Source organism: Cibotium barometz, chromosome 4 (assembly GCF_041138505.1).
Source record: "Cibotium barometz isolate CiBa-2024 chromosome 4, ASM4113850v1, whole genome shotgun sequence".
In the NCBI taxonomy this organism is placed as follows: Eukaryota; Viridiplantae; Streptophyta; class Polypodiopsida; order Cyatheales; family Cibotiaceae; genus Cibotium; species Cibotium barometz.
In genome coordinates, this window is record NC_141049.1 from 48547665 (window position 1) to 48688032 (window position 140368).

Genomic DNA, 140368 nt, shown 5'->3' on the forward strand with positions numbered 1-140368 from the left:
GGTTTAATTAGTTCATTTATAGCTATGTACAGAATTTGGTGATCATGAAGGCTGGGAAGAAGTCCCCTACCCTCACCTTCCCCTTTCTTCCTTTTTATTCTCTCCTCTATTTGCAGGAGTTTGTTTTTCAACACAGACTTTCCACTATGCCTTCCACTTCTTTTTTTTAATGCAGTTTGTAAATCTCCAATTCCACCTCTATCCAAAGCTGGAGCCAAAGCTTGTGTTTTGCCAAAGTAAAAGCTTGTTTTGTTGCCAAAGTTTTAGCAAAGGCTAAAGCTGATGCCTTGAAGGCTTCCAAATAGAAGAAATTGAAAGCCCACAAATCCTCCAAGCCTTAAACTCACTCTACATACCTAGAGATGGTTATAGAGGCGATCGTTTTTGCTATGGAGGAGAGGAGGGGTTCAAGCCAAGTTCTTCAAGGCAAAGTACAAAAAGTGGGCATGCTTACCAAGCTGTGCAGGTCAAGAAGTTCTACCAAAGTTGGGTGGTTGTGTGGCCATCACCTAGAGAAGAGGAGAACAAGAGCAACCAAGAGAAAAGAGATACAACAGAAGAGCATGGGCTGCTAGCAAAGCAGAGGTGCAAAATAGCAAGAGCAGTGCAGAGCAGCATAGAAGCCTAGCGAAGCCAATGACTATCATCAAGTGTAATAAAGAGAGGAGACTACGAGAGAAGCAAGAGTGGATGCCATCGAGACACATGGGTGTGGCCGTCCAGTGCAGTAGAGCTAGCCATTGCTAAGTGTAGCAAGAGGGGCTGCTAGTAATGTATTCCTCGAATGGCAAATGTCCTTGAGAAGAGAGCAGTAGCCACGCCTCATGACTAAGTGCGACGGGGTCTTAAAGACCCTTGTCACATGATATAAATGGATGACATTGATCAAAATAGCGACGCTTTTTTTGGACCAGTTTGGCATGCGCCTTGAGCGGAAGCTGCCACAGCGGATTGGTCTCATGTGAGACGTCCACGCCAAACCGACGTGTCCATGACTTCAATCATCCGACAAAATTATCGAAGCACGAGTCCATTTGGATTCGGCGCTATCCCTGCTGGCGCTGACTCTGTCTATGTCGGGGAGAGTAGAATATGTTGCTATCGTTCCCCTACTAACGGGTGGCTTTCGACGAGATGGGCGGGATGATGAGCACCTGGAATTAATGTGTGGCATTTTAGGAGCTGAATCCAAGCCGATGATTCCAGACGAGCCGAATTGCGTACGAGTCTAAAGTCAGAATGTGTGCCGAGCTGAGCCGAATCTGAAGTAGCACGCAATCCACACCTAAAGCAACCACAGTTAAGGTTTTGATCTTGGTTCTTATTTCTCTTGGCTCACAGATTTATGAAGATAATTACCATTCTTTTGAAGATAGGATATATTTGCACTTAGAGGAGTGAGAGAAGATGAAGTCCTTTGGTAGTGGAGGATGATGGTGAGAGTGACCTTGATACCATGATGATGGGATGGATACGGTGAGGGTTGAGGGAGCATATGGCCGAAAGAACTAGGAGATGTCCTTGGGTGCCTCTATCCTTGCATCAGATTTCCCCTATGGTTTGGCAAATGGTCTGGCCCTATCAAATTGTTCTCTCACATGATCTAATTTTCTCTCACATGCTCAATAGATCCTCCAAATTTTGGATGTGCTAATCATTAATCAATCGATAAAGGAGTTTGACCACACATGAAATCCCTCAACTCCCAAAACTAGCCCCCCTCTGATTCTAATAGGCTGACTTTGACATGTTGGAAGCTGACGTGGCATCCGCCCAGCAGGCGAAAGTTGACATGGTATCCGCCGCCCCGCAGGTCGGAAGTTGTCATGGCATCATCACTTCGAAAGCTGACGTGGCATTAGTGCTCCAGAAGCGGATGTGGAATCAGTGTTTCAAAGTTGACGTGTCATGAGCACTTCCAAAGCTGACGTGGCATCACCGCTTCAGGTGTGGCATGCACAGGTTGGAAGATGACATGGCATTAGTGTTTCAAAAGCTGACATGGCATTAGCGCTTCCGAAGCTGATGTGGCATTAGCACTCCGAAAGCTGACATGGCATCAGTGCTCCAAAAGCTAACATGGCATCAGCGCTTTCGAAGCTGACGTGGTATCTGCAGGTCGGATGTTGATGTGACATCCACACTTTGAATGCTGAGGTGCATCAATGCTTTGAAAGCTGACGTGGCATCAACGCTTCGGATGCTGACATGGCTTCAACTTTCAGAAGCTGATGAGGCTTCAGTACTTCAAGTAATCATAATTAGTGGCAGAGAGATAACAAATATGTGATTACTGAGTATAAATTTTGTTGTGGAGGTTGCTCTTTCTCAAGTGTTGGGAAGTTTGTGCAAAGATGAGTAGTTAACAGAGTATTCTACTTATATAGTGTCTCATTCAATACACTTAATGTTTGTGTATCTATGTAATTTTACGATGTAGGCATGTATGTGTTTTTATGCATGTAAGAATATCTCTTGCCCATCGTAGACGGGTCATGCCAGTAGTATATATAGAGAAGAGAAACTAATTATTATATATATATATCCTCCCAGCTTAGGTGGGAGAATATGAAATTGTACTTTCATTAACAATTTTCTTCACCACATTACTCCCCCAAGAAGATAAGACGAATGAGTTCCTCGAACTCTCTAAGGAAGGTAGGTCTATAGAGAATTATCATTAGGCTTATGCAAATCTTGTCCATTTTGCCTCACCAATGGACGAGACAACTCTTCTTCATGGTTTTATCAAAAGCTAGAACCCCCAATGGACACCTTGGTCAAGAATGCAAAGCTAACATCAATAGATGAAGCAATTAGAATGGTTGAAGACTATGCTAAAGCTTTTTTCAAAGAGTTTTCTCAATTAAGAAATCTACCACCAATGGCTTCTAAGAGATATTTAATTCCTGCTAAATCCAAAGAGGAGCAAAGGTTAGAGCCAGAATCAAAGCTCTGAAAGTATGGGGCCAAGAAGAGAAGATTCTTGTATGTCTAAAAGTATGAGGCTAAGAAGAGAAGATTCTTGTATGTCTAAAGGATCATTGTAGTAACTTATTAAGAGTGCCTGCCCTAATGCTTTTGTTTTATCGCCTATTTAACCGCGCCTATTTAACCGAGAGTGTTGCAAAACCTCATTATCAAAGATTTGCACCCTCTGTTCATAGTAATCGAGGACCTCCATCCTAGAATTGGGGAAATCAAAGAAGAAATTTTCCAACTTAGTTAATCGCTATGTAGGTCATTACAATTACTGACTTGGGAGAGGAAGATAAGAAGAGAATTCATGCTATAGTGGAGCACCAAGTATGAAATCAGTAGTTCTCCATCATTGAAGCACGTGCAAGCTACGAAGGTTAGTAGTTTAAGATTTTCGTCTATTTTGGAAGCACACATTCTTCCATTTGGCCTAGCTGCTTGTGTAACTTAGAGCTTAATCAGAGATGTGGTAAACCAATGTAACTTGAGATGGCTAGAGAACCAATTGACAATCAAGAACCAATCAAGAATAAATATCCTATCCCTAGGACTTAAGCTAGCTAGAGAACCAATCAAGAATAAATATCCTATCCCTAGGATATACAAACTTTTAGATCGTCTACATGGAACACAAATGTTTACGAAGATTAATCTAAAGTTTGGGTACTATCAAATCAAGATCAAGGAGTAAGATATTCCAAAGACGGCTTTTAATACAAGGTATTGACATTATGAGTTTACTATATGTTAACCCATTCTTAGGGTTAACAAGAGTTACTACCATTATCTTATATTAAGGAGTCAAGGTAGATACACCAAAAGGTCATACGTACAAGATATGAAGCAATGGTGTCTAAATCTACAACTTGGACCTATGTAATACTTATGGCGATTTTCGCTAAAAAAATTTGTGAGAAATTGGTTGTGATATGTTGTGTGTGTTTGTAGTGGAGTGTTTCTAAGATAAGGCTTCACTATTTGTTCTTGTTAATTTTTATATTTGCATCTTTCAAACCACCAGCGTGAATGAGCAGGTTGGTGTGTTGGTTTCTTTCTATTCCAAAAAATTCATAAAAATCAAAAACATAAGGGACCATTGAAGATGCCAAGAACTTGCATTTTCGTTCTTTAGGAATGACATCGTCAATTTGCTATCAATTGGATAAGTATTACACATGCAAAGTCACCAAATTCGATGCGAGAAGTTTCACGTGAAAATGCAAGAAAGTTATTCACGCCGTGAAACGATTTCCTACGGTTTCACATCGCTAATCGCTCACACGAAATCAGTGCCGTAATTAATGCCAAAAATCACGAGATTCCTCGTCCAAAAATAGAAAAGCTGATTCTGACACCTCTGACACCTTGCAATCTGTTGAAATTTTTGAACATGTGAAAGTTCAGGAAGGCGTTCACGATGTGAAATGATCTACAGCTTTCACGGCGTGAAACCCTTACTGTTTCACGACGTGAAACTGTTACTGTTTCACGACATGAAACGATCCAAACTATTCACGGCGTGAAACCCTCACTGTTTCACGACGTGAAGTGACTTGAAGCTGTTCACGGCGTGAAACCGTTATTGTTTCACGACATGAAACCCTTACTATTTCACGACGTGAAACTATGTTTTCAGCTTATTCACGGGTAGGCCAAAACCAATGATTAGACAGCAGACCGAGGCCATAAGGGTGAGTTAAGGAAGGCGTATTATACCAAAAAGAGGGAATCCAACCTTAAGGATACACAATTTTTTGAGCACGACATGAACCAGTTCTGGCAGTTTCACAACATGAACCACTATCTGCAGTTTCACGGCATCCAAAACATAGCAATAAAATCAAATTGGGTTGACAAATAGCTTATCAAATCATATATACATGCACTTAAGATCCGAAAAACTCATCAGAGACGATCTTACGCCTGACGATAGAGGATCTTCCTACCAAAGAAGTGTGGGATCGGGACATTTTGCAAGCACACACCTGAGTGTCTTAAGAAACCTGACCATCACTGAAACTAGTAGTGAAGAGTCCATGGAAGAAGGGTTGAGATACGTTGGGTTTGGGGAAGAGGAGAAACCACCCTCCCCAACCAGGTCCAGTGGTATCATGGATATCGCCCAGGGATTTTTTGGTCTCCAAACCAGCCATGAGGAAGAAGCGTAATCTGCGTGCATGGGTCCGTCAACGAGCGCGCTGGACTCGGTCCACGACAAGAAGTGCCATTCCAATTGTCGAATTCTAGGCTATCGAATACCGGCACCCCTCGAATAAGCTGAGACATGGAAAGTGAGGCTAGGATGGGTCAAATATTCTTCCCCACTACCGAGGAAGTAGAGTTAGAACTCAAACGGAGTGAGGTGGTGGAACGACAACTACGAGAGTTGAGCTTAAGGAAACAAGAGCTCGACACTCGTAGGATAAGAGCTGAGAGAAGAAGAAAACGGCAAGTATTAACCCACTTCAGTCATGGGGGAAGGAACCAGAAATAGCTATCGGTAGAAGTGAGGGAGAAATTCCAAACTTGGAACCCATAAACGAGGAATCCAGAATGGAGGAAGGATTTACAACCATAGAAGAAGAGGGTAACCTGGCTGGCAAGGTAGTTGAAGCAAATACCAAGGTAATCGTGTATTTTATGGTCTCTAATCCCCCCTCCGGAAACAAGGCAACAATTGATCATCAGTTAGCCTTTCCCGAAGTTTGCATCTTGAATTTAAGTGCTTCAGACGAGAAACATAGTCCCTCATCGACTCTTCTTCTTGTTGTTTAATATTATGTAATTGTGCCACAGGGCTCCACCTATCTCCACTATGGGCAAAACTGGGCACAAAAACATTCTTCAGCCTTGTGAAGTTAACTTTATCCTCAGGCTTAAGAGTTTAGAACCATTGATGAGCTTTTCCTTCCAAGGTCAGTGAGAAGATGTATCATGGTCACATCACTAGCCGGCCCACAGGTTTCAGATGTGGATTCAAAAATCTCTACATGTTGGATAGGATCGCCGTTCCCAGAGAACTTTTGGACAAGTTTTGAAATGATATGTGGTTTCATCTAGGAAGGTCAGGATTCAAGAGTAGTATCTAATTCTCTGACCATCCGCGACCCATCTCTGCTGCCATATTCAGCAGATCTGCCCTCGTGGCTACATTAAGGTCCATGTTTGGATCTATCCTAGGTCCTTGGGGAATTGCTCCCCTCCTTCCTAGGCCACATCCCCTACCTGTATTGACCCTTCTAGGTATTTCGGGTCCATGGGATGGTCCAGCCGTGGTATCTTGGAATGACCCCCCATTCATCACCTCCGTACGTCTTTGCAGAATCAGGAGTTCCATGTCTTGTAGGAACGTAGGATTATTGATCATTTGCTTAATATCCTTTTTGGTGTAGAGTCGATCCCTACTCTTGATGCATGCTGCAAGTTGGCAATCGAATATGAAGACAATATGTTAGAATTGCCACAACTAGAAGATGTTAAAACATCTTCAGCAACAACTACGACTTCGCATGTCTCGAGCCACCAAGAAATTGAAACTCGAAGCAAGCAAGAAATTGGAACTCGAAGCAAGCAAGTCAGAAACATGACGGTGGATGAGATAAGTAATGCCATACTAGAAAAATTGAAAGTCAAGGAGGGAAGAGAAACATCTGGGCATGAGCATAATCACCTTTACCCCTGCAGAGGGAATTGGTGTGGTGCTCTATGTGCATATTAAATAACACCACCACTGAGTGTCCACCGTTGAGAGCGAGGCCATTACTCTATTGTGCTCACTCTGTAAAATTATAAAATCATGACACTTCAATGTGCAGATATCCAAGGTTTCAAAATGTTACACAGTTACCAGCACTCAGAGCCCCATTGGCTTTACCGGCACCACCTGTACAGATCACTGCTCTAATGGCGGGACAACCCAACTCTTCTTACTTGCCTAGGGGAATATTCCGGGCTGCCACGAGTTCTACCGCCACAATCACCACAGGCTAAGATCAATCAGGTGTGCTGATTGAAGAGCCGTTAGAAGATGTTGATATGGTGCAGGAAATAGAACTTAGCGGGGTGCATAAATTAGTTATAAACTTTATGTAACGATGACAATAGTTCATGATTATCAACCATCTAAGAGCGTTTTCCCACAGCTCAATTAACCATGCCGTGAAAAAGGCATAATAGCTCAAAAGTCAAGCATTCACATGACCAAGGGTGGGGTGGATGGCCAAGTTTTGTGAGCATTTCGGCACTATTAGAAAAGAGGTGGCCATGTTTTTGTTTAAAGCTACCAAGAACCATGGTCCATGAAGGTGCTTGGGAAAATCCTTTTGAAGCTGCATGCATTGTGACTAGTATTGCTAGAAAAAAAGGAGATGCATCAAACTAGTGGAACGACTCCTGGGGGGGTATAAGCTGAGTAGTAGCGCCCCTACGTCTTAAAGTACCGTAGTGGCATGTAATTTCAATACCAACTCTAAGCAATTTTAAAAAAGGTGCAAAAATAGAAAGTTGAGAAATTTCCACAGCACAAGCATGCCTTCATAGCCTTGCAAACTAGAGTTAATTTTTAACACTTGAAATGCAAAAGGGCATAACATTTCATGAAGAATTAAATAATGAAGCTTCAAAACTTACTTTTAATACTCAAATTATAGTCTTGTTGAGATCTGTTTTGGGTTCAATCTATGATGCCGGTGGTGGCAGCAATAACAAGAAGATCCGACAAAACATGGGATTGAAGATGATGTGCGCTTGCTCAAGCGAGCAATTCAAGGCCGAGCGAGATCCCTTGTATGCGATGGCGGCTGAAGGAATTGCAGCAAGCGGCCTCTCCGCCAAGACTATCGAGGGCGAGACAAAGCTTGATGAAGGCAACATTGAAGAAGCGGAATCCTCACTTCGTGAAGCATTATCACTCAACTATGAGGTAATGAAGACGGCGTATCTCTTGTTGCTTCTAGATTATCTAATTTAATCGAGGCTGATCGGGTGTCGATTGAAAATGGCATGGCCGGCTGGCTGGGATTGCTTCTTTAGGTAAGATCGCTCCCCCACTCACTCACCCAACCACCGACCCACCATCACACACACACACACACACACACACACACACACACACGCACGCACACACTAGAGAATGACATGGCTGGGGGAGAGAGAGAGAGAGAGAGAGAGAGAGAGAGAGATTTTAATGCCAGCGGGAGGCCAACAAATGGCATATAGTACCCATACACCATTACAAGCCCAAAGCATCAGTTAACAACTGACAGTCTGTCGGGCTGAGAAATTGAACAATGAAAGAAGAAGAAACCTACTAATCAGCGAGGACTCCCCCCCTGTCGGAGGACTTGTCGATGAAGATTGGGAGTCACCTTAGACTTCTTGGATGACGGTTCCTCACAGAGCACCACCCACTTGCTCGCTTTGTGTGCTGTACTCACCTTTTTTAGTTCTGCTCCCCTTTTGTTTGAGTTGCATTGTGGTAAGCTCTTTGGATATGGAGAGGTTGGAACTTGGATGACTTGAGTATTATAGCCTTGATCCCTCCAGGCAAAGGTCACAATAGCATTGCCCTTGGTACGCCCCTCAGTGGTACTGCTTTCATTTATACACCATGTGATTTGTGGTGTGCCTTGGACTCTACTTGAAAAGAGGCAATCCCATCATTTGGGGTGCCCCATTGTTCGATAGGCCCCCAATTTGGAGCTGGAGAGCTAATGCTTGTCTGCCCCTATGCTTTTTTAGCAAGGTGATGAATTGCCCTTCAACTCCTTGTGAGATAACCTGGACTTGAGTTTTGACCTCTGCTAGTAAGACTTCCATGGTTGCATTAACGTTGCCCTTGACCTTCTTAACTTTGGCCAACATAGCGTGTGCTTGGGCTGTTTCAGTTTTCTTGTGGGTTTTCACCTCATTGAGATGGTGTTCAACTGCCTCTTGGGCTTGCGATTCTCTTGTTGTAGCTTGAGGATGTCATCTTGGAGGTAGGCAGCCCATTCTCTCTAGTGTGCAGTGGGGGGTTTACCCGGTGCAGATTAAGGCCCCCCACAAATGATAGCTTCTTGCCTCTATTCATGGTTGTCGCCTAACAGAAAGTATAATTGTGCTTATATATAGAATACCCCTCTTATCATTGGATGGATTTTAAAAACAGGAAAACCCTAAATGATAGGGTTTCTGGTTGCACACTTACCAATGGCGGCAACAATGTGTTGAGCTAGATTTGGGCATTGAAGAGCTAGAGTGGTTGATGTTTGTGTGGGTAGGGGCAGTGAATAGGGCATTCAGCCGGGGCTGGGTCACTGCTGCAGAGTACCGAACCAGTGGATTCACTAGCTGTGTATGGCTGGGCTTTAACCCTTGTGCCCTGGTTGATGGGCTTCCCCCCACAAGGTGATGCATAGGCGGAGGGAGAAATTCTGCCTATGGCAGTGAAGCAAAGAGCTTGGAGAGAGAGAGAGAGAGAGAGAGAGAGAGAAAGATATATTAAGTGCTACTAAAGACCCAATGGGCCTATGAGACCAAAGAGATACAATAATGTCCATGGCATATCTCATCATGGAATGGAAAATAAAATAGAAACAAAACATAGCTATCTCACTCGGGTGATACAAAACTGTCCATGGAAACTCATCATGGAATACTAGGAACATGGAACATGAGAGGAGCATCAGCCCTCAATAGATGGTATACCACTATCCAAAATATCAAGCATGGGGCTAATGAGTATGGCCGATAGGTCTCCCTCAGCTATGTCACGTGGAGAAAGAAAGAAAGATATATTAACGTCTACGAGAGGCCAAAGTCGGCCTATGAGACAAAAAATAATACAACTGTGTTCTTCCGGTCATCGGAAGAAAAGAAAGAAAAGAAAAAGTGTGCATGTGTTTGGATACAACTGTGAATCATCATGGATGGGTGGAGCCCATATACAAACAATATAAGGAGGGGGTGGGGATGTGGATGGAGTGCTAAGGCAAGATGCATCTCTATATGCTGAAGGGGTAGTGCAAGCATGCTATGGAGATCTATGTCTAACTCCATCCAGTGCCATAAGAGGGATATAAGATATCATACATCGCCGATGCTGAGGTTGTGAATGGCATGAACATGTACCCTGAGTTTGAATGAAAGCGAGCTACCCTCTCCTATGTCTCCATTTGGTGTCTCATTCGGATAGCTGCTATCTCTCGGTGACGGAGTCGGGGTGCTCTATGTCCAGTTTGTCTAGGTCTCCTCCTGGCTCTCAATTCCTCTGCTCTCTGTGCGGTCACCCCACGTGGTACATCAGCTGGCACTGGCATAGCTTTCTGGAAGAAATCTGTGAGCTGGGACTGTCTCCCACCCCTAGTGGGAGTGGGTGTCTGGAGGAGTCTCTCTCGAGAACTATGAAGCTCTAATAGTAGTCTGCCAAGCTGTCGCTGGTCCGAGGCCTCCATCAACTGATGTAGTGAAGAGTGCTCCTCAAACAATCCTGCATATCTGTCTCTGACCCCCTGGTGGGCTCTACATCTACATACAAAGTGATCCTCAGTCTCCACCTCCTCGCGGCACAATCTGCATATCCGCTCAGCTCTGGGAACCCGTGCCGCTCTCCCAGCCTCTATCTCTAGCTGATGTGATGAGACTCGTAGCTGTCCAATAGCAACACGAGAGCTGTGTGGCATGTATACATCCATGTACCGTGGTTGATGTATAAACCCATCCCCTGAGATGCTCATAAAATGGTCTCTGTAATACAGCATCTTCGGTGGTAGTGGGCTCTCTGGTGCTGTCCATGTCTCCTGTATGTAGTGCTGCCGTATGTCCTGTCTCATCACTCTGTTCCTCTCATTGAGAGAGAGGTAACCCCGTGGAGCAGACTAATCATACTGAAAAGGTGGCAACCGCTCAATGTCTATCCCATGATGTGAGAACCACTGAGCATATGTGCATACCAAGATCCAGTGTGTCCAGCCTCGGCCAGCTGTCTGGATGCCTCAAAAGCTCGGCGGGATAATCTCTCCGTGGGCATCTCCCTCATCCTGTATATAAAGGAGATCGTTTGGAACAATGCCTCCACTGCCATAGGTGGTGCAGCAAACTCAGCTCGAACAATGTCGTGCGGGACGGATGGTTTGCTGCGTATCATCCTCGAGAGCATCAAGATCTGTGGTCTCTCCAGCTGTACCCATGTGGAGGCTGCAAGCCCTGGTGCCGAAACCGCTGCTGCATACATCAAGGCTGGTGTCACTAATGTATCAAAAAGCCACCCCTTCGTGCGGGGTTCCTGAAAATGTGCCTGATGACACTGACGCTGAAGGCCAGCAAGAGCTGCATACCCCCGGGTCACTCTGTCTCGGACTGCCTGAGCCATGGAGAAGCGTCCAGCTGAGCTAGTAAATGTGATGCCAAGGTAAACATAAGAGCTCACCACCTCGACCCGCCCTCCTGCTAATGTGAGAGTAGTGTGGCTCCTGACTGCGGGTGAAGTGTGGAAGATCGTAACCTTGGTTTTCCCAAGGTTCACTGTGAGACCCTGCTGTGCGCAGAAGTCATCAAGAGCCACAAGGTGTCTTTGAAGCCCAACCTGCGTGTCGGATACCAAGACGATGTCATCAGCATAAAGCATAACATGGACAGTAATACCTGATAGCTCAACCCCAGAGCCTCCTCTCTGTGTGATGTAATCGACCACCTCATCAATATAGAGCCCAAAGAGCGTGGGGGGGAGCGAGCACCCCTGCTTCACACCAAGGGTGCTAGCAACTGGGTCAGACAAGCCTCTTGGGCATCGGACTCTCCCAAAGACCTGCTCATATAGCCTGTATATGCCCCACATCATGTCTGAAGGTATGCCTAGTGTCTGTAGTCGCCGAAAGAGGCGCTCTCTGGGCACAGTATCAAATGCCTTGCGGAAATCCACAAAGCAACAATAGAGCCGTTGCCTCCGTGCCTTGGCCTGATCAATCAGGCACCTCAATGTAAAATGTGGTCGATGGTCGAGAAGGCTCGACGGAAGCCTGCTTGGCCTGCTGCTCTCAATCCCCCAACCTCTGCATGAGTGCTCAGCTCTGCCTCCAAAACTGCCCCGTATAGTTTGGCCAATATATGGCCAATCATGATGGTCCTGTAGTTCCCGGGGTCTAGTACAGAATATAGTCTATTCGAGGGTTGGGAATCTACTCTTGATAGTCAGCTTATTGAGTGCACGATAATCGACACACAATCGAGAAGACCCATTCTTTTTCTTGACAAACAGGATCGGTGCTGCAAATGGCGACACACTGGGACGGATGAAGTTAGATTGCAATAATTCTTGGAGTTTGCGGTCCAACTCTAATTCCATTGCCTTGAAAAGGCGATATGGAAACTTGCTCAGGGGTTCGGAGCCTGGGAGGAGGTCGATCTTGTGGTCTTCCGGTCTGGACGGGGGGAGGTGGGGAGGGAGATTGTCCCCAAGAAAAATCTTCTGGAACTTTTCATGGAGAGTCAAATACTTCTTGGAAGCACTGGCCACCGTCTGGACACTCTGGATGTAAATCATCGCACAATGTGTGCCTTTCCTGATCGCTCGTTTAGCTTGCAAGTGGCTTATGAGCGGAAAAATCGGGTTCCTGGCTCACACTTAATGGTCACTGTGGCGTTGGACACATTCCGGCTAATCTGGAAAGTGTGCTTGTCCCACTTGACATCAAGAAGGAACTTGTGAAACCACTGAATGCCCAAGATTATGTTTGCCCCTACAAGAGGGGCAACCATAAAATCACATAAACTCTATGACCTGAATGACTAATTTAGTACCTAGAGCTTCAAACTTGACGCTCGTCGTCATGTCTGTGCTAAAACCCTCAACTTGCTTGTCCACTGAAGTCAGGACGAAACGGGCACGCCGAGCGGCCTATTCCGTGACCACATCCTCCGTGCTGCCGTTGTCAAACAAGACAGCGACTCTTTGGCCACCTATGTAGCCAAAGGTCTTGAGCAATTTGTTGCGCTCGTACTCCTGGTCATGGGCGCCCTTTCACTTATCTTCGAGGTCTCGGCTAATGATTGCTCCAACCGAAGCATTGGGATTCGAAGAACTAGGGACAACCACTGGGGTCTGCGTGGAAGCTGGGCTCACCACTGAAGCCATGGAGGCTGGGGTGGCGGTCTGTGGAGTGGTAGCCTTCTTAGGACACTCGCGAGAAGCATGTCCTTTTGTATAACAAAAGAAACACCTACCCTCCTTGTACTGAGCGATCTCCTCAGCACTCAACTTGCCACCGGTCTTGCCTGCCTGAGCTTTTTGGTCTGGAGTAAGCTTGGGTGCATTGGTCGAGTTCTTGGAGCCAGAGGCTCCCGTGCTCTGTCCTGGGGAAGACCCCGTCTGGTTCTGGCCTTTTCCCCCCCCGAGGTGTTGGCCTTGGGAGTAGCAGGCTGGGAAGTCCGGGGCTTTTTGCCATTGTGCTTCATTTCAGCACTCTGCGCAAGTGAGAATGCGTCTTCGAGGGATGGCTGGACTAAACATACGCACCTCCCACTGGATTTGCATGTCAAGGCCATAAAGGAATTACCTTTTCTTGTCCGTATCCGATAAACCCAACTGCAAACATAAGTTTGAAATTTTATTAGGAAATTGAAGGACTGGTTGCGCGTTTTGACACGCTCCCCTAAACTCATCTTTGAGTCGCTCAAGGTAATGGGGCGGTAGAAACCGTTGCTTAAGGTTGAGGACAAACTCGTCCCAAACATCAGCTGCCATACCTAATCTGGTGTGGGCATGAGCCCATTGGGTTCATCAAGGAATGGCCTCACCTTCCAAGTACCAACTAGCTAAGATCACCCTCTCAATATCACTTTTTCAAACTGCGGCAAAGTAAGCTTCAAATTGATGCAACCATGAATAAAGAGTTGTGGGGTCGAGTTTACCATTATGCTTACTGAAGTTCATTTTCTCGGGAAAATGACTTGAGGAAGCCGTTGGTGTCAGTCTTGCGTCCAAAGCCGCAAGGTATCGTTCATGTTCCACGCGTCGCATGGCGTCGTCTTCACATTGTCGAATCTCCATTGCACGCATCTGCAACTCAAGCATCGAACTCGGTTGCGGTCGTGACCCTTTGAAAGGGTCCCTTTGTAGAGGATCTGGAATTTGGGAAACGGAAGGAGAGGGAGGAGGAGACAGAAAAAGAGGAGTTGGAGAACGGGTGGGCTCTTCCAGAGCCAGTCTCTGTGCCTTCTGCTCTTCCAATTTGGTACCCTGTTTTGCGATTGCTCGCATCATCTTTTGGAACATCTTTGGTACACTCATGCCTGATGCCCTAGATGGACTGCTTGGTGCACTTCGGTCCCAAGGTTCTTGTTCTCTCGTCGTCGTAGCTCGCCATAGCAGGAAAATGCACTACATTTCCGGAGCACAATTTGACCATCCACTGTGTGTGTGGGAGACTTCCGGAGACCGTCCTTCGAGGGACAGGAGTCACTCCGAAAGGGGTGGTCCACCAGAGTCTGGAAACCAACCACACAAGCGAGGCTTTTTTTCTTCTTTTTCTTGCTGAATCTTTACACTTGAAGTAGGCTGTGATACCACTGTAACATGCGGAAGCTTCGGGGTAGATCGGTAACTTCAATGCTCAGAACAACGAGAATAACGCACAAAACTGAAAATAGATGTGCAGAAAATAGAGAGAAATGAAATGATATATTAACGTCTCTAAGAGGCCATAGTGGCCTATGAGACCAAAACTGAGAGAGAGAGAGGGAGAAGAGGACACAGTGTTGGGTCCCAAATACCCTCTGTATGGCCCCCACCACGAATGGTGTATTTGCTTCTATTAGAATGATGCAAATCAGAAAAATAAGAGACTGAACTTGGACCTTCTTGACTGAGGTAAACCTCTGTCCTTGACCTTCAGCCTTCACCCTTGCGTTAGCTTCTCCTTGGCTTGTCTGGGCCCCTTGAGTAGCTTCAGCACCTTGTGAAGAGTCAGATGAATGAAACACTGAGGAGGGCTGGGTATTTCACCTCCAGTCGGCCAGCATAACATAGGCGGCCAACAGCAATTTTCCCCACGACTAGGACAAGGAGCACTTTTTGCTAATAAATCCAAGTGTTTTCACACCAATCTGTCCTGTCCACCTTGCGCTTTTATGCTGGGCTGCTGGGCAGCCCTGCGCATGGACAAAGTGTCACGACCTTGTGTTTTTCTCTGGACAATATGCAGGTGTGCACGGGGACATGGTGGACAGTGTGAATGGCATCAGGTTGGAGTCAAAAAGTAAGCCCATGTGTGGACAACCCCATGTGTGAAAGGGGGCAAAGAGACATTAATTAAAAAGGTTTTATAACCTTTGGTGGCCAAAAATTAATGTTTTAAAGGTTTCAAAACCTTGGGAGGCCCCTAAGCAATTTTTAGAGGCTACTCCACTTTTGGAGGCCTATCTCTCTCTTTTCTCCCTCTCTCTAGCTTTTTGAAAAAGGGGGTGCAACTTCTCATGCATGGAGGAGAGGAGAAGTGGACTGCATGTTGGCTGCGCACAGGAGAATTCATGCAGATCTGTACGACTGTACGGACAGCTGTACGGACATGACAGAAACATGCGCTGGACAGTTCTGCTGCAGGCGGCGCTTGACAGATCTGGCTGCGCAGGTACAGGCGTGTACAGGCAGCGCAAGGGCTGGATTGCAGGTACAAGTCGGCTGCGTGGAGGAGAAGACAGTCGGGCAGGGACTGAGCAGAGCGTGGGTCTCTCCCCCTTCCTGATGAAAAGATGCGCAGGCAGTTACAGGGTTGCTGGAGGCGGATAGAGCTGGCGCAGAGACTGTCGGCATGGACTCCACGTGGATGGACTGCAAGGTGCACATGGTGCTGAACCTCCTTGCAACAGGGATGTTTTGGGACAGTTTATGGGCTGTTTTTGGTTGGCTGCAAATTCAGCTATCTACTTGGGTTTTTGGCTGCAAGTACAGGTCAATTGGTTATGTTTCTTGGTCTGGGAGTGATGCAAGCTCGCATGGCTGCGTGCTCATGGAGCAGATTGTTTTCTTCCTGCTAGAAAGGAACAATGGGACCTACAGTTATGGGCATCTCTATGTTGCCAGATGTTTCATGAGGGAACAGGTAACTAGATGTATGGAAACAGGACAGAAGTTTCAAAGGGAAACAGGCCTAAGGGTTTCATGTGGAAACAGGTCGTAGGTTTCTCGAAGAAACATGTTTTTGGATTTCTCCAGGAGATAGGTCACAAGCAGGCAAAAGGTACAGGAGTGGACACATGTTTGGTACAGCCTTGCTACTGATTGGACAGGGGATAAGGAATCCATGACAGAGATGGATATACCCTTGGAAGGTAGAGAGGGTTGTATTGTGTCTTTTCGACTAAAAGGATCGGCAACAGGGTTGTTCTTCTAGGGACATATTCAATCATTTCTGAAATCTCTTCCGTAAAGGAAGTACTTCCAATGTTTATTGCGGTCATCACCCCCAAAAGCTCTTTGTCATATATCGAATAATTCTTTTCAGCAATATTGAACTTGTAGTTGTAATAAAGCCATTGGTCTACCATCTTGTTGTAAAACAACTCCAATGGCAAGGTTACTGGCATCGGTAATTACCGCAAAAGGATCATTCCATGATGCCAATTTCAAAACTGGTGACTCAGAGGCAACTTTCTTCATTGCCTGGAATGCCTCTAAAGTCTTGCCCGTAACGGACACTTTCTGGCGACAAGTCTTCACGCACTTGAGCAAGTCAGTGAGAGGTGTTGCAAGGTCAAAAAACTTGTCCATGTTGGTGCTGTAGGCCTGACAAAGACCCACAAATGAGTGGATTTCTGAGCTGTCTGGGGAATATCCCAACTGAGAATGGCTTGGATCATTTCAAGATCGAGGCTAATACCTGATGAACTGATGATGTATCCCAGGTAATATATTTCCAGTACTCCAAACTCACTCTTCCTGGCATTAATAACAAATCATTGTCTTGCAAGAGTTGCAAAAATTGTGCCACATCTCGATTATGCTACTCTGCAGTTCCTAAGAAGATAAGGATGTCATCTAGGAAGATGAAGACACATTTGCCAATGAGATCCAGAAAAACCCGAGATATCATCTTGTTGAATGTCGTTGGTGCGTTGGTGAGTCCAACGGGCATCACCACAAATTCATAGTGGCCGCGCTCGGTCTTGAAGGCGGTCTTTAGAATGTCGGCCTCAAAGATCCGAACCTAGTGGTAGCCACTCTTAAGATCTATCTTAGAGAAAATTTTTGCATTGTTGAGTTGTTCTAGGATGTAATCTATTTTGGGCATGGGGAATCTATTCTTAATTGTTACATTATTCATTGCCCTGTAATCCACACATAAGTGTGCGTTCTTATCCTTCTTTGGGACAAATAGAATGGGAGCGGCAAATGGGGAGGAGGAAGGTGGGATAAATCCAGACCGGAGTAGCTGGGATAACTATTGTTTGAGCTTGCTCTCCAATGCGGGTTGTGTTTGAATTGCATTAGACTGAGAGAGTGGACATATAGCAATGCACACTCTGCTCCTTTTCTTATTGCTTGTTTGGCTTGAATGTAGGATATGAGTGGAATTCCAAGAATGCTCCGATCCCCACGAAGCATGATAGGCTCAGGAAAACCTTCAACAATGGTGAAAGTGTCTTGCCTTCGATTAGGAATGGGTGCATACTCTCTTAACCATTGGATCTCGAGGATCATGTTACACCCTAAAAGAGGGGAGACAATGAAGTCCCGTTGGAATGATGCCCTATGAACTAGAGACTCAAACTGTTGAGCTTTATGAGAGATGTGTGTACGTAGACCAGGAGTAAAACCGTCCACATCTAAATGGTAAGGAACCAAGGTACAGCTCAACTTGTTTGCCAATTGTGGAGAGATGGCATCCTCAGAACTGTCCATGTTGAAGAGGACAATGAACTACTGTCTCCTTGCAGTGCGATAGGCACGCATGAGAGCCTTCGTTTGTCCCTCAGCCTCACCCTCCTTATCAATCAAATACCGTTGGGCAATAGCTGAATGGCATTAGAGGCTGATGGCGGAGGTGTGGATGGGGATGCTGTGGTCGCTACAGTGGAAGTGGATGCCTTGGCAGACTTTTCAGCCTTAAACTTAGTGCAATCTTTCTTCTCGTGTCCCACAGGGTGATAGAATAAACATCGTGTGAAGTTGCGACCAATGCTGCCGCATGAAGTTTATCTTGTGGATCTGTAATTTTAGCTAAAGGAAAATGTGCTTCAAATTGATGAATAAAGTGAGTAACAACAGCATGATCACACTTACCATCATACTCACTAAAATTTGGAGAGGTTCGTATGACGGTGGTGGTAGGGGGGGTGGAGGACGACGTATTTTGACCCATCTTGGGGAGGGATGCTAGGATTTGTGCCATCGTCTGCTGATGCTAGATTTGCATAGCCTCCCAGTTGTGTCTTTGCTGAAACTCTCGGTTGGCGGCTTCTCGACGGTGCAGGTCTTTCTCATATTTGCGTGTGGCTTCCTTACATCTTTGTTCTTCTCAATTTTTTCTTCTTCTGCTTTTCTTCTTGCTTCTTCACGTCTTTCGTCGTCTTTTCTTCTTTGTTCCTCCAGATCGAAAAACATATGTGCGAGATCTAAGATGCCTTCTTTGGGCTTCTCTTTTTTTGAGGCAAGCTGCATCTTGAGAGAATTTATTTGCTCCATCATTATTCTAAGGAGCTCTTCTGTGCTTGGCGGAAGCGTACTTTCTCTTGGTGTGTCTCTTTGGAAGCTTTGTGCCTCCATAACTTCCTGCTGGCTTTCTTCTTGATGCGATTTCTCTCTCGACATGGTGGAGTTTTTTTTAGACCGTAGCTTTACCATCATCCACTGGATGCTCTCACTTCTTTAGGTAGCCGAGTTGAGTCACCAACGTGACGCTATGATACCAATGTTACATGAAACTGAGGTTGTTCATGGTAACGCACAACTGGGCCTTCTTTATACCTTTATGTAGTGAGATCTTTAGCATCCAATTATTGGGTCCCAACTTACCCACTGAAGGCCCTGGCCCCATCCCCCCCCCCCCCCCCCCCCACACACACCCCCCCCTGCAAGCAGGAGTATTTTCTTATATTATTTCTTTGGAGAATGCTGTTCAATGCTTGAGAACAAGCGATATGACTGCCGGATGCTTGACTGCTGATTTATTGCTTGTGACTTTGCTGAATACTTGAATGAATATGAGGGACTGAAGCGATTGCTTATATATGTCCTCAAGCTGCTGGTCGGTCCAGGTAAAGGCTGTCAGCCAGTTCAGCTTGGACAAAAACTGCCAAAACTAGCATTAAATGCTAGTGCTAACATTAAATGTTAGGCATAACATATAATGCTGGGAGCTCCTTTCACCTGACTTGCTGCCTGCTGTGCTGGCTGACTGCTGCACATGTTAATTATATGATGTCTGCCTACTGTGACTGCTGGCCGACTAGAGCCTAGTGGCCCTAGACGGCTGCTGTCCAGGGCCGTGGACAGCCCTTGGACAGGCTGATGACACCATGGGCTGGCCCGTAGGAAAACCTACAATGTTCTACAACTTGCTAATGACACTACATGCTATTGTTGACTGCTACATGCTTTATCTGATGAATTCTTCAAGTGGGTTAAGAGGACTGACCTCTATAGCTTGGAGACTAACCTACGTAGCTTGTGTCTGACTATCTCTGGACTGAGGGCTCACAATGTGGTCATGATGTGCAACAAATATTCCCAGAAAAAGGTACTATTATGTACAAAATGTTGCACTGATGATCATGCTAGTGTGTCACTGTGTACCCTTGTGCAGGGTGCACGTGACAGCCGGGAAGAAATTGGTGATGGTCGGGTGCGAGGAAGGAGGGGTGATGGCTTTGGCCAACACTCTCTTAGGAGTATATCTCTATGTCTGTGAAGCTCTAGTAGGAACAGTCCTAGATAGCATTGGTCCAGGAAGTGCACGATCTCGGATAATGGGCGAAAACCCTCAGACAGTGGTACCTCCCATGGACCTCATAGTACATTGGGCAGTGACAAGTATAGTACTCCTCTGTTTTGACCCCTGTGCGGTATAATGTGCAAATCCTCTCCTCCCGAGGTATGCATATGAGCTCTCCATCTTTGAATATGTGCTCTGCTCACCGTGTCTCCACCTGTAGGCGGTGGGAGGATATCCGTAATTGGTCAATCGAGATCCACATGGCATGTGACATGTGAATACCTAGGTAGCTTGGTTGCTGGATGAAGCCATCGTTTGTGAGCATGAGGAAAGGGAACGGGTGCCAGAGAGTAAACACTCTACGGATTGGCATCATATACATCTAGAATATGATGAAAACAAATAAAACAATTGTGTAAGACCTCAATCTCAGCCTTCCAAGTGTTCCTTGGGCACAACCATACTCTAGTACGTGATCACTTCACACCCTCTAGCAGTAGTGCTGTCCCGAATAACCAGTCATGAAAACCCTATCTCTGGCCACTCGAAGGTTCCACCCTTAGAGCCACAGGCTTCACAGAGGTTAGATACTGTTTGCCTTCGAATTTGTTGCGGAGAACCTTGCTGAATTTGACTGAACAACACTGTTTCAGCCCTTAAACATGCTGTACAGGTCACCTCAAGAGATGAGATGGTTGCCCTATTGTTTGCCTTGAACCCAGAGTCTTTGGAGCATCAAATATAGCCCTGAAATCTACTGTACAGCAGACGACCAGGCCTGTAGGGGAACCAAAAGTGCTTCAAGAGAGAGAGAAAGAAAGAAAGAAAGCTGTATTAACGTCTACTAGAGGTCGAACTTGACCTATGAGACAAATCAATGTACAACTGTCAAAGTCTTTTGGATGTCCAGAAAAAAAAGGACAAAATGAACATGAAATAAACTATGAAAGTACTGAGCTAGTGGGGGGGTGTGATGGATGGAGCACTACTGCTAGAGGCTCAGTATGCAACCTATATGCAGGGTATACAAGAATGCAATGCAGATCTGTCTAGCTCCAACCAGTACCATAATGGGGGTGTAATATGTGATACATAGGCGATGGCGAGGCAAAAATACCTCGGAGCATGATCTCCGGGTGTGAGTGTAAGTGAGCTAGCCGCTCCTGGATATGGTGCTGATGTTGAGCCCGTATCTCTGTGATCTCCCTCTGATGTAGTCTGGGAGTCTGGTAGCTTGGTGCTCTCGGTCTCCGTGTGGCTCGGAGGTCCGCAGCGCACTGAAGTGTAACCCCCTCCTGTGTCAGTATAGGCACTGGGATAGATCTCTGGAAGAAATCAGTGAGCTGGAGCTGTCGCCCACCTCTCCTTGTGGTATGAGTCCATAGCAGTGTCTCTCTGTGGCGCTGTGTCTCTAGCAAGAACTGGCCAAGTCTGCGCTGGTCTGCGGACTCCATGATTTGGTGTAGTGAGGGATGTCCACTAAAGATGGTGGTGTATCTCTCTCTAATGGCACTATATGCTCTGCATCTGCATACATAATGTTCCTCACTCTCAACCTCCTCTTTAGTCTGCATATCCTCTCTGCTCTGGGGATCCGTGCTGCCCTACCTGCCTCAATCTCAAGCTGGTGTGATGACACTCTGAGCTGGCCAATCACCACTCGGGCACTGTGAGGCATGTACACATCCATGTATCCAGGTCTCTCTATGAATCCATCCGCTGAGATACGCATAAACTGATTTCTGTAGTATAGCATCTTCGGCGGTAGAGGCTGACTGGGTGTAATCCAAGTCTCTTGAGTGTATCGCTGCCATAAATCCTGCCGAAGGACTCTGTTCCTCTCACTGTGAGAGAGCTGGATGTGTGGTGCATGTATATCATACTGGAAAGGTGGCAGGTGATCTATGTCAAGACCATGTTGAGTGAGCCACTTTATCATCTGTGAATACCATGATCTCCTATCTCCACTCTCTGCGAGCTGCCTGGACGCCTCAAAAGCTCTATGTGAGAGTCGATCTGATGGCATATCTCTGATCCTCTGTATGAAGTAGATCGTCTGGAAGAGGGCCTCTACTAGCATAGGAGGTGCAGCAAACTCCGTGCAGACAATGTCATGTGGGACGGAGGGTTTGCTGCGGATCATCCGTGAGAGCATGAGAATCTGAGGCCTCTCTATCTGAGACCATGTGGAGGTGGCGAGCCGAGGTGCCCATATCGCTGCAGCATACATCAAAGCAGGGGTGACTAGTGTGTCAAACAACCACCCCTTCGTGCGGGGCTCCTGGAAGTGTGCCTGGTGACACTGTCTCTCTAGCATGGCCAGAGCTGAGTCTATCCCTGGCTGCCTGTGCCATAGTAAATCTTCCTGGCAGAGTCGTAAATGTAATCCCCAGGTACACATATGAGTCTACCACCTCTCCCTGTCCTCTTGCTAGTGTGAAGATGGCCTGTCGTGGAACCGGCCCTGAGGTGTGGAAAATCATGGCCTTGGTTTTCCCAAGGTTCACTGTAAGCCCCCTCTGTGTGTAGAAGTCATCGAGTGCATGGAGATGGTGCTGTAGTCCCATCTGCGACTCAGAGACTAGAATAATATCATCTGCATATAGCATAATGTGGACTGTGGTACCTGAGATGTCTACCCCGTCCCCACCACCATGACCAATGAAGTCATGGTGGGCATCCTTGCTTCACACCTATGGTGCTAGCAATAACATCAGATAGCCCCCCGGGGCATTGTATGCGCCCGAGGACCTGCTCATATAAAGCATAGATGCCCCAAACCATCTTTGATAGGATCCCCAATGACTGTAGGCGCTGGAAGAGTCTCTCTTGTGGCCCCGTGTCAAATGCTTTGCGGAAATCCACAAAGCAACAGTATAATCTCTTCTCCCCCGCCCTAGCCTGGTCAATCAGACATCTCAGAGTGAATATATGGTCAATAGTGAAGAATCGCTTCTATTTGTAGCAGCTATGGAGGCAAGAAATGAGCTGTATATCAGCCCTGGAAGGAGTTGACTAGCCTTGTAGAGCTATTGTGCATGCCAAATTGACGTGTGTCCTCCAACCCTAGAGTGTTGCACTCCAAAAAAAAACAGCTAGAAAGGGGGCGCCTAGCTGTTTTTTGCTTCTCCCTCCCAGAATAGCAACTTGTGGAGCTATTATTGCATGATGGGCTGTCCACTTTGAGTAATGGCTAAGTTTCATTAAAAAACTGGTCCACTTGATGTGAACACTTTATAAACTGTCCGCCCAAACTTAAGTGTATGTGAACACTTTATAATTTGTTCGCCCAAATTTAAGTGTATGTGAACACTTGCACTCATAAACTTTAGTATAATAAAATATAAGGTGTAATTTGAGTTTGGGGTCACTTACCACCTGCAAAACACATAAGACCACTGCCTCAGTCCCAAACAGGTGTGCAAACGTGTCCACAAGGTTTCTAGGCGTCCTCGGAGCCCATGGACCCAATCACAAGCAGAAATACCAGGCATTGTCTAGGCAGCTAACGCAAGTCATTCATGCATGTCAAAACACACACAAATGCTTTATGCATAATATTTTCGATTCCATCTCCCAACTTATTCATCTTGTATAGAACCCATCTCGGGCAGTGGGCACCGTCCATACAAGTATAAAGAATGCTCACCAGGGTGTCCACCCGTCCATGAGAATTCATCAGCATGCTAGGAACTCTCACTAGGGTATCTACTCTTTCGTGAAGCCATTCCACATGTACTAAGCCATGCCAGGAACTCACAGGATATCAATCCTTCCATGGAGCCCTTCCACATGTAACAAATCATGCCAGGATTTTCTCAATCCTTTCATGGAGTTCTTCCACATGTAATAAACCATGCCAAGAGCTCACACCAAGATCTCAATCCTTTCATGGAGTCCTTCCACATGTACTAAACCATGCCTGGAACACACACTAGGGTCTATACCTACCCTTCCATGGTGTTCCTCCACATGTGTATAGTCAGAAATATAACAGCTATCACCCAAATACAAGTTCGGCACCTTGAGTCATCTGGTATGCAACCGACTCAAACTAGAGCATGTCCAATTAACCATTACATAAGCAAAATAATGATCAATTACATTCTACTATATACAATGAAGAGGGCTAGAGGGACAATCCCTCCCTTTTGAATCTATCTTGTTCTCAAGACGTCTGTGTCTGTACTTCAAATACATCTGAACCAGCCGCTTTCTCATAAGCTCGAAGTATCTCTGGATAGTCCTTGAAGTACTCCTTTGGCATCCATTTCGCATCCAATGGCTAATAATTTCAAGAGGAACTTTTTGACCACTATCTTTCCTCTTTTTCTCATAGAATGAAACACAATCTGTTTTGGTTGCAAAATCTCTTCTTGCTCTTCCACCTTTGGTGGATCCTCCAATACGGGCTCCTTTGGGGGTGGTCCTGTATATGGTTTCAATAAACTCAGATGGAAGGCATTATGTATCCTCCAATGATCTGGAAGGTCCAACTGATAACATACTTCGTTGATCTTCTTTGTAATCTGAAAAGGTCCATAATACCTAGGAGCAAGCTTTGGGTCCTTGTGCTCCACTTCTTAAGTCTTGATTTCGTGAATCTCAACCAAGACCCAATTCCCTTCTTCAAATGAGACCTTCCTTCTATGCTTATCTGCAGCTTTCTTTTGCTTGGCTTGAGATGTCTCAATAGCCTTTCGAACCTATGCAAAAGCTGTATCCAAGTCTCGAACAAACTCATCTCAATGGAAGATCTCTTCCTTGGTTCTAACCACGGGCAACAATAATGGTTTGTCATAGATAATCTCAAAAGGACCTTTGCCTGTAGATGAATGAACGGTGTTGTTGTAGGCATACTCAACCAAAAGGACCTTTGCCTGTAGTTGAATGAACGGTGTTGTTATATAATTCAGCCATATTAGCGGACATGCAGATTTCACATTGTGAAGTTTTCGTCCGAGTTGCGGTCAGTTGATATTGTGCTTATTCTTTCGATCTTTAGCGGTGCATTTTCCCTATCAACTACTTATTTGCTGTACTAATTCTTTCTATTTGCTACTTCCGTTAGTGCTAGGCTTCATTATGGCTGAGTCTGCTCTGCATCTCCGGATGTTTGACAGAAACTCAGTATGAAGGGCTTTGTGTGAATATATGCTCTTATGTGTGTGTGTGTGTGTGTGTGTGTGTGTGTGTGTGTGTGTGTGTGGATTTGAAGTACTAGCATGATTAGTGACTGTCCAGTTTCTTGTTAAAAGAGACTAACGACGAGGTACGACAGTCTTTTTTAAAGTTTGCAAATCATGCTGCTCTTTTCCTTTTTCCTTCTGAGAAGAAGAGGAAACCCCTATAACACTTGTAGAAGCAACCATTTTGGCCTTTCCCTTGTCTTTACCGTTTGTGTGTGTGTGTGTGGAGTGCGTGTGTGAGAGCATATCTTGATACAGAGTTCTACACCCACTATTGGGCACTGATGACGTTAGTGGGGATGTTGTAGTATCTAGTCCATACTATGCATAATGGAGTTGATAGTTATTTAGTCTCGTGGGTTGACTACCATGAGTATATGACATGCACGTTCCTAAAAGGTGATTTTGGACATCTTCCTGGATTCATCTAGGTATATATACTCAACCAAAGGCAAGTACTTCTTCCATTGATCTGTCACACATAATCGGGTTTGCATCATAAGGAAAACCTCCTTGATGACATAGGAGGTCACCAAATCTCCATTCTGCAATCTGTTCCAAATAGCCTTGAAATCCTCATCGGTAGCATAAAGATCTTTCATCAAAGTAAAATCCATATGATAACCCATAGAAACCGCATGGCTCTTGGGTCTCCGAGATAATGCATTTGCTGCCTTGTTGTCTTTTCCATGAGTAGCCAGCCCATCTAGTATGCTTTTCTGACATCTTAGGTTGAGACATAAAGTACCTAAGACTTTGATGATCTGTCTTGATAAGACAAACTCAATATCCATAAGATAATGCTTCTAAATCTTCAATGCATGATTGATAGCCATGAGTTCTTTCTCATATGTGGGTGCGGTCTTTTTGGGTTCTTGAACTGCAAAAATAGGAGCTACAAACCTCTCTGGAGAGAGGTTCAAACCTTCAACCACTCGGGGATTATTATAGTGATGAGTATCACCACTATCATAATGAATAAGCACTGGTTGGTTAGCCACTTTGCCCCAAGCCTTGAAAAGTTGTCTTCTTTTTGGTGGTGTATCATCCTGATGTTGTAGTTCCTCTGGTAATGCATTGGTTTGAGGCAGCTTGGCTTCTTGCTTTGGCTTTTCAGGACATTTTACAGCCATGTGTCCCTTCGTTCCATACTGAAAACACTTCCCTTCCTTGACATATTCCTCAAGTTGCTTGTGAGATAGTTTCCTTCGAAAGAGTGGAGGTTTGTCCCCACTCCTATCCTTCTTCTCTTGAGGCTCGGTTCTCGATTGGGATCCAACTTTAAACTTCTTCTTTTGAGGAGGATTTGCCATGCATCGTCTTGCCTTTCCTTCAAAGATTTCGGACCAGCCATATACACTGCTTGCATAAGCTTAGGTTGAAGTCCATTCACAAACTTATGCATTTCCATTAGCGGTGGAATAGGGTTGTAAGAAGTAAACTTCAATGAAACAACTGAAAAGTTGTTAAGATAAATTGCCACATTCTCACTGACTTTTTGCTTTACCTCATCCCACTCTTTCTACACATTTGCTTCAAAGGTTGTGGGTAGAAACTTCTTGTTGAACATAACCTTGAAGTCGGTCCATGTCTTCGGCTTAGTTCCTTCTTGTACCACCTTTAGCCACCAATTCAAGGCGGCATCCTTCAAGTGCATGTGAACCATGCGTAGCGTGCACTTTTCGGAGAAGTCCTCTCCTCCAAAAGCGGCATCAAATTGCTTAATAAAAGATAAGGCTTTTTGTGTATCCCGCTTACCATAGAAAGCATCGAACTTGACACTCTTCTCTCCCGATTTGAAGTCCACTTTGCCGGTTGTTGTAGGCTCCTTTGCCTTCCTCTCTCTTGATCGTCCTGAAGAGGTTGCATCCGAGAGAGCAGGCCTATGTATAGCCTCCTTGTCTCCTCCGCGGGAAACAAACCTGGTGGCTCTAGATCCTTTTGCAACAGTGACTCCTTTGGTACGAAGATAAGCTTTGGCAACTTCAACTCCTTCAGTTTCGGTGGCTCTATCCTTGATGAAGTCTTCAAACATTTAAGTCCTTTTGTCCTATTCTCTTTTGGCTCTCCAAGCAAAGAATTCTTTATCTCCGAGCAAACGCCTGAATTGCTGAAAATCATTGTACTCTTTTGATGACATGGCTGCGGTCTCATGCGTAATGGATCGAGGACCTTGGTTGCCATCTTGAAGTCCTGCATCGGCCTCATAATTGTTCCCTTCATTAAGCCCTTGGTTGCCTTCTACTGTCGACATGGCTCTGTCACCCCCAGAAAGATTCCTTGAGAAAAATCCTGCTCTAATACCACTGTAGGCCTAGTAGGGCGTGCTATGACAGATTCCACCACGTATCCAAGAGAGAGAAAAAGAGAGAGAGAGAGAGAGAGAGAGAGAGAGAGAAATGAAATGAAATGTTATATTAACGTCTTCAAAAGGCCAAAGTGACCTATGAGACCAAAGTTACAACCATGTGACATCTGATACACTGTCTGGAAAAGAAAAGAAAGAACTGAAGGTAAGTATCTAGCCCCACAATACATCAGTAGGGGGCATCCGGAAGCAGCAACTAGGGAGAGTGGGAAGCTAATGCTACTAGTCAAAATGGGGTACATGAGTACATGGATACATGAATACATGAATATGGGGGAGTACAAAAGTGACAGTGAGTACAACAGTATATGGCTGGAGTCGTAATCATCCTAGGAGCTCTAGCATGGGTCTCTGCCGGATGGCCTGGATATCTGCCATAGTGAGATGCCTGGTCAGACGAGCCCGATGCCTCGCAATGATGCTCTGAATCCTCCAGTGTAGGCATCGTCTCCGATGTGAGGATCCGCGAACCCTCGAGTGTCTAGATCTGCCCAACTGGATAGCTTTCTCAACTAGAGTCCCACGGGGTGCCCGCTGTTGGGCTGTCGGCTGTGTCCCCTCCCGGGTAGTCCCTCTAAAGAAGTCAGTAATCTGTCTCTGTGTGGACTCCCTGCCATTCGGGCGTTTGCTCCTCATAATGAACTCTCTGAGCCTGCGGATCTCCAGGAGATAAAAACCCAAGCATCGCTAATCACAATAGTCCATGACTCTAGCCAGTGGTCCAAATCCCTCTCTGAAAAGGTGATGGTAGCGCCCTCGAATCTCATAATATGCTGTGGAGTGACAGATGTAGTGCTCCTGCGTCTCTGGCTCTATCCAACAAATCTGACATATTCTGTCCCCTGGAGGTATGCCTCTAAATCTGCCTGTCTCTATCTCTAACTGATGTGAAGAGGTGCGGATCTGCCCAATGGCGCACCTCAATCCATGAGACAGATGGGTATCCATGTAGCTCGGTCTAAGTATAAAGCCATCCTCAGTGGTGCGGAGAAGATGGTCTCTATAGAAAGCCATCTTCGTCCCTAACTCCTGTGAGGGCTCTAGCCATGTCCTCCTAGTGTCCAACTGAATGAGGTCCTGTCTGATGACTTTACTAATCTCAGAATGTGTCAGGGTGAGAGAGGGTGCCTCTAGAGGGTACTGGAAGGGTGGAAGTCTGTCTAAGCTGAACCCGTGGAGCTCAAACCAGGATGCTATCTGCGCATACCAACATGAAGTGTCTCCTTCCATGGCTAGCTGATGAGAGGACTCTAAAGCAAGTCGTGCATACCGGTGTCGGGGAAGCTCCCAGGTGCTATGAATGAAGGACACTGATCTGGCAAGAGCCTCGATTACGATCGGTGGTGCTCCCATCTCGGCTCGGATAATCACATGGGGTACCGAGGCCTTAGCCCGAATCATCCTGGAGATCATGGACACTAGTGGTCTCTCCATCGATCTCCATCCATCGTATGTGCGTCCTGATCGACTGTGACGATCTAGGCTAGGCCCCCAAATCTGTACTCCATATAGCATAGCCGATGTGACCAGCGTGTCAAAAAGCCACATCTTAGTGCGTGGCTCCTGAAATTGTACCTGTGAGCACATCCTCTCTAGACCTCCTAGTGCTGCATATGCTCTAGTCAATCTGGCCTCTGCTGCTCCCCTCATGGAAAATGTGGGCCCAGTGAACACCACTCCAAGATATGTGTATGAGTCAACATACTCTACTGTCTCCTGCCCATATGTGAAAATAGGCGTTGATCTCCAGACCCACTGAGCTGTAGTGTTAAACACCATAACCTTGGTCTTACCAAGGTTAACTGAGAGCCCACTGTCTTGTGCATAAGCATGTAAAGTATCCAAGTGCCTCTGCATACCCTCTGGTGATCTGCTATAAGCACAATATCATCAGCATATAAGAGCAGAGGTATCCAAGTGCCAGCCAACTGGGCTCCTCTGTCCCCTTGTGTCCCAATATAATCAGAGATCTCATCAATGTATAGTCCAAATAGAGTCGGAGAGAGCGGGCAGCCCTGTTTCACCCCTATAGTGGAGTGTACTGGCTGGGAGAGACCTTCTGAAGTTCGCACCTACCCAACTACTGTCTCATAAAGTGCCATAATACCCCAAATGAGCTCATATGGAACTCCCAAGTCTTGCAGCCTGCACATCAGTCTAGCTCTGGACACTGTGTCAAAGGCCTTGCGGAAATCCACAAAGCCGCAGTAGATCCTCCTCCCATGTGCTCTGCCCTCCTCAATGATAGCCCTGAGGGTAAAGATATGATCCAAAGTAGAGAATCTCCTCCTGAAACCGGCCTGTCCCTGAGCTCGGACCCCTTGTCTCTCTGCCCATCTGCTCAACTCATGCTCAAGAGTAGAGGCATATAGCTTGACCATCAAGTGACCAATCATATGGTGCGGTAGTTAGTCGGCAGGCTCGGATCTCCAGACTTGAGTACCGGCACAATCGTGGAAGTACTCCAAGTCCTAGGAAACCCCTCACACATGGCTCTATTAAACATGAGAGCTAGCAAGTCTGCAATCATATCTCTAGCATGTATGAAATGCTCGGCTACAATGCCCTCATGATCCTATGCCCTCCCTGTATGCAATCTGTTGATGGTCCTCCTCACCATCTCTGCTGTGAAGAAGGTAGAAGTGGGTGGACAAGGCTTTGGAGGGTTCGGTAGTGGTGGCTGCTCTGGTACTGTGTAGAGGGAGGCTGCATACTCGCCCCATGTATCTGGAGAGGTAATGGCCGGAGGCGGGGGGTGCACTCTAAGCAATCTTTAGGCCTCCCCATAATCCTGACTCAAAAACAACTGATAGATGTCTCTCTCGAGCCGAGCTAAGAATGCTCTCTTCTTCCGCTGAATGAGGGATCGGAAGATGATGCGTGACTGTCTATATGTAGTAACACCTGTGGCCACTCTCGCTGTAGCCGGGCTTTGAGCTCCCTACAGTCATCATCATACCAACTATTCTGGGGCATGCTCCCAGGACGTGGTCATACTGTGGGCTGCGTGTGTGGCAAGGCTGTCGCTGCAGCTGTATGTGAAGCGTCAGGATCTGTGTGAGCTCTGCTAATGGCCTCTGTGGATCCTCTGCACTCAACAAGCTGTAGATCTCTGCGGTGTATACTCCATCAGTCTCTCTACAAAAGGTATATCTCGGGTGATAGGAGGACTGCCCAACCTGGCGGGTACTGTAGTGGACATCCACCGTGGAGGAGAGAAGTGCATGATCCACCGTAACTCCGATGGGCCTGGGGCCAATCGCAAAATCCTGGATACTCGGGGTGAAGGTTGGCGAGGCTAAAACATAATCCACTGTGCTGGCCCCATGTCTGTGTGGAAAGCAAGTAAAGCCACTGGCAAGTGGATACCTCTCTAGGCCATTTAAAATGGCCAGCCCATGTGCAGTCCCCATCTCCAAGAGGTATCTCCCATACTCAGTACACTCCACCTCATCCTGCGATCTCCGGGTCAAACACATCTCCTCCACATCTATCTCTCTCAACATCTCCTCCGAAGTGTCAAAGAAGGAGGTCTGGTACTGAGCCGTTCGAGCATTAAAGTCCCCAAGTATGATAACATCTCCCTCCCTGGAGAACTCCCAAATGTCCTCATCTAGAATCATATATGGAGATTGCCCCTTGGGCGTTGCATAGTGAGATGTGCTGGGTGGAAAGTAACATATAGCAATGTATAGGGGTCTACCCTCTTCTGCCCTCACTCTGACCCACATGTACCTCGCGCTCTCATCACGGCGCATAACATGGATGAGTGGCTGAAGCTCCTCTCTAAAAAGAACTGCAACTCCTCCGGATCCGCGACCACCATGCTTCGAACGGGCCTCCTGTCTACAAGTCATCTCCCATTTGTATCCCGCCACTCTCGGTAATGTGCTGCCTGGGGCCTGATGTGTCTCAGAGTAGAAGATGATGTCCCTATCTCTGAAGCTGTCCTCAAAGGCCCCCACATCCAGTCTCAATGCTCCGTTGCAGTTCCATACTGCAAGTCTCAGACTGGTCCCATAGGTCTTGCACCGTCAGGTGGTGCGTCTCTCTAGTATCACCACTCTGCCTCCTTTGTAAAATGCTAGCTTCCCTTTTTCTCTGGCTGCCCTAATCTCCGGCATGTATTCCCTCATATGTGCTAGCTGTGCCAAGGTGAGGTCATCTCCTAAAAAGATGCCCGTTTTCTTAAGGGCGGAGCGCTTGGCCAAGAAATCCTTCTTGGCCTCCAAGGTGGGGAAAGCGTAAAATGACAGCTCTCTCCTTCGAGCTCTCTCCTCCATTCTTGTCTTTCTTGCCCACTCTCCAAGCTCCCGTGTGTGTAGGCCTCGAAATGCCTGTGTGTATAAATCTTTGGCTTCCTCCTCTACATTGTCACCGTCTTTAAGCCCCGTGATCCGCACATGAAGTTCCCTTGTCTTTCTTCTTTGTTCCTCCTCAATGGTTAGGTTGATAATCTTCGAGGTAGATGTGCTTTCGGCCTCCTTGTTCTTACCTTTCTTGACCACTTCTATCCATTTCTCCGCTTTATCTACTTGCTTTTGCGTCTTCGTGTCTCCATCCTCTGCCAACTGTATGGATGAGCTCAATGCCAAACGGGAGTATCTCTACTGAGGGAGCTCCCATAGCCGCTGTAAAAAGGTAACTGCCTGGAATAGGGCCTCGGCTACACTCCCTCTGGAGAGTCTGAGATTAGAACTATATCATCAGCATATAACAAGATGGGTATCAACACCCCTGCCAGGCATGCCCCTGGGCCTCCCAATCTGTCTACATAATCAGAGACTGCATCAATGTACAATCCAAAGAGGGTGGGCGATAGCGGGCATCCCTGCTTCACCCCTATCGTGCTGGTCACCCTATCAAATTGTCCGCGTGGAGCTCGGACTCTGCCTGTCTCACAGACTCATACAAAGCATATATCCCCCATTGCATATCCTCGGGTACCTCAATGTCATGCAATCTGTGCATAAGCCTGGCACATGGTACGGTATCGAAGGCTTTGCGGAAGTCCACAAAGCAGCAATATATCCTTCTCTTCTGTGCCCTGCCCTCTTCAATAAGTGCCCGAAGTGTCAGTATGTGATCCAAGGTAGTAAATCCTCTCCTGAAGCCAAGTGTCCATGTGCTCGATGACCATGCCTCTCTGCCCATCGGCTCAGCTCCGACTCCAATATAGAGCCATATAATTTGGCCAAGTAATGACCAATCATGATCGTCCTGTAGTTGCCTGGTACCATGGGGTCCCCACTCTTAAAGAGTGGTACAATGATATGCTCTGTCCAGCTTGTCGGGAAACCCTCACAAATGGCACGATTAAACACATGTACGATGAGCGGAGCCAAAGTGTCTCGTGCATATGAGAAGTGCTCTCCAACTAGCCCATCATGATCCTGTGCCTTTCCATTCTGTAACCTGTCTATCGCATCTAGCACCATCCGCATAGTAAAAAAGGTGCTGCTAGCCGGTCTAGCTCCCAATGGGGGGGGGGGTGGGGGGCTGTCCTGGTGCATCATATAGCTCTCTAGCATAAGTATGCCATGCCTCAGGTGCAGTAATCGGAGTACCAGGCTGTCTCTCCTGAAACATCTTCCATGCCCTCTTGCTGTCCTTCCCCAGGAAGAGTTGGTAGATCTCCTCCTCTAGCTTAGCTAGATAGGCTCATTTCTTCCTCCGCACAAGGCGCCGAAAGATCATCCTGGCCTGTCTATGCGTGTGAGACCCAATGTCAATCTCACGATGTAGCTGTGCTCGTGTCTCACGACACTCATCATCATACCAACTGTTTTGTGGGGCAGTGCTGCGGGGGTGGGTGGAAGGGATCATAGTGCAGGGAAAAGCATATGAGGCGGATGCATGTAGAATACCTGCCAATCCTCTCGTGATCTCGTCCAGAGAGCTATGCGGGTCTAAAGCGAACAAGCCATCAAATACTGCATCCCGATAAACCCCAACTGTCTCACGTGTAAACTGATATCTCGGGTACCTAGGTAGATGAGTGGCTGGCCCATCTCTCGGGGATCTACCTACTAGTGTGAAACTCAGGTATGCATGATCGGCTGCTATGCCAATGGGCCGACTGGAAATCGTGAAACCCCGCACATCAGGTATCAATGAAGGAGATCCCATCAAGTAGTCCACTGTGCTCGCTCCCCCTTTAGAGTTCCAGTGTGTGAGAGCATTTGATCCTTGCCATCTCAATAAGCATTGTATATGACCAACCCATGTGCACTCCCGAGTGTGAGAAAATGCCTGCCATAATCTGTAATCTCCCCCTCATCCTGTGCTGATCTCTGCAACCCTACATCCTCTGCCGCGATCTCCCGGAACATAGCCTCTTGAGTATCGTACAACTCTGTCTGCTCTGTGCCTGTACGTGCATTAAAGTCTCCCAATAGTAGTATGTCTCCCATGCTGGCAAACCTCATGATATCATCATATAGTGGTATATAGGGCGACTCTCCTGATGGTGCAAACCTGGAGTGGGCTGGGGGAAAGTAGCATACCGCCACATATAGCTCGCGGAGCCCCTCTGTGCATATTCGGACCCACGTGTAGAGAGAGAGAGAGAGAGAGAGAGAGAGAGAGAGAGAGAGAGAGAGAGAGAGAGAGAGAGAGAGAGAGAGAGAGAGAGATTTTATTAACGTCTTTCAAAAGACTGAACTCGGCCTATGAGACAAATCGGAGTACATGTATGGGGTATCCTCTGTCATCCCAACAAAATGAAAAAGTACTGAATAAAAAAGCTGAATTTGGGTGTGTAGGGGATGGAGCTCTATTACTAGGAGAATGCAAAGCTATATGCATGGGGTATACAATCATGATATGCAACCTAGCTAGCTCCATCCTGTACCATACTGGGGGTATAAAATGGTATACATCAGTGAAGGTGGTGTCCACAGCTCCCTGAAGAACATGCCTGGGTGTGCTCTGAAGCGAGCCAGTCGCTCCTCACCCTCTCTGTGAAACTGAGCTCTGATCTCTGTCATCTCTCTCTGGTATAGGCGTGGTGTCCGAAAGCCAGGTGTCCTCTGTCTCCTGCGGGCTCTAAGTGTCTCTGCTCTCTGGAGAGTAATTCCCTGCCGTGTAGGGGCTGGGAGGGGTATGGATCTCTGAAAAAATGTAGTAATCTGTGTCTGTCGCCCCCCCTCTGGAGCTGTCTGAGCCTGTAATAATGTCTCTCTGTGGCGCTGTATGTCTAGAATGTATCTCCCCAGTATGCGCTGGTCTGTTGCCTCAAAGATCTGGCGTAGGGAATGTGGCTCTCTGAATAAAATGGGATATCTCTCTCTGATGGCTGTATATGCTCTGCATCTGCATACATAATGCTCCTCACTCTCCACCTCCTCTCTGCACAATCTGCATACCCTCTCCTCTCGGGGGATCCGTGATGCTCTGCCAGTCTCAATCTCCAATCGGTGTGATGAAACTCTGAGCTGACCAATAGCCACTTGGGAGCCGTGTGGTAAAAAGCCCTCCATGTATCTAGGCCTCTCTATAAATCCATCATCAGTGATACTCATGAAGTGATCTCTGTAGTATAGCATCTTCGGTGGAAGAGGCTGTGTAGGCGATATCCATGTCTCTCGTGTATAGAGCTGCCATAGATCCTGTCTCAATACTCTGTTCCTCTCACTATGAGAGAGACGGATATGTGGTGCATCCCTGTCATACTGGAATGGTGGTAGATGATCCATGTCTAGGCCATGCTGTGAGAACCAATGTGTGACCTGTGCATACCATGATCCTCTGTCTCCTGCCTCAGCCAACTGTCTAGATGCCTGAAAAGCTCTGTATGATAATCTGTCCTGTGGCATCTCTCTGAATCTGTCTATCAGGCATATAGTCTGAAATATGGCCTCTACCATCATAGGAGGCGCAGCAAACTCTGCTCGGATAATGTCATGAGGTACTGACGGTTTGCTGCGTATCATGCGTGCCATCATGAGGGCCTGTGGTCTCTCTATCTGTGTCCACCAATGGGTAGCAAGGCCTGGCGCCCATACTGCTGCTCCATACATCAATGCCGGTGTGACTAATGTGTCAAATAGCCACCCCTTCGTCCGGGGCTCCTGAAAATGCGCCTGGTGGCACTGTCTCTCTAGCATAGCCAATGCTGCATATCCCCGTGTCAATCTAGCTCTGGCTGCTGAACCCATGGTAAAGCGTGTGGCTGCTGCAGAGAAGGTAACCCCTAGGTACACGTATGATGTCACCACCTCCACCTGGCATCCTGCGAGAGTGAATGTCAGCTGACTCCTGCCCTGTCTCGATGTATGAAAGACCATAACCTTGGTTTTCCCAAGGTTCACAGTAAGACCCCTCTGTGTGCAGAAATCATGGAGTGCATGTAGATGCTGCTGTAGACCACCGGGGGACTCAGACACTAATACAATATCATCAGCATAGAGCATAATATGTACTGAGGTACCTGCTAAATCAACTCCATCTCCGCCTCCCCGTGTAATGAAGTCAGCCACCTCATCAATGTATAACCCAAATAGCGTGGGGGAAAGTGGGCATCCTTGCTTCACACCAATGGTGCTAGCAATAGTCTCGGACATACCTCCTGGACATCTGACTCGCCCAAAAACCTGCTCATATAATGCATAGATGCCCCATGTCATATCTGCTGGTATGCCAAGAGACTGCAGGCGCTGAAAGAGCCTCTCTCGTGGTACTGTGTCAAATGCCTTGCGGAAATCCACAAAGCAGCAATAGAGCTTTCTCTTCCTCACTCTGGCCTGATCAATCATACATCTCAAAGTGAATACATGGTCAGTGGTAGAGAAAGCTCTCCTGAAGCCTGCCTGCCCTGATGAGCGTAAACCTGCTCGCTCAGCATATAAGCTAAGCTCTTGCTCCAGCACTGCACCATAGAGTTTGGCCAGCACGTGGCCAACCATAACCGTCCTGTAGTTGCTCGGATCGAGCATATCCCCTGTTTTGTGAATCGGCACAATGGTGTGCATCGTCCACTCCGCAGGCAAACCCGAGAGAGAGAGAGAGAGAGAGAGAGAAAGAAGAAAGAAAGAAAGATATATTAACGTCCTGTCGAGGCCAAAGCTGACCTATAGGACAGATCAGAATACATCTTTGGTTACAATCCACTTCGGGGTATCGGTTAAAGAAAAGTGCATGTGGGATCAAAAAGAAACTAACTTCAAAGCTCTCATGACTCATGAGAGTTACATGTTACAATGGTAAAATCACCATGTGCTTAATGTGATTAGATATGTATAGAGAGAGAGAGAGAGAGAGAGAGAGAGAGAGAGAGAGAGAGAGAGAGAGAGAGAGAGAGAGATTTTATTAACGTCTTCCAAAAGACCGAACTCGGCCTATGAGACAAATCGGAGTACCTGTATGGGGTATCCTCTGTCATCCCAACAAAATGAAAAAGTACTGAATAAAAAAGCTGAGTCTGGGTGTGCAGGGGATGGAGCTCTACTACTAGGAGAATGCAAAGCTATATGCATGGAGTATACAATCATGATATGCAACCTAGCTAGCTCCATCCTGTACCATACTGGGGATATAAAATGGTATACATCAGTGAAGGGGGTGTCCACAGCTCCCTGAAGAACATGCCTGGGTGTGCTTTGAAGCGAGCCAGTTGCTCCGCACCCTCTCTGTGAAACTGAGCTCTGATCTCTGTCATCTCTCTCTGGTATAGGCGTGGTGTCCGAAAGCCAGGTGTCCTCTGTCTCCTGCGGGTTCTAAGTGTCTCTGCTCTCTGGAGAGTAATTCCCTGCCGTGTAGGGGCTGGGAGGGGTGTGGATCTCTGAAAAAATGTAGTAATCTGTGTCTGTCGCCCCCCCTCTGGAGCTGTCTGAGCCTGTAATAATGTCTCTCTGTGGCGCTGTATGTCTAGAATGTATCTCCCCAGTATGCGCTGGTCTGCTGCCTCAAAGATCTGGCGTAGGGAATGTGGCTCTCTGCATAAAATGGGATATCTCTCTCTGATGGCTGTATATGCTCTGCATCTGCATACATAATGCTCCTCACTCTCCACCTCCTCTCTGCACAATCTGCATACCCTCTCCTCTCGGGGGATCCGTGCTGCTCTGCCAGTCTCAATCTCCAATCGGTGTGATGAAACTCTGAGCTGACCAATAGCCACTCGGGAGCCGTTTGGTAAAAAGCCCTCCGTGTATCTAGGCCTCTCTATGAATCCATCATCAGTGATACTCATGAAGTGATCTCTGTAGTATAGCATCTTCGGTAGAAGAGGCTGTGCAGGCGATATCCATGTCTCTCGTGTATAGAGCTGCCATAGATCGTGTCTCAATACTCTGTTCCTCTCACTATGAGAGAGACGGATATGTGGTGCATCCCATTCATACTGGAATGGTGGTAGATGATCCATGTCTAGGCCATGCTGTGAGAACCAATGTGTGACCTGTGCATACCATGATCCTCTGTCTCCTGCCTCAGCCAACTGTCTAGATGCCTGAAAAACTCTGTATGATAATCTGTCCTGTGGCATCTCTCTGAATCTGTCTAGCAGGCATATAGTCTGAAATATGGCCTCTACCATCATAGGAGGCGCAGCAAACTCTGCTCGGATAATGTCATGAGGTACTGACGGTTTGCTGCGTATCATGCGTGCCATCATGAGGGCCTGTGGTCTCTCTATCTGTGTCCACCAATGGGTAGCAAGGCTTGGCGCCCATACTGCTGCTCCATACATCAATGCCGGTGTGACTAATGTGTCAAATAGCCACCCCTTCATCCGGGGCTCCTGAAAATGCGCCTGGTGGCACTGTCTCTCTAGCATAGCCAATGCTGCATATCCCCGTGTCAATCTAGCTCTGGCTGCTGAACCCATGGTAAAGCGTGTGGCTGCTGCAGAGAAGGTAACCCCTAGGTACACGTATGATGTCACCACCTCCACCTGGCATCCTGCGAGAGTGAATGTCAGCTGACTCCTGCCCTGTCTCGATGTATGAAAGACCATAACCTTGGTTTTCCCAATGTTCACAGTAAGACCCCTCTGTGTGCAGAAATCATGGAGTGCATGTAGATGCTGCTGTAGACCACCGGGGGACTCAGACACTAATACAATATCATCAGCATAGAGCATAATATGTACTGAGGTACCTGCTAAATCAACTCCATCTCCGCCTCCCCGTGTAATGAAGTCAGCCACCTCATCAATGTATAACCCAAATAGCGTGGGGGAAAGTGGGCATCCTTGCTTCACACCAATGGTGCTAGCAATAGTCTCGGACATACCTCCTGGACATCTGACTCGCCCAAAAACCTGCTCATATAATGCATAGATGCCCCATGTCATATCTGCTGGTATGCCAAGAGACTGCAGGCGCTGAAAGAGCCTCTCTCGTGGTACTGTGTCAAATGCCTTGCGGAAATCCACAAAGCAGCAATAGAGCTTTCTCTTCCTCACTCTGGCCTGATCAATCATACATCTCAAAGTGAATACATGGTCAGTGGTAGAGAAAGCTCTCCTGAAGCCTGCCTGCCCTGATGAGCGTAAACCTGCTCGCTCAGCATATAAGCTAAGCTCTTGCTCCAGCACTGCACCATAGAGTTTGGCCAGCACGTGGCCTACCATAACCGTCCTGTAGTTGCTCGGATCGAGCATATCCCCTGTTTTGTGAATCGGCACAATGGTGTGCATCGTCCACTCCGCAGGCAAACCCTCTGCTAGTGCCCTGTTAAACAGGTGTGCAAGAAAAGGAGCTAAAGAATCTACTGCATATATGAGATGCTCACCCTGTAGGCCCATATGGTCGGCAGCCCGTCCATGCTGTAGGCCAAAGTCGGCCTATGAGACAAAAAATAATACAACTGTGTTCTTCCGGTCATCGGAAGAAAAGAAAGAAAAGAAAAAGTGTGCATGTGTCTGGATACAACTGTGAATCATCATGGATGGGTGGAGCCCATATACAAACAATATAAGGGGGGTGGGGATGTGGATGGAGTGCTAAGGCAAGATGCATCTCTATATGCTGAAGGGGTAGTACAAGCATGCTATGCAAATCTATGTCTAACTCCATCCAGTGCCATAAGAGGGATATAAGATATCATACATCGCCGATGCTGAGGCTGTGAATGGCATGAACATGTACCCTGATTCTGAATGAAAGCGAGCTAGCCTCTCCTGTGTCTCCATCTGGTGTCTCATTCGGATAGCTGCTATCTCTCGGTGACGGAGTCAGGGTGCTCTATGTCCAGTCTGTCTAGGTCTCCTCCTGGCTCTCAATTCCTTTGCTCTCTGTGCGGTCACCCCACGTGGTACATCAGCTGGCACTGGCATAGCTCTCTGGAAGAAATCTGTGAGCTGGGACTGTCTCCCACCCCTAGTGGGAGCGGGTGTCTGGAGGAGTCTCTCTCGAGAACTATGAAGCTCTAGTAGTAGTCTGCCAAGCTGTCGCTGGTCCGAGGCCTCCATCAACTGATGTAGTGAAGAGTGCTCCTCAAACAATCCTCCATATCTATCTCTTACCCCCTGGTGGGCTGTACATCTACATACAAAGTGATCCTCAATCTCCACCTCCTCGCGGCACAATCTGCATATCCGCTCAGCTCTGGGAACCCGTGCCGCTCTCCCAGCCTCTATCTCTAGCTGATGTGATGAGACTCGTAGCTGTCCAATAGCAATGCGAGAGCTGTGTGGCATGTATACATCCATGTACCAAGGTCGATGTATAAACCCATCCCCTGAGATGCTCATAAAGTGGTCTCTGTAATACAGCATCTTCGGTGGTAGTGGGCTCTCTGGTGCTGTCCATGTCTCCTATATGTAGTGCTGCCATATGTCCTGTCTCATCACTTTGTTCCTCTCATTGAGAGAGAGGTAACCCTCTGGAGCAGACTGATCATACTGAAAAGGTGGCAACCGCTCAATGTCTATCCCATGATGTGAGAACCAATGTAGCATCTGTGCATACCAAGATCCAGTGTGTCCAGCCTCGGCCAGCTGTCTGGATGCCTCAAAAGCTCGGCGGGATAATCTCTCCGTGGGCATCTCCCTCGTCCTGTATATAAAGGAGATCGTCTGGAACAATGCCTCCATTGCCATAGGTGGTGCAGCAAACTCAGCTCGAACAATGTCGTGCGGGACGGATGGTTTGTTGCGTATCATCCTTGAGAGCATCAAGATCTGTGGTCTCTCCAACTGTACCCATGTGGAGGCTGCAAGCCCTGGTGCCCAAACCGCTGCTGCATACATCAAGGCTGGTGTCACTAATGTATCAAAGAGCCACCCCTTCGTGCGGAGTTCCTGAAAATGTGCCTGATGACACTGACGCTCAAGGCCAGCAAGAGCTGCATACCCCCGGGTCACTCTGTCTCTCGGACTGCCTGAGCCATGGAGAAGCGTCCAGCTGAGCTAGTAAATGTGATGCCAAGGTAAACATAAGAGCTCACCACCTCGACCCGCCCTCCTGTTAATTTGAGAGTAGTGTGGCTCCTGACTGCGGGTGAAGTGTGGAAGATCATAACCTTGGTTTTCCCAAGGTTCACTATGAGCCCCTGCTTAGCTGGTCCTCCCTGAAAGAGTGCACAGAGCGGAAGCAGAGTGGCACTAGAATGTGCTGAAGGACCATTAATGATTGTAGACATAAGAGCATAATTAACAAACATGTTGCCCTCATGAATTTGTTTCCCTGTAACTCTGGAAGAACGCTGAAGAGAACCAGGCGGAGGAGCAGAAGGAAGCTCACGTAACCCAGAGTCACGAACTGTCTGATAATACCAACCAGGTACAGATCTGCTCGAACTCGCCGGAGGAGGAGCAGGGTCATCATCATCTGACTGAGAATCCTCAGCTGGAGGTGTAACACTAACAGCGAGAGCAGGAGGAGGAGTAGGAGGAGGAGAAGGAGGTGCAGGAAGAAGAAGCTCACCCCCCCCCTCTGAAGATGTAGGAGTCTCGTCGAACACCACATCACGGCTCACAACAACTTTATCGGCTTGAGGATCATAAAGACGATATGCCTTGGACACAGTGCTATATCCGAGAAAAGTCATGCGCTGAGACTTCGAGTCCAACTTGGAGCGGTGCTCCTTAGGCACATGAACATACGCGGAACATCCAAATATCCGAAAATGAACAACGGAGGGCTTCTCACCATGGAAAGCCTCATATGGAGTTTTGTTGGGAAGAGCAGCAGTAGGAGACCTATTCTGAATGTAAACAGCAGTGGAAGCCGCCTCGGCCCAGAAATGTCGAGGTAATGAAGAATGCTCAAGCATAGCACGGGCCATCTCCATAATGGTCCTATTCTTCCTCTCGGCAACTCCATTCTGAGATGGAGTATAAGCTGTCTCCGAATGCCATGTGTCTTGCAATATTGCTGAAACTCCTGGGATGTAAACTCACCCCCTCCATCAGTCCTGAGAGCCTTGACCGAGTGACCGGTCTCTTTTTCCACCTCGGCTTTCCAATCACAGAAGTGATAAAAAGTCTCATCCTTGGTCTTCAGAAAGAAAACCCAAGTATATCTGGTAAAATCATCCACCATCACGAGCATGTACAACGCCTTACTCACAGACGCGGTACTCATAGGACCACATAAGTCTGCATGAATGAGAGCAAGTGATGTCGAAGATCTGTGTGTCGCCTCCTTCGGAAAGGCGGCTCGGTGCTGCTTCCCCTGTAAACAAGAGGAACAAGCAGAAGACGGAGCCTTGATGGTTGGTAATCCATCAACCAACCCATCCTTCGAAGCTCGCTGCAGAAGCTGATAGCTCAAATGGCCAAACCGAGCATGCCAAAGAGCAGAAGAAGCACCAGAAGAAAGCAGAGCGGTCAGTTTGTAGAGGCCACTATCTTGGACTCCCTGAGCCAAGATGCTACTAGTCGCTTTATCACGAATGGTAATCTCATAACGAGAAAAGATCACCTCCGCACCCTGAGCTGTAAGAGCACTCACTGACAAAAGGTTAAAAGCCAAATCTGGAATATACAGAACGTCAGAGAAGTACCTCTTGTCCTCGTCAGAACGGAAGATGGGGATAGTGCCATGACCATGCACTGGCACAGAAGAAGAATCACCCAGAGTGATCTCGCCTGATCTGGCAGTGAAGTCCTCGAACCAATCTCGATGGGGTGTCATATGAGCAGTAGCACCGCTATCAACAATCCAAGACCGTGACTGAGAAGTCACAAGAGCAAGTATACGCCGAGTACCTGCTAAGAGAAGAATTCCATCATCCTTCTTGGGTTGAGACACCGCCGTTGAGGAAGAGTTCTTAGCTGCTTCATCACGCTTCTTCTTGTGACATTGGGGTGACTTGTGACCCTTCTTGCCACAATAATGACATTCAATGTCCTTATTCTTTGAAGATTTATTGTCTTTATCCTTATCGGAATCCTTGGAGTTCTTGTCAGAACCCCCTTTACCTTTCTTTTGTTGAGACTTCCCTTTATCTCGTGCTGCCAAAGCTCCATCAGCACCACCGGAGGTGCCAGTCCGCTCCTCAAAGCGAGACTCTATCTGCATAATGGAGGGGAGAACTTCCTCCCAAGTAACTGGAACAGGACGAGGAGAAGAAACCAGAGATTGAAAGTATGCATCAAACCTCTCTGGAAGTTTGGAGAGCAGCCGAATAGCCATATCCTCTGTGGAGATGTCCTTGCCACAAACAGCAAGCTCGTCCCGGAGATCTTTCATCTTTGAGATGAAAGCAGATAAAGATGGAAACGCAGAAACTGATAAGTTCATAAGTTGCTTTTCCAATGCCAAAATCCGACCCGGAGACTTAATCTCATAGAGATCTGCAAAAGCCTTCCAAACTTCATGTGCAGCATCTGCTGTACGCACATGAGAGAGAACAGCATCCTGACAGTTCAACATCAGGAAGGAGAAAACACGTCGATCATTCGACTGCCAAATATCAATCTGTGCCTGAGTCACACCACCGGAAGCAAGGGTGGGAGGGGTGGCATTGGCTGGTGTAACAAGCCAATCCCAGAGATCCACGCCACGCAAGGCCGATTTCACCTTCACCTTCCATAGGGTGTAGTTGGAACCATCCAACTTGGCAGACTCAGCAAACATATGAAGAGAAGTGGGAGCAACCATCACAAGAGCTTGGGCTCAATCTCAAGAAATGCACAAACTCTGAAGAAAAGGTGTCCTCCACAGGTACCAAGAGTGCCACCAAAGCCTGCAACACCACAAGCCCCCTCTGCAAAGGGAAAGGACCACTGGAGAGGAAAACGCAGCAGTGAACAAGTGCTGTCCTGTAGAAAACAGGCCGATTGCAGTCCAATCTCCAAGTGGGCAATGAAACGCTGATCTACAAGAGCCAGACGGCTGAATCGGTGAAGCCAATCTGAAGAAAAAACGACCAGCAGAGTGCTGTCCAGAAAACGCAGCAGCAAAAGCTATGAATCTGGAAGAAAACGCAGAGGAGAAGGTGCTGAAAACAGGGCTGAATCTGGGGCAGTAGAAAGGTTGCTAAACCTGGAGCGATGATACCATGAAAGAGTGCACAGAGCGGAAGCAGAGTGGCACTAGAATGTGCTGAACAGAGAGTGCAAGAGAGAGAGATATGGAGCAAACTATGCTGAATATACTGAACCAAAACAGTCCCAAGCAAGAGACAGTGATAGTCTCATAAGTGAGGGAGCAAATATGTACAAGACTCAATGAAATAAGAGAGGCCAGCACCCACTATTTATAGTGGGGAAGTGCTGGCCGACTGGAGCTCATAAACAGGCCGACTGGAGCTGTTGGACATGGCCTACTGGAAAAATGCCAGAATGGCTGGGAAAAATCCGAGAAAAATACTAAAAAAGGGGTGGCCAGCCCACAAGCAAGGGCCATACAAAAGGGGACCAAATGGGCACCATAAAGAGCAGAAACTGGGGATGAAAGTGCTAACACTCCCTCACGAGCAAGTAGCCATATGGTTCTCAAACTGGGTTTGTGCATAACTTGCACAAATAGTTGACTTGTGAGAAAGTTTTTCCCCAAATCGGCCGTTGAAATCTCCCAAGATCTGGTAGATGCTGGGCTACTGGACTGGTAGGCCTGTGGCTTAACCACACTAATAGCCTTGTGAATTCTTGATTAGGACCATTTTCCTTAGTTTAGAGGACCCTTGTAGACATTCCACGAGGGAAATCCAAGAGATTGCCCCTTCCATGCTCTTTGTGGAATGGTTCATTGGCAAAGATTCTTAGAGCACATCACTTGGCAGGACACTCAGCTAAGGAGATAATTGGGACCTTGGCTAGATTTTTAGAGGTTAAGGTGTGGGCTTAGTCATACCGTGTACATACTCTTCTTCCATGTGGTTTGATATGGCCGGCACCCTCTTCTCTATTTAGAATAGGATTGAGCTTAGCAGAGGCCAGACAGGAATGCACTTATGAGTATCCAAGGTGGGAGACTCCTTAGGCTGGGCCATGTATTGGTCCAACCTTATATGAAGCACTTTTTCTAGCATATTTCTAGCTCATACGCACCACTTTTTCTAGCATATTTCTAGCTCATACACACCACTTTTCATCGTGTGGATGGATTCTACTTTTTTTTTGCTTCATATTGCCTTATCCTAAGGTTCTTTTAAGGTTCTGTTTACTATTGTTTTCTGGATAGGAAAAGCGGGTCTATAAGATTTGTTTAATTTTTTGGACAGAGTTTATGATTGCCTTATTGCATCGTTTTGCAGGAGGCTCGAGCCCTTCTTGGACGATTGGAATACCAAAGAGGTAATGTGGAGGCAGCCTTGCAAGTGTTTGATGGGATAGATATTAAGACCGTGAGATTTCGGATGAAATCCTCTATCGCGACCAAGGGTTCTCATCGACGAGGCAGATCAAAAAATGAATCCTGCCAACCATTATCTCTGCATGCAGCTAGCCTGCTACTCGAGGCTATTTACTTAAAGGCCAAGTCATTGCAAAAGCTTGGACGATTGATAGGTACTTGTGTTCCAACTTTGAAGCCTTCTGCAATTTGATTTGTGCTTTCTCTTGTCTTCTAACAATGCCACATAAATACTTTTTTAAGTGTTTCAGTCTATAATGAACTCATTTACTAATAGATTATAGATCTATAGTTGGCTGTCACGTGCACCCGCTGCACTAGGGTACCATGTGGCAGTGCTCGTACAGAGTGCTAGTTCCAATAACCTTCTATATGATCATTGGGCCTTTTTTGTGAGCCCAAGTCCAAAGACCAGGCCAGTTGCCATCAGGATAGATCATAGTGATGGAATCAGGGTATCCCAAGAGGAGCCATAGAGGGTGAAAGATATACATGATAGGTGTGTAGGAGTAGAGTGCAAGTAGAGAGATGATATGGAAGCTCAAGCCAAGACCATGGTGCATAGAGAAAGAAAGAAAGAAAGTTATATTAACGTCTACAAAAGGGCAAAATGACCTATGAGACCAAAAGATTACGTCATGTCCATGGAATACATCATCATGGGTACTCAAAATAAAAGAAAGGAACAAGAGCTGAAATGCCAAAACTGATCCCAATACAAAGGGCGTCAAGCTCTCACATCACCCTAAAATATCTTGCATAGGCGTTGCATAATGGTACCCAATGTAGTAAAGCTGAGCCGGTGGGAGAAAGTCCTGTGGTGCTGGGCAATGATGGCTCTAATCCTCCTATGGTGACGCGAGCATGGGTGGGGCCACAAGATCGGGGCGTTGGGCTCTGCATAGCTCGATAGCTCTGGAAGGTCCCCAACCTAAAAAGGGGAATCCTTAAGATAGTCTACTAAGTCTTTGAAAGAATTTCCTAGTCATCGACATCTTGACTGTGTAGAGATATAAGGATACGATTACTAGGTAAGACCTATCTCTATCTCGTAGGGGGAGCGTGGTCTCCTAAATGCTTCAAATCGAATCAACCATAGAGTGATCGACCTATCTTGGGCAACCTCTATCCTTGATTCCTAGAAGCAACGCCTTTTTCCTCATCTATGCGAGGCACGGTTGCTAACCTAGTCCTCTAGAATAGAATTGTTAGGGACTTACTTACCTAGTGTAGTGAGATTGATTAGTTTTGTTGGAAAGCTATCCGACTAATCGGGTCCACCTGTCCATAGGATGGTGCCGTTAGGGCGATCCACCCTTCGACTTTCCACCCAACTCACGTGTCATTTTTGTTTTCTAATTAGTCCTACCACACAGTGTGACATATATAGACAAGTTCATTAATTAGGGATTTTACAATGTTCATTAAAACAATCACCTAACTTAAAACAATGATACAACAATACTAGAAAACAAGAGACTTAATTAAAAATAATTACAAAGGTTCAAATCCAACTATAGCCAGATCCAGGCTCTCTTATTCCATGTTTTATTTTGCCAGTTATCTCTTCATTGGTAAATAGTGAGGACTCAAGTTGGCTTGTCACCCTCTTGGGCTCCATCGCTTGACTCTCCTGCTCCTTAAAGGGATGTCTATGTGCTAGGGTGGGCTTATTCACCGCACTAGCTTGGGTCCGCAGAACTAGGCAGCATTCATAATTCTCGCCAAACCAGCGAGTTCCAACTTCCCAATGGTAGGAGGGATATGTTGGGCCGACTCTGGGCCTTGCTAACGTCTCTGCCTAGCTACACAAGCACACGAACGGGGTTGGCATCCAGGCGGGGAGAAGATGTACGTGTACTTTAATTTTAGCAAAATAGCCAACACAATAGCTCAACCCAATTTCATAAAACACGAGAAACCACATTATGTTTTCTTGAATCAAAAGAACGAGAATGCAACAATTCTACAAGAAACTACATTTTTACGTTTAGATGAATATGGAAGCCTATATTGTCAAAACAAGGAAAAGTAGCATCCTTTATCTTTCTTAATTAATACTAAGATTAAGGATTAATCTAAAAACCTCCTTTTAGATGATTATCAAGCTAATCTAGCTATTGTCTCCATGAGGGACTCCCAAGGGAAGAGCTGGGGCCGTGTTTGGAGCATTCCGTCTTGTGTCATTGTCGTGCACACTTTTCGAGGCAGCATTTTGGCATCTTCAAGAAGGAGCCATACTATCCACTCTCTTGTAGCTCGCGTAACCACGAACTCAATGGTCCAGACGGATCACAATTTGGAGTCCGTTTGCTCACTTTATGAGCAAAAGATTCATTCGTGGAAACCACCTCTTAGAGCTAGAGTGTGCTTGCTTAAGTCTCTTTAAATGGGGGGAAGGGGGGGAAAAAAGTAGAGTGTCCTTAAGTGGAGAACAAGGGTTGCTGGAAATAAAACTGGAGGGCTGGGGGAGGGAGAAGAAGAAGAAAGAAGAAAGTTGTATTTACGTCTTCAAAAGGCCAGAATGAGCTATGAGACCAAAAGGTTACATCATATCCATGAGGTACATAATCTTGGAGAGAGAGAGAGAGAGAGAGAGAGAGAGAGAGAGAGAGAGAGAGAGAGAAATGAAATGATATATTAATGTCCTCAAAAGGCCAAAATGACCTATGAGACCAAAAAGGTTACAACAATTGGTGGATCTGATACAATGTCTGTGTAAGAAAAGCTAAAACAACTAAACAACTAAGTGAAACTGAAACAACAACTATGAGGAAAAGTAAGGTATTAGGAGCTCCTAATGGATAACATCTGGGAAGGATAACATCCTTTGAGTATCTAGTCTCACAATGTCCTTCCTGATGATTGTGTTTAGCGGGACTGAGAGAAAAGGAGGGGGTTTTTATGCTGTACTAAAACGGGGGGAGTGCCCCCATCTACATGCCATGTATTCTGAATCAAGTGCTCACCTACTCATACCAGCACTGCGTGTCTCTGTCTACTGCCAGCTGTCTCGAGGACTCTAGGGCAACAAGCCGGGGGTTTCTATCTGGTGGAAGCTTCCATAATCTGTGCTAGTATGTCACTGTCTGGAATAGAGCCTTTGTCACGATCGGTGCAACCCGCATCTTTGCTCGCACAATCTCATGTGGCACCGATGTCTTACTCCTAATAATGTGCGAGATGATGATCATCACTAGGGGGCCTCTCCAACGGCTTCGTATGCCTCTTCCAAATATACTTCTTCCGTAAACTGGGACCCAGATGGGAGCTCCTTACAATAGTGCAGGTGTGACTAGTGTCAAATAGTCCGAGCTTTATCCTCGGCTTACGAAACTGTATCTGTGAGCACTTCCTCTTGAGTGAGCCTAGGCTACATAGCCATGCATCAATGTGGTTTTGGCCGCCTTCCGCATAGAGAACTGCGGTCCAGCAAAAGTGATCCCAAGATATACATAAGAGGTCACATGCTCCATGGGCTTCCTGATGAGGCGGTTGAGCTCATGGTTGCGGATGACTCTTTGGGAGGCAAGATTGCGTTTCCTGTGGTTTCTGTGGCATGCGAAGGATCAGGGACTCTTGTACACAGGAGGGGGATTGTTGGATGGAGTCCGACTCCACGGTTGGAGTGACTCAGTTTGGGGAGGAGATCCGGACACGAGGGGATCTACTTCAGGCCCAGGAGCAGTTTTACGGAGCAGTTGGCAGAGTACCGGGCTGTTTGTGATGCTGTTTGTGAGGTGGTGAAGATGCAGAGTTTGCATAGTAGGTTTGGGCTTCCACTGGAGGAACCCATGGTCATCCAGAGGCACTTCGCTCGTGAACAGATCGTTGCTGATGACATCTTGCTAGAGTTCCGTTCGACGGAGGACAGTACGGTGGACCTCTTCACGAAGTCGCTCTCTCAGGATTTGCTCAGGCGGCACCCCAGCTCCCAGTGGTTGGTTTCACAGCCAGGAGTTGAGAGGGGGTGTTAGAAGTCATCTCCTGTCTAGATTTATACACCAGGGCCTTTGTTGTGGGTGTGCCCGCCCTTATCAGGTGTTTTATCATTTTTCCTCACTCCCCGCATTTTTCCCCTATTTTTTCCCATTTTTCTGTGGCTTGGGAGGCAGCCTTGAGGTGGCAGGAGGGCCCAGTAGCTGGCCGACTGAAGGCACTGGTCCACGACTCCCTTACTGAGATGGCCGACTGCTGTCACACTGGCCGACTGGCTGTTTTCGCTGGTCGTGGAGATTCAGCAACAGTCGGCTGCCTATAGCAGGCCGACTGCACATGTGGGGGCATATAAATAGGCCCCCACCCCCATACCACTCATTGTATCATATTCGGGATCTTCTTGTGTATATCAGAGCAGAGTTACACGCCTACATCTATCTCTCTCTTGTGCTGTTTTTCTGCATGCGTTTTTGCTCTTGTGTTCCCAAATCTGGTCATCATCTCCGCTGCGTATTCTGACATGGTATCAGAGCCCTAGGCTCTAGATAGGTCTTGGGATTTGTGTGAGCAAGAGGGGGACTGTTTTGTGTCTGATTGGTGGACTGTTTTTGGACTGTTCGGGAAGAGGAGAAGCAAGAGGAAGGCGGGCTGATTTGTTGGACAGCCACTTGCAAGTTTTAGTTCTTCTTTGTTCCCACCCGCCCACCCTTTTCAGAGTACATCCCCGCAATGGCAGATCTGTATGAGATGGCTGAGAGACATGTGAAGATCCCGACACTCCCCACGTTCCCGGTGGACCGTCAGTTGGACGGGAGCAACTACGGCATATGGAAGGTTATGATGGAATCTGTACTGGAGTCCTACGACCTGGCTGATTTCGTCATTGTTGGGGTTCCACGGCCGGAAGTTGAGGAAGGGGAGTTACCGTTGTCACATGCACTCTGCACTCAGTGCATGGTGACAAGTTGGCTCATCATCAAAAGTGCAGCAGTTGTACAATTTTAGAACCCAATAGGATGATATTTGTCGTACGCCGTGACCCCATTGTACATCCTCAGTCCAGGATAAGTCAGGCACGAGCTACGTAGGTCATTCCTCAGCCTTAGTGGGTCAGTCAGTCAGTCAAGTCCCTTAACCCACTTGGAGAGAATCATTCATGCATGTAGAGTCAGTAGAAGCCTTAGGGTTTGCATCAGAAAGCACTCTGCATCTTGCATTATATGCATACATATGCCTGTGCATCATTTAGAACATCCCCAAAGCCTTAGGGAATTTACTGGGATTTATCTGGTATTTTTCCCATATTTATTAGCATTTATTTATCATTATTTGCATTATTGGGCATTTATAAATATTAACTTTATTAAATGACCAACCTCCAGTTAGTATAAATAGGCTTGCCTAGAGCCTCTTTTGCTCATTCAGTCTTCATTGTGCTAAGAGCTCTCCTCTTTCTTGCTTTCAGCCCAAGACTAATCCAGTCCTAGTGCCCATAAGCTTTCTTCTCCAGCCCTTGAGAAACCCTAGCTTCATTCAGCCCTAGTGCCCATAAGCTTTCTTCTCCAGCCCTTGAGAAACCCTAGCTTCATTCAGCCCTAGGTGCCTGCATTCAGCCCTGAATTCAGCATCAGTTCAGCCCACAGATTAGCATAGTTCTACGCCAGCAATCAGCAGTACAGCAGGCTGCGTTTCTGATCCAGCAGTACAGTAGGCTAAGTTTCTGTTCCAGCCATACAGCAGCAGCTCCTGCAGTCCCTGATTCTCATGCGTTTCAGTCCTCAGCCCTCTCTACAGTTTAGCGTTTCTGTCCACAGCAGATTCCAGCCCTGAAGGTTCAGTCTACAGCAGTTTCCAGCCCTGAAACAGTTGTTTGTATCAGTGTCCAGCCTTCCAAGCATCATCCACACATTCAGCAGTCATCTGGTGAAGGTAACACAGCATTCATATGTGTTTTCAGCATTCTAACAGTGTGTAGAACAGTCCACCTTCTTCTTCTCTGAGCCTCAGGTGTGCAGCCCTTCCTCATGCCCTTGGCCCTTGGGAGGAGTGCATAGGCTCGAGATCAAGTCATTGAGGTGTTTCTACAGCAGTGTACAGATCAACCGCTCTCCGATCCTCCGAGATCTTGCGTTTGGCTTATCTACAGTCCAAAGTCATTCTCTCTAAAGTAATAAAGCAAATACTATCTCGTTATCGGGATAGGGGGCCCTTCAGTGGGTAATTCGGGACCCAATCTGGTGTACAGTTCTCATATCTCTCTCTCTCATCTCTTTAAAGTTTGAAGTATTAAAGTGGATTGCTAAACTCACGAAACTCAGGATACAGAAGACGGTGTGAGCATATTGTGTGACAGGATCAACCAATACAAAGACTTCCGCTGCATATCACATTGGTATCAGATTCAGATTGTCCACACACACCGTATCCTAGCGTGGGGGCATCCTTGGATGGTTAGATTGCGTTCCGGCACGACCACCGACTTCAGCATCATGTCTACAGGAGAGAGTACTCATCAACCAGAACACGTCTCCCCCGAAGGAGACCTTGTTCTTCCGCCTACAGCAGACACCATAGCTCTTCTTAGAGCTCAGAACCAGCTACTCATGGAGCGTCTCCAACTCTTGGAAGCAGCAGTAGCACATCCTTCTACACCTCCAGCAGCACCCGACTACATCTCCCTCTTCTTTCAGATGGAACAACAAAGGAGAGAGGACGAGGCCCGAAGGAGAAGAGAAAAAGAAGAAAGACGGGACTATGAGAAAGCCCAACGCAGGATCGACGAAGACCGGCGTCAGGCTGAACTCGCTGCTCGGGAACACCAATGTGAGCTTGATCGAGAACGTATGTTACTCGAACACCAACGAGAAAAGGAGGCCATACACTTGAGGTATCAGCAGCTCTCCTCAGTCTCCCCAGTCATAGGTGTCACCAGCCAGCAGCCCGCAGCAGCATCAACCAACATCATTCGCAGTCAACCAAATTTCAGTAAGTATGATGGTAAGTGTGATCATTCTTCAGTTAATCAATTTATTCATCAGTTTAATGCTCATTTTCCATTAGCTAAGATCACAGACCCACAAGACAAAGTCCACTTAGCGGCTCCCCATCTCACTGGTGAGGCAGTCACTTGGTGGCAGCATTGGTCTAGTATTCATACATATTACAGACCAGGCCTCAGGTGTCACAGCCTTCGACTGGGACATCTTTGCCCATGACCTGAAGACCAGATTTCTCCCGCCCCAGTACATGACCGGTCTGAAAGACGAGTTCTATGGACTCAGACAGAACGGATCCCCAGTGCTTCAGTTTTCCGGTAAGGTTATTACTTTAGCACAGGAGTTAGGGTTATCTGAGTAGGCCAAGATGGAGCAATTCATTCGTGGATTGGACTCCAACATTCGGTTCACAGTTCGTAACTTTGAACCAAGTACATATGACCGGGCTCTGACACTCGCTCAGAATGAAGAAATGAAGCTCAACGGGGGCAAGCCCAAGCAGACATCTCAGTCCAGTACCAAACCCCAGCAGCAGCAATCAGCTGCATAGCAAGGGAAAGGTAACGCATCTTCTAAAGATGCTAAGAAGGACAGCAGTAATAGCTCCAGTTCAGGGAGAACCTAAGAAAACCCCTGATGAAAAGGCTAAAGTAGGCATTACTTGAGGTTATCTTCCTCCAGAGGAGCAAAGGAAGTACCAGTCAGAAAATAGATGTTTTTTCTGTCATATTATAGGGCATGGTAAGAAGGATTGCCACAAATGGCAAGCGGCACAAGCCGCCAAAGCTCCTTCTGCCACAGTTGCCACAGCCTCCCCAGCTCCTCCAGCCCCGCCTACTACCTCAAATGCAGTTCAACTTTTACCTTCCATGCATCCTATGCCATCCGTGGTATTTGATGCTAAGCAGGAGGGTGAGAGCGATGCTGCTCAGAAGAGCCTCATCTGAGCTTATGGCTCTGCCCAGGGCTGACAGTTCATAATCCTTTTTGACATGGGCAGTTCTGAGGACGCCATCTCTCCCCAGTTGGCTACCAACATGAGCTGTACCTTAGTGCCCTATCATTTGGAGGTAGACGGGTTTACACCTGGTCTCCGCACCCACATCTCTCAGAAGGCACAACAGTTTTCTTTTCAAGTTCAAAAGGCCTCATTCGAGCGAGATTTCATTGTCTCTCCTCTTTTGGGATGTGACATGATCTTAGGAATCCAGTGGTTTCGTCAGTATGAACCTATTCCCAATTGGGGGCAGGACACCTTTATTATCTCTAAAGGTTTTCCTGAGCCTGTCATGATTCGGGGGGATAGGAGCATTCTTCGCGTTCCTATGATTTCTCATCTCCAGGCCCGACGAGCTATATGCAGGGGAGCAGAAGGAGCATTAATTTATGCTCAGATAGCTTCTATCTCATCAATAACCGCTGTCTCATCATCTTCAGTCTCTCAGTTAGCAGAACTCCTTTCTCATTCAGACATTTTTAAGGATGATCTCCTACCCAGTATCCCACAGTTAGCAGAACCTCCTAGCAAGTTTCCCTCTTGTCTTTCCAAGACTTTCAAGGGCAAGCTAGAACAGCAGTCAGTTCTCAAACATTTGAAACATGTTCCTTATGGACACATTTTCACAGTCACCACAGACCACCAAGCACTTAAGTGGCTCCCGACGATGCCAAGTGCCCAGTGGAGTGCTCAGCACACTAGACAGGGTCAGCTCTTCCACCAGGTTGGAGGAATGATCAAGTACATTCCTGGTCAACATAACCCAGTAGCAGATATTCTTAGTAGAAAGACCAGCATCCCGACCAGTCAGGAGTCTACCATTCTCAACATCTCCGGAAAAGACTTAGAAGATCAGTATGTCGATTTCGTAGAGTTTGGTACTCAACCCAGTTTGGCCCTCAATTTTGAGCCTGGCCATCATTCAGTTCACAGACAGGCATGTAAGTTTAGACGAGATATCCACTTCAAGGAAGGGAATTGGGTCTCTCAGTGCATCATGAAACAAAGATTGAAACAAGTGGGCAAACATTGTCCCAAGCTTTCATTCCGTAGTTTTGGCCCTTTTCCAATAGTCAAAAAGTTAAGTGATGTCTCCATGAAGTTAAAGTTGCCTGCCAGTTGGACAATGCATGATGTTTTCCATGTTTCTTGGCTAAAACCATATGTTGGTCCAGAAGTGTTTGATGTTTCAGATGAACAGCAGCCAAACGTGGTAGACGAGGCAGAAGTTATTGAGCCTGAGCAGATCCTTCTTCATCGATGGAAGCATGGTTCCGGTCGACGGATTCATCAGTTCTATACGAAATTCCGAGATCGAGGCACCCACGAAACCGTATGGCTCGACGAGGAGTTCTTCCAGGAGTACCCCCAGTTATTGGCGGACTACTTGGAAGCCATGAACCTGCCGCCAAGCTAATCAGGAGGGAATGTCACATGCACTCTGCACTCAGTGCATGGTGACAAGTTGGCTCATCATCAGGAGTGCAGCAGTTGTACAATTTTAGAACCCAATTGGATGATATTTGTCGTACGCCGTGACCCCATTGTACATCCTCAGTCCAGGATAAGTCAGCCAGGATAAGTCAGGCACGAGCTACGTAGGTCATTCCTCAGCCTTAGTGGGTCAGTCAGTCAGTCAAGTCCCTTAACCCACTTGGAGAGAATCATTCATGCATGTAGAGTCAGTAGAAGCCTTAGGGTTTGCATCAGAAAGCACTCTGCATCTTGTATAATATGCATACATATGCCTGTGCATCATTTAGAACATCCCCAAAGCCTTAGGGAATTTACTGGGATTTATCTGGTATTTTTTCCATATTTATTAGCATTTATTTATCATTATTTGCATTATTGGGCATTTATAAATATTAACTTTATTAAATGACCAACCTCCAGTTAGTATAAATAGGCTTGCCTAGAGCCTCTTTTGCTCATTCAGTCTTCATTGTGCTAAGAGCTCTCCTCTTTCTTGCTTTCAGCCCAAGACTAATCCAGCCCTAGTGCCCATAAGCTTTCTTCTCCAGCCCTTGAGAAACCCTAGCTTCATTCAGCCCTAGGTGCCTGCATTCAGCCCTGAATTCAGCATCAGTTCAGCCCACAGTTCAGCCCATAGATTAGCATAGTTCTACGCCAGCAATCAGCAGTACAGCAGGCTGCGTTTCTGATCCAGCAGTACAGTAGGCTGCGTTTCCGTTCCAGCCGTACAGCAGCAGCTCCTGCAGTCCCTGATTCTCATGCGTTTCAGTCCTCAGCCCTCTCTACAGTTCAGCGTTTCTGTCCACAGCAGATTCCAGCCCTGAAGGTTCAGTCTACAGCAGTTTCCAGCCCTGAAACAGTTGTTTGCATCAGTGTCCAACCTTCCAAGCATCATCCACACATTCAGCAGTCATCTGGTGAAGGTAACACAGCATTCATATGTGTTTTCAGCATTCTAACAGTGTGTAGAACAGTCCACCTTCTTCTTCTCTGAGCCTCAGGTGTGCAGCCCTTCCTCATGCCCTTGGCCCTTGGGAGGAGTGCATAGGCTCGAGATCAAGTCATTGAGGTGTTTCTACAGCAGTGTACAGATCAGCCGCTCTCCGATCCTCCGAGATCTTGCGTTTGGCTTATCTACAGTCCAAAGTCATTCTCTCTAAAGTAATAAAGCAAATACTATCTCGTTATCGGGATAGGGGGCCCTTCAGTGGGTAATTCGGGACCCAATCTGGTGTACAGTTCTCATATCTCTCTCTCTCATCTCTTTAAAGTTTGAAGTATTAAAGTGGATTGCTAAACTCACGAAACTCAGGATATAGAAGACGGTGTGAGCATATTGTGTGACAGGATCAACCAATACAAAGACTTCCGCTGCATATCACAACCGTCGACCCGAAAGGACCGGGAGGCTCAGACACACATGTGGCCTGTCAACGCCAGGGTCCGTTTGTTTATCCTCAATTGCACACCACAGGTAATCAATCATGTAAAGCACATGACGTTGGCCAGAGGTATATGGCAGCATTTGGCCTCACTTTACAACAGGGTATCGCCCATGAAGAGGATTTCCTTGGAAGTACAGATGCGGGTTATGAGTCCTGCAAAGTCGTCGACGATGCGGGAGCATATTAACAAGCTACAGTCTCTTCAGCAGGAAGTTCTTCAGGCTGGGAAGGAGATATCGTCAGAGGACATGGCCATCACGTTGCTGTCACATTTGCTCTCTTCGTACTCAGTATTTTACTCGTCTTTGATTACTAGTGGGGCAGGCTCAGCACCATCACGTGGGAGGAGCTTGTGCCCATGGTCCTGGACTAGGAGGAACGATTCACGAACCCTCCTCAGGGTGGAGGTTCGGAGGCCTTAACTGGCCAACGGTCGAAAGGCCGTAACTCGGGCAAAGGGAAGGCTTCATCGGAGAAGTCTTCTGAGAAGAAGTCCGACGCTGACCGCGAGAAACTGAAGGCAGAGAGGACCTGTAATGATTGTGGCGAGAAAGGCCACTATTGGATGCAGTGTCCCAAGCGGAAGACCGAGAAGGGTGAAGACTCCTCAGCAGCAATCATGAAGACTCCGGCTTTTGTGCACCTGGAGGTGATGGACACCGATGTTTCATTTTCTTCAGGCAGGGAGGAGATTGGAGGACTCTCCTACCCTAATCCTCTGAAAGGTGCACTCTGCAACCAAAGGCGACTCCACCTCCACTCGCTGGAGTCTGCCCTCATCCTGAATCTCATAGTAGAGGCAACTGCCATCCTCAGTGCAAGCTCTGACAGCAATCAGGATCTCCAACTGTGTAAAGGTTCCCATTCACCGTGGGGTCACTGGCTCGAGAGGCGTGAACCACTCCTCTGTGAGTGCCTCCTGAATATCATCTCTCATTTGCTCTCACCCAAGTGGTGCTCCTGCATCATCAAAATATCAATGCTGCCACCAACCAGGCATCTCTGAAGCTCCTGCCTCAAGCAACCTCGATAGCGTATAAAATGTTGCTTCGCAAGCGGCTTGGATGGAGAGTAGTCCCTATCCGAGCGGCTGCGAATCTGCCCACCCGATGTACTGCAAGAATCCTGGATCAGGCGCCAGTGGCTGTGGCCCATGGCTACTGCCTCTCGCTCTGACAGAGCAACCTCGTGTATACATACATATCCAGGGTCGCGTGCTAAGTCTGCCACTATACGCACGACCAAATGACGAATCCCTGAGGCATCCACACTCCCGGGATCCAAGAAAAAATGAGCCAGCTCCCAGAGCCGGCCTATCACATCTGTCACCTCCAGGTCGCTCACATGATGAGAAAACTCAACTGCCTGAGTCTTCAAAGTGCTAATAGCAAGCTCTAGAGTCCACTCCCGGTCGCAAGGGCCACAGAGAGGGAACGAGAAGGCCACTGCTGAATCAAGTGCCTCCTCCCCACGGGCCGGAGGTATCACTACATGAACTGGGATGGGAGCTGGCTCATGGGGGCCTTCTGCTCCAAAAAGCCGAGTGAAGGCGTAACCGAAAGCCTCCGATCGCTGTCTAACACCGAGGTGACTCAGCCGACTGCGGATAGATGATATCCGTGAAGCCCGGATCGGCATGGTGGGTCTCCTCTGTGGTGCTCGAGCGAGGTCGGTGCTCAGCGCCCTCTGGACTGCGGGCGAGCGCCAGGGGACTGCCAGGGTCTCCCGGGAAGGCGAGGCGGGTGGGGGAGGAGGAGGAGGGGGGGGCGAGGGAGGCGGAGAGGGAGCCGCTGCCGAGATCGGAGCGGGCGGAGGCGAAGGTGGAAGCGAGGCAGTGGGAGGGGATGGGGGTGGGGGTGGGGGGGGTGAAGGAGGGGGTGCTGGCATCTCCTGGTCCTCAGTCGCTGCAGGGGTCTCCTCCTGGAGGGGAGCAAAGCTGTTCCTCACGGGAACCCAGTGAGGCTGAGACTGTGGCTGCTGCTGCAGCGGTCTCTGTGCGTGCTGCTGCGACTGTCTCCCTCGGCGGCGCCCCTGTCCAGGCTGCCACTCCGAGGTCTCTGTGGCCTGGGCAGGTGTCCCGGAGGCAGCCTGCCGTGCCGCATCTGTGGGCGGGCCACCAGGGGCCTGCTGCTGTGGTGAGGGTCGAGGTCTCCTGCGAGGGCAGGCCTTGGCCAGATGGCCGACCTGCCTGCATATGAAGCACTGGTTCGGGAGCCCCGAGAACTCCACTCTCTGATCAATCCATCCCCCCCCTATCCTAGGTAGCTGAATGACCTTAGGAAGGGAGGAGATGTCAGACACCAAAACTTTGACGGAGGGTAGCCCAGCTGCTCTGGCCACCACTGAAGCTGCTGTGGGGCCAGTCTCGAGTACCGAGCCCACCAATGCTCCTAGCCGAGAGAGAAGCGGAAGATACTCCCGGCGGAGTCCAGGGAAGCAAACTGTAACATGAAAAAGGCGCTCTCCCTGCTCAGCCGCTGCTGGATCAAAGCCATGCTGCCAAGGTCTGAAGAAAGCCCGAGCACCCCTGATGTCAAGGGGACTCATGGCAAGGACCTTGGCCACACTCTGGGCGGTCTCGAACTCGATCTGATAATGTCCCCGGCCCAGAAGCTGTACGTCCAAGATCTTGCCCACATCTGCAAGAAGGCGGGCCTGGAGAAGATCCCGGATCTCCCCTCTGCTGGGGCGAGTGCCGACTATACGGCAGATGGTGGAATGGGCCTGAAGGCGTTCCACCTCTGCGGTGAGGCTCGCTTCCTCTTCCGGCGAAAGAGAAAGCCTGATGGGGGTGTCCTCGGGGGCGGGCGAGGGGGCTGCGGATGAGTCCCTCTGAGGCGAGGCGGGAGGAGTCTCCATCAGAGTCTGAAGCTCAGGCGTAGGCGAGGCGAAAGCGGAAATCGTGCAAGAAACGGCTGCACACAGAGAGGCGGAAGACCGGAGGCAAAAAGAAAAGCAAAACCCCCTTGGGGGCGGAAAACAGCACGAGAGGGAGGGGGGGTTAAAAAAAAAAAATTTAAAAGAAAAGGGGGGGGGGGGGGGGGGGCGGCTGCGCGAATGAGGCGGGGAGGAGATAGCTGCGCGAATGAGGCGGGGAGGAGAATGCTGGCGGAGGGGGGTCAGGGCGAAGCAGAGGAGAGATGGGCGCGAAGTAGGGGATGGGGCTAGAAGACGAGGAGGCGAGGAGGGAGGGGGCGAGAAGGCGAGGACGGAGCGCAGCAGCGAGGGGTGGGGCGCAGCAGCGAAGCAGGCGAAGGGGGGAGGAGAGACGGGCGGCGGGCAGAGCAACAAGGGGGAGGGGCGCAGGAACTATAGCAGGCGCGGGGGGGGGGGGGGGGGGGGGGGGGGGGCAAGAGCAAGCGTAATGGCGGGGGGGGCGCTGGTGTGTAGGTCGCGCAGGCAGGGGTGGGGCGTAGCTTCAGCGAGCAGCTCAAGAGTTCCCCGGGGGCGCTTTCATTGCCTCTTATGAGATGGATTTGGGCCATTGTCCAGAGTGATGGACTACTGAGACCAGCGTTGCCTTGGGCTTTTTCTCCTCGAGTTGCGCAAACACCGAGACCGCATCCTACGCTCCAAACAGGGGGGGCATTGCCTAGCGGGCATGTGTACATCATGTAGCTGGTGTGTCCACACACTTTTTTTTTTTGTGAAACCAATATCTAATTATGTCGTGTGCACACTCGTGCCATGTCTTAATCTTCAGCATGAACATTCTTAATCCTTGATTAGTTAGGAGTCAAGTAGCATCAAAAGTATCTTCATCAGAGTCAGTATCAGAAGAAGCATCATCATCAGTAGCACAAGCAGCAGAACCCTCATCTACATCATCGTCATCAGCATTACAACATCAGCACCATCCAAGCCTTAGGTGGGCTTGGGCAGCCAGTTGGCTGCCCTAATTCAAGCCCATTGGCTGTCGGCCAGTATAATATGGCATTCAGGACAAGTCGGGTAGCAACAACAGGGAGTCGGCCAAATACAGAGGCAGCATCTGAATTCTGCGCAGCATTTAATGCTGGGATTTTGACATTATTTGTCCATTGCTGCTGGCCAACAGCACTAGCATCATGAACCAACTTGTCATCCCACACTCATATATAAAGCTGGGATTTTGACATTATTTGTCCATTGCTGCTGGCCGACAGCACCTAGCATGAACCGACTGGCATCCCACAGTCATATATAAAGCACAGTTCATAAATCAGCAAGGGCATTCAGTTCATACTTCAGTCCTTCATTCATAGCATCAGCAGGACATTTGTAGAAGGGGCCTAGGTCACCCCTATGGGCTGACCATAGCCCTAATTCATGTACAAGGATTAAGTTAACTTTTTGTACCATAGTCATACAAGAAAACTCGACACCTAATTTTTCTCTCGTTCTCTCTCCTCTAGGTCTTAATCATGTGTTAATTAGCATCAATGTTCTTAATCATGATTAGGGATGTGGATCAGTACAACAAGGCTTCTACACATGCTACATTGGTATGAGAGCATTTAGGCTCAGCCCACTAAGCTATGTCCCAAGGAAGGTGCACAATTCCAACATAAAGGATGCAGTAGGGTAGTAGATGGAGTGGTCTGCAAACATGTGAAACCAGAGGAAGCATCCCCTGAGGGTAGGTATGCATACCCAATACCTCATTAAGTCCTTAGATCATTTCCAAAGGCCTAGCAACATGCAAGATCAGTTCCGGCAAGTGACCCACCGCTGTGTCAAGGTTAAGGGATAGCAGGCATGGGGACATCAGTGAACAGATGCTTAGTTCTTCATCAAAGACTTGGAAGCAGAGATCAGAAGTGAAGGTGTTTAGACAAAAAGTATCTATCAGTCAGTAGAAGTCAAAGTCAGTAAGTAGTAGCAGCTTAAGGTCAAGTCTAGGGTGGAAGTATGACAGAGTCTCCACCTCGTCATCAAGTTTAGCAGAAGGGAATGTCACGTGCGCTCGTGCCATGGCTTAATCTTCAGCATGAACATTCTTAAGCCCTGATTAGTTAGCTGTCAAGTAGCATCAGAAGTATCTTCATCAGAGTCAGTATCACAAAAAGCATCATCATCAGTAGCACAAGCAGCGGAACTCTCATCTACATCATCGTCATCAGCATTACAGCATCAGCACCATCCAAGCCTTAGGTGGGCTTGGGCAGCCAGTCAGCTGCCCTAATTCAAGCCCATTGGCTGTCGGCCAGTATAATATGCCATCTAGGACAAGTCGGGTAGCAACAGGGAGTGGAGTCGGCCAAATACACAGGCAGCATCTGAATTATGTATAGCATTTAATGCTCGGATTTTGACATTATTTGTCCACTGCTGCTGGCCGACAGCACCTAGCATGAACCGACTGGCATCCCACACTCATATATAAAGCACAATTCATAAATCAGCAAGGGCATTCATTTCATAATTCAGTCCTTCATTCATAGCATCAGTAAGACATATGTAGAAGGGGCCTAGGTCACCCCTATGGGGCTGACCGTAGCCCTAATTCATGTACAAGCATTAAGTTACCTTTTTGTACCATAGTCATACAAGAAAACCTGACACCTAATTTCTCTCTTCTTGTTCTCTCTCCTCTGGGTCTTAATCATGTGTTAATTAGAATCAATGTTCTTAATCATGCTTAGGACTGTGGATCAATACAGCAAGGCTTCCGCGCATGTAACAAATTAATCACTCAAGGTATGGTACTAGCAATTTAGCATAGTTGCCATAAGAAAGGACAAGCTAGAAACAGTGGAAAAACACATCTAATTGCCTAGTAGTGATCTCCACCAAGGTGTAAGAGTCCTCGAGAGATTCACGCAAAGACCGTCTGAAGTGGGCATAGGTATCAACTGACCGATCGGTAAAGACTCTCTGATTTCTATCATGCCAGAGAGTCCATAGTGTCCAGAATCTTGTCCACACAAGAAACTAAGTAGTGTGATAATTCATTGGAGTTTCTACCAAAAAGCCAGAATTGCTTGGAGAAATGATGTCGAGGACAATGAGCCTTCAAATATCGAGAAAGCCTATTAAGAAGAGCACGAGAAGACGGACAATGCCAAAGCAAATGAGGCACTGTTTCTCATGCATGATAGCACCTGTAACAGTGTGATGAGGCAATGTGTCTCTTGGCTAGTAGTATACCGACAGGAAGCACCCAACCAAGCATCTCCACAAGAAGACTCTGTTTCAAAGGGAATTTATTTTTCCAAATGTTATTAAGGCATGTTTTCCACCAACGTAATGGTTTAGATGTCTGCCAGAGTTGGTTATCATGCTCAGCAATCCATGGGAGAGGAATACTCAGCTTACATGCCCTAGTTGCAGTCAACTGATCAAATGAAATAGGATTATAACCAGGCATCTGTCTATCTAATTTCCAATCCATCAGCTTGTTTTGTGCATTAAAGGGCGGAATAGGTTGTATAGACTGCATTATCCATGTAATCTCTTGCCATATTGGTCAGTGATGCATGCCCAAATCATATTGACGATTTGCTTGAGGAAAGCTGAGAACCTATTGATTCGCATCTATAACTTCTTGTACATATCGAATACCTTTGATGGAAAATAAGTCTTTCGAGGTTCCAATAATGCTAGTGGTTTCTCAAAGACTCTAATGTAGTGTATACTTCCAAAGCCAGAGAGTTTCGAGTGTCAGCACTCCTGCCAGACCAGTACAAGTGTGATAGGATCTGTTTCCAATCCTGAATCAGCCTAGTGGAATACGGACAGCCATGTATTTTACCATTAAAAAGTCCAAAAACAATGTCCCAGTGTGCAAGGGCCCGGTCGCCAAATGCCAATTTTTGCATATTTGCACATAAGGTGGCTTAGTATAATTGCCCATGGCTGTTTTTGTTGCAGAAAATCAGCAATCATAAATGCCAATGTTTGCATATTTGCACATAAGGTGGCTAGCATAATTACCCATGGCTGTTTTTGTTGCAGAAAATCAGCAATCATAGTGGCTTTTCTGGCCAAGACATAATAATGTAAGTTGAGAACCTTTTTATCAGGTGTGGTTCTCCATAAGCATTCCAAAGCTTTTGACATGAAACTGTCAATATCTTTTTTGGTCCAAACTAAAAGAGGCAAGTAGAATTGAACATAGGCCATAGGAATGGATTGAACGGTCGGAGTCTAACATGCAAAGGCCATGTGGAAAGCTTCTAGTAATCCAATTTGTGATTCAATTTCTGTAAAACTGTAAAACCCAGTATGCCTCATTCTTAAGAGAAACCAACCAACCTATGGGATATTCTAGATGTCTAATAATCTTTTCTGGTGATAAGATTTGACCTGGCCCCAATATCTCATGCCGAGAGTATGCATTCAAGGGAAGCAATTTGGATTTTGCAAAGTTAACATGTAATCCTACAGCTAATCCAAAAAGAGACAATGCATCCATAAGTGCTTTCACATCAGCCTGGCTATTTTTAGGAAAAAAGGAGTCATTGGCATATGCTTGTTCAAGAAACTGTGAGCCACCACGCATTGCTAGGCCATGGAGATTACCATCTGCAATCAGCTTGTCCATATATAAGAGTATAGGATGGGTAGTAATTGCATATAACAATGAACTAAGCGGGCAGCCCCGATGTATTGATTTTCCTAGTTTCAAGGGAGTAGAGAGATCTCCTCCCAATATGCATTTTGCTGATCCTTCAACATACAACCAGTAAATAACATTTCGCATCCTTGGTCCAAAACCCATTTTATTCATCACTTGTGCAATGTAGTCCCAATGTACTGCACCAAAAGCTTTAGCAATATCCACTTGCATGATAATGACATCTTGTTTTGTGTATTTGGCATATTCAATGCCAATACACACAACAAAACACACATATAGAAAAAAGTGATGGGCCCCTTTGAATCTTGGGCATGGGAGGAGAGGATAGAAGAATGTCCAGACCGAGAAGGAAACATGGCACCCACCCTAGCCAAGGCCTAGAAGACCATGCGTGGCACACAAGTGACATGACCTAGGAAACAACCGGCCTAATTCAAGGTGAACAAAGCTAACTAGTCGAAGAGGCGGCCGACCAGGAGGCCCCAACTAGGCTGCACCCAGGGACCGAGATGGCTAGGAGCAAAGCCCAAAGCCAACGCTGACAGCACCAACACCAATTGTAACTCACGGAGTGCCCGGGGGACTAGGGCCTTTGACCAATGCATAATGGCCACAGCCTTAACACATATCCATCATCACTTTGCATAAAACATAAAAGCTGGACAAAACATCCACAAATGCTGAAAATGGAGCTTGCACATGTGACACCACACAGAGGCCGGAATGGGCCCTTGTACTTGCTAGTACAGCAAGTACAAGGGCTGGTATAACAAGTACAATGGCTAGAAATCACAATAAATGATTAAATATCCTTGCCTTCAGTATTTCTTTGGGATGGAAGCCTCCAAAACAGTCCCCAACAGCCGATATTCTTCACGGGCAGCCTTCGAGAGAAAGAAAGAAAGAAAGAAAGGTTTTATTAACGTCTTCCAAAAGACTGAACTCGGCCTATGAGACAAATCGGTGTACCTGTATGGGGTATCCTCTGTCATCCCAACAAAATGAAAAAGTACTGAACTAAAAAAAGCTGAATTTGGGTGTGCAATAAGTACAATGAGTGGTGAAGGGGATGGAGCTAGTAGCCATCATTAGGGTAGCTTGTAACGGTGGTAGAGGCTAGTGTGCAGCAAGAGAGCCTCCATTAATGAAGAGAGAGGGCTCCAATTTATAGATTTGGGGCTCCCATGAGTGAAAATGGAAAGAGAAGGCTATGATGAGACAAGTGGAGAGCCACACAATAGCTGGAGTGACAAGTGTGAGGCCACTTGTCTCACTTTAATCCACTTTCTGACAAGTGTGAGACCACTTGTCTCACTTTGATCCACTTTCTTGCCACATGTCCCAATCTAAGAGATGGGTTCTCCCATTATCTTTACCTCTAAAAATATCCCAACTAATAGACATTCTGTCATAGGCACTTTGCCAACTCTTGGTATCTGCTCAATTCCAGATGTAATGACGCGAACAGAATTTCCATCGGAGTTGGGCCAAAAATAGCAACTCTCCTAAATTTTAGGAGTGTGGTTTTTAGTATTCTAGGACAATCCCCCATTCCCAAAGCTTGTACTTTCCAAATATTTAGACATCCTGGAGTCCACCAGACCCCTTTCATACCACCAGACCCCTTTCATACTGGGAAATGTCCAGGCTGGTGACATCCTCCCGAGCTTCTTAAAAGTTGTCCGCAACTTTAAGCTTCAAGCCATATATTCAAGATATAATCATGTCCCATGAAGTGGGCGAGACGAGACAGTCTCAAAAATCTAATATAACTGAAGAATCCATGTCCCAAAGAAATGGGTGAGACTAAATAAGTCTCCATAATATCAATATCAAAATCATGTCCCAAAATAAATGGGCGAGAATTCCATGGAAGATATGGTAGACACTGGCACAAGAGCCAATTGTGTCTCAATCACCATTATCAATGAGATAATCATATGCCAATGAAAATCACCAACCAGGTGCTAAGACACTTAAATAAGTGCCATGCACAAGAAACTAGTGCCTCGCACAGAAACATGTGCTATGCACACAAACTGGGCCACAAACCATGGTGACAGAAAAGCTGGTTCTCCATAGTTCTGGCAATCCTTTCTCCCAATCCCAACAGTTCCCATGTTCTCCCATACAATCCCAACTCTGATCAACAAGCATGGTGTGGAAACAATGAAACACTCACTCCACAATCACAACATGAATCCACGTGTATGGTGGAGTGTTCATTGAATTGCCCTCTGACAATCCCAACATGAATCCACATGCATGGTGAGATGAACAATGAACCTCTTGGCCTTTGTATGGGGAGATAGTGATTCTTATATGGCTTAAAAAAAATAAATCCATGTCCCAAATAAATGGGCGAGACAAAACAGTCCCATAAGTCCAGATATCATAATCATGTCCCAAGTAAATGGGCGAGACAAATCAGTCCCATAAGTCTAGATATCATAATCCATGTCCCAAGTAAATGGGCGAGACAAAATAAGTCTCCTGCCAACAAGGCATCGGTCCACATGACCCTTGGCATAGACATAAGTCCCGTGCCAACCAGGCGTCATGTCCACTTTACCACTTGCACTCTGTGTTGGTACTCTAACCACACACCTTGGATGAGAGGTGGGCTCAAGTAACAAGATAAAACAATCGCTCGCAAGCATAGATAGCTTGGTGTTCCATAAGCATTTCTACTACACATAGTTTATAGGCATTTCGGCCACCAATAGTTTGTAGGCATTTCGGCCACCAACTCACACTATCCACTCAAGTGTCCATGTTCCCTTCCATCTGCTCTCTATTGTTCCACCCAGATATGGTAGAAATAATCTTCAAGAGAGCACGTAGGACAAGAGAACACTACACACGGTATGTTGTGCTCGACACTACCCTTTGAAGTGCCCATGTTCCCTTCCATCTGCTCTCTATTGTTCCACCCACACATGGTAGAAACAATCTTCAAGAGAGTACGTAGGACAAGAGAACACTACACAGGGTATGTGAACCACGAGTTCCATAAGTCCAATGCATCCCAAATAAAGGGAGCCAAAAAGGATAATCCATCCTAGGGAGTCATAAACATAATCCATAAACCTGAGGATGGATCCAAATCCCTAGAAAAGAAGTCCAGGAATCCAGACCTGTATACCATAACTCTTACCACATGCTCCGTGCTGACCACACACCTTGGAGTAGAGGTGGACTTCATCCATAAAAGCATCATATCCATGAGATATCCATAAAAGTAGGGCCTTACTCTCCCCACGGGAGATGCCGGATTATCCATATACAAATGCCATAACACAGCCCAACATGAGGCTACCAAGCCGGAACATAGGTTGTATAAATGCCGAGCCAACAATATAATCCATATACCTCCGTGTGGGTACTGATTCTTCCCCAAAAACCACGGGTCTTCATGCAATAGAGCTGGTACAACAGGTTCAGCTCTCCATTCAGCCGGTACAATAGGTACAGTGGTTGGTACAACAAGTACAAGGGTTGGTACAGCCAGAACAGTGGCTAGTACAGCACGTATAGTGGCTGGTGTACAGCAGGTACAACAGGTACAATGGCTGGTACATTCAGTACAGTGGCTGGTACAAGGGCTTGTACAGCCAGTACAGTGGTTGGTACAACAAGTGATGGGAGAAACCAGAATTAGGGTTAGAGTTCATTCATGGGAGACATACACAGAGAAGAACAAGGGAGAGAGAGAGAGAGAGAGAGTTGTGGGGATAAGTCAACTCATGAGGCATGAGTGTGTGACTCCCCTATCACACATGTATATTGCACTAGTACACATAGTGCACTTAGTACATTAAAAGTACTAAGTGTACTATGTACTATAACTTATGGGCTTGTACACACTATAAGGGTGGGCATAATGCCTTTACCCCAACAACCTCCCACTTAAAGGCAAAGTGCCCTTAAGTAAAGGAAAAAAAAATCAGCATGTACATGATAATATACAAGGCCATATCAAGGCTGAAACTGGCCTCATCCAATGCCCATCAAGTGTCTGCAATGAGCAAACCGCTCCGGAGGCAAACTCTTCGTCAACAGATCAGCCGGGTTGTCATCCGTGTGAATCTTAACAAGCTGAATTTGCTTGTTCTCTATCACCTCTCTGATGAAGTGATACTTCACATCCACATGCTTCGTCTTTGCATGAAAAACAGGGTTCTTTGCCAACTGAATGGCACTCTGACTGTCACAATGCAACAATGGAATATCCCCTGTATAGCCCAAATCAACCACTAACCGAGATAGCCATAATGCCTCCTTGCAAGCCTCTGTGGTGGCTGCAATATACTCGGCCTCTGTAGTAGATAAGGCAGTGCACTTCTGCATCCTGGATATCCATGACACAGCACCTCCTGTGAATGTAAATACATAACCGGTAGTAGACTTCCGGTTATCTGGATGACCGGCATAATCCGAATCCGTGTAACCATGCACTAATGCATCCTGTTTGCCAAAGCAAATGCACATATCCTGTGTGCCCTTCAGGTATCTCATGACACCTTTCATTGCTTCCCAATGCTTCTTGCCAGGGTTGGCCATGTATCTAGAAACCACTCCCACTGCAAATGCAATGTCCGGCCTAGTAGCAACCATGGCATACATGAGACTGCCACAAGCCGAAGCATACGGAATCTTGGCCATATCAGCCCTGTCACTATCTGACTGTGGGCTGTCCATAGCACTGAGTTTCACATATGGAGGCAAAGGAGTACTAGCCTTCTTCCCCCCGTCCATATTGAACCTCTGCAAAACTTTGCCAATATATTCCTTCTGAGACAAATACAACACATGCTGATTTCTGTCCCGAAGTATCCGCATACCCAAGATGTGATTTGCATCACCCAGATCCTTCATATCAAAGGTCTCATGCAGCCTCTTCTTCAAGGCATCCATCTCTTTACGAGATTTCCCGGCAATCAACATATCATCAACATACAAGATGAGGATCAATAGACTGCCATCCAAAGCTTTCTTGGTGTACAAGCAGTGATCTATGTCACTTCTCCTGAATTTCTGTGATTTCATGAATGTATCAAATTTATGATACCATTCTCTTGGTGCCTGTTTGAGCCCATAAAGACTCTTTTTCAGCTTGCATACAAGCTTCTCCTTCTCACGCACTGCATAACCCTCTGGCTGCTGCATATATATCTCCTCATGGAGATCACCGTGAAGAAAAGCAGTCTTCACATCCATCTGAATCAAGTCTAGATCATCATGCGCAACCAAAGCCAACAAAGCTCTAAGTGTGGTCATTTTGACCACTGAAGAGAAGAAATAGAACAGTGCTCAACTGATAGGCGACGGGCAGTTGTGAGCCTTTTGTCTGAGCTTGCGTTGCTAGTCACGCAACTGCTGCTGGGGTTTGGCTTTAGGCTGGAGCATGTTCTTCATGGCCTCCATTATTTTCAATTGAAGCGCCTGTCAGCCATCGTAAAGGGCTCTAGCGGACGGAGAAGAAGTCGCTTAACAGTTTACCAAACCCAGGTTTCAGATTGACAGGTCTACCGTCCGGACTCTCGCCCTTGCAAGCGTGCTCGCCACCTTCGCCTTCGCGCTAGTGCCACTTGCCTAGGTGGCCGGCCGACTCCATATGCGCAGCAGCCTTCGCTCAACGCCGGGCGTTTCAATTTCGCCTTGTGCTGCTGCCTTCGCCAATGGCTCAACGCCCGCCTGACGTATTCGCCATCACTTCAGTTCGCTGCTCCACGCTCGACTCAAGTAGCCAGCCGAATCGCCTAGCGCCTACACGATTGACGTCGACTTGCCTATATTCGGCTGTACGCCTTGGCTTACGTATCTGACACGCCTTTGTTGCAGTAGGCGCCTGACACGCCTGCCCCCTTGGATTCGCCCTTCAAGATTGCTGGCTCGACTGTGTGCTACTGTGGCAAAGCAGCTGCTGGAGAGTCGAGCAGCTGGCTGCCTTGCACACTGAATTGAATGGGAGAAGAAGAATCCCCTACGAGCCAGTGATTCAGCACTCGAGAACAAACCCTAAACCAGTGCTCTGATACCAGTTGATGGGAGAAACCAGAATTAGGGTTAGAGTTCATTCATGGGAGACATACACAGAGAAGAACAAGGGAGAGAGAGAGAGAGAGAGTTGTGGGGATAAGTCAACTCATGAGGCATGAGTGTGTGACTCCCCTATCACACATGTATATTGCACTAGTACACATAGTGCACTTAGTACATTAAAAGTACTAAGTGTACTATGTACTATAACTTATGGGCTTGTACACACTATAAGGGTGGGCATAATGCCTTTACCCCAACAACAAGTACAAGGGCATGGGCAGCCTTCAAGAGAGAGAGAAAGAGAGTAGCCATCATTAGGGCAGCCTGTAACGGTGGTAGAGGCTAGAGAGCCTCCGTTAATGAAGAGAGAGGGCTCCAATTTATAGATTTGGGGCTCCCATGAGTGAAAATGGAAAGAGAAGGCTATGATGACAAGTGGAGAGCCACACAAAAGCTGGAGTGACAAGTGTGAGGCCACTTGTCTCACTTTGATCCACTTTCTTGCCACATGTCCCAATCTAAGAGATGGGTTCTCCCATAATCTTTACCGCTGAAAATATCCCAAACAGTAGACATTCTGTCATAGGCACTCTGCCAACTCTTGGTATCTGCTCAATTCCAGATGTAATGATGCGAACAGAATTTCCATTAGAGTTGGGCCAAAAATAGCAACTCCTAAATTTTAGGAGTGTGTTCCTTAGTATTCTAGGATAATCCCCCATTCCCAAAGCTTGTACTTTCCAAATATTTAGACATCCTGGAGTCCACCAGACCCCTTTCATACCACTAGACCCCTTTCATACTGGGAAATGTCCAGGTTGGTGACACCAGTGGCACACAGTGCACAGAGCAGCATGGGGACTAGAGGACAACGATGGCTAGAGAAGTCCAAACAGCCTGCCATTAAGCATGCAGGCAACAGCAAGATGGGGCTGGAAGGAGCCCAGAATACAAGGCTTCCTCTCCACCCACCAAGGGACCCACTCTTTGGAGTGGTGGTGGTGGGTGGCCCCTTTGGATCTGAGATCTTGACTTTCCACCTCTTATGGCATAAGGGATTTATGCTCTTTACCTTGCACACATAGCAATCTCCCATGCCTTCACAACCCTTGTGGTTTTCTAAGTCTTAAAACCTTGTGACTTTTCTCCATGGATCTTGCATATGCATATGCTTGGATGTTATCGTGGAGGCTTTACGGTCCTTATTTGGAGTTTCAATCTTTTAAAGATTTGTTATAGATGTCAGGTAGAATGTTTTGGGGGCATCTGCTAAGACCTGTCCTATCACATTGATATAAGCATTTAGACGCATGCCAAGGGGGGGGGGGAATGGAATTAATTATGGTAGTTTGATGGATAGATTGGGTCATGTTGGTTATGTTACAAATGTGTGTGTGGTGTTGTTGTCTTGATGGTGTTTTGGGTGTGTTTGAATGATGCTAACAATAACAAATAGCACATTTACATCATCTCGAAGGGCTCACAAGGCCGAACAACTAAGGATGTCATGCCTAACGTAAAATTTTCTCACAACTCCCATTGAAGATTTGAACAACGTTACAAACAGAGAGTCCAGAGACCAAAATTTACTACATAATTTCTCTGAGTGGGGCTTTTGTGAGGACACAGCAGTTGCAGGCACTGGAGAGGAAGGAGTGTGCAGAAGGAGAAGCTCTGCATGTGTGTGATAGTGAACCCAATTCTTTTAAAACAATTGCAGCTCAAAAAATGGGCATGAAACACGTTTCATTGTAACTATGTGACAGGGATCATTGGTGACACTTGACTTTTTTAAGTTGTTATGGCTGTATTGCGTCTCTTCCACTGCAACTTGCAAGTTAATGTTTCATATTAGTATCAACACTGAATACATCAAAACCTTGTCCATCATGATGTGTGCAGATGCAGCCCAAGAATGCAAAAGTATACTTGACACAGTGGACTTTGTCTTTCCTCAAGGGATGCCTGATGCACTGGGTGAGAGCAAACTACAAGAGACCATCAGCAATACTGTGGAATTACTTCCAGAGCTCTGGAAACAAGCGGGCCTTTACCATGAGGCAATGCCTGCTTATAGGCGTGCCTTACTGCATCCGTGGAATCTCAATCCTGAATGCTGTGCACGCATTCAAAGAGAGTTTGCAATGTTACTTTTGTATGGTGGGCTGGAAGCAGGTGCTCCTAGTTTGGCTTCCCAGGGTGAGGGCTTATATGTGCCCAAAAACAATCTAGAGGAGGCTATCCTGCTGCTGATGATTCTCTTAAGAAAGAGCTCTTTGCGGAGGATCGCTTGGGACGCCACCGTGTTAGAACATCTCACTTTTGCTTTGTCGATGTGTGGGCAGACAGAAACCTTAGCAAAGCTATATGAAGAGGTGTTACCGGGCATTTATAGCAGGGCTGACCGCTGGTATAACTTGGCCCTCTGCTACAGTGGAGCTGGTGAGAAAAAAACAGCATTGAATCTACTTCAAAAGTCACTGCATCAGTTAGAGAAGCCCAATGACATCTCTGCACTACTGCTGGCAGCCAAATTGTCCTCTGAAGATTGTGATACTGCTAGTGATGCGATGCAGTATGCACAAAGAGCCATAGCTAACATGGAGGAGAATTCTCATGATCAGAGATCTGTTGCTTACCATATCCTTGGAGTCTCCATGGGTAAGCAAGCTAGGTTTTCGTCTTCAAATACTCAGAGGACTTGGTTACAGAGGGAGGCATTGAAGGCTTTGCAGGATTCTGTTCTGTTGGATGGAGAGAATGCAGACACTTATTTTGACCTCGGGGTAGAGTATGCAGAGCAGAGAAACGTGACTGCTGCCTTGGATTGTGCCAAGAAGTTCTTGGACTTGACTGGTGGCTCTGTAGTGAAAGGGTGGAGGTTGTTGGGACTCGTCCTTTCGTCTCAGCAACGATACTCTGATGCTGAAAATGTGCTGAATGTTGCTTTGGAAGAGACTGGTAAGTGGGACCAAGGTGAATTACTGCAGACTAAAGCTAAGTTGCAGATTGCACAGGGCATGTCAACATGCGGCATCGAAACATACAAGCTTCTTTTAGCTTTAGTACAAGCACAAAGAAAGAGCTTCAGTGCTGGGAGCTCAAGATCAAAGGTTTGAATATATCCATTTTCTGCTAAATTGGCTATCTCCTTACCTGTAGTATGTTTAAGGTTTATTGTGCATCATTCAAACAAGACAAATTATTGTTATTCATTTTCAGAAAAGTATAAAGAAAGAAAGAAAGAAAGAAAGTTATATTAACTTCTACGGAAGACCCCAAGGGCCTATGAGACCAAAAGTAATACAATGGTACCATGGATAAACTGAGCCATGGAAAACTGAAAGAAAAAGTAAAACGAAAAACATCTGACAGTACATGTGATCAGCAGATGATCCTGTGTACAGTGAGATATGCTGTGATCAGCTAATGACAATACCCGCCTCGGCCAGAATTGATCTGATGGTGGAGTGAATGTCAGGCCTCTGTGATGGGACCGTGACATGTCGGCGGAGAACCTCATGAATCTGTCTCTGTGTGGTGGAGGGTCCTGATGCTCTGGGTCGGGGACGTCTGGCTGGCAGAATGGATTGAGCTCTCTCACTAAGAACTCCTCTGGGGCGTGGAGCTGGAGCGTAGGTACGGGTGGTGGGCTTTGATGTCGTAGTAGAGGAACTGTTGTGGGCGTGGATTCCGATGTGGATGTATGTACCACTAAGAAATCTGTGATGGCTCTCTGTGAGGTGTCTTGTCGGAGCCGGGGCTGTCTCTCAGCATGCTGCCTTAACACTACATCCCTGTGTCGTCTAAGCTCCATCAAGTACATGCCCAAGCACCTCTGATCCTCAAACTGTATCACCCGTGTGAGTGGTCTGAATCCCTCATGGAAGAGTCAGTGGAATCTCCCCCGTATCTCATAGTAAGCTGGGCAACTGAGCATATAATGGGCCTCATCCTCTACTGCTCCTATGATGCATATTGTGCATGTCCTCTCCTCATGTGGGATATCCTCAGCTTGCCAATCTCTACTCTGAGGCGGTGGGAGGATACCATGAGCTGGCCGATCGTGATACGCATGGCATGTGACATGTGTATGTGTATGTATCCCGGGATCTCAAAGAATCCATCCTCGGAGAGTCTCAAGAAGTGATCTCTAAGAACTCACACTTCTTATCAATCTCTGACGGAGACATCCATGTCTAGTGTATGTGTAGCCCGAGTAGAACCAACCGGATGATCCGTTTGATCTCCTGACGTGAGAGATCAAGGTATGGGGAATCCAAGCTATACTGAAACGGGGGGAGACAGTCCATCTGTATGCCATGTGCATGAAACCACTCGACTACCTTAGAGTACCATGCATGTGTCAGTAATGGTGGTGGCCGTGTCGCTGAGGAGGAGGGTAGTCCAGCTCGTCTCAATCGCTCCCTCTCCCTCTCGCTGTATAATTGCATAGAGGGACTCTAGTGCTAGTCATGGGAGGCGATCTTTGTCAAGCGTGTATACATGCTGAATATAAGTGCAGTTTGCAAAAGGGCATTTGTAACCAGTGGGGCCATCCCAAACTCTGCATGTAGAATGTCATGTGGTACAGATGGCTTACTCCTAATCATGCGTGACAACATCATCACCTGTAGCCTCTCTATGCTCCTCTAGTGATCCTTCCCTAGGCTTGGCCCCCAAAGGGCTGCACCATACATAGCCGCTGGTCAGACTAGAGTATCAAAAGAGCCAGCACTTAGTGCGGGGTTCTTGGTAATGTGCCTGGAAACAGTCTCTCCATACGGGCTAGGGAGGCGTGCCCCCTCGCAAGCCGGTCAGTGGTAGTTGTGGTCATGCAAAACAAAGGGCCTGTAAAAGTGACTCCTAGAGACACGTGCTTCTGCACAATCTCGACTGGGGCACTTTGTATATGAAAGAAAATCGTGAGGCGATTGTATAAGATGTGTTGAAGACCATAACCTTGGTTTTGCCCAAATTGACCGTAAGGTCTCTCTTGCTTCAAAATCTGTCCAATGCAATTAAGTGCTTCTATAAACCCTCGGCTGAATCTGAGATCAAGACAATGTTGTCAGCATATAGCAATATGGGCACTACTGTCTGAGCCAATGGTGAACCTGTACCTCCAAAACTATCCACAAATACTGCGATCTCATCAATGTATAGGCCAAAGAGTGTAGGTGAGAGTGGGCAGCCCTGCTTAACCCCAATAGTGCTACATATATCTCCCGAGGTCCCACCGGGTGCACGTACTCAACCGAGTACTGCCTCATATAGTGCCATCACACCCCATATCATCTAATATGAGAACTGGAGCTCCTGCAAGCGTCCTATCAGACGAGATGAGGGACGGAGTCAAAGGCTTTGCAGAAATCCACGAAGTACACTCAAGGACGTCCCAATCCACTCTATCACAGGCCTTCTTAAAATCCAAGAGCAGAATGGCTAAGGGCTGATTGCTCGCTTTGGTCCATTCCACAACCTCCCAAAATGAGAAAATGTTATCAAAGATGCTTCTTCCATGTAAGAATCCATTCTAAGTATCATGAAGCTCACTGCCTTAGCAAGAATCTTATATGCAATCCCAAGTAAGGTGATAGGTCTCCATTGGCCAATCGATGTCTTATCCCCACTCTTAGGGATAAGATAGATAAGGCCCTTAGTGAGAGAAAAGGCATAGAACCTGTGTCACATCTCATGGAGAGCCGATGTGATCTCAGCCCCCATCTCATCCCAAAAAGTAATGAAAAAAACAGGGGAGAGACCATCCTCCCTTGGACACTTACCATGAGGTAAGGCATGAAGAGCATGACTGAACTCCTACATAGAAAAAGGGGCATCCAAAACGGCATGCATCTCCTCAATGATCAAATGTGGCAATGCATTCCAAACCTTCCTTTGTGCCCTATGTCTCAAATCAGAGTGCAGCTCAGCACTGAGAAGGTGGCGATAGAAATCAGTGGCAATTTGTCCTCTTAGGGATAAGTAGATAAGCCCCTCAGTGAGAGAAGAAGGCATAGAACCTGTGTCCCACATCTCCTAGAGAGCCGATGTGATCTCAGCCCCAATCTCATCCCAAAAAGTAATGAAAAAAACAAGGGAGAGGCCATCCTCCCCTGGACACTTACCATGAGGTAAGACATGAAGAGCATGATTGAACTCCTGCATAGAAAAAGGGGTATCCAGAACGGCATGCATCTCCTCAGTGATCGAATATGGCAATGCATATTCAAACCTTCCTTTGTGCCCTATGTCTCAAATCAGAGTGCGGCTCAGTACTAAGAAGCTTGTGATAGAGCCAAGATGCTAGGAAAGCTGCAACCCCTAGACATTCCACATATGAAGTGGGAATGTATCAGTATGGATTTTATCACTCGACTACCTTCAGTGTAATCAGGTTACAACTCCATTTTTGTGGTAGTTGATAGACTAACCAAAGTTGCCCATCTGATTTCAGTGAAAGAAACCTAAGTTTTCCTCAAAGAGATCTTCAGATTGCATGGCTTACCCAGGAGGATAGTAAGTGATAGAGATCCTAAGTTCACATGGAGATTTTGGACTGCATTCTTCGAAGCAGTAAGAACTTTCTTGGATCTCGGTACAGCCTATCACCCCGAGACAGATGGCCAGACTGAAAGAGTGAATCAGGTAAATGTCCTCTTAGGGATAAGATAGATAAGTCTCTCAGTGAGAGAAGAAGGCATAAAACCTGTCTCACATTTCTTTTGGTTATTTTTACACGGTGGTCTTCCCACCAATCAGTGGAGATTGGTTTTTGGTGTAGCACCTACCTGCCCGAGATATGTGGCAGATTCTGAGACTGTACAACATTGTTTATGGGGATGCAGCACTACACAACAGATTTGGGATTCTATAGCCCAACTTTTGGGCGAATTCAGTGCCTGCCATGCATGTGACTTGGGGGGCAATTGTTTGGGTCTCCTAGTCCAGTTCCCAGCTTTTTTACGAGGGCAGTGGTACAGACTCTGCTATTTTCATTCATAGAGCTATTGCCTAGCATGACACCCCCCCAGAGATATGTGGCAGATTCTGAGACTGTACAGCATTGTTTATGGGGATGCAGCACTGCACAACAGATTTGGGGTTCTATAGCCCAACTTATGGGAAAATTCAGTGCCCGCCATGCATGTGACTTGGGGGGCAATTGCTTGGGTCTCCCAGTCCGGTTCTCAACTTTTTTACGAGGGCAGTGGTACAGACTCTGCTATTTTTATTCATAGAGCTATTGCCTAGCATGGTTTGTTGCAGGATGTCCCTCACTTTGATTATACACCCCCTAGATAGAGGATTGACACCATTTGGGAGATTGTTGCCAGTATTACAGCATGACAGATCTGGAGAGCTAGATGCACGGAATGCTATTGAGGGTGTCCAGATCTTTGGATCTCAGTGCATTAGTACTATATGGGGTGATATCATCCATACTCTCATGGCTACTCGGGTTCGTATTTAGGGGCCCTCTCGTTTCGCACAGGCAAAGCACGTTATGTTCATGATGCGGGAGTGGGACCATGGCATTTTCTTTTCCTCTAGTCCCACAGGTCTCTCATGGCATCATGATGCTCCTCAATGGTTGAAATCACCTTATATATTGGGGTGATTCTATTCTATTCCGGCTTATATCCGTGATTGTTGTATGCCTTTCTCATACTTAATAGAAGTCTCTTTCTTGAAAAAAAAAATGTCCATGGAAACTCATCATGGAATACTAGGAACATAGAAAGATGAGAGAAGCATCAGCCCCCAGTAGATGGTATACCACTCTCCAAAATATCAAGCATGGGGCTATGAGTATTGAGTCTGGGTTGCATCCGATCATTCACGAGAACCTTGAAGTGTACCCAAACCAAACCCTTCAACAGTTGACGCATTCGGCTACCATGGCGGAGACATTGCACATAAAACATGATAAATCTAAGCCAATTTCAGATGCTTTCAAGGCCAAGAAGAGGGCTGGTTATGACCAGAAAAAGGGCGGATAGCCCCTAAAAAGTGATCAAAAAGATACCCAAGGTACAAAGGAACGTCCATCCAAGAAGGCGTGGGGCCAACGCAATGATCATGGGTTGTCAAAACAACAAAGGATTGAGTATGCACGTGAGGGAAAATGTTTTGGATGTGAAAGTAAAGATCACTTGTATTATGGGCGCCCATGAAACCCGAAAAATGCAGATGGTGGCACCAAAAAGCCTCATGTAAATGCTGTGTCAAATGTACTAGGAAACACAGGACATACTTCAACTGAAGGACTCATATGTAAAGCATGGGGACAGCTAAGAGATGAACCCGCACTGTTTCTTTTTGATGATGCACTCACGAACAATTTCATGTCTGTGTAGATGGCTGCTGCCATAGGATTGGATGTATGAGATTATGGCACTCAAATGGATACAGATGCAGCTTTCAAGGGTAAAGGAGTGAATGTAACGCCAATCATTGGCAAGCTTTGCATTCACATACAAGGCTACCTTGATCATGAGAGCTTTATGGTTGCTCCTCTCACTGGTTGTGATGTTTTGCTTGGAATGCCCTGGCATGCTTGTATGGAGCCAAAGAAATCATACAAAGAAAAGAAGATCTCATTTATGCATAGAGATAGAGAGATTGTTATAGATGCTGGTACTCCAGGAAGTACCATACCTGTTGTTAGTCATGTACATGTCAATAAGGTAATAAAGAAAGCTTCTTGTTCTTACTTGGTTTTTGTAAGAGAGAGTGCTGGGCATGAAAGAGTGAATGTTGATCAACTAACTCGAGAGTGAGTAGAGTTTTTGTATCGCTATAGTGATTGTTTTCGCAATGCGTTGCCTGGTGAATTACCACTTGAACGTCTCGGAGACCACCGTATTGATGTGATACTTGGTAGCACACCGCCCAACCGACCTCCCTACAAGGTAAGTGCTAGCCAGCAAGAAGAGATTATGACATTGGTAAGTGACTTGCGTGAGAAACTCTATGCTTCATTTTCAGATTCTACACACTCCCAGAAAGAAGAATGTAGTGGCTGATGCGCTTTCGCGAAGGCCTCAAGTTCATGCTATTACTGTCGCCTATCATCAAGACCTCTCAGATATGCGAGATACCAATCACATAGAGGATGATTTTCAGCATATATGGGCTGATTTACAGCAGGGTAATTCAGTCTCGAATTATTTCATACATGATGGGTATTTGATGATGCACAACCGCCTTTGTGTGCATAAAAACTAAAGCAAAAAGTGTTGGAAGAATGCCATGTACCACCTTATGCAGGACATAGAGGCATTCTTGCCACTACGCAGGCTGTGGAGGAGTATTTCTTTTGGCCTCAGATGCGTAAAGACATTGATGATTATGTTCGTCAATGTTTGGTTTGCCAGAAGGTCAAATTTGACAAACATAAGACTCAAGGGTTGCTTCAACCTTTGCCGATTCCGAATCAGCCTTAGGAAAGTATTGCCATGGATTTTATCATGAATCTTCCGAAAACACAGCAAGGGAATGATGCTATTTTGACTATTGTGGACAGGTTCAGTAAACAAGCTCATTTCATTCCAGTGCGGAAGACTATAAAGCCAAAACATATGGCGAAGATATTTCTAGCCCATATCTTCAAGCATCATGGCATGCAAAAGACAATTGTGGGGGGTCGTGATCCTCGCACAACTAGTCTCTTTTGGCGCGCACTATTTGATAATATGGAAACCAAGCTGAATTTTTCTTCGACATATCATCCACACAAGGTTGTTAGAGGCGTTAGAGGCGTTTGGTACGAGGCGGGTATGGTACGCGCCCCGAAAGACTCGTATTTTTTCAAGATGTTAGAGGCGTGTTAGGGGCGTCTCTTATATATATACATACATACATACATACACAATGAATCATGATATATATATATATATATATATATATATATAGTGATAGATAGATAGATTATGAGAGAGAGAGAGAGACTAGAGTCAACTTTCAAGACCTTAGACGGTAGAGTCTAAATTGTAGAGTGACGAGTCTAGACGATATCACCATTTAATTTTACAAAAATTAAGAATGATTGAACACTCTTTTGAGTCAAAGACAATAGATTAAGAATGCATACATCAAAAAGATTCATACATATTACATGCCATCATCAATGATCATCATAAAGATTCACTCAGAGTCTCAGACTCCAGAGTTCGAACTATCGGATCTACCACTAGCAGCCTCACTCGAGGCATTAGACTCATCACTACTAGGAGAAGGCTCTTCACTAGATTCTAAATGAAAATCCCCATCTGAGATGAGATTGCCATCATCATCATACTCGGGGCTCCGAGCATCTACATCCTCAAGGGTTCCATCCTGACAAAGTGATGCATCCTCATCTGCAGCATAAGTAGAAGAGCTAGTAGAGCCCCGTCGCCGATATGTTTGGATGGGTGGTCGAGCTCCTCCCCGTCTAATCTGGCAGCCTCGACTCGCTACACTAATGGCTCCTCTGCTCGTGGTGGTTGAATGAGAACCACTAGCAGCAAGGCGCTCACGACCTCGAGTACGGGTGACGCGCATATCTATCTCCTCTAGCTCTCTATGGAGCTCAGCATGATGGCATCTTCTGGTGTCTCTTGCCTTGGTTGAATGCTCCTAAGGTTCTCTACAGTGAGTTGGATGTCATCGGGATTTACCTACATTCAAGTTGACAGAATAATAACTTGTAAGTTGTAACTTCTAGGTTATAAGATAGTCGAGACTAAATAGAAAGCATTAAAATTACAAACTACGAGCAAAAAACAAAAAATTTTAATTTTAATAATATGAGTAAATAGAATTAGAAGAGGCAATGGCAAATGACCGTCACCTGGGCAAGGATCCTCATGGCAAAAGCTTGTAGAGATGGGGTAGAATAGCGATACGTCTCCCACCATGAGAGTGGCTTCACCATCACCTCTCTTCTTCTAGCAGTAGGACGAGTGTACCATTGCCCGGTCAAGTTGTTTTAGGCGATGAGCTCCTCGTCCATCTTGATTTGTGCTTCATCATCAAGCACACGACGCATGTAGTCGTCTGCATTGGACCAGATCTCTTGATCTGAGAAGAGTTACCTTGTTTTGTAGAGAGAATGGAGGAATGTGCCGTACCATGAATAGGTCTACACATCCATTGCCACCTCCTCTCCACAATGGTCTTGATCTCATCAAGCCTATTAAAGCATATGCCACATTATACATAGAAAAATTTAAAATCAAGCTTATAAGTTACAAGTACTATGTACACAAGAGTACATGAATTAAAATAACTTACTAACCTTCTTGCATCAAGTGTTGTGCAAGCTTGAAGCTCCTCAATTGCATTTCTCATGAAATGTGTGAAGGCCCAAAGTGGATCCTTCCATCTCTGACATGAGTCATCGCAACTACGACGGCCCGTGCATCATCCCAAAAAGAAGGATCCAAGCACTTGCGTTGTACCGCATAAGCCTCGGGGCTTAGATGATCATCCCATTCTTCCCACTCTTGGGACACCACCGTGCATTGAAGCTCGGTACGAACGGCATGTAGTCTCTCCAAAACAATCCACATGTAGGCAAACCTTGTTTTGGAGGGCTTCACGAGCTCCAATCGTGAATGAACACGGAAGATGGCCAAGGGTTTCACCTTCTTAGTGAAGAAGGTCACAATGGTGGTTGCTTGGGCCAAAATGTCCTTGACCCAAGCCAACTTGCCGATATCTTCCATGAGCAAGTCAATGCAATGGGATGTGCATGGAGTCCAAACAATTGTCGGGAACTCCTTCTCCACCATGCAACCCATTGCACGGCAATTGGATGCATTGTCGGTGATGACTTGCACCACATTTGCATGGCCAACCTACAACCCAAAGTGCTCATGTAACTAGTACTATGTGACATGTACTATGTTACATAAGTTATCTCGATGATTGCTTGGCCGATGTGTTGGAACATGAAACTCCCACTTGTCTTTCTACCGGCTTTCCCGGCATCCACCGCCCGTAGGAAATACGTGCCAAGAGGGCAAGGCATGAGATGTTAATGATGCTTCTCCTCTTCCGATCACTCCATCCATCGGAGAGGATGCTACATCCATACTTGGCCCATCCCAAACGATAGACTCAAGTGATCTACCAATCCTCTCCTCCTCGGTGAGCTTCTTCGTCCTCATGTCGGCGTAGCTCACTCCCGTCCATCCATCGCATGGATCGACGGCAGCAATGGCCTTGACCATCCTTTTCCATTGCGGGGTTTAAAGAACATGAAAAGAGAGATTGCACTCAATGATGGTGCATGCAATCTCGATCTCCGCCACTCGTTGCCACTCTTTTACATAGGCCTTCGTGTTTTAAGTGGCTTGTAAAGTGGGTTGTACGAGCCCTCTAGCACCAGCATCATCAGAGGGATGTCGTGGTCGCTTTGATTGACCTTGACCCTGATCCTTCCCCAATATTGACACTAGCGCTTCCGGATGCCGAAGAGGGCATGAGTGTCTCTTCCTCGCAAGGTGGTTCCAAACGTTATGTACTGTACGGATCCGTACGTACTGTACGTTGTTTGGTACGGAAAAAAATTTTAAGGTACGTAAAAATACGTACCATTGGTAAAAATACATAAAAATACATTAAATCTCAGAAATTTCAGCCACCTACATTAAATTTCAGTCCATGTTCACATTGACATATAAAACTTTCGAAATAGAGACACAACAAGGTCAAAAACCTACTAATTCAAAAGTGAGAAATTAGAATCACAAAGTTGTCAATCATACTTAATAAGTTAATCGTACTTAATACTTAATACTTATTACTTAAGACAAGTCACATTGTCACAAGTGAGTCGTGACAACTCACAATTCACATCAAGAAATGATGAAATTTGAAAATGAGTCTATGAATAATGACAAAATGTGCCATGTCCATAAAACACCAAATCAAAACTAAGGTAATCCAAATCAAAACTCATCATCCGATGAGGATGATGACCGTGGAGAATCAAGCATATAACCCTCCGTGATGACATTGCCCTCGTCATCATACTCAGGCCCTGTCATCATGGGCACAGGTGGGTGGGCTGCCTCAGATGTCCCTGTCCCTGTCTTTGCATCATCCTGCTGGGTAGTGTGAATGAGGCGAACGGCCTCATTCGCACGTGCTCGAGGAGTCTGAATAGGCAGCTTCCCTCTCCGGGCGCCTCTCCGGCCAGAACTCTCTGCATCTGCAGGTCCCTCATGTAGCTGAATTTTATAAGCTCGGGCTCTCGATCTCGTCACCCGCCTGTCTACACTCTCCAGCTCTCTATGTAGGAGGCAAAGAATCTCGTCCTACTCATCTCTCAACCGTTGCTCTGCCTCATCAATGGTGGTAGGATCTGGGACCAGCTTGACACGTGTTGGATCCACCTATTTAACGTAAAACCAAAGAGAACGCGGAGTGTCAACGACTCAACTTTTTGTATACTATAGTATAAAAGCTATGTAAATGGGAGGCCAATCCCCATAAGAGAATGAATAGGATAAACTCACCTGTTTTGGGGTGCCCAAAGCATGATAAGCTCGTACGAGCTTCATGTTGGCCCTACAATAGACCAGTCTTTCTAGTTGAGAGGTGCTCAAACGATTGCGTATCTTTGTATGTATGAGCGAGTAAGCGCTCCAGTTGCGCTCACAAGCACTTGCTGAACAATCCTGCACTCCAATTCAAAAAAAGTGCTTCATTCATGTGAGCTCAGCAATTCCCAATAAGCTTCACAAGACTAGTTCATAGTCCATAGTACATACATGATATACATACCTGAGATAGCACTCGCAGAGCTATATCTGTAAGCTGTGGAAGACCCTATCTTCCATAGTTTTGCCACCAAGTAAGAGGAAGCTTGGTGGCCTCTGGTCTAAGAGCAACAACTCTAGCAAATGAGGGTCCCAAGTTGTTGACCCAGTTGCAGAGCTCCGCATCAATCTCCAATTGCTGCTCCACATCATACATACTATTAATGTACCTATCTCGTAAGGTGAGCAGCTCCCTATCATGAAAGAGAAGTGGCATCTTGTAGAAAGGATGGAGGAATGCAGCCATCCCATGAATGGGGCGACTCATATACCCCCATCGATAATCCACAATAGCCAATATATCATCTCGGCTGCAAGAGTAAAATAAACAGAGAAGTAGAGCAATTAGTAAGTCAAGACTCAAGAATCAAGATTCTGTAATCGGCCATCAAGAATCAAGATTTTACTTACCAATTCTGTGTCAGGGACGTATAGGCTGCAATATGACTCTTCATCTGCATGAAGAGGTGGTACACTAAGCCCAAAGTGGAGCCCTCTATGTCTGTGACTCGCAGAAGTACAAATATTGGCTGCAAAGCCACTAAGAGAGTTTGCACATCCGTCCAGAGGGTCTCATCCAGTATCCGTCTCTGTATGTATTTGGTGGGCTCTGTCTGTGAATGATACATATCTCTCCACTTTGGATCCACAACTGTCTGTAATAGTGGATCTCTCAATTTGAAAAGCTTGTGTAGCACCAAATACATATAGGCAAATCTTGTCTTGGATGGCCGCACCATATCTAGGTTGCTGTGGCTCCTAAAGATAGCCAATGCTTGCTGCTTCTTTCTGAAGAATGTAGTGATCTTCGTGGCATCAGAAACTGTGGGTTGCACCCAACTCAGCTTGCCTATGTCCTCCATAAGCAAATCAAGGCAATGGGCTGCACAGGGAGTCCACACAATGTGAGGAAACTCCGCCTCCACCATGTCTCCCATTGTCTTGCAATTAGCAGCATTGTCTGTTACAACCTGCACCACATTCTCTGGACCAACTTCAACAATTGCCTGACAATTGCCTGGCGAATATGCTCATAGATACTCTCCGCAGTGATGTGTTCGCCTGCCTTCCCAGCATCCACAGCGCGTAAGAAATACGTACCAAGACATGAAGAGACAAGAATATTGATGATGTGTCGTCGCCGTGTGTCACTCCAGCCATCTGAAATGATAGTGCAACCAAATTGTTGCCAACCTGCTTTCACTGGCACCAATGCCTTGTCTATCAAGGCCTTTTGCTCATCAAGCATCGTGGTGCGCATCTTTTTGTACTCAAGCCCTGACCATGACTCCGTGTGTCCAACCTGTGCTATAGCTCTGACCATCCTCTTCCATTGGTCAGTCCTCAAAACATTGAAGGAGATATTGCACTCTATGAGAGTGCGAGCAATCTCCATCTCAGCCACCTTTTGCCTTTCTTTGACCCAAGACTGTGCATGCACACGAGAAGGCAAGGTGGTTTGCCTTTCCGTATATGTATCACCCTCATTCTCATCTTGCATGACAGAAGGCCTCTTTCTGGCACACGATGCCTGCTCAGAAGAGGCAAGCTGAGATTCATCAACCTGCGTGGATGGACCAGCCAAGTCCCCAAGAAGAGCATCATGAAGCGCATCCTGTGTCTCTTGTGTGCCTCTTCCTCTTCCAGCTGCCCCCATTGCAGGGAAATTTTCAGCAATCAACTGATCGCTCAATGCTTGTGGCACTCTCTTGCACCCTGCACAATTGTTGGTGGTGCCAATGCCTGTGAGGTGCTTGATGACACGAGTAATTGTACTCGTGAGGGTGAAATTGCAGTACTTGCACTGCCATTGTGGAGTGCCACTACCTGCCTGCCCTGGAGTAGTCACAATGCGAATGACGTTTGTGTGCTCCTTCCAGTATGGGTTCTCTCGCTTCGGCATGATTGCTCTGACAAATTCAATGCACAATGCCATACAATTTCAATCAGGATTCAGCAATCATGCAATGCATAATATTTAGTGGGCAACTTAGGTGAGAGTGAGTGTGAGAGGGGGAGAGAGAGAGAGAGAGTTATGTTGTTGCCTTGGGAGCCTGAGCAAGGGTGAGTGGGGAAAGGGCGGCGACCAGGGTGGGTGGGGAAACACAGAAGGGAGGGGGTGGCGAACACAGGGACGGGCGAACAGCTTACAGCCGGCAAACACAGAAGGGAGGGGGTGGAGAACAGCAGGCGAACACAGAGACTGTAGAGGCCCTTACCGGAAGGTGAGGGGGGCGACCAGGGTGGGTGGGGAAACACAGAAGGGAGGGGGTGGAGAACAGCAGGCGAACACAGAGACTGTAGAGGCCCTTACCGGAAGGTGTACGCTGTACGGCGGAGTCCAGACGCTATCGCAGGCGAAACCCGAAACACGCTGTACGGAGTCCAGGCAGTATCGGCGACCACCACACGCTGTACGGAGTCCAGGCGGTATCGGCGAACCCAAAAAAAAAAGATACGAGACGCTATTGCTGGCAAAACCCGAAACGACTCCCCCCCCCCCCCCCAAAAAAAAAAAAAACGTACGGATCGATCCGTACGTACGGATCCCCGTACTGTACGGATGTACGGTACGGAATGGATCCATACGTACGTTTTGATCCAACCTTGCTTCCTCGAGCTCTTGTTGTCGAAGAGGTGGGCTTGACCTTGTGTTATCCGCTTGCAAATGAGAGTTCTCCCTAATCACCTCATCGGCAATGGCTTGTGGAATGGATTGACATCCGGAGATTCCACCTCCTCCCAACTTTGCCATGTGATGAAGCACTCGGGTGATGGTGATATTCCCTTCTTCAAAGAAGCAATACCGGCATTTCCAACGCTTCCCTCCCGAACCGGTGGTGGAGGGTCCAAGCACTATGGTGAAACGATCCCATGCGGGATTGGCCGGCTTAGGCATGATGGATTATGAGGGAGAGAATATGTGTGTATGAGAGAGGGAGAGAGAGAGAGTGTGTGTGTCTAGACTTTAGAGAGAGGCCTTGAGGGAGGAAGAGAGAGAGAGAGTGTGTGTGTGTGTGTGAGAGAGAGAGAGAGGCCTTGAGAAGAGAGAGGATGTGTGTGAGAGAGGGGGAGAGAGAGAGAGAGTGTGTGTGACGTGTGTGAGAGAGAGAGCCTTGAGGGAGGAAGAGATAAGGGTGTGTGTTAGAGAGGGAGAGAGAGTGAGAGGGTGAGAGTGTCTGTGTGTGTGTGTGTGTGAGAAAGAAAGAAAGAAAGAAAGTTGTATTAACGTCTTCAAAAGGCCAAAATGACCTATGAGACCAAAAGGTTACATCATATCCATGAGGTACATCATCCTAGGTACAAAATAGTAATAAAGAAAGATAGCAAAAAACTAGAACTTTAAAATCTGATCTAGGTACATGAGCAGAGAGCTCTCATATCACCCTAATACATCCCTCATGGGCCGCTGTGACATGGTGCTCAAGGTGGTAAAACTGAGCTGGCGCGAGAAGGTCCTGCGATGATGGGAGATGATGGCCCGGATCTTCCTGTGGTGGTGGCGTGGCCCTGGGCGAGGGCCATGGGGTCTGGGGCGTCGAGCTCTGCATAACTTAGTGGCTCTGTCGAGTGTCACACCTCTCGGCCGAGCTCCTACACTAGCCTGTGGTATGGATATGATGGGTGGATCTGCCCTCGGAGTGCTGGTATGGAAGAAGTTGGTGAGAGAGAGAGAGAGAGAGAGAGAGAGAGAGAGAGAGGGGCTGCCTTGAGGGGGTCAAAGTGAGAGAGTGTGTTGGGTATGAGTCTTGAGAGATTCGAGAGGGGGAGACTCAAGAGAGAGAGATTGAGAGTGCTCACTGGATGCTTCTGCTGCCTACAGCCTGTGGCGGCTGTATCAAATAGCCCAAAGCTGGCGGCTGCACAAGAGAGAGAGAGGCCAATCGGGCACAGTACCCAAACGGGTATAAACGGGCAATCTCAAGATTCGCCCAGGCTGCCACCTTTCCCAAATGGGCATAAATGGGCGACTATCCCAAACAGGCACAAACGGTGAAAATTGCGCAAAACAGGCGACTTGGGAAAAACAGCGAAAACAGGCGTTAAAAAAAAGAAAGAAAGATCCGTACACGCCTCAAACCCGCGTCCGTACGCCTCAAATGCACTGTACGCCTCGATCGCCTCTATCCGATAGGTGCGCGCCTCGTAACAAATTCAGCAGTGCATGATTTGTTGAAATCTTATGTTACTGACCGCAAATGAGACTAGGAGAAGTATTTACCATTGTTGAGTTTGCCTACAACCATAGTCACAAGAAACATTTCAAGGTTTTTTTCGTTTTGACGTTTTGTTTCGAAAGGTTTCGTCCCTCAGATAAGAAACCGCGAGATTTCGAAAAATCAATAATTTCATAAAGTATAAATACCTAAAGAACTTATAGTAGCCATCTAAAAACATAGTGTAATGATGAAAAAATGGTGTCTTCTCCCACATCTCGAGGACCCATCCTTATTTTGGTGAGGCATTATGGAAATTTTGCTTGATTAGATGCCACAAATGATTTAATCAAGGATTCTTAAGCAATTGAAGAAGAGAAGGTAGAAATTGGGAAAGATTTAAGACATTGAAGGATGGTGTATGAAGAAAAAGGGGAAAGAAGAGAGGAGAAGAAGAGAAAAGGAGAAGATGAGCGAGGGAGAAAAAGAGCAAGGAAGATGAAGAGGAGAGAAGAATAGAATGAAGCAAGGAGGAGTAGAGGTGAAAGAAGTAGGAGACGATGAAAAAGGGGAGGAGGGAGGCAGGAGAAGAAGAGGGAAGGAAGGTGATAAGGAGGATATGGAAGAAAAACAAAAGTAAAAAAATCCCAGAAAAATCGGGAGGAAAAAAAAAAACTAAACCTAAAATTTGGATGAAACTACCGTATTGGAGAGGTTTCAAGGTTTTTAAAAACCTTTTTGAAGTTTCGAGGTTTCGAAAGCTAGAAATAGGTTTTTTTGTTACAATGCCTTCAACAATACAGTGCATACTTCTACGAGTAACGCACCCTTTGAAATTGTGTATTGCAAAGTGGTTTTGCCAAAGAGAAAGATTTGTCGTTGGTTCTCCATCCGGAAGGTGTAGCTACAGTGACTTCCGTAAGGGTCGTGGTTGTTCAGAGTAAAGCCAAGCTGTGGAGAACAAGCATGAGATACGCCCCGGTCTTTGGTACCTTTGAGTCTGCCATCACGGTCACCTCCTATGTAAACAAGGCCGATGCCAAAGAGGAAAGAAGCAACACCAAGGTCTCCATAGCCGTCGTAAAAAGACAAGGTGGAAGGTACTATCTCAAAAAAAAAAAAAACAAGAGGTTGTTTAACCTTTTCTTTCATAAGAGGGTGTTCTCGTGGGAACCAAAGCAACATTGTCTATGAGCTTTATCCCATTGGCGCAAACTAGATTAATGGCTTGGTCACTATGGAAATGTTCATTAACATCTGGGATTTTGAAATTTTGTGTTCAAGAAGAAGAATTACTCTAAAAGTGTGTACATAAAAACCATTGTAAAAGCGGCCAAATGAGAATGCTAGTGTGTGTGAAAACGAAGCGTAAATCCTTTGTAAAACGCTACAACCAAATGAGTATGCAAGCGTAGATGTGCACAAGCAAAGACCAAAGCGTTGATAAGAAGAAGAAGACGTCATCGCGACAAGAAGAACAAGTGGAGTCAAGGTCATAGCAACCATAAGGCTACCACGACATTGACATCAACATGAACAACAAATAAGATACCAACCACTATCCTAACCTAAATCATATGTTGTAAAAGCCACCAAATGAGTAGGCAAATTGATATGCAAATGTAAAACACTCGACCACCAGAGAGTATTCAAAGTAGCACCCTGGGGGAGTGAAAATCAACCCGACCATCTCAAAAGTAACCTCTCAGAGCTAGAGAGTAACTAAGCCAAAGAGCCTCTGAGTTACCCAGCCAAGTTAGAAATGAGGGGGTGTGAAAATATATAGTAAAAACCAACATCCAATCATCTTGAGTAGTCCAAATATTTGGCACCAAGAGGGGATGTTGAGAAATGTGGCGCCAAAGAGCACAAGGAAGAGGTAGGGAGTGAGAACGAGTAGCCAAGAAAGTGCAAAGCATAGCATGTAGCCACATGAGCAAAGGGATTTATCCCACATTGATGTACAAGTCCAAGAGTGTACATCCTCATATAAAAGGGAGTTATTTCAAGCAATAAAAGCATATCACTTGTACACATCTGAAGCCTCTTTATGAGTACAAGTCTTAATCTTGTAACTTAATTGTATTCGAGTCTATTACACATTCTCATCATCATGAGTTTACTTGGTATTATTCATCTTAGATTAGTCATAGTAATTGTGTTGTCATTAGAGTAAGATTAGCATCAAATTAGGTAGATGTTTTATCATTAGGAGAGCTTGATCTATGTTGAGATGTTGAAAGTATGGATCGAGCTCGCCTAAACAAAAGACATCTATCTAATTCTATCTAATTCTACTCTAATGACAACACAATTAACATGACTAATCTAAGGTGGATGATATCTAAGTGAACTTATGATGATGAGTATGTGTAATAGACTCGAGGACAATTAGGTTACAAGATTAAGACTTGTACTCGTAAAGAGGTTTGAGATGTGTGCAAGTGATATGTTTCATTGCTTGAAATGGCCCCCTTTTATATGAAGATTCAAGAGGTACACCCTTAGACTTGTACATCAATATGGGACAAATCTCTTTGCTCATGTGGCTTTATGCTAGGCTTTGTACTTTCTTGCCTACTCGTTCTCACTCCCTACCTCTTTCTTGTACTCTTTGGTACCACATTTCTCAACACCCCTCCTTGGTGCCAAATCTTTCAGCTACTCAAGGTGGTTGGATGTTGGGGTTTTACAAGATATTTTCACCCCCCCTCATTTCTAACTTGGTTAGGTAACTCAGATTTCCTCTCTAGCTTAGAGGTTACCTTTAGAGATGGTCAGGTTGATTTTCACTCTCCTAGGATGTTACTTTGGCTACTCTCTGGTGGTCGAATCAATTTGCCTACTCACTTGGTGACTTTTACAACATATGATTTTGGTTAGGATAGTGGTTAGTAGTTCCTTTGTTGCTCATGTTGATGTCGTTGTAGCCTCTTGGTTACTATGACCTTGACTCCACTTGTTCTTCTTGTGGATGTCGTCTTCTTATTATTATCGGCTCTTTGATCTTTGCTCATGCAGATGCACACTCGCATACTCATTTGGTTGCGGTATTTTTACATAAATTGTATACTTATTTTTCTCTCACACAAACACTCGCGTGCTCATTTGGCCACTTACAAACTTTTTCCAACTTGTTTGATAGAAAACTTTGTTGATGCATAATTCTTTGTACTTGATCTCCTTATGTGTCTTTTATGCTTTTGCTTGTGCTTTGATGTTTGCTTTTGTGCTATGTCCACAATGTTTCAACGTGTGTGCATGACCCTTCCTCATGTGAGTCCTCCATGTGCAATTTACTTATGCTCATAATTGTTGCCATTGTGAAGCTCTTACCGCCCGAGCTTCTCAGCTTCAACATGGCAGTGTCTAGTCGCTTACAAGATTTTGCAATGCGAGGATGATTGGTTTCACGTGCGAAAAATAGTAATGCCTTATCCGCTTAATCGTGTGGAGGTTGCCGACGCTGGCTGATGGGGCTGCAGGTTTTCATCTTCGTGCTATTGCCCGCAGCGGAAGCTCTCTCACAGCTGTGCACTGATGCATTGCCAATGTGCTGCTATAGATGCTGATATTTTTGGCCCACATGTGGCTGTGCGCTACTAGAATTAGCGTTCTTTCTCTGCCCGTTGGTCTGCGTATTTCACAGCACCAGCAGTGATGAGATCTGTCAATGACACTGCTTGTCAACCACACTCTGGCCAAAGAATATATTGAAGTGTTGAGAGAAATGCACAGAGATTTCCTTCCTTGCCAGCTGCCCAGCGCTTGACTTCATCATCAAGAGTTTCCCCTGCCCTCTCTCTCTCTCTCTCTTTGCTCTCTTAGACTTTGCAAATCGCGTCGGTTCTTCTCCTCCAAAGCCTTAGTAGCACGTTCAATAGCTTTTGTTCGACTACCGTCTGTCGGAGGAGGCACCTCGGGCTGGAGACCTCTGCCTTGGTGCGCTACCTTTGTTTATTGCAAGCTCTTACTTTGTTGGGAATACACTACAATTGTAATGAAGCCCTAATGGAGCATGGAAAGAAAAGAGAAATGGCACCTAAAGAAATTCTAAATGATAGCTAATCACCTTCTAAGCCCTAATCAAATGCTCATGATATGAACCTAAGCTAGGAGAGCTAGACCTAAGCTCTGATACTATAGTTGTGGTAGCTAGGAGAGAGAGAGAGAGAGAGAGAGAGAGAGAGAGAGAGATGAAATGAAATGATTTATTAACGTCTCTAAGAGGCCATAGTGGCCTATGAGACCAAAACTGAGAGTACATCTGAAGTTGGTGTCTCATCAAAGAGAACAACTAAATGAGACTAAAAAGTACAATAAACTGATTGTCCTACACTTATAAGAACAGAACTGTAAGACTCCAAGATGATACTGAGTAGAAAATACTGGAAAATACTGAAAAATGTATATCAGGTAGATCCATGTATGCTGATCAGTTGAAGTGTTGCCCTCTCCTTAGATCAAGTATCTCCGCCATGGGGCTGTCTAGAATGGAGAGGTCGTAGAAGCGAGGTAGGCGCCTCCGATACCGAGCAATAATGGCTCTGATCTGGCGATGGTGAGGATGTCGTGGTCGGGATCCTGGTGGGCGTGGCCGACGAGCACGACATAAGATAATTGCTCTATCAGTGGTGACTCCCTGGGAGCGTGGTCGGTGCCTTGATGGCCCAATGGAGGAGGTATCAGGAGGTGTGTGGGCTGGGTTGCTGGTGCTGGTGGCGAAGAAATCTGTCAGGGTCCTCTGTCTAGGTACATCATGGCTCGGCCTCCTGTCTGCCAAGAGGGTCTCTCTGTGTCTCCTGAGCTCAAGTAGAAACAATCCCAGGCATCTCTGATCCTGAAACTCCATGAACTTGCGTAACGGTCCAAAACCCTCTCGGAAGAGGCAATGATATCTCCCTCGGATCTCATAATAGACTGTACATAGGCAAATGTAGTGCTCCTCTGTCTCTACCTCCTGGTAGCATAGCTAACAAATGCGGTCATCCAAGATCTGATACACATATCGCCCTGTCTCAATATGCTGCTAGTGTGATGAGGTCCGGATCTGTCCAATGGCACAACGTATCCCATGTGATAGGTGTACATCCATGTACGCCAGGCGCGTGATAAAATCATCCGGTGAGGTGTAGAAAATGGCTCTTGTAATGAGCCATTTTCGTGCCCAAGGGCTCAAGGGGGCTAGTCCATGTCCTCTTTGTGTCCACTCTGATGATATCCATCCTAATCACGTGGTTTTGCTCTGAGCGGGTGAGATCCAAAAATGGACAATCCAGACTGTACTGAAACGGTGGTAGTGCCTCTATTCGCAAACCATGTAGGTCAAACCATGATCTCATCTGAGCGTACCAACAATGAGTATCTCCATCCTCTGCCAACTGTATGGATGAGGTCAATGCCAATCGGGAGTACCTCTGCTGAGGGAGCTCCCATAGCCGCTGTAAAAAGGTAACTGCCTGGAATAGGGCCTCGGTTACTACTGGTGGGGCACCCAGCTCAGCCCGAACAATCTCATGTGGTACTGATGATTTGCTCCGAATCATGCGGGCAATCATCATAATTAGTGGTCTCTCCATTTGCCTCCATCCCTCATCTGTCCCTCTCTAAGATCTGTGATGTATACTGGGCCCCCAAATTGGAGCTCCGTACAAGAGAGTTGGTGTGACAAGCGTATCAAATAGCCACAATTTGGTGCGCGGCTCCTGAAACTATGTGTGCACACTGCTTCTCAAGTGCCCCCAAGGCTGCATGCCCTCGAGCTAATCTAGCTGTTGCTGCCTCCTCCAGGGAGAAACGCGGTCCTGTGAAAGTAACTCCCAAGTAGACATATGACCTGACGTACTCTACCGGCTCCCCTCGGAAAGTGAACTGAGGCTCTGATCTCGTCACCCATGCCTGTGTGGTGTTAAACACCATAACCTCAGTTTTCCCAAGGTTCATTGTCAGATCTCTATCCGCACTGAAACGTTGTAATGCATCCAGGTGTCTCTGTAATCCCTCCGGAGAGTCTGAGATTAGAACAATATCATCAGCATATAACAAGATGGGTATCAACACCTCTGCCAGGCATGCCCATGGGCCTCCCAATCTATCTACATAATCAGAGACCGCATCAATGTACAGTCCAAAGAGGGTGGGCGATAGCGGGCATCCCTGCTTCACCCCTATCGTGCTGGTCACCCTATCAGATAGTCCGCCTAGAGCTCGGACTCTGCCTGTCATAGACTCATACAAAGCATATATCCCCCACTTCATATCCTTGGGTACCTCAATGTCATGCAATCTATGCATAAGCCTGGCACGTGGTACGGTATCGAAGGCTTTGCGGAAGTCCACAAAGCAGCAGTATATCCTTCTCTTCTGTGCCCTGCCCTCTTCAATAAGTGCCCAAAGTGTCAGTATGTGATCCAAGGTAGTAAATCCTCTCTTGAAGCCAACGTGTCCATGTGCTCGATGACCATGCCTCTCTGCCCATCGGCTCAGCTCCGCTGACTCCAATATAGAGCCATATAATTTGGCCAAGTAATGACCAATCATGATCATCCTGTAGTTGCCTGGTACCATGGGGTCCCCGCTCTTAAAGAGTGGTACAATGATATGTTCTGTCCAGCTTGTCGGGGAACCCTCACAAATGGCACAATTAAACACATGTACGATGAGCGGAGCCAAAGTTTCTCGTGCATATGAGAAGTGCTCTACAACTAGCCCATCATGATCCTGTGCCTTTCCATTCTGTAACCTGTCTATTGCATCTAGCACCATCCGCATAGTAAAAAAGGTGCTGCTAGCCGGTCTAGTTCCCAGTGGAGGGGGGGTGGGGGGCGATCCTGGTGCATCATATAGCTCTCTAGCATAAGTATGCCATGCCTTAGGTGCAGTAATCGGAGTACCAGGCTGTCTCTCCTGAAACATCTTCCATGCCCTCTTGTTGTCCTTCCTCAGGAAGAGTTGCTAGATCTCCTCCTCTAGCTTAGCCAGATAGGCTCGTTTCTTCCTCTGCACAAGGCGCCGAAAGATCATCCTGGCCTGTCTATGCGTGTGAGACCCAATGGCAATCTCACGCTGTAGCTGTGCTTGTGTCTCACGACACTCATCATCATACCAACTGTTCTGTGGGGCAGTGCTGTGGGGGTGGGTGGAAGGGATCATAGTGCAGGGAAACGTATATGAGGCGGATGCATGTAGTACACCTGCCAATCCTCTCGTGATCTCGTCGAGAGGGCTATGCGGGTCTAAAGCGAACAAGCCATCAGATACTGCACCTCGATAAACCCCAGCTGTCTCACGTGTAAACTGATATCTCGGGTACCTAGGTAGATGAGTGGTTGGCCCATCTCTCGGGGATCTACCTACTAGTGTGAAACTTAGGTATGCATGATTGGCTGCAATGCCAATGGGCCTACTGGAAATCGTGAAACCCCACACATCAGGTATCAATGAAGGAGATCCCATCAAGTAGTCCACTGTGCTCGCTCCCCCTTTAGAGTTCCAGTGTATGAGAGCATCTGATCCTTGCCATCTCGATAAGCCATTGTATATGACCAAACTATGTGCACTCCCGAGTGTGAGAAAATGCCTGCCATAATCTGTAATCTCCCCCTCATCTTGTGCTGATCTCTGCAACTCTACATCCTCTGTCGTGATCTCCCGGTACATAGCCTCTTGAGTATCATACAACTCTATCTGCTCTGTGCCTGTACGTGCATTAAAGTCTCCCAATAGTAATATGTCTCCCATGCTGGCAAACCTCATGATATCATCATATAGTGGTATATAGGGCGACTCTCCTAATGGTGCAAACCTGGAGTGGGTTGGGGGGGGGAAAGTAGCATACCGCCACATATAGCTCGCGGAGCCCCTCTCTGCATATTCGGACCCACATGTACCTCGCATCTGCATCTCTATGTACCACATGTATTTTGTCACGAAGCTCCTCCCTGTAAAGTATTGCCACTCCTCCAAATCCTTTGGTACCTCCCACTGTGCGTGGTTGAGGGCGAAAAACTGATTCCCATCTATAACCCTGGACGTCAGGAAGCCTCTTGTTTGTGCACTGATGGGTCTCCGTATACATAGCAATATCACTGTGTCTGAAAGTATCCTCAAAGTATCCTACATCTGCTCTAAGGGCTCCGTTGCAATTCCACACCGTGAATCGCAAGGTCTCATAGGCCGCGCACCGTCAAGCGGGCCTCCTCTCCATAATGATGACTCGGCCATCTCTGTATACCGCCCATTTTCCCTCTTTCCTTGCCTCAAGCACACGTGGCATGTGTTCCTTCCGGTGTGCTATCTGTGGCGGTGTAAGGTCCTCATCCAAATAAATCTTTTCCCCCTTAAGGGCCATCCTTTTGGAGAGGAAGGCCTTCTTCTTCTCCAAGTCACCAAACCTGACCATCAGTATCTTCAGCTTGTTTCATCTCTGCCTACTCGCCATGCTCCGGTAATGGGTACATCAGTGGCTCCAATTTTTGTTGCAAGAGCTTTTGCATCCTCTGGGGGATTTCCCTTATCTTCCCACCCAACTACACGTACATGTAAGGCATGTGCCCGTCTCTTGGCTTCCTCTTCCAATGTAGCATTCATCACCTCTACTTTATTGACTGGTGTATCCTTCTTTTTATTTTACTACTTCAATCCATGGGTTAACTTCCTCAATTTGTTTCTTTGTGGCACTGGCAATTTCAGCCCATGAATGCATTTCCTTCTCACTTGCAGCCACTTTTGCCTTACATGATTCCAAAGTGTTTTGCATTTCTGTGATGTCTTTTTTGCAATCAGCCATACATGTCTTCAAAGTGCCTTCGTACGATGCAACTGTTGTGCCAATCTCTCGGAGCATGTCTTCCATTTCTACATCTCTTCTTTCATTTCCGTGTGCATCAAGGCTTGGGCTAATTCCATCTCAACCCGTACTTGGGCTTGCATTTCTCCCTTCAATTGGACATATATCTCTTCCTTCAGCATTTCGTATATCACTTTCCTTTGGGCATGCATCTGCTCGGTCCATTCCTTTTTAAGCTCCCGTCGCATGGTGTTCATCTTTGTCCTTATGTGAAGCTGTAGCTCCTCATAAAGGGCCTCATCTCATCAGGCCATCTTTGTAAGCCAGGGGACACGATTCCTTCCCTCAGTCTTCTGCGGTAGGCATTTGGTGCCTTCGTGGGGTTGTGAAAGGTTGTCTCACCATCCTGTTCCCCCTCGAGGGGTTGAGACATGTTTTCTTTCCCCTACTAGTTGCTGCCTTGGGGGCTTGAGCAAGGGTGGGTTGGAAAAGGGAGCAGAGTTGTGAGCAAGGGTGGGTGGGAAAAGGGAGCAGAGCTGTGAGCAAGGGTTGTGTGGGAGAAGGAAGAAATTAGGGTTAGGTTAAGAGTTCATGTGGGAGACATACACAGAGAAGCAAGGGAGAGAGAGAGAGTGAGTTGTGGGGATAAGTCAACTCATGAGGCATGAGTGTGTGACTCCCCTATCACACATGTATATTGCACTAGTACACATAGTGCACTTAGTACATTAAAAGTACTAAGTGTACTATGTACTATAACTTATGGGCTTGTACACACTATAAGGGTGGGCATAACGCCTTTACCCCAACAAGGGTGGGTGGGAAAAGGGAGCAGGCGCACAGGTCAAGCCCGCCAGCCTTCTCACACCAAAAAGTCTCACCACGTGCAGTCCAGACGTGTCGCCAGAGAGAGAGAGAAGATCGTTTCTGACCTGTGCGCCCAGCCGACCAGCTTTTTCAAAGAAAAACCACCCATGTATGCTGCAGCCCGACTGTGTGCCCAAGGAGAGGATTAGCCAGTCGCCTGTGTGCCTGTGTGTCTCCTACCGCACCCTTCACAAGAGCGTGAGAGAGAATTCAATGTGGAGAGAGAGGGAGAGAGAGAGTTCTACCCGATTGCACCTCCTGCGCCTGACTGTTTGCAAGGGGGGAGAGAGAGAGAGGGAAGACGCCTGCGATCTGCGAACATGTGACCTGTGCCCTGTGACTTTTCAATCTGCTGGCCAGTGACTCAGCGACTCTGCACGCCTTCGACCCTGCTTGCGTGTGTCTTAGCTCGCTTGCTCGTTTGCGATTCTGCTCGCCTAATCTCCTGCGACCTACTCGCCTTCATCTCTGTTCGCCTAATCTCTTGCGACCTACTCGCCTTCATCTCTGTTCGCCTGCCTTTGTGTCAATGTGGAGAGAGAAAACGCAGTTCAGCCCTGCCTCCCTGTTGACTAGGCCGCCGGCCTGTGGCAAAGAGGGAGAAAGCGAGTGCTGCACAGCCCTGCTTCTCAGTTCAGCCCTACTTCTGAGAGAGAGAGAGAGAGAGAGAGATTAAGTGTCTACTAAAGACCCAATGGGCCTATGAGACTAAAGTGATACAGTAATGTCCATGGCATATCTTATCATGGAAATAGATGGTATACCACTCTCCAAAATATCAAGCATGGGGCTAATGAGTATGGCCGAGAGGTCTCCCTGAGCTACATCACGTGGAAAGATAGCTTGATGGTGGTGGATCATGTCTTGGATCTAAAGCTAATGAGGGGATCGGGCCAACGTCCGGGGGGGCGGGGGCGTCGGGCACATCGGAATGCGGAGAAAGAAAGAAAGATATATTAAGCGTCTACTAAAGACCCAATGGGCCTATGAGACCAAAGTGATACAATAATGTCCATGGCATATCTCATCATGGAATGGAAAATAAAACAAAAAGAAAACATAAATATAGCTATCTCACTGGGGTGATACAAAACAGTCCATGGAAACTCGTCATGGAATACTAAGAACATAAAACCATGGGAGCAACATTAGCTCCGAGTAGATGGTATACCACTCTCCAAAATGTCAAGCATGGGGCTGACGAGTATGGCCGAGAGGTCTCCCTCAGGTATGTCACATGGAAAGGTAGCTCGATGGCGGCGGACCATGTCCTGGATCTAGAGCTGATGAGGTGTTCGTGGCCGATGGGAGGGTCGAGGGCGTCGAGCACGCTGGAGTGCAGAGGCTCGGTCCGAGGTAACTCCTCTCAGGCGAGGTAGGTCCAGAGCAACTCGTGGAGGGTCCACAAGATCCACTATGTCGGTGTCCTCCACCTCCTGGGTTCGGAAGAAACTCGTGATGGTTGGCTGCCGAGGAAGGGGGTGGGGTGGCTGGGGCCTGTGTCTCAAGAAGGTGTCCCTATGCCTGCAGAGCTCAAGCAAGAAGGGGCCCAAGCAACGCTGGTCCTGGAGAGTGGACCGAATCCCTCACGAGTGGGCTTGTACACACTATAAGGGTGGGCATAACGCCTTTACCCCAACAACCTCCCACTTAAAGGCAAAGTGCCCTTAAGTAAAGGAAAAGAAAAAATCAGCATGTACATGATAATATACAAGGCCATATCAAGGCTGAAACTGGCCTCATCCAATGCCCATCAAGTGTCTGCAATGAGCAAACCGCTCCGGAGGCAAACTCTTTGTCAACAGATCAGCCGGGTTGTCATCCGTGTGAATCTTAACAAGCTGAATTTGCTTGTTCTCTATCACCTCTCTGATGAAGTGATACTTCACATCCACATGCTTCGTCTTTGCATGAAAGACAGGGTTCTTTGCCAACTGGATGGCACTTTGACTGTCACAATGCAACAATGGAATATCCCCTGTATAACCCAAATCAACCACTAACCGAGATAGCCATAATGCCTCCTTGCAAGCCTCTGTGGCTGCAATATACTCGGCCTCTGTAGTAGTAGATAAGGCTGTGCACTTCTGCATCCTGGATATCCATGACACAGCACCTCCTGTGAATGTAAACACATAACCGGTAGTAGACTTCCGGTTATCTGGATGACCGGCATAATCCGAATCCGTGTAACCATGCACTAATGCATCCTGTTTGCCAAAGCAAATGCACAAATCCTGTGTGCCCTTCAGGTATCTCATGACACCTTTCACTGCTTCCCAATGCTTCTTGCCAGGGTTGGCCATGTATCTAGAAACCACTCCCACTGCAAATGCAATGTCCGGCCTAGTAGCAACCATGGCATACATGAGACTGCCACAAGTTGAAGCATACGGAATCTTGGCCATATCAGCCCTGTCTCTATCCGACTGTGGGCTGTCCATAGCACTGAGTTTCACATATGGAGGCAAAGGAGTACTAGTCTTCTTCCCCCCGTCCATATTGAACCTCTGCAAGACTTTGCCAATGTATTCCTTCTGAGACAAATACAACACATGCTGATTTCTGTCCCGAAGTATCCGCATACCCAAGATGTGATTTGCATCACCCAAATCCTTCATATCAAAGGTTTGATGCAGCCTCTGCTTCAAGGCATCCATCTCTTTACGAGATTTCCCGGCAATCAACATATCATCAACATACAAGATGAGGATCAATAGACTGCCATCCAAAGTTTTCTTGGTGTACAAGCAGTGATCTATGTCACTTCTCCTGAATTTCTGAGATTTCATGAATGTATCAAATTTATGATACCATTCTCTTGGTGCCTGTTTGAGTCCATAAAGACTCTTTTTCAGCTTGCATACAAGCTTCTCCTTTCCACTCACTGCATAACCCTCTGGCTGCTGCATATATATCTCCTCATGGAGATCACCGTGAAGAAAAGCAGTCTTCACATCCATCTGAATCAAGTCCAGATCATCATGCGCAACCAAAGCCAACACAGCTCTAAGTGTGGTCATTTTGACCACTGGAGAGAAGATCTCATCAAAATCCACACCATATTCCTGCTTGAAGCCCTTAGCCACTAACCTGGCTTTGTATCTTGGCTTTGCATCTGGTGCAACTTTGAGCCTGTATACCCACTTGCATGGCAAAACCTTCTTGCCTGCAGGCAAATGCACCAACTTCCATGTTCCATTTTTGTGCAGAGAATCCATCTCTGACTTCATGGCACGCTCCCATAGAGCTTTGTCTGTCCTCTGTAAAGCCTCTTTATAACATGAGGGCTCCCCACAGTCAGTAAGGATCAAGTAGTCAACCCCTGGAACAAACCTGTCAAGGGCTCTGGACGGTCTAGTGGACCTCCGTACCCAATGACCATCATTTGTAGGTTGCTGTCCAGCCTGCATATCACCCATTGGTGGCTCCTGTTCCATGCCATAAGGCTGAAAAATCATGCCCGGTATCTCCTCTAACTGTGGTATATCCATAGGGATATCTTCTGCCATCTCTGGCTGTCCATTTGGACCATTTTCAGCACCATTTAAGGGCTGGTTTTCCTGCTGTAATGGCTGATTTACAGCCCTTTGTTGTTGTCCATGATGTCCATCATCATCAAAGATGACTCTGCCAGGCTCCTGTTGCCTTGCAAGCTCCTTATACATGCATGTTTCATCAAAAATGACATCATTGCTGCGTATGATCTTTCTATTCATGGGATCCCAAAGTCTATACCCCATTTCACCTCTGTCACCATATCCTAGGAATATGCATTTGTGAGACTTAGGATCAAGTTTGGTGCGCATTTCCCTGCGTATGTGCACGTACGCAACGCAACCAAACACTCTCAAGTGCTTGTATGACGGAGGCTTCCCTGTCCATACTTCTTCTGGCACTTTCCCACCAAGCCTCGTGTTAGGTGACCTGTTTATAAGGTGAACGGCTGTCATAACAGCTTCAACCCAAAAACCATGAGGTAATGCAGCATGTGACAACATAGAACGGACCTTCTCCTGTATGGTCCTGTTCATCCTCTCTGCTGTCCCGTTTTGTGGAGGATCATAAGGAGTAGAGAGCTCCCTCTTGATGCCTTTAGCATCACAAAAGTCCTGAAACTGTTTGGACATGTACTCTCCACCATTGTCGGAACGCAAAGCCTTCAGTGTTTTGCCAGTTTGATTCTCAACATGAGCAACAAACTTCTGAAACACTGAGAATGTATCACTCTTCAAACGAAGAGGATAAACCCACACCTTGCGTGTGGCATCATCAATAAAAGACACAAAGTATTTTGCCCCTCCCAAAGAAAGCTGAGGCATCTCACATACATCTGTATGCACAAGCTCTAACTGAGCATCTTTCTGTCCAAGAGCTTTCTTGTGGGGGCACTGTAGTTGCCTACCATATATACAATGCTCACAAAACTGAAAACTTGAAAACTTTAGAGAAGGCAAGTAACCCAAACGAGACAATTGCTCCATTCCCTTGACACTCATGTGTCCCAACCGGCTATGCCACATAGAAATTTCCGGCAGCTCGGTTGCATTTACATTAGCATGGTGACAAACACCTGCATGCATAAAGTAAAGAGTGTCCACCTTAGAGCCTCTGGCAACAACCAGTGAGCCCTTACTAATTTTCCACTTTCCACTACCAAATGTGGTAACATAATCAGCATCATCAAGCTGTCCAGTAGAAAGCAGATTCTTTTTGATCTCAGGCACATGCCTGACATCATGGAGCATAAGGTGTGAGCCATCTGAAAACACAAGCCTCACATCACCTCTGCCAAGAATCTTGCATGCATGGTTATCACCCAAATAAACCACTCCTTCATTGCCAGCAGTATACCTGACAAACAAGTCTCTGCAACCTGTGACATGAAAGGAGGCACCTGAATCAATGATCCATGAGTGCATACCATGACCACCTGTAAGAAGTGAATGGGCATCAAGTGAAGACGTAAAGAGGACCTCATCCTCACTGCCACCTGCATGTGACACATTGATTTCTTCAATCTTGACTCCACTTTTGCCCTTTGGCTTTACATCTTTGGCTTCATCTTTCTCTTTGTCTTTGCCTTTTCCCTTTTCCTTTTGATCATTTTTCCATTTGTAGCATTGCTTTTTAATGTGTCCCTTCTTGCCACAATAATGGCATTCCAAATCCTTTTTGGAGCGAGACTTGCTCCTTCCCCTTTCTTGGCTTTTTCCCCTTTGCTGGGATCTCCCACGTGCATTCATTGCATTGGACTTTCCAACAGAGTTGTTTTTCCTGTTCATCTCTTCTTGAAGAAGAGCACCCTCAACATCTGCATATGACAGCATAGCATTCGAATTGCTAGTGGCTGTCCTGAATGTGTCCCAACTCTCTGGCAAAGTGCATAACAGAAAAGTGGCTTTGAACTCATCGTCCATTGCCAACTTTTGATTAATGACCTGGCCGACAATACCATTAAACTCATTTAGATGGGCTGTCATAGACGCCCCTTCCTTCATCTGAAGACCTATGAGTTTCTTCAACCAATACACTTTGCTTGAGGCACTTTGTTGGGCATACAAGTCCTACAATCTCTGCCACATTCCCCAAGCTGTCTTCTCTTCACGAATGCTGAAAAGTAATGAATCTGACACAGACAACATGATAGTAGATCTTGCCAGCTCATCCATATCTTCCCACTCTTCAGCAGTAAGAGAAGCGGGCATTACACCCCTTTCTTTGATAGGCTTGTGCTGCTTTTTCTGGAGCAACACATTGTAGCACTGGGTTTGCCAAATATCATAATTATGCGAGCCTTCAAGCTTCTTGATGTGAAGCAATGAAGAGCTCTCACCTGTGGTTGCCATAGCAAAATGCAACCTGTCAATGCCTGACTCCCTGCAAAATGTGCAAACACTGCACCAAAAAAGCACACAAAGTGCTCACAGTTTTTCTCCCAAAGTTTATCTCCCACTGCGGAAGCACAAATGCAACTTTTCTCCCACTTTTTGTGATGAAATCACCAAAATCTGGTTGCTGCAGATTTTGGACAGCACCTTAAATGTGCTCTGTTGCCCTTCCAAAGTACTGTACAGCAGTACCAAGTGCTCACCAATGATGTACCAAACCTGTACCGGCAAGTTCAGCAGCTGAAATTGAACCTTTTGGTCACTCAAAACAGTGTACAGCCATGCCAAAACTTGCACAAAGCTGTGCCAAATCTGTACCAGCAGGTACAATAGCAATAAATGCTCTCCTGGCTGTCCAAACGAGTAAAAATCAGACTTTTACAGACCCGTACACTGCATAAAACAGTCCCGAACAAAAATTGGGCAAAAGCCCCTTGACTGCAAGCTGATTTTTGAGGATTCAAGGCATAAATGTCTTGCCTGCTGCTTTGCCAAGCTCAACAAGCATACAAACTTGAAAAGCCCCTTGATTTACAGATCAATTTCTGATCATACATGGTACATTGACGCACATGAAGGCATCCAGAGTGTTCACGATGCTTCCCCCTGGCCACATATACATCAAATACATGAAAGCCCCTTGATTTACAGGCACATTGAGTGCTTGTAAGGCATCAACACATTATCCACAGCATCAAACGCGATTGCCTGCATGCAAATCAACCAAATCGGCACAAAAGCCCCTTGATTTGCACTGCAATTTGCTGTAATTTTGCCCAAATGTGCGATTTTTCACATCATACAGCATGTATGAGTGCTTAATTGCACAATTACATCAAAAGCCCCAAATTTCAACATCCAATTTCCTGCAAATTGATCCTGATTGTGACCAATGTAACCCAATTTTGCCAATTTTGCTCAAAATTGAGCAATTTGGCACCTGTACCTGCTCAATTGATTGAATTGATAAGAAATTCTCAAAATTGAAGGCAAATACCTCGTAATTTTTGAATTTCTCTGATCTGCAGGCTGAATTTCAGTTGTTGCAGGAGAGGGGGTTTGCTGATGCTGCTGCAGAAAGAGTGCTGCACGTGTGTTGATGCTGGAAGAGGAAAGAAGACCTGAATCTCTCTTTCGCCTTGTCTCTCACTGTGGGGTTGGCGGATTCATTGAGTTCGACACCAAGCAGGAGGCTTGCATGGCCATTGTGAGGCGGGATGGGCACAAGTTCAAGGGACGCTGCATCAGAATGGACTTCGTTGAGAAGCGGCCCCATGAGAGAGCATCTTTCACGTCTGTCCTCGTTGCCGATAGTGAACAAGGGCCGCGTGATGGATGCCCGCCTGCTGTGCGCTGACTCATAGACGGCTTTACGCCATCGCACGTAGGCTCGCCCAGCCTAGCTTCGAGCTGACACCTAGTCGACCTGTGTTCGCTCGCTGCTGAGCGCCACTCGCCTAGGTGGCCAGCGCTTCTACACGGCCTTCGCCACAGGTTGCTGTAGGCACCTTAGGCCTGGGTGCAGCAAGCGACGACATCTCTTGCACGGCCGCGTCAATGCAAGTAATAGCGTCGGGTTCACCACGCTACCTTTTGCCACGTGCTCACCCAGTCTGCCTGCGAATGATTCAACGCCTTCTTCTCCACCTGCGCCTGCCCTTCTACGTGCCTGAGCTGCCACCTCTCGCGACTGCTGGTTTGTTTCACATCGGGTTCACTGCTGGCCTCCTCGCTATGCTGCCTTCTGATTTCTCACAGGATCGGCCTCTCTCACTCACTCCACGCCTTACAGGAAAGGGGAGGGAGGCGCTTCACGCTCTGATACCAGTTGTGTGGGAGAAGGAAGAAATTAGGGTTAGGTTAAGAGTTCATGTGGGAGACATACACAGAGAAGCAAGGGAGAGAGAGAGAGTGAGTTGTGGGGATAAGTCAACTCATGAGGCATGAGTGTGTGACTCCCCTATCACACATGTATATTGCACTAGTACACATAGTGCACTTAGTACATTAAAAGTACTAAGTGTACTATGTACTATAACTTATGGGCTTGTACACACTATAAGGGTGGGCATAACGCCTTTACCCCAACAAGGGTGGGTGGGAAAAGGGAGCAGGCGCACAGGTCAAGCCCGCCAGCCTTCTCACACCAAAAAGTCTCACCACGTGCAGTCCAGACGTGTCGCCAAAGAGAGAGAGAAGATCGTTTCTGACCTGTGCGCCCAGCCGACCAGCTTTTTCAAAGAAAAACCACCCATGTATGCTGCAGCCCGACTGTGTGCCCAAGGAGAGGATTAGCCAGTCGCCTGTGTGCCTCTGTGTCTCCTACCGCACCCTTCACAAGAGCGTGAGAGAGAATTCAATGTGGAGAGAGAGGGGGAGAGAGAGTTCTGCCCGACTGCACCTCCTGCGCCTGACTGTTTGCAAGGGGGGAGAGAGAGAGAGGGAAGACGCCTGCGATCTGCGAACATGTGACCTGTGCCCTGTGACTTTTCAATCTGCTGGCCAGTGACTCAGCGACTCTGCACGCCTTCGACCCTGCTTGCGTGTGTCTTAGCTCGCTTGCTCGTTTGCGATTCTGCTCGCCTAATCTCCTGCGACCTACTCGCCTTCATCTCTGCTCGCCTAATCTCTTGCGACCTACTCGCCTTCATCTCTGTTCGCCTGCCTTTGTGTCAATGTGGAGAGAGAAAACGCAGTTCAGCCCTGCCTCCCTGTTGACTAGGCCGCCGGCCTGTGGCAAAGAGGGAGAAAGCGAGTGCTGCACAGCCTTGCTTCTCAGTTCAGCCCTACTTCTGAGAGAGAGAGAGAGAGAGAGATTAAGTGTCTACTAAAGACCCAATGGGCCTATGAGACTAAAGTGATACAGTAATGTCCATGGCATATCTTATCATGGAAATAGATGGTATACCACTCTCCAAAATATCAAGCATGGGGCTAATGAGTATGGCCGAGAGGTCTCCCTGAGCTACATCACGTGGAAAGATAGCTTGATGGTGGTGGATCATGTCTTGGATCTAAAGCTAATGAGGGGATCGGGCCAACGTCCGGGGGGGCGGGGGCGTCGGGCACATCGGAATGCGGAGAAAGAAAGAAAGATATATTAAGCGTCTACTAAAGACCCAATGGGCCTATGAGACCAAAGTGATACAATAATGTCCATGGCATATCTCATCATGGAATGGAAAATAAAACAAAAAGAAAACATAAATATAGCTATCTCACTGGGGTGATACAAAACAGTCCATGGAAACTCGTCATGGAATACTAAGAACATAAAACCATGGGAGCAACATTAGCTCCGAGTAGATGGTATACCACTCTCCAAAATGTCAAGCATGGGGCTGACGAGTATGGCCGAGAGGTCTCCCTCAGGTATGTCACATGGAAAGGTAGCTCGATGGCGGCGGACCATGTCCTGGATCTAGAGCTGATGAGGTGTTCGTGGCCAATGGGAGGGTCGAGGGCGTCGAGCACGCTGGAGTGCAGAGGCTCGGTCCGAGGTAACTCCTCTCAGGCGAGGTAGGTCCAGAGCAACTCGTGGAGGGTCCACAAGATCCACTATGTCGGTGTCCTCCACCTCCTGGGTCCGGAAGAAACTCGTGATGGTTGGCTGCCGAGGAAGGGGGTGGGGTGGCTGGGGCCTGTGTCTCAAGAAGGTGTCCCTGTGCCTGCAGAGCTCAAGCAAGAAGAGGCCCAAGCAACGCTGGTCCTGGAGAGTGGACCAAATCCCTCACGAAATAGACAGTGAAACCTCCCGCGGATCTCATAGTATACTAGGCAGCGGCATATGTAATGCTCCTCCGTCTCAACCTCTGTGTGGTGGCATAGTCGGCAGATCCTCTCCTCTCTGGGTGTCCATATGAGCTTCCCGGCTCTGAAGATGCGCTCAGCTCTACTTGTCTCCACTCTGAGAGGCGGTGGGAAGAAACCCATATCTGGTCAATCGCAATCCACATGGCATGGGACATGTGAACACTCAAGTAGCCCGGCTGCTGGATGAATCCATCCTCAGTGAGTGTGAGGAAGTGGTCTCTGTAAAAGTGCATCTTCGTGGGGAGCTCCGAGGGTGTGATCCATGTGCAATGTGTGTAGAGGCTAAGAAGATCTGACCGGATAACCCGGTTGGTATCCTCGTGAAACAGCCGGAAAAAAGGGGAGTCCAAATTGTACTGAAGGGGGGGTAGGCGGTCCATGCAAAGCCCATATACTGAGAACCAAGTGGAAACTAGTGCATACCATACTCCAGAGTGCCCCTCAGGTGCTAGCTGTTTGGAGGACTCCAGGGCAAGCCTCGGGTACCTGTGGGGATCCATGTGATTGATGCGATGGAGGTATGTGACTGTCTGGAAGAGTGCCTCCACTACCATCGGGGCTGCAGCAAACTCTGCCTGGATAATCTGGTGTGGGACTGATGGTTTGCTGCGGATCATACGGGAGAACATCATGACCTGGGGCCGCTGAAAGTGACACCAAGGTAGACATAGGATGAGACAATCTCCACAGGATCCCCTCTATATGTGAAGCGCAATCTGGATGTGACGGGGCGAGAGGTATTGAAGACCATTACCTTGGTTTTACCAAGGTTAACAGAGAGGTCCTGCTAAGTGCAAAAGTCATGTAAGGCTTCCAACTGTCTCTGAAGCCCTTCGGCTAAGTCTGAGAGGAGGATGATGTCATCTGCATAAAGTAGTATGGGGATCAATATGCCTGCTAGTGTGGGACCAGCCTCGCCCAATCCATCAATGAAGCTCGAGATCTCATCAATGTAGAGGCCGAAAAGAGTGGGTGATAGAGGGCAGCCCTGTTTCACCCCAATAGTGCTGGAAATCTCCTGTGATGTACCTCGTGGGGCTCTCACTCGTTGGGTGACGGACTCATAGAGGGTGATGATGCTCCAAACCATGTCAGATGGGACTCCGATCTCCTGTAGACGGTGTAAGGGGCGGGCTCGGGATACAGTATCAAAAGCTTTGCAGAAATCCACAAAGCAGCAGTAAATCCTCTGGTGTTGTGCTCTACCCTCCTCGATGATGGCACGGAGGGTGAAGATGTGGTCAAGGGTAGAGTAGCTCCTCCGAAAGCCAGCCTATCCTAAGGCTCTGCATCCCTGGCTCTCTGCAAATGAACTGAGCTCTGCCTCTAGCACTGATCCATAGAGTTTGGCGAATGTGTGGCCAATCATGATCGTCCTGTAGTTATTAGGATCAAGTGGATCTCCGGCTTTGAGGATGGGGGTGATGGTGTTGGTGGACCAAGAGGGTGGAAATCCTTCACAATGGGCTCTATTGAACATGTAGGCTAGTAGGGGCGCTAGGGTATCATGGGCATGCTAGTTGTACTCGGGAGTGAGTCCCTCATGATCTTGGGCTCGCCCATTGTGTAGTCTATGAATGGCCTTGAGGACCATGCCCTTTGTGAAGAAGGTGGAGGTGGTGAGGGTAGGGGTGGCTGATGGGGGATATGATAGAGGGAGCGTGCATAGGAGTGCCATGTGTCCGGGCAGGTGATAGGTGTGGGAGGGCGATGTTCTCGGAGTTTCCTCCATGCCTCTTTGCAATTCGGCCCTAAGAAAAGTCGGTATAACTCATCCTCTTTCCAAGCATAGAACTCCCGTTTCTTGCGTTGGGTGAGCCGTTGAGAAATCCATTGGGCTTGGCGCTTCGTGATTAGCCCAATCCGTACCTCATGCTTAAGACGGGAGCATGTGGCCCGACATTCGCCATCATACCAACAGTTCTGGGGCATGGAACCGCAAGGTGGCTTGGCGGTAGACCGCCGCGTGTAGATGAAAGAAGCGGTGGCAGATGTGTGGAGTATGGTGGTGAGCTGTGATGTGAGGGTCGATAGGGGGACAGTAGGTTCCACATCGTGGAGTTGGCGGTAGATGTGGTTGGAGTAAACAAGGTCAAGCTCGTGATCAAAGAGGACCTAAGTGTAATGTGAGATGGGGGGGGTGGTGGAGGGACGGGTGGTGTGCAGGTAAGCGTGAAAGAGAGGTAGGCATGGTCAGCTTCAAAAGGGGGTGGCAGAATGGAGAAGTCGGGGATAAGGTGTGCCAAATCCGGAGATCCCATAAGGTAGTCCACAGTGCTAGTACCTCTTGAGCGAGGGAAGGTGAGGGCGCCGGAGGAGGGCCATCGGGACATCCCGTTATAGATAACGAGACCATGTGCAGCTCCCAGCTCTAAGAAATCTCTCCCGTACATTGTGACCTCCGCCACACGGTCCTGTGATGGTCGCTGCAGCCCTGTGTCAGTGATGTCCAGCTCCTGTAGTCTGATAGGGTTGTCTAGATCGAGTGGTGGGACCTGCTGACTTTCCGTCGTGGCGTTGAAATCCCCAAGCAGGAGGACTTCCCCCAACTGTGAGAACTCCATGATATCCTCATATAATGGTAAGTACGGTGACTGGCCATGCTGTGCGGCGTAAGGGGAGTGGCGTGGTGGAAAATAACACACAGCAATGTGGATGACTCTGTCACTGCTAAGCTGTAGCCGCACCCAAAGATATCGTGCATCCTCGTCCTTTCGAATGATGCTGAGAATCTGTCGGAGATGGGATCTAAAAAGGACAGCTACCCCCCAAAGCCACGTACTCCTCCTGATGTGTGGGTCTCGCCTCGAAAAGCTCACTCCCACTCATACCCGGCTATGTATGGTAAACCCCTCTCAGGGCTCTGATGAGTCTGTGTATAAAAAATGACATCCCTGCCTATGAGAATCTCGCTCAAGCCTCCTGGAAAGAAAGCACATGTCTCTGGGCATGGCTCCGATGGGTCTGGCAGGGAGAGAGAGAGAGAGACAATGCCCATGAAATCTCATCGTGGATGAAATAAGAAAAGGCAACAGTAAGCTAAAACTGAAAACTGAAAGCTGAAAGCTAAGATTTCATACTTTGAGATTATACAAGATGAAAAATCTAGATCCTACTATGCCAGGTATAGGGTACAATAAGTGATGGGATATGGAAGAGCTGAACAAAAACAGTTAATCAACTGTGTATGCCAGGCAAAGGCCCATCCATGATGTCCATATTGGGTCATACAAGGAGGCTAGAGATGTCGATAGTCTGCTACGAGGATGAGGCTGCTCAGTGGTGGGCCAGGATCTCCTGAATCCGGGGCTGATGAGCTGGGAGTGATTGGATGAGGGTGTCTAGCTCTCTGGAGTGTGCTTGCCCAATCTGATGTGACTACCATGGGCTTGTTTTACGAGGGGGCACTGTGATATAGGCTCCCATATCCACTGTGATGGGCTTTGGTGCCTCCCTATCCAACCCCTCTAGGGTGGAAAAAACTGGTGATGGTGAGCTGAGAGGAGGGCTGTTGGGGGTGAGGATCTCTGAGTAGTGGCTCTCTGTGTCGGCTGAGCTCCAATAGAAAGAGTCCAGGGCGAGGGGCATTGAAATCGGGCTGCGCACAGTAGCAAGATCTGATACCATGTTTAAATAGTAGTGAGCTTCGGCTATGGTGGATTGTAGATGAAGGCATCCATAGCTATGGAGTAGGCAGAGATAGAGAGAGAGAGAGTTTAGAAATAGAATACAACGCTAGAGAGAGTACAAAGTACACGACTCAATGATGTGATTGTTAATTGATTTCTTCAATGAAGTACACGCATGTTTACAGCTTATGTCAAGAACACACAAATATCTAGATATTATTTGATACCCCTCTAAGAGGTTGTTCACACAAACAAGACACTACCACTCTCTAGGAGGTGGTTCACACACACACACACAAGCAATACTTTGATCCAACACTGCGTTGGGGGAAATCCCCGCACTCGCACATGGAGAGCCCCATCCTTCCTGCGTTTCTCCTCCTCGAGAGTCTCATTTATGATGCTTTGTGGGGGTTTGTGCTTCCTCACCACCTCCACCAAATCTTTCTGCAGTTCTTCCCACAACTTATTACTCGCAGTCTTCAGCTGCTCCAAGTCCGTCCATAGACCCTCCTGTATATTCATTTCCCCTTCCTCCATTGTATGGTTCTTGACAATAGCCTTTAGGGCTTCCATTTCTGCCTGTAATTCCCCTATCACTAGGGCAGCCTCTGGGATTGCCTATTGTTGCATCTGTGTCTCTTTTAATGTCCGAGGCTTCTCCTCCTGATGGTTCACCTTTTCCTCTAGTTCTTCAATCTTTGTATTCTTGCCTGTTATCTCCTTGCGGAGGCCTTCCAACTATTTTTCATGTTGGTTCAAGACCCTGTGCGACAGCTTCTGCTGCTCAACCAATGCCTTCTTGGTGTTGTCCTCCACAGTCTTGATGTATGCCTCCAGCTCTTGTAGATTCATTCTGGCTATTCCCCCCTAGTTGCTGCCTTGGGGGCCTGAGCAGGATGGGTGTCAGAGACCATGTACCGAACAGCGTGTAGGGCAGGGAACTGTAGGAGATACACATTTTGTAATGGACATGTATGTAGGAGTTAGAAGTTTATTAGTGCTAGGTACTAGGCACATAGTTTATTTGGGGTTTTTATACCTTAGAGTCGCTTGTATGCTTTATGGTGACACATGGCACATTTTACGTGGACCCCTTGGTCCTTAGATGTAGGGAGGGACTTTTTACTTTTGTTGCTATAAGATTTTCTCACACAACTCTATGTGAGAGCTTCCACTTCCAACCTCTCCTCACTTGGTTTACTGTACGTTTGTGTATGTAGGTGAAGGTTTCCATCCCTCACTCCTCCTAACATTAGGTATCAGAGCAGTCTGTGACCTTGCAACCTGTGGTGTCTCCTCTCATTTGTTGTGACCTTGCGACCTGTGGTTGGTGCTGTACCTTCGACCAAGTGAAGGCAAGTACCAAGTGGTGCTGTTGAGGCGAAGCACAGTCAACAAGCAAAAGCACCGTGTGGTGCCGTGCCGGCTCTATAGAGAGAAGCACGTGGCACACACGACAAGTGTGAAGAAGCAGCGCTATCGACAGGCGGCACACAAGGCATTTCTGCACCACAGGCGAAGGCGGCTGTGTAAGCAGCTGCACAAGGTGCTGCATTAAAGGCAGCTGGAGCTGCACCTGGTGCTGTACAAGAGCTGCACACAGCAGGTGCTGCATCAGCGGCAACACACCTCTTTGAGGCTGGTCAAGAAAGATGCCATGGTACCGTGCTCTTTCATCTCCAAGTTGTGAAGCTTTTGCTTCAAGTAAAGCAACCTAGTTATGTTTGTTGCTTCATACATGTTGCAGAGGGTCTCCCATGCTTCCATCGGGAAACTGGTGGTGCTTACGGGTGGAATGATATGATCTTGGTTCGACCTGCTAATTATACACACAATGCCCATTGGGCTCTCCAATCACTCGTGCTTTTTGTTAAAGTTTGGCCTCACTTGCAATCAGCTTTACTTAGGAGTCAACTCCTCATCATGAATAGATGATTCTGCTTTGACGTCACTTGTCTTCCTTCTATGAAGCTCTGGCTGATTGGACGCGCACACAATTGTTGCACATATGCTTCCTATGTGAGTGGGTCTGTGATGGGTGTGGGTGGTGGTTTTTCTTCAATGTGCCAAGCATTCAAAAAGAGTAGGTACAACTTCATCTCTCGTTTGGCAGAAAACACACGTTTCTTCCGGCAGGTAAGGCATGGTGTGAAGACATGGCCTCAACTCTTGCCATCAGAATTTAAAGTTTCAGCAAGTTACAGCTCTTCATCGATGAGTGACGTGTGTCTATGGAGAATCAAGATACTCTGGTGCCTCAATGCAGCCATCCTCTGAAACCCTCAGGAAGTGCTCTGTAGAACTGAAACTTCGTGGAACCTCTGGTGGTATGTGAAGCTGGGTTAAGTCAAGGTGGAGGATGTGGTTGATCTCTTGCTGGGCTAGATCCAAGAATGGGAAGTGAGAGAGAGAGAGAGAGAGAGAGGTATTTACAGGTGCTCTAATAATTTTGCGGTGCTCTTGCCGGGAGAGTTCCAAGAATGGGAGGGAGAGAGAGAGAGAGAGAGAGAGAGAGGTATTTACAGGTGCTCTAATAATTTTGCAGGTCAGAGGTGTAAAAGTGTCAGAAGTGGAGGTTTGGCAAGACCTGGCTGGGCTTTACACAAGCTTAGCTTTATGGCATGATGCTGAAGTATGCTTGGAGAAAGCTCGAGGCTTGAAGTTACACTCTGCAGCGACATGGCATGCCATTGGTATGGATGCCTTTTCTTGCTTTTACCTTCGAAGAGTACCTTCAAAGAGTACAAAACATTTCTTCACATTAGGCTGAGAGTAATGCACTTGAAATGGAATTTGTGCGGTGATGAAAGGTTTATCTTTCATGCAGGAGCTCTGCATGAAGCTCGTGGGCAGCTACATGAAGCTTCAGCTTCTTATAACAGTGCTCTCGCAGTTGACCCTGACCATGTGCCAAGCAAGGTATCTGTAGGAGCATTACTGCGGCGGAGTGGTGGCAGTTCTTTACCTGTCGCCAGAAGTTTGTTAACGGATGCACTTCGTTTGGAACCGACAAACCACATAGCTTGGTACAATCTGGGGATGGTGCATAAGCTTGGAGGAAGAGCTTCTGATGCAGTTGATTGCTTCCAAGCTGCTTTTGTATTAGAGCAGTCTGCTCCGGTAGAAAAGTTCAGCTCGCTTTCCTGATACCTTGAAACTTTCCCCTAGAGAAAATGAGGCTTTACATACGTCCACACTGTTATCATAGGTCACTTGTATTAAATTTTCTGAATGTCTGTCCTGTATGTTTGGCAGGATTCTCTGGGTCTTATTTTTTTTAGCAATGTTCTCTGGCTTCTGTATCATCAATTCTGACCTTTTGAGGAGGCTGTATCATCATCATTTTTTAATGGATCATATATACTGAGATTTTAACATCAGTTTTATGGTGTCCATTTTTTCACAAACATATTAAGCATGATATCAAATTTTCAAGATATAAAAAAAAAAGCTTCCTGGTATAACATTTGAATTGTGTCCATCATCGAGGGGAGGTGAAAGAAAGCGTGGGAAAAGGGAAAGAGGGGAAATAATACAAACCGTGATCCTCTACCCTGAAAGAGTTTGGACGAGATTAGTAGAGTGGTAGGGATAGATTTCTATGAAGAAGAAGATGTGGGTGAAGAAGTTGAAAGACACTTCTTCATTCTATGTGTGCAGTTTTATTGCAGATTGTAACAAGCTAACGACAAAGCTTGACAAAGCAAGAAGTTGAGGAGATACCCAGTAAGAAAATGGAAGAAAGAAAAGCCTATATGCATGTTAAGGTGATGATTAACTCATGATACTCTTCACCTTTACTATAATCTGGCCTATAGTCATGTAGTTAAGCATGCACTACCTAATTAGTTATGCCTTCAACTTTAGAGCTATCAGTAGAGAGTATTGTTGAGGCAAATGATCAACAACATAGACATTTTTATTTTTTGATCATAACAAAAATTGAGCAACCAATTACTCTAAATGTATATGCATGTAGGTTCACGCTCACTTTCCCAATAGGTGGCATTGGGATCATACAAAATTGAAACCTCGCTAGCATTTTGCACAAATGGTTACTAATGTTTGGCTGAATTGTTAATTATGGTCAAATCCTTGCTCAACATAAGTTGCACCTTTCCTTCTAGGTTAACGCTTGATAAGGCATGTTGTGTTGCATTTGACATTGAGTTTCCATTGATTGCACTACCAGAGTAGTATGCACTATTTCTAAGGTGCAACAAAAGATGGATGAACAACAATTTCTTGTCTTGGAGGCATAGTGGTTGCATTGGCATAGCCAAGGCTTGTGCCACAATTTGTTGATGGAATTGTCCTATTTCAAAATCAAAAGGTGGGATATTATTCACATTTGGTTCTTGGGGTTGAAAGGAGTAGTCCGTGGACTTTCCCTATTTGATGTTTAACACATGGTAAGGCCGCTTTCTTTGCCCTAGCACTTCTTACAAAAGACACTATCTTACAAAAGATTAGCGTCTATGGAGGGGGTAAGATAGCCAAGTGCCTTACGGTAGGTTAGATGGGTGAAACTATGTTAACCAACGGAGTGGTTATTATACCCCCTTCCTAATGGTGACTGTCCTTGCATCACTGAAGTCAATGGTGAAGTTGACAGGGTGGAAGGTGTGGATGGTCTAGAGGATACATTGGCGGGTTGAGGTTTAGTATGGTTCGGGATCAATCTGCAACTGGACAGAAGGTAAAGTAGTGGGAAGCTTTGGGTAGCTACGATGGCAGGCAGCTTGTTAAGGCAGCATAGAAAGTTATAGGCGATGTAGAGGTTCTTCATATGCCAAGCCTTCATTGGTTGTGGCAGTGGTGTCAACCTTTCATAATGAGGTGGTTAGTAGAAGCGATCTACACCATGTGATTGGCAGAATGAGCACCAAGACCACCATGTAATGATTTACATGGGTAGATAGCGGTCTGGATCTTCATGGCACGATATGAGAGTATGTCCTGATCTCATATAAATGCTATGAGATGAGGCTTCTTCGTCGTGAAAACATTGACCAAGGCAAGTTTGTGGTGGTGTGAAAGTGGAGTCAAAGTAGAGATTGCAGATAATGAAGCTCTTTGGAGAAACCTGCAAGGTGGATGGTCCAAGATACACCATGGGACTGAGGTTAAGTGGTTAGTTCGGGACCAATCTGTAGCCCTAATTGCATGCAGCTTGTCAAGGTGACATGGAAAGTGATGTTGAGATATCGAGCTCAACGTGTTGCGGGCATTGATGAACCACTTGGGTGATATCTTCTACACTTACGCTATTGGCTGGGTTGGTGAGTTTATGAGCGATATGTCGCCATTGGTTTACGGATTGTGTGATAGCCACTTTGGTGTACTAGAGTTATGGCATGGTCATAGCACGAGCTTATGTAGTTGGGTTCACACTATGGACCAACCTTTGTATGTTATAGTCAGAGAGTACTTTCTCTTATAGTATGTACTCTTATCTCTTTATGTTATGATTATAGAGAAGAGAAGAGAATAGAAGGAAATTCAGCCATCCACCTCTCTTGTGTGCTCTACTCGTGTGTGTGTGTGTGTTTGCTTGCAAGGAGCTCAAGCTTATCCTCTACCTCGCATTCTTCTCGCAGTATCAAAACCCCCGTTCGTGTGAAGAGCTCAAGAGGCAAGAAAAGCAAGGGGTACACGGGTAAGGGTAACTTCATCTCTTTTTCTGTGATTTGGACGAAAATCTCTACAAGTAGCTACTAGGCAAGAGTAGTAGGAAAGCACAACAATAAGGTGCACTATCACATCTTGAGGTACCCTTTGTGGGTGAAGCAAAGAGGAGAATTATATTGTGTGGATCCATTTTGAGTTCTATTTTGTCTCTATAAATTTTTCGTAGTCACTCTATGAAAGTGTCGATTTTGAGTGTGTATGCTTAATTTCTAGTTCAATGTAAAGTTATGGTAAAAATTTGACTAGGGGGGCACAGTCTGTGTGCAGAGAATCTCATATTTTTAAGTCGTCGGTGGAGATGATATTTATGTGATTGTTCCATATACAGTTACTATAGATGGTTTACAGTACCGTTGTGTTAGAGATTGCAGGTTTGCTATAAGTGCATAAACTTTTACAAGCACTCTTTGTGGCTGCTGGTAAAGATGTCTGATAGCTTATCACAAATTGTGAGCGAGAAGCTAGAGAAGAATAATTTCCAAGCTTAAATTCAGGATGACTAATTTTCTTATGGGAAAAGGATATAAGGAGTTTATCATAGGTGCTGAGAAGGAGCCAGAGATTACTGGAAAAAATCTCAACCCACAACAGGTGCATGTATATAAATCATGGCATGAAAGAGTTAGACAGATGTTGTACTCGTTGTCTGTTAGTGTGACAAACTCTATGATTATGTATATATAAGAGGATGCACAAATGCCTAAGGTAGCTTGGGGCACCTTGGTGAATATGTACAATACAAATACTCAAGCTCGGAAGATGTAACTAAAGCAGGAGCTGCAAAATGATTACTCGGTGAAGGTTAAAGGGCTTACAAAGGTCCTTGCTTCTATTGGAGCATCACTAGATGACGATGATATGGTATTAGTGACCTTGAATGGACTTGGCAAGGAATACAGTCAGTTTCAAACCTTCATTGGATTTTGAGAGAACTTTCTCGTCCGTGAGAAGATGAATATTGTATTGTTTTGTGGGAGGACTGATTGCTTTCCTCATTCGTGAGAAGATGAATATTGTGGGAGGTTCATTCTCAGAAAATTCAGATGATCAGGCCTTCTACTCATATACAAGTAAAGGTAGAGGCAAATAGTTATCTAGAGGACACGATGAAACAAGAAGGGGTGTATGAGGACCCAATCTAATCACATAGGATGTGTACTCCTCCACCGATTATTCGATCCACCAATCAAAAGACAGACTGAATGGGTAGCAAGCCCACATTCTATTGATCTAAAATCGATTAAAGAAAAGAAAAGGACGTTTGCTTTCCATATTTTTGGTTTGTTTTGATAGCAAGAAATCTTGAGATGACAACAAGAAATAAAAGTGTCGAACTGGATGGTCCAATCATTGATTTTTATAAGAGGAAATGGGAAAGGGAATTGGTGCTCTAATTTAGAGTCAGCACAATAGATAGGATGCTTCCGGCTCTGCAAGAGCTAGTGGATGACTAGGATTATTGGGATGGTAAAAATAAATCCGAATTCTATAACTTCTCGATTACATAAATTTTCTTAAAAACCTAACCTAGATCTATGTGAAGGCTATCTAAAATCTATATCTATAACATGAGCTAAAAGATGAATTTGCTTATAAGAATGAAATATAGAATGTAAATGATTTAAAAACTTTGTCTGTTGTTCTATATATCCCGAGTCAAGATTTTCTACACTCTATTCAACATCACCTGGATGATTGCTCAGACCATATAGTCAAGTAATGGCACCTCTTCTTCGTGAACAAGTTGGAGCTGAGGGGATCCTCTTTTAGCTACGGAAGGTCTTAGATTTGGAGCACGATCCGGATGTTTTTGATGACCTTGCGGAGCACTTGGAGATGGTTGCTAGGGCAATGGCAGCATAACCTCCTAAATGAGCCACTACATGCTGTACAACATGCCAATTCATCATCGGTAGTGGGGTAGTTATCTGAACCATAGAGTTTCCATCTAGTATGCAGGTGGAACACTTTTTCACTTCCCTCTCCAATACATTAACTGATTTCTTCAATTCTGTGAACTGTGTTTCCAAAAGCTTTTCTTTGGTTTCCAGTAGTTCTTCATATGTTGACTTTGTAGCCTTTGAATATCCTCCTCATACATACTGATTAAGATTCCTAACAACATCTCTCAATTATGTGGAAGAAGTAAAATTTTCTCTCACTTTGGTTTCCATCAGTTCTTCATATGTTGACTTTGTAGCCTTTGAATATCCTCCTCATACTGATTAAGATTCCTAACAACATCTCTCAATTATGTGGAAGAAGTAAAATTTTCTCTCATTTTTGTAATTCTCACTGGATCACAAACTCGCAAATCTTCAAGCTCTCGAGTTCTCAATTCGCAACAACAAGCATCAAACCTTCAGCTTCATTCTTAAATTGCTTTGAGTTATGATGGAATGCATGAGCCTGTTCTTTGAAAATAATGCATTTCTCCTTGAAGTCTTTGAAAGTTTTCATCTAGCTCTGCCATTACCTTCTTGCCTTTATCAAAGGTTTATCCTGAAACCTGGCCTATTGTTGTTGCTATTGTTTCTATGTGTCTTCCAGATTCAGCTCCTGGTAATGTTCTTGCTCCACATCCCTTGCCTTTGGACCTACTCCAGATTGATCATCTAGCATTTTTTGCTTAAGCTGATCAAAATAGCACACGTGATCAATTATATATTCAAATTCTTTAATATATCCAACATATAAATTCTCCATGAGCTCATAGATTTTGACTTCATAATTATCTAGACATTTCATAAACTTCTATATCTTTATTTGAAGTTAAAGCACTAATCTGGCTCTGGACGATTTGGAGATTTTCTCTATCAGCTTAAGCTTCCTTTTCATGTTGATCCATACAAAATTATGCTATGTTAATATATGTTGACACTCAAGTTCTGAATCTGTGTATTTTCTTTAGAAGTCTAGTATTTGCTCTTGCATTTGTGCTTTATCTTGATTGGCCTGGTTCACTTTAGAGCTAAGATTCTGAATAATTTGCTTTAAGTGCACCTGCTCTGCTTCCAAGATCTGCACTTTTTGATTAACCATAGAGAGCTCTAGTAACTCTACTTTAATCTTCTCTAGCTCAACTTTTGTTAAATTTAGCTCATTTTGTAGGGCATCCTTCTGAGCTATTACACTTGAAACTGCCTCTGAGGTTTTGGTGGCACACTATGTTATCTATTGACATGATGCCTTCAATGAATTTGTATCCGCCTCTTCCACTTCTTCCAAAAAAGCAAATTTATATGGACGTACACCATCCTGCTCTTTCATAATTCTCAGATTCTAGACTTCCTCCAGATTGCCAAAAATCTTCTAGCCTTCCCTCTAGATTTCTTCTTCGTTTCAGTAGTTTCTGAGTCGGTTCGTCACATGGGATTTCTTTATTTTTGTTTCCCAAGGGAGTAACCCTTACGCTCCTGATGTTGCTATTGTTCGTGGGTGGGGTACACTGGTGAGAATTTCCTATTGCAAAAATTACAGATATAACACTCTCTCTCTCTCTCTCTCTCTCTCTCTCTCTCTCTCTCTCTCTCTCTATGCTACCAAAAATTCTTCTCTATGCCAATTTTTATCTTTGACTATGGGCCTATGCTCTTGAGCTCTACCTATATAACTAATGGAAAAGGATGTGTACCCATGCCACAAGCTTTTCAGCTGATGCATATAGGTACAACTCCATTGCCCTCTTTACCATATATGCTAGCTTGTGGGTAAGAATAATTATCTTAATGATGAATCTAAAGTGTAATCTATTTATGAGCATCTCTGTAATTTGTAAGTTTATATTCTTTACTTTCTCCCTTGGAATCAAAGTCAAATCCCATATCAACATTTGACGCTGCAATATCTACTACTCCCTCCAGTGGGCAACTGAAATACTTGAGCTACATATTCTAAAGTTAGTAGCTTGGTGCCTTATGTAGTTGTCCTTAGAACTACTCCATTAAATCTTCACGGAGTGTCCGAGGATTCCATGGAAGAGAAGCAAACTGCAACAACAGACCCACCTTTTCCAGCCAAACATGGTTATGGTTAATGTTCACATCGAGAACATCAATAAGCTTCTCGAATTCCACCATGGTTGCGAGCAGAAACATAAAACAACAAGAACGATTGTAAGAGAGAGAGAGAGACAAAGGGTGAGAGCGAGATGATAATGAACTTTGCCAATGAAAAAGTGATTATGAAGAATGAAAGTTTTAAGAACAATGATTAAGAGCGTAGCATAAAACATTTAAACGATAGAAAATTCCACACACGAATTCATGATGACTGGATTCATGGTGCACATAATTCGATGTGACAAGACAACTAAGAGAAATAAAGTAGAGGTCTCCCCACGATACAATAATAATATCCCAACAGCTTTGCACACTAGCCAATGCGTAATTACTACGTGGACATGGACACGTGTCATATGAGTGTGTGAAAAAAATAGTGCACACTAGCATAGGAAGTGGTTTTGCTAGCCTTCCAAAAGAATGCCCACAGTGCTGAATACAGCTTTTGATCCCAGTTTGTTCTATTCTCATTCACAATCTTCTTTAGGATTAACTATAACACTTGATTGGTAGCTCTACCTGCCCATTGGCTAGTGGATAATACACTGGAATTTTTATCAATGATCATATGATATTCAATTATATTCCAGATAACTTGGTTCAGGAAATGTCCACCCTGATCACTAACTAGTTCTACTGGGCAACCAAGCTTAGTCAGAATCATTTCATATAAGAATTTTGCTACATATGTATTTGTGTTATCTCTAAGAGCCTTGGCTTCCACCTATTTTGTGTAATAATATGTGGTTACCAGTATATACTTGTTATTACCGGTTCTCTGCTCTGATGTTTGGAATGGTTCTATACAAGCAACACAGGGTTGTGCGGCATTCTATCCACTGCATTTGACTACCCTAATCTCTAACAGAAATTGCAAGCTTTGGCAAATTACCACGCATCTTTTAGCACTGTCGGCCACCGTAATCCGGCCTGGAATATTTTCCAGCCTATGATTTCTCCATAAAAATGCCCCCCACTGATGTCTTGATGGGATTTTGTGATTACTACTATCTTCTCATGATGATCTGGAACACACAGCCTCAAGATTTGATCAACTCTCATCTTGTACAACTATCCTTCCCACAACTGTAAATGTTCTACTTTGAAGTGCCAACCTCTTCCAATGATTTTAACTCATGCCTTCTAGAAATGCTTCATTCATCAAGAACAACAACATCTCATTGTACAATGTATTCGGTAGAATATCCAGAATAAAAAAATCTACATCCGAAAACTAATCTGGAACACCATCGTCGGCTCTCTGGGACAGAAAATCAACAACTACATGCTCATTTTTGGGTCTATGTTTGATGGTGAACTCGAACTCCTACAGCAACAGCATCCACCTTGCCAATTTGCTTGTAAGATTAGGCTTGCTCTCACCAGATAAATTAATGCATGGTGATTAACATGAAAAAAAATCCATTAGCCAAAAGATAGTGCCTAAACTTGCTTACAGAATACATCATGTCCAAAGCTTCTCTCTCTATCGTCGTAAAGTAATTCTTCTCAGTTGTTGTAGATAGCATCCAACTAGCATAATAAATTAGAGAAAACCATCCAGCCTTAGTTTGTTACATTAAGGCACTACCGATAACAACATCTGAGGCATCCACAAAGACATAAAATAGCCTCTCCCAATCTGGAGGTTACACAATCAACGTTGCGGATAACATCATCTTCAAGTGTCAGAATGCTTGTTCACACTTCTCATTCCAGATATACGAAACATTTTTCTTTGTAAGCAGATATAGTGGACATGCCACATGTCCAAATATACGGAATATTTTTCTTTGTAGACAGATATAGTTGACATGCTGCATGCCGGAATGCTTGTTCACACTTCTTATTCCAGATATACGGAACATTTTTTTATATAAGTAGATATAGTGGACATGCCACGTGTGCTGGATATCTAAGAAACCTTGTATGCCATTTAATATGTCCCAAGAATCTGCTTAATTCTTGAGTGTTGCGTGAGCTTGCATCGAATAATGATGATCACCTTCCGAGGATCCACTGCTAACCCATCTTCTGAAACAATGTGGCCAAGCAAATCTCCATTTCTTACTGCAAAAGCACAATTTGATGAATTGATCCAACGTGATATTAAGCTTTATCTTCTACAAATCCTCCCATAAATCATACTTTACTGATGAATCAGCTATCTGCACTTTACTTGCTACTACAGTCCAAGGTAACATGTGTACCTCTTTCTCATGCACACACCACTCCTGGTTTTCCTGCCCTTTAAGTGTAGGGTAAAAAATAAGGAGCATATCCTATGGTCAAAGTAGAGATGGATTGACGAATCTTTCTTTGATAAAAGGTAGAGTCTGTAGGAAACTTTTGCGAATGAACATTTTAAGGATATATGCTCACTTTGTGTAAATTTGGTAATCTTTCCTCTAAAATTTACCTAAAAATGCTACCTCGGCTAATATATTAAAAAAGTCACCATTTTTTGGGGTCTAAAATGGCTCAAGACTTTTGGAAGATCCTTGAAAATTAACCTTTGGGCTGATTTTTGCCCCTAATTTTTTTTCCTTATTTAAGTGGGTTTGTTCTTTCCTCTTTGCTCCCTCACTGCTACATCCCTCCGGATTCTGCTTAGTGTTCACTTACTGCTATTTTACCATTTTCTTAATTTGGACTTGTTGCACACCTTTCCTACACCCTTATGGTGTTTTCGGCGTTTTCTAACTCTTTTTTGCACCTTTTTTGCTTACTTCTAGTACTTTCGACACTTTCTAGCTCTTTTTCGCACCTTTTTCAGTTTCTTCTCGTGTTTCTGGTACTTTCTGGCTCTTTGCTACACCCTTTCCTCTTGATTCCGGTGCTTCTGGAACTTTTTGGCTCTGCTTTGCACCTTGTCTTCTTTGGACATCCTGTGTGGACAATCTGTTACCACCGTGATTCGTCATGGAGCTATATGCACGTTCCAAACCTCGCCATGTGCTATATGCACTAACTTGGTGACTTGGTTCCGGACACGCCGCTACTCCTCCCAATTCGGGGGCTTATCCTCTGTCCTTGGTCGATTCTAATTCTCCATATCAATTATTGGGCATTGTGCCCTCATGCCATGACAGCCTGTGGAAGCTCCACTTCCTCTTGAATCAACTAAATTTGCACTAAATTAATTAATGGAGATTGAGTTAAAGTGAGCCTATGGTATGCATATAATCAATTGATTGATTAGTGCTATCTATTGTACTAAAACTGCGGATTGAGTTTACTATACCTGACGTTACAGATGATTTAATTGGCTATTGTACACCGACAAGCCTCCATAGCATGAGTGGTAGTCTGGCATATAGAACAATAGAGAACAAGTGGACATTCTATTAGGAAAAATTTAGAGTTAAATTGGGTCCTTTAAAAGGATTGCTACCCATTCTCGCTCTACAAAAATGGGTGCAGGGTGAAATTTTTACAAATCAACTTAGAGTTGACTGGAGTTTGGACATTCAAAATATACTCTTTGAGACCTTTCCAATTATATATAGCATGATGGGTGATTTTTCATATTCAAGAAGTCCCCAAATTTGGTGATGATGTGACATGTTACCAAATTTATGGACTTCTTGAATATGCAAAATTTTTCATCATGCTATATATCATTGGAAAGGTCTTGAAGAGTAGATTCCAAATGTCCAAACTCCGTTCACTTGTAGCGTGCCACATCATCACCAAATTTGGAGACTTCTTAAATATGCACAATTCCACGTCATGCTATATATCATTAGAGAGGTTTCAAAGAGTAGATTCCAAATGTCCAAACTCCACTCACTTTTGGGTTGATTCACAAAAATTTCACTATGCGCCCATTTTTATAGAGAGAATGTGTAGCAATCCTTAAAGGGCCCAATTTGGGTCCAAATTTTTCCTAATGTTCCTTGGTATGACCTTGTTTGGAACACTTTGAACACTAGACATCGGATCGTAGCTTAGATCCATCTCCTCCTACACCTCCACCTTTAAGCTTAGCTCATGCCGCCACAAATCTTTTCTCAACTATCTCCGGCTTCTGGCTTTTCTTCTTTTGGTTCTTGTGCTTGGATTTTGAATCCGACTCCACATCCGAGTCATCATCCGAAGTGTCTCTCTTGCTCATCCTCCAAAGAATCCTCTTGAGACTTTGTTTTTCCCTTCTTCGAAGTGAAACTCTTCCCTAAACTGTGCTTTAATCTTCCAGCAGCTTCCACCAACCCATCAAATCCGTTGGCTGTAAGATCCACAGATGCCATGGCCGGTTTTAACTTCTTCTACGGGCCCCAGACAAACTATTCTCGCATGAGAGCCTCAGTTGGCCGATCGATAGAATCAACATAACTTCCTAAGTACATAATTTGGCCGCATAGTCTTCCACTGGTGGCAAGCTTTATGTTTCAAACAGTACAATTTCTCTAAGACCTGTGAAGAGGCCTTATCTTTCCTGAAATAATGCAGACATCGCACAAGGCCGCATAATTTGGAAATATGTTGGGCCTGTACTATGCATGCCAATTTGTTGCTCACCCTTCCAATGTGCCACTAAATGTGTTGCACTTCTGAATCGCAATGACAATAAGTGGCATCCCATTTACCAACCATGTATTTTCAAAATTGGCCACGTGTATTTGGATCCTCCTTCTTCTTACTATGGACAATACAATACTCAAGAGACACACATTGAGCCATGATGGAAAGTTATGGAGACAAGGTTGTGCCATCAAGGCTAAGCGGACTTGAAAAGATTCCCCAATCTGATTGAGATGGAGCAACGATAGGACATGTCGAAGGCAATTCCGCACCTACTCCAACAAAAAGCAATCCGATGATTAGCAAATTCAGTTACCACTAGTGGGACATTGAAGGCTTCCATGTGCCAGCTATCCTCCGAGTGAACATTGATATTGTCTTCCCCGAGCTTGACATTGGCGCCATCATCTTTCTCTACAACAACAGAAACATCATCGTTTCCAACTTCCTCCCTTTGATGATCCAATGTAGTTTGTTGTGAGGACGATGCTCTAGACGAGCATCATAACGTTGTTCTCAGTCCATCATCGGATAATCTGGTAATCGGTGAGTGGCTAATAGCAATCATTGCCACACTCAACTTTCAGAAAAAGAAGATTTTCCACATTCGATCGAGCATAAATTGGAAACATGGCTAGATAACCCCTGAGTAGTGCTAAATTAAGCTAGAATTTGAAAATGAAAGACGTTCTAAAATACTTAAGAACGCAAACCCACAAAATGTGGTCACTTTGATGCGATCAACCAGGCTGGCAAAATAGTAGTGTACGGGCTAGAAGAAACCTCTTCATAGAGAGAAAACACAATGACATACACAATGGAATGACGAACACCATCTTGGTCTAAATGAGAAAAAAGGTGAACAAAAGGAGAACTTAACAAACAATGAACGATCTACCACTTAATTGACAATGGCAAAGAATTCACCCATGCCAACTCCATGCAGCATAGACATAATGATCAGATGGTAAAACCAAAGCATGGGCAGGGAATCAATCATAGGCAGGACTGCCAAAAGTGTTGGTAGATAAACCAACAGAGTGATAAAAAGATTTAACAGTAAACATTATGAGAGAATTAAACAAGAAACAGTTGATTAATACATAGCAGGCAAAGACGACATTACACAGACAATGCAAAAATAGAAAGTAGACTAAAAGTTCTTCTCCTTCTTGATTATCCATTCACACTTACAAATGAGCGCTTGTGAGCGGGTATATAGTTATCGGCTTTGAGAATTAGAATGACACATATGACTGTTGGAATCCTATTCCTAAACTACCCCATATCTAAGATTATAAGATTATTATGGGGTGGGTTATTTCCTAAGCTAACATTGAGAGGGAAGAAAAATCTACCGGGCTTCTCTCCTCTGACAGTAGGTTGGTTGTGAGCATCTCTAACAAAAGGGAGCCCAAGGCCCCCCGTACACTATCTTGGCAAAAACTGCCATAAATATCGAGAAACAACAAAAGTGATTCATCAATCTTCATTAATAGCTGAATGAAAGGGCTCCCAAAAAATGAAACCATTCCCAGTAGGGTTCATGGCAGTTCATTTGACTTTAATGGCAGTAACACGGTAGTTCGGATTTCACATAATTCAACGTGTCATTCTCGCAGTTTAACAAAAGGTCCTTACACCTTGCACGACGCTTATGCGCTACCCCTGAAACAAGTGGGAGAGCGCATAAGCGTTAGCCCGTCTCCTTGACATTCGCTATGCCCAGTAAAATAATCTTCGAGGCTCGTAAGTAATTATTTAATTTCAGGAGAATAGTTCCAATGGTAGAACAATGGTCTCCAAAACCAAAGGTTAAGGGTTTGAATCCCTTTTCTCCTGATTACCTGGCTTTGTACAAAGAGGTTGCCAATAGTGTCTCTTTACCTTGTTTTATCATTGCCCAAACTTTAATGCTTTGGAATAGTTGAAACGTAGAATAGGCCTCTCTCCAAGTCCATAAATGTCTATTTAAGGGTTCTTCCTCATCCATAATACTCTACAAATCTTTAGATCTTGAGGATGTTGGAGTAGAACAACTCATACAATTTGGAAGAACCATGAGTAGTACTGATGTTGTACATGGTATTATTAAGTATGTTGGCCCTAGGCATCAGAGTTAAATGGCATAGCTTCACCACTATCTTGAAACATTACCAAATGTACATTTTTTTGGTGGAATAGCACCTATTTCAGAACACCTGGCCATATCAGACTTGGAGCCTATCTCTATAGGTTCTTCAGATCTATCACTCCAAGCACTTCGGAGCCCTATTTAGAGTCTCTCGGTTCTTCTTGCTCTTTTACCATTTCTTGGGAGCCCAGCTCAGAAGACCCGACAAGGTCTATGTCGAAGGAGAAAGAAGAAGAAGAAGAAGGACCGGGTTTTGTTGGCTGTTGGCCCAAAGAAAAGATGCTATCACCCCCATCTAAAAATATTCTTTTCAGATATTCCAATATAAAAAGATTTAGGTTATTTTTTTCAATCAAATCGTGGAGTATTCATGGCAAGAAAGGGAAGGGATTCGAACCCTTGGTATCAAGAGTCTACATAGCATTTCTAGTGCTATACTTTAAACCGCTTGGGTACCCTTCCTCAGAGAAAGAAAGCCATGGAACAAAGGCGATTGCCAATGATCTTTCTATATACAAAATTTCCATTTGGGTTATAAAAAAAAAATTCTAATAATTCCCTCTGTAAACAGGCCATCCCTTTCCTATGTGGGGCAAGTTGTCGAAGTCACTAGAGACTGGCAGCCCTTTGGACAGTCGAATCTGGTACACATCTTCTGGGAGTGAAAAAGACATTCAACCAACTCTATCTTTGGTGAAGCTCTAATGAAGGAATCAGAGCAGGATTTATAACCTTAATGTTTGCTCCCATAGGAAGCAATAAAACCATGTCTAACGCAATAATATTTCAAACATCAGGAAGCAATCAAACCATGTGTAACATGATAATATTTCAAACATTTATTGTCGATTATGAGCTAGGTTTATCCCAAGCAGAGACCACATCCAACAAGCAACCTAACAACCACAATTTATGGCAATCGGGACACGTCTCTTTTGCTATACCTCTAGGGATAAGTGTTCTACAATACACCCGATAGAGTAGGCACACACAACATAAGCAAGATTCCCACTCTCCACATGAGCTCATCATAGAAGCTACTTCACCACCACAGAACCAACTTCAGTTCTTCATTTCGACAAGGAAGAATGAAGGGGAAAGAGTCAGTATCGAGGACTGCCTCAACACAAAGGCTTCCACAAGGACATTTCATAGAACGTTTCTTGAGCCCATCATGCAGTGAATTTGTTGCCTCAAAGCCAGATGTTAAATTCAAACATTTTGTAAAGATAGAGGAAGGGAGTACATGTCCAAAAAGTGTAATGCATATTTGTTGGAAAGAGGCATTCAACATCAGTGTGCCGTGCTCTATACACCTCAACAAAATTATGTATCTGAGAGAAAAAATAGGTCTCTCAACATGATGTATGGTCAAAGGCCAAAGCTTGCCTCACAAGTTTTGTATGGAAGTTGTCATGTGTGCAACCTATATTCTTAACATACGCCTTACGAAGCTTGGCATGATAGGAATCCATCAATGCCTCATATGCGTGTATTTGGATGCTTGGCCTATGCTCTTGTGCCTGAGTAGCATCGCACAAAGTTTGATGATAAGCCAATGAAATGCATTTTTATGGACTACAATTCAAAGAGAAAAGGGTACCGTCTCTATCATCCTGCCTCACAACGGATTATGGTTAGCAGAGATGTGGTTTTTGTGGAGACTTCTTCTCAACCCTTGCTTGAGATGTGATTTTTGTGGAGAATTATTCTCAATCCTTGTTTAAGTGCAAAAAACCAAGTGTAGACTCACAAGATCTCTTTGATACTCTTCTTCCTTTGTATGGTATATACTTACTTGGTGTTGGGCATTTGGACACTCAACCTATGGCTAGAAATCAACCCATACAAGCTAGAAATCAGTAGCCACACATGCCTGATGTTGAGCCCATTCATCAACATCAGGCATATGTTAATGATGCAATGGAAAAGGAAAGGACAGCCATGCATGAAGCTAAAGTTCGTTGTTGCAATTCTTACGAGACAGCCATGTTGAGGCTCCTTTGCGAGGGAGAACGCATGTTAGTTCTTGCCATGCATTTGGGCATTGAGTTGATCATGCTCTCATGCGCACCTTGTGCAATAAAGAGAAGCATGTTTACTTTGAGGAAGCATAAGAACATGCTAACTAAGCAGAATGAGTATGACTCCATGCTCAAGAATGGTATTTGGCAGATTTTCCTCATGGCAAAAAGACCATTGGTACGAAGTGGATTTACAAGTTCAAGAGAAAAGCAGATGGTAGTGTTGACCACTACAAGGCAAGGCTTGTTGCCAAAGGTTATGCTCAACAAAAGAGCATCAATTATGATGAGACTTTTGCACCCACATCTCGTATGACCACCATTCGGTCTGCCATATTGCATTAGCAGTAGTACATCATGGATGGTATGTACATTAGTTGGACAACAAAACTACTTTCTTGAATGGTGACTTACTTGAGGAGGTATATGTATCTCAACCTTGTGGTTTTGTACAAAAGGGACAGAAAAGCAAAGTATGCAAGTTGAAGAAAGCCTTACTTGGCCTTAAGCAAGCTCCTAGGGCTTGGTATGAAAAGATTCATGCATACTTGGTTGTGCATGGTTTCTACAACAGTCCTACTGAGAGTACGCTCTATGTCTAGAGGACTCACGATAGTTCCTTGGTCATCATCTTGCATGTTGATGACATGCTGCTCGCAAGCCCTGATGAGGAACAGATTTTAGCTCTCAAAGCTAAATTGTATTCATCATTTGAGATGTCATATCTTGGGCCAATTGCATTTTTACTTGGGCATTCAATGCTTATAAAGTGACGATGGTATAGTCAAAAAATAGTCAAAGTACATACAAAGACTGCTTAAACAGTTTAATCTTGAGGATTATAAGCATGTGTCTGCACTAATTGAGACGAGTGCCAAGCTTGGCATTCAAGATTCTAGAGAGCCTTTTGATCAAACGCTATATCAACAAGCTATTGGTTGCTTGGTTTATTTATGCAATACGAGGCCAGACATTCAGTTCATGGTCTCTCAGTTGAGCATGTTTATGCATAGCCCAAGCTTCAAGCATTGGCAAGCTGTCAAGCAGGTGTTTCGCTACTTACATGCCACTCTAACACCTTGGATTGTTCTATCCCGAGGAAAGGGAGAGGGGGAGGGTAATTCACAGTTGCAAGCCTTTACAGGTTCACATTGGGCTGGATGTTACAACATGCGAGTGTCCACTAACGGCTTTTGCTTTCGTCTTGGTGAATCGTGTATATCATGGCTCAACAAGAAACAACCAACAATGGCCACTTTCAAGTGTGAAACTACATAAAGAGCATCATCTGGCTTAGATGCCTTATAGCTGATTTGGTTGTTGGATAGTCATGCTCCACTACCATCTTCACTACCAATCAAAGCACACTGGCAATTGCGAAGAACCCAATGTTTCATGCTCGCACTAAGCACATCAAGGTGCATTGTCATTGTGTCAAGGAAAAACTCTCTGTAATGGAGATCAACTTGGTTTATGTGCCTACACATGACAACATGGTAGATTTGTTCACAAAGGCTCTTCCTCGTGAAAAGTTCCAAGCTTTCCGAAAAGCTTTGTTCACAAAGGCTCTTCCTCATGAAAAGTTTGAAGCTTTCCAAAAAGGTTTGGGATTGTTGCCTTTTGGGGATTGATCAACCGTCCCTATACATGCTCACATCGTCGCTCCAAACGGATTTGTTGACACCTATGTCATATGGGGAGTGGTGCGAAAACTAGGACATGTAGAGGCATTTTTCATTTATGGGGTTCACATATTACTGTGCTTTTGCACATTATCAAGTACATTGTGTTTTGTACCTCTCCTGTACTCTCACGACTATGGCTTTGTGTGTGTGTGTGTGTGTGTGTGTGTGTGTGTGTGTGTGTGTGTGGGTGGACTCTTGTACTTGGCTGCAACCGCTACTGCCAACAATTCCTTGCTTGGCAAATGGATCCGATTGCAATGACTCTGATCCAGTGCCATACCTTAAGCAGGACAGGATCTAATGAGCCAGATATACATAAGCTTATAGCCGTATGTGATGTACATTTCCTTTACCTAAAACAATATTTTCTCCTCGCATTTTTTTAAAATAACATTTTAGTGGTAAGAGGCTATTTGACAACACAGTACACAACACATGAGATTTGGACAAAACCGGAATACTCGTGATACCACGCATACAGCAGCACTCTGGCAATTGCATAAGAAAACAATAGCCACTCCGTTAAGGGCCTGCCGATGCCCTTGCTCGTGTGGCTATCACACCATGCTGTCCAAAAGGGGCCATGAGTTCAAACCCCAACACGTAATGTATAATATCAGAACCAATCAGCTAATCAAGAAAACCAAAATCCTAAGGAAGCATGTCAGAGGCTTAAAAGTTGGAGCTATAGCAGTAAGCATGTTTGAAGTCTTTCTCATATTTACAATCTTAGAAACCAGGTAATTGTACAAAATCTTCCATGACAATCACCGCCGCGGCTCTATCTTGGATTTACCCTCAAAAAACTCCCCAAGCATCCCTTCCAACTCTTCAGGGGAGAACCTTACATATTTATGAGGGTTCTTACCACCCTCCATCAAAGACCTGCAGCACAACAGATCTATTAGGATCATTTCCATACTAACAATTCAAGCCCATCAAGGAGTCCAGAGTATGGGAGCTCACCCAAAACGTTTCAAAAAGGAGCGATAAGCTGGTAAAAGCACTTCTGCAACAGCCAGACGCAGAGACTCACGAAGCTCAACATCTGGTACAAACCACTGTGATTGCCGCTGATACAGCTCATCAAATTGGATATTGAAAGACTTGAATCTGCACAAGCGAAAACCCCACATTGCATACGGATTAAAGTGGTGATCTTGTGTGCTACAAAATCAATCTCTCTCTCTCTCTCTCTCAAGCCAAGCACATGAAGCAAAAATTGTATAGCTGTTTCTTCAAGAAAGCTTTTGTCAAAGTCCCTAGACAAAAGCTTTTGGACAAGAAAGGAAGGGTAGAAATGTAGCAACGTTGGAGTTAAGCAAGGGTGCTCTCTCTCCTCAACATTGTTTGGGCTGTACACAGACCAACGCATTGTTGACCACGGGTGCGAGCACAGCTTACTAGCAGGCACCTTAGTGTCTATATTCTTGTATGCTGAGAATGTAGTACTCAATGCCCCACCTAGGAAGATCTTCAGAAACACCCAGAGGCTCTTTCACCCTTTTGTGAAAAGGCTGAAATGAAAGTCAACCTCTCCAAAACCAAGATAATGGTGTCTCGACACTCGTCAAAGATGGCTACATCAGAATGCCTTCACATACAATGGACAGGATATAGAAATATGTATATCGCACACATATCTAGGGATTCAAATAACCGGGCCAATGTTTTGCATGGGGCCAGCCAGAGATGCCAAGATATTGCATGGGGCCAGCCAGAGATGCCAAGATATGCAAAGGCTATGCCTCCCTCTCAACGATTGAACAACAATGCTTCAAATTTCACTTTTAAGATGTTTTCAGCAAGATGATTATTTGATGCCTAAGTTTTCCCCGTTCTCATGTATGGAGCAGTTGTATGGTCACCAGGTAATAGGTCACAAGATTGAGCTAAAACTGACAGTACAAATAAGTATATGCTCTTATGCATGATTAGAGCTAAGCATTTCGACCACTTGGCATCATTGTGGCTGAATTTGGAGCCATCCCAAAAGAAGTGGAAGATGCCTTTCCAATGGTCGCCTTAATTTGGGGTCACAGATCCCATCTATCCTTTTCACAATTCACCAGGTGCCCCCCTTCCACTACAGTCTTGACAGCTCTGGATGGGCAGGATTTACAAACAGATTTTAAAAATGACCTAATGTGACATTGGACAAACAGAACATGGGGTTCATCACATCTGGGCAAAAAGATGCATGCATACAAAGACAGGTTCCTTTAGCTAGATGAGTACGGCCTCATTGTACTCCATAATATATAAAGATACATATGCCACACCTTTCAAGGATGCAGCTTGGGCAACTCAAAGTAAATTCATGCCAAACATATGTCGAACATATGTCGAACCAAAGGAGGAGAGTGGCAGGCGTAATTATACAAAGAGAGAGACAACTATATAAGGTATGTCAGATGAGGAAAGCGGAGACACGAGCATTTTCTCTTCCAATGCCCCTTCTTGTACTACAAAATCCACACAAGAAACTATAGATGCATTGAGGCGGCAAGAGGTTCACTCTCACATCCAGATCAGAGGAGGGTAGTTATAATGCTCTTAGAGATGCATTTACTTAGGAGGACAAATCAGGGGAAAAAAGAGGAGACCCAGACAAACTAAGAGGAGAAGTGAAAGAGCATAAGGGAGGGATGTTACAACATCACATGAAGGGTTATGTTTGATGTGGATGTTACTAACCCACACTAGCCTAGAGAAGCATTCCCAGAAAAACTAGAAGGAGAAGTGAAACAGAGTTCTTTAAGCCTGAAGATTGAGCATCAGTGTTACGCAGGAGATAGAGTCAGATGATTCGACCACAATGAGGCTACAAGGATGTACCACAATCAGGGGAGAAAGAGGAGACCTAGACAACCTAGGAGGAAAAGTGAAACAGAGTTCTTTGAGCCTCAAGATTGAGTATCAGTGTTACGCAGAAGATAGAGTCAGATGATTCGACCACAATGATGCGACAAGGAGGCACCACTAGCGGCCAGGACCACATAGAGCAGAGAACAAGGAGAGGCATGCACACACCCATCAGATGAGCCCACCCTCTCTTTAAGAGACAGAGACACTCAGACTACTCTGCCCACAGAAACTAGGGAAGAGGGCTCATCCTATCCTTCTACCAAAGAACCTTGTCTGCCCAGCCCACCCACAATGACAACACAATGATAGATACTAGATAGTTTTCCATCACATAATAATTATCTCTAGTTTTTCTTTACTTTTATTATGGTTTGTTTTGAGAAAGCAGTGGAGTTGCCCCCTCAAGTCAATTGGTCTTTCCCACCTCTGCCCCCCTTCTTCTACACCCGCCCTTTTTTCAGCAGCAATTTTATCTGGATTTAAGTCGGCCGCCCACTTTTTTTTTTTATTGGCTTTATGGCTTCTTCTGCCGCAGCCAATCTTTCGTCACCCCACTGGCCAGGAGAATCATCAATTTTTCACAAGACGAGCTCACGTCTCTTCAGCACGACATTGACCTTGAGGTCCAGACCACCCTTGTTGCGAGAGTTTATGGTTCCCACCCTTCTCGTTTGCAGGCCCATGAATGGCTTCTAGCAGCTCTCCCTTCGGAGCTGATTGTGCACTTCCAGGATACTCGTTTGCTTGGTCGAGGATTCTTCCAGGTGGAGTTTCATTCTTTAGAAGCTACTTCTTAGGTTTTGGCTGGCAGCCCCTTCCCTCTTGGTCCTAGGAAGATTTTCTTCTTTCAGTACCAGGTGTGCTTTGATCCAGTGGCGGAGGATCAGCGCCTTACCCCGGTCTCACTACCGTTCCCCTTTCTTCCTCGTCAACCACGAGATCTGGTCGTTCCTACTTTGAGTCCTTATGAGGATTGTCTCTTGGAACATTCAGGGTCTTGGGGGTTTTTTTCCGTATCGGCAAAAACAAATTGTAAAAACCCAGCTTCATTGTGCAGTCACAGGTGGACCTATGAATGTATTGCTCTTGCAAGAGCATAAACTAGATGCTAGCCAGTGTGGGAGATCAGGCAAGCTTCTCTCGGGACACACTTTTTGGTCACCAGTTGTTGGTACCAAGGGTGGTGTCTGTATCTCTGTTTCAGCTTTGATATTGCCTTGCATCATTGGACATGGTGTCATTTTGCCTGCGAGAGCGCAATGGATCCTTCTTATGCAAGGTACTACACGCATTGGTATTCTCAACCTCTATGCTCCTAACCATAAAGGTGAGAGGATTGCCTTTTGGAAATCTCTCACTACACTGATGCCTCTTGCCGACCATTGGATTATTGGTGGGGATTTTAACATGGTTGAGATGCCAACGGATAAAAGAGGTGGACATGAGGGCTTGGTGCATCCTCTTGAAAGAGCGTCTTGGGAGAGGTTTATACTCTCCATTCATGGTAAAGATTGTTCGCATGAGGAAGACATTTTGAGGAGTCCATCCACTCTTCTTTATTCATGGTCTAACAAGAGAAGAGATACAGGATGTATTTATGCACGGTTAGACAGATTTTATGTGGATGATTGGGTGCTTGACAGAGGTGGGCATACTTTTATTGCTACAGGTACCTCTAAATCGGATCATTGCCCAATGGTTTTATGTATTAGAGATCCGAATTTCCATGGATCAGCGCCCCATGTACGCATCCCTGATCGTATGCTTGATATTTGGAGATCTCATGATTTCTCAACAACTTTGTGGGTTCCCAAGGATTCTCCACTAGCTAGCACCTAATTCTTCCAGTACAAGATGAAAACAGTAACAAAACATATGCTGAAATCGGTGTTCCTTAACAGAACAAGAGAGCTTTCCCAACTTGAAGCACATGTACGACAGCCATGGACAGCCCACAGCATTCCCACATCAGCCCGGGACAGCCTTGTAAGATTATTTCCAATCCTCCAAACCCAGAGAGCCAAAACAACCAGCCTCAAGGGGCTGTACCAGCAGTCGACCAGCCCTCAAAGCTTCCAGCAGGAGTCAGCCAGCAATCTTTTCATGCCAGATGGAGTCAGCCAGCACATAGGAAACAGTCCTCAAGTCGACCAGCCGTCTGGCTCCACCAGGAGAAGTCAACCAGCACCTTTGAGGCCTGATAGCAACCGGTCAGCACAAGGGAAAGCTGAGATCCAGTCAAGCAGCACACGAGGGTTTTGATCGCAACAGCCAACAGCTTATGCTCTCCAAAACAGGTCGACCAGCTCCCACCAACCACGTAGAAAGCATGCAACCAGCCCTAACTCCACTTCACCTCCAGTAATAGAGCTTCTCCGCCAGAAATATCTAATCGTGTGCTTTTTAGGTCCACAGGGAGGCACCTACAAGCAATCAGCCCATATTATGTCCAGTGCCTGTCCTTTGGCCGCCACATGTATTAAAATAGTCCTGCCCAGTGTGTACAACTTATAAACTTGCCCGGTCACTTATAAGTGAGTGTGGACCTACATCAATAAATGTTAGCATGTGAAAACATAACGCTATAAATTGAGTTTTCAGGAGCACTTGCCACCTGTAAAACACATGTAGACCACCGATCAGTCCAAAACAAGTGTGCACATGCTTGTCTCTGGCCCCATGGACAACACAGGTAGTCGCTTTCTTTTGTGGAAAGATCCTCATTCACACCTTGGTTCCACCCAGTGCATAAAACATTGGTCCATACAGGTGAAGGGACCAAATGGTGACACAACATCCGATCCTGCAGCTCTACAAGGGCTGCATGGGTGGTCCTCGAGACCATGTTCCAATCCCGTAATGAAGCACGAGTCATGTACGTGATGCAAGAGGAGCTAGACAACATGATCATGAATGAGGGTGATTCCATGGCAGATCACCTTACCAAGGTAACACACTTAAAAGAACAAATGTTGAATATAGATGAGGTAGTTGATAACAGAAAACTGGTCACCACCATTCTTAGTTTCTTAACTGAGTGAGTCCTACCAGAGTTTTCATACTTCTCTGAATCTCTCTATAAGAGGAGGGGGCAATCCTATATGCTTTGAGGAGCTGGTTGGATTACTTCTCCACGAGGAGAAGACAAGGAAGAACAAATCTAAAGGTGATCCAAGCAGAGGAGACCAAGCCTTCTTCTCTAGCAACAAAGGCAAAGTCGACCCGTCACAAGGTGACACCAAGAAAAAGAAAGAAAAGTGTCATTACTACCACAAGCCAGGGCACTACATCGAAGAGTGTCGGAAGAGACTTGCAAAGCAAAAAGTTTATGAAGACTCTACAAACTCTGCAACTTCTACCTCCAACGACAAGAAGCAGCACCCAAAAGAAAAAGCAAACCCAGTTAATGATGACTAGGCTTTCTAGCCACATTATCACTATGGGAGAGAATGTTACATATTAATAGTGATTAATGTAGGAATAAACAAGTGCTAGGTGGTTGTGTAAACTAGCACTGTATTATGTGAAAGCTTAGGCTTTAAATAAAGCGGTTCCAATGTGTGTGAACAACCGGTAGTGTGTATGAGTTCTTTTGCTTCTTAGAAGGATATTATGTAAGCAGTGTGCTGTGGCAAAGTGACACCTATTAGGGACACTTAGCATCATGTTTGGTATATGGCATGTGTGGTGGCAACTTATGCTTCATCTTTGTAAAGAGGAGTCTCTCATGTAAAAGGACCTATTTCTATAATGCAATTATGCTTTCCACAACTCAAGTGTGATCCCCTTAATCTCATTTGTTAATGTGTTGAAGATCCTGCTTCTCATTATCACTGTCTCTCACCTATCAGTAGTACACTTGCCTCCTGCACCGAATCATCACTTGCCATTACAAGTTTCTCATATTACCTTTGGGACTCACAAATGCTCCTCCTACTTTCCCAACAAATAATGAATGATCTCTTTCGGAATTACTTGGGGAAGTTCGTTGGGATATTCTTAGATGATATTTTAGTTTATAGTCATACCCTCGAGGAGCATGTTGAGCATCTCAGTGAAGTCTTGGAGATTCTAAGACAAGTGACTGTATGCTAAACTCTTTAAGTGAGTTCTTTTGTAAGGATCTCACATACCTAGGTCATCGGCAGCAACACCACGGGCTGGTACAATAGGTACAAAATCTGGAACAATAGGACATGGGCTGGTACTACAAGTACAATTGCTAGTAGAACAAGTACATCAACGATACAGCAAGTACAAAGACTAGTACAACAAGTACAATGACTAGTACATCAAGTATAATGGTTGGTATAGCAAGTACAAAGACTAGTACATCAAGTATAATGGTTGGTATAGCAAGTACAATGGCTAGTACACCTGATAAAGCAAGAAAAGCTATAGAGGTAGAGTATCCTTTTGTAGAGTAAAGTGTAGTGTAGAGACTCTCCAAAGAGTGTTGTAGACAAGACTGCATGCAGCCAACATGATAGGCTAGTTCGCAACATTAGAGCCTGCTCAAATGAACAGAGAGAGCTCCAATTTATAGATTTGAGGCTTTTGAGCTAGAAAGTAAAAGCTATAATGACAAGTGGAGAGCTGAGGTGACAAGTGTGAGGTCACTTGTTTCACTTTGATCCATTGTCACACTACATGTCCCAATTTAAGTAATGGTTTTTCCCATAACCTTCATCTCTAAAAATATCTCAACTCATAGACCTTCCGTCAAAGGTGCTTCTGCAAGTCCACCCATTGTCTTAGCTTGCAGACGTAATGACACAAACGGAATATCCATTGGAGGTTGTCCAAAAATAGTAGCCCTACTAGATTTTAGGAGTCTGTACCTTTGTATTCCACGGTCCACCTTACTAGAAATGTATGTCAGCACCATGTAGAAACAAGTTCCAAAAATGTATGTCAACACCATGTAGAAACATGTTCCAATGCTCGATCTCTCCCAAATCCTCAAGAGCTCGCCATATATTCACTTGACACTTGAGCTCCAATGTCCATTTCTATGTCCAAGAAACCATCTCGGGCACCTAGACCAAGCTTCGAGCGCTTATCTTTTATACTGGATAATCCCCCATTCCCAAAGCTTGTTCCTTATTGCATAATTGGGCATCTTGGAATCCACAAGATCCCTTTTCACATTGGAAATATCCTGCTAGTGACAACGTTCACAGATTATTTGGACATATCTATGTAGCACTCTCTAGTCCAGATTTCAAGGTTATGGTTTCTTGTGATATACTGAGGATTTGAAATTTGAGCCCACCTCTCCACCAAGGATTTTTCGGCCAGTGTGTCGAAATGGTGTGCAAGTGGTAAGAGTTTGGACTTGTGTTGGCACTAAACTCAAGTGGTACTATTCCAAAGTCTATACAATAGATTGGGTGAATTCTCTTTTCTCTCTCTGTGTTTTCAGTTTGTGCATCTTGATTAACATTAATTGCAGCACATAACCAGCACACTTCCACATTAGCATGAGCATTGTGCTTATCTATATACAATATATTGAGGCTGTGCATGCTGAAAACTAATGTGACATGATACCACAAGAAGCTTTGAGTGAAAAAAGAAGCCAAGATCTAGTTCTCAAGGTTATTCTCAACCCAAAATGCTTCCTGATTGGCTCAACCATAAAACCTGTTACACATTTCTTATCTGATGGTGGAAGGACCAGATTTGTTTGAGTGTAGAATCATACATCAGTGCGCATGTCAAATAAATTGATACAAGAAACCACCAAAAAATCATTTGTCATTTAGCCAAATAAATAGTCTAACAGGAGGCTAACCTTTCTTTCAGCAATGCCCTAGAAACTCCAGTGCTCATGCTACCATCATTCCCGAGACCACCGCTACCTGAAGACGTCAACCCTTGGACCGAAAGGCTTTGTAGAACCTAAAGGTAGACATATTTTCATGTTAGAAACCAATCCCCTGAAAAATGAAAAATGAATCTGACTTAGAAGTTTCATTTTAATTTCATAAATGTGTGTAGTATACATGTTACTAAATCTAATCATATACAAAACAAAAGAACCACTTTATTAAGTACACATAAAAGGTTGAGGAGCCAACTAAAACCCTCCCCCAACCAAAAGCATATGTTTATATACCCACATGTGCATGGGCCCTTTTTTTTTTGTGTGTGTGTGTGTACGTGCATATGTATACGTATGTATGTGCAGATGTATATGTGTATGTGTGTATTGTTTAGGCATCCTTCGATCAATTTATTTTAGGTATATATACACATACATGCATACATACATACACTTATACACATACATAGATACATATCCACGCACGTACATACATACTTTCAGTCTCTTCCAGAGACTTAATTTCATTAAAGTTCTGATTATCAATTCTTCTAGAACAATTACATGGATATATACAGATATGACTTGCTAAACTGATATTGATATCTCACCTTGGCCCATGCAACACGTTTATAATTCTGTGCATGTTGCTGCACTATGCGGCGATGTCGTTGTACCCAATCCTCTCCTAGCACATCCTTCGCCTCAGACCTACGTCACATATCAACTGCATATAAATAATTGAAAAGATAGGCATATCAAAAAAAAACTAAACCAAGCATATCTTATCACATGTTTAAGAAAAGGATTTCAGCTGCTAATGAAGGCAAAACAAAAGTACAAGCAAACTCACTAATAGAAGGTTTAGATTAAGTAGAAAATTTGCTAACCTTCGGACAGATTTGACCATGTAATGTATATTATTCATTAAAAAAACATGAGC

At 45.8% G+C, this 140368-nt stretch overlaps 3 protein-coding genes and 1 pseudogene across 3 annotated transcripts in view; 1 reads left to right on the forward strand and 3 right to left on the reverse strand.

Annotated features, from left to right (window-relative positions):
• The first annotated feature begins 7620 nt into the window (after positions 1-7620).
• LOC147639345 (protein NPG1-like) lies at positions 7621-113991 on the forward strand. The gene is made up of 5 exons (XM_086790277.1): positions 7621-7900; positions 45093-45345; positions 71552-72762; positions 113157-113304; positions 113439-113991. The coding sequence occupies exons 1-5, from the start codon at positions 7703-7705 to the stop codon at positions 113756-113758; spliced, it is 2130 nt and encodes a 709-aa protein (XP_086646403.1). The 5' UTR covers positions 7621-7702; the 3' UTR covers positions 113759-113991.
• On the reverse strand, positions 27126-31477 carry LOC147639346 (uncharacterized; the record flags this gene model as incomplete). Its single annotated transcript, XM_086783767.1, has 2 exons — positions 27126-27333; positions 30441-31477. Coding segments are annotated over 2 exons (1245 nt in total), but the record flags the coding sequence as incomplete, so codon positions are not given.
• Positions 83742-85441, reverse strand: LOC147639347 (uncharacterized; annotated as a pseudogene).
• Positions 113992-131171: 17180 nt separating the features above from the next.
• The window catches only part of LOC147639348 (exocyst complex component EXO70A1-like), a 44049-nt gene continuing 34852 nt past the window's right edge, over positions 131172-140368 (reverse strand). Inside the window, exons 8-12 of the mRNA XM_086790287.1 lie at positions 140316-140368; positions 140037-140136; positions 139396-139502; positions 131697-131843; positions 131172-131615 (exon numbers count right to left, since the gene is read on the reverse strand). The exon at positions 140316-140368 is cut by the window's right edge and continues 148 nt beyond it. Of these exons, the coding sequence (XP_086646413.1) occupies positions 131498-131615; positions 131697-131843; positions 139396-139502; positions 140037-140136; positions 140316-140368 (525 nt within the window). The 3' untranslated portion in view covers positions 131172-131497. The remainder of the gene's footprint in view (positions 131616-131696; positions 131844-139395; positions 139503-140036; positions 140137-140315) is intronic.

Coding starts and splice junctions, on each gene's coding strand:
- LOC147639345 (XM_086790277.1), top strand. CDS start 7,703: ATGGGATTGAAGATGATGTGCGCTTGCTCAAGCGAGCAATTCAAGGCC. Junction 45,346..71,551: donor AAAGCTTGGACGATTGATAG/GTACTTGTGTTC, acceptor TGATGTGTGCAG/ATGCAGCCCAAGAATGCAAA. Junction 72,763..113,156: donor CTGGGAGCTCAAGATCAAAG/GTTTGAATATAT, acceptor ATAATTTTGCAG/GTCAGAGGTGTAAAAGTGTC.